The sequence below is a fragment of the Schistosoma haematobium genome, chromosome 5 (assembly GCF_000699445.3).
Source record: "Schistosoma haematobium chromosome 5, whole genome shotgun sequence".
In the NCBI taxonomy this organism is placed as follows: domain Eukaryota; kingdom Metazoa; phylum Platyhelminthes; class Trematoda; order Strigeidida; family Schistosomatidae; genus Schistosoma; species Schistosoma haematobium.
Genome location: NC_067200.1, coordinates 19,001,161 through 19,145,339, shown reverse-complemented (window position 1 = coordinate 19,145,339; position 144,179 = coordinate 19,001,161). Strand labels below are relative to the sequence as shown.

The 144,179-nt window shown below is 35.3% G+C and overlaps 3 protein-coding genes across 7 annotated transcripts; 1 reads left to right on the top strand and 2 right to left on the bottom strand.

Moving 5' to 3' along the window:
- Positions 1-6,033: 6,033 nt before the first annotated feature.
- On the bottom strand, positions 6,034-14,296 carry MS3_00000730 (uncharacterized protein). Its single transcript, XM_051208387.1, has 11 exons — positions 14,217-14,296; positions 13,976-14,117; positions 13,850-13,939; positions 13,726-13,795; positions 13,340-13,432; positions 12,317-12,367; positions 10,943-11,007; positions 10,210-10,276; positions 8,327-8,404; positions 6,961-7,109; positions 6,034-6,220 (listed from the first exon to the last, which is right to left on the bottom strand). The coding sequence occupies exons 1-11, from the start codon at positions 14,222-14,224 to the stop codon at positions 6,068-6,070; spliced, it is 966 nt and encodes a 321-aa protein (XP_051065106.1). The 5' UTR covers positions 14,225-14,296; the 3' UTR covers positions 6,034-6,067.
- Positions 14,297-38,979: 24,683 nt separating this feature from the next.
- LAMC1_11 (Laminin subunit gamma-1) lies at positions 38,980-42,493 on the bottom strand. The gene has a single exon (XM_051208386.1). The coding sequence runs from the start codon at positions 40,928-40,930 to the stop codon at positions 40,592-40,594; it is 339 nt and encodes a 112-aa protein (XP_051065105.1). The 5' UTR covers positions 40,931-42,493; the 3' UTR covers positions 38,980-40,591.
- Positions 42,494-69,102: 26,609 nt separating this feature from the next.
- MS3_00009324 (uncharacterized protein) lies at positions 69,103-129,346 on the top strand. 5 transcript variants are annotated; one of them, XM_051217675.1, is made up of 12 exons: positions 69,103-69,648; positions 93,931-94,041; positions 97,103-97,256; positions 101,810-102,314; positions 104,536-104,738; positions 106,322-106,399; positions 109,286-109,438; positions 111,736-111,983; positions 113,244-113,329; positions 116,611-116,637; positions 121,620-121,718; positions 128,650-128,714. In XM_051217675.1, exons 1-11 carry the CDS (start codon positions 69,578-69,580, stop codon positions 121,694-121,696), a joined length of 1,713 nt encoding a protein of 570 aa, XP_051065104.1. In that variant the 5' UTR covers positions 69,103-69,577; the 3' UTR covers positions 121,697-121,718; positions 128,650-128,714. The 5 variants fall into 5 exon arrangements, with proteins under 5 accessions (XP_051065104.1, XP_051065103.1, XP_051065102.1 ...); XM_051217678.1 differs by lacking the exon at positions 69,103-69,648 and adding an exon at positions 88,566-88,834 and having other exon boundaries at positions 128,650-129,346; XM_051217677.1 differs by lacking the exon at positions 116,611-116,637 and having other exon boundaries at positions 128,650-129,346.
- Positions 129,347-144,179: the final 14,833 nt, after the last annotated feature.

The window sequence follows — 144,179 nt, the reverse complement described above, 5'->3', positions numbered from 1 at the left end:
AATCTTGACATTAGTCTTGTCTAAGTTTAATTAATGATAACACTTTTTCAAAGCGTTCGACATAGACACATAGTTCTCATGGAAAAACGCGCATATTATGGGTTTCGATGCACACCGACACCAAATAGTTAAAATGAACTCTTCCTTGTCTAACGCTGTCCCTGTCAGAAGTGGTATAATCAGAAGTGGTGTCTCAGGCCCATTTCTATTTCTAGTTTTTATGAAAGACATTTGTGAAAGTGTTCTTGTAGATAGGCTCATTCTGTAACTTCTTTAACTGGACACATGCTAAATGAACTTTTTCTTACATTACTATTATGATTATATCGCTATCACACACTGATTTATGTTCGATATTACCCTCATTTTTCTTATATGCATCTGTCTTTGTTCATCTCTTCACATTCACATTGATATTGTGTGTATCTAGTGCTTCTTTATAACAATGATAATGTGATGAAATAAAATAAACGAACTGTCCTTTACATCCAGTTACGCAATCCAATATGCAGAAACTTCTAATTACAACATACGTGACTTCTTGTCATTAGTGAAAGTAACTCATTCTAATTCATCTTCCGCTATGAATTATTCTACCCGTTATTTCTGCAGACTGTTGAATTACCTGCACAATCCATATATAAACTGGAATCACTCCCATCCATTGTTCGCTGCAGCGGTGCTTATGGCTCCTCTGAGAATGCAATAAGTGTTTTAGCACACGCAAGTATATCTTATTCCATAAACTAGATTACAGAAACTCTAGCTGTTTACCCATTCTTATTACAGAATCCACCAAGTTAAATCATTTACATCCTGTTGCTTCATATTTACACCGCCCATGTCAACCCTTACTACTTCGAATAATATTTATCATGGACAGTATATCAGTGAGTCACATAACACGTGCACTATGGTAGAACTGACTGTCATATTTTAACAATTATTACCTTATTGGAGCACGCACTTTCCTTCTGCTTTATTTTCTCTAGTTATAGATGATTACAATAAACTTGTTTTGGCGCAGGGAATTTGAACTGGTAAACTCAAAACAATCTTATGTCCTTCGTTTGTTCTCCACATGTAATGCTACAATTTATATCAAAATGACCATGCCTGTTAACTGGCATGAATTCTGTAACTATTATTTTCGGAATGTATATGCATTATTCTGAGATGATATGACGTTTTCCAGTTGTTTGGCTGGAAATAACTCTTCAGAGTTACTTGTTGAGATATATATGAACGTGATGCGCTCTTTTCACATAAGGTTGCAACCGGTAAAGTTAACGGAATTATCTGGTCTACTACTGATGTGTAGCTATAAATTGACAAAGTTCACAATCTATCAATCTGTCAGTATGAATCAATCGATTCGGTTATTCTACGAAAGATACAGAAAAATTAGTAACTCGTGGACGAACGTAGTAATTCGCGTTGTCAACTAATTCATTAGAGAGAAATACGAGGGTCATACTTATGTGGTTATTTAAACCTGTAATTATAGCTCAAAAATCGAACTGTAGCATGACCCACATGCCAACATGTGTCACATTTTCAGATGTTAGGTAGTTGGAGTTAGTCACTCCAAAGCGAAATCTAATAAGAGGATATGAGTACATACATCCATAAGGACGAGGATGAATCGTCGAGTGATATTTGAGCGATCAACATTTTAGATAGAGTGTTCTGGTGTGTGTGTTCTGGTGATCATAACGGTACAGAGAAATATGTACAGTGTTGCTATTCAAATAACAATGTGTGTTTTTAGGTTAATAAAATGTTTTAACCCATAGTAACCTTAGTCGAGTTTGGTTGTAGGATGGTCGCTATAGCATGATGATTGATCAATTTGCAAACAAAATATCAGTACTAAGTACCTCAGAAAACACATTTTCGTTTGCATTGAGCAGTGAGATGACTGAGAACTGCAATTGTGACCGCTGAACTTCGAGCTAGCGAGAGAATAAATGAGTGGATTTTTCATATTCTTAACACTGTACCTAAAAGACCTGTACCATATGCTGCCCTCCCAATGGTGGGGAAAGAATTTGCCTCAGAATAGGCATTATCGATTGCAGTAATAAACAAGAGCGACCATGCGTCTATTTTTATGCCGGTTACTCAACCAAGGTAAATAAAGCCGTAGAAACGCTTCAGTATCCTTTTTAGTTATATTGAGGTAAATGTTAAATTATAGGAGCGTTCTATGTTATTAATGGGTTAATATTTCATTTGTGTAAATATTCAACCAATAGTTCAGTTACATTCATATCACTCTTATTACAAGATATATTTTGATCTACAGACCGTTATTATGCGATTCACTGTTTTCAAATCATGAGTGTTTCTTGATTACAGACTCACGTTGTGTCATGTCATATGATCTGTTTGGCTTGTACATAAACCATGTGTGTTTGAAATAGATGATTCGCATGGTGGAAGCTGATATTGGTGATCTGAACATACTACAGCCGCTGCAGCAGATAAACACGTTTACATTCAGCCACGATAACATTAACTTGTTTACTGATCCTCGAAATTGAATCCAGTTCATGTTTGTTTAATCCAAACATATCACGGCACTGATTCATTTCATTCCTTTCTGGCATCCAATCAACTGATAAACCTATACTTCAAAAACCATGATGAACAGGGTAACCATCAATTTACAAAACTCCTATCAATTCAAACAATCGTTGCAATACAACTGGAAAGTAATAAAGACATTTTATTCACTCAAAAATTCTCAGTTGATATGGATGAAGAATATGCTTTTCAATAAATTCTATCCAGTTTCTACAATCATCTCATGAAAATAGATCATCCAAAATGTGTTCAGATTGAAGGCAAAATGCATCGTTTATAAATGACAATATATGAATTGAGGATTGTTTGTAATAGAAAATAAAATAGAAACTTTAGTGTTGGAATGACTATTATGTAGTGTTGACTTTACAGTAATGTGTAATTTTCACTGGGACCTGCCTATATCTATTAGATTAAAAATCATTCATACGGCTGAAACAACAGCTATTCACATCAAAATCCCGAGTTCTGCATCCAGGAGAATTATATTCGACCTAATGCGTAATTTTATCAGCATTCACCCCATATATATCATTGTGGACCTAATTCATATTATTTTGCATACTATATAACTTACAACTCGTAATTACATTTGTTTCTCCTACTCTATCTAACCCATATTGATTTCTGATCATTAACCTGACAATAACATTTACTGAATGCAGAGGTCATCATGGCAATCAATGTATTTCACCCTAAATTTGGATGGTTTTCGGATGACTCAGCTGTATACATATTCTACAGAAATTGTACAGGATTTCATCAACACTATTTTTGATCATTAGCCAGACAATTACATTTAATGTATGAAACATTTGACTTTAAGATTGTGACTTAGGACGGACGAGTGATGTACTTGCACTCACTCAACCCACAAATGCAAGCGATCGCTTCTCAAAAATACCATTTTAATATGAAATACATGTGACATTTATATCGCTTTGTCCGTATTCATTGTATGTTCTACTCAACCGTTCCTCAGTTCTTGAATGTCATTGATTGGCTTGCAATTTTTGTCCTCAACCGCCCTCTCTGGATTATGATAATTCGCTAAGTGTTTCAGTGTTAAATCATATGGTTTTTGCATATCTCCCTCACTAAAGGCTTTTTCCACTGTCGTCGCTAGACCTTGCACGTTCTTCTGCTTGTCAGTTCTAATGCTTCTCTTCACTTGCTTGTTTGATTCAGTGCATCCTAATTGTGCTTTGACTTCCTCTGTTCTTGTTATGTTAATCTTAACTTCCTTCTTGTTTTTCGTCTCTTGAATCTTGTTCAGGGTTTTGATGGAGAGACATTTCTCATGATGATGCTTCTTGCGTTTCAGAACCCTTTGATTAGTTGAAGTTAGTGTTTTCCGGGTTGACTAAATAATGTACCTATGTGTAGCTACTGTAAAGTCATTCAGTTAAGAGTAACATTCCTGTAAGTGTCATAAGTAATTATGGCATTTTAGTGGTATAACTTATTTGTGAGGCGTGATACCATTATACATGTTTGCAGGAGTGCGAATAACGTCGTACGCAAACAACTGATTCGGTTAAATATAAGTGCATGACACCCACGAGACTACTGCTCTGAAACAATATGTCTCAATCTGAGCATCCTACCAAATCTGTATGTTTACAATCCTTATGCTTTAGGGGAACGCTAATAGATAGACTTAATTTATTCTCAGACTTGTTCAGTTAGTCTGCTTAGAGAACTGTTTACACGTTGCTATTTGCTAATTATTCACCGATAAATAACAGGAAGACATCTCTATGTTTATCCAATCAGTCTTAAAGATCAAAATATTTCGCATCAATATTCTTGTTTGAATCTTTAGCTAGGAAAAAGCACCATAGATTGCTGATCAGTACGAAAAATGGTTGTGACGAAATTCAATTTAGAAGCCGGTGTGCATTGACACAGAATGAGTTTGAATACGATGTAATTAAGTATAAAATAGCTAATAACGTCTCAATCGATGTAACGTGAAATAAAGTGACTAGAGAGTGTTTTGGGTTTGATATCAAATCGTTCTAAACACTGGTCTGAATGCGTTATGGCGTAAGAAGAAAACGTGGCTTTTGTGAATAGACGAACTCGCATATGAGGGATGTAAATGTTCAAATCGGTTTGATGCGTATCAAGGATAAATATCAGCTAGTTGTATTTATGCAGCAAGTGGTGTACAACCTAAGAGTTATTGTTGTACATAATTGACAAGTAGAGGACGAATACTATCACTACCTGCAGATTGTTTTCAAGATAATTATGGATTGAGATGTGGAATGGATAAAACTAATGCGATCAGCTTAGTCTCTTCGGCACATCTGTCCACACCAAGATTGTGGAGAACATATTTTTTGACAGTCAGATCGGTTCTATTTAGTTGATTTAGACAGTTTTCTTTCAACATATCGCTTATTCTCTCTAGTTGTACATGGCCTGACAAATCGGTGGTTCGACCAATATTGTTGGTCCCCTCGATATATACATATGTATATACATATTATATACATGAGCGTTTACTTATAGTTTCAGATTAATTCAGAAGGACTATTTTATTACTGTTAGGTTCTATTTATCTCCGGAGTTTGACTATAAGTGACATGCTCTCAACAGAAAGTCGTTTCATGTATTCGATGTTCTTTGCAATTATTTGACTGGACAAAATTGTATCGTTTTTTGTTGCAAAAGTAACATACGAGTATTCATGAAACCATCTTACTCGATTGAAAGACTGAAACAATCTCGAATAGCGAATTATTACGACGTTAAAGCACTTCAGTATCATGGAGGTGACTGAAAACCTATTCAGCGCCCAATGTGTAACATTTGTGCCCCGCAACACTGTAATTCAATGTGCAATGCTGTAATTTTATCCCACGAACACATTTAACGCATACGGCTCTCAAATCTTTAGTCAAAGCATAGGAATCTTGTGTTATGCTGACAAAGACTACTCTAGTGTAGGCCTTTCTAAAGACTAAGCTTTGAAACGAACCGTTGATCATATACTGCACATCTCAACAATAAAATCATGAAGGGTATAATGATCAGACTAGATTGCATCCAGTTAATCATAGTTTGTCACTCAACGTGATCATGCAATAATCACGTACCGAAGTGTGTAAGTGCCTAGTTAGTTAGTGATAAGATCATTCAACATATTACTTGATTAAAATGAACAATTACAATGAACTCATAATAAAAAATTCAAGTATAAAAAGGCACGACTATTTAAAATATAACACATGTAGGACCATTATGATGTAATACACTTTTGATTAGATGAAGGCGATTAGGCGAATTTTAAAAACAGAATGTGTAATATATTATCAATAAGAACACGTCAGGTATTACGTAAACAAGCATAAAAATGTACGTAGTTCAGTGAAGCAATGAGTCAAATCATTAGAATGATCAACTAGATCAAACGTTTTCTAACTAATTACGGAACAGAACGAACGTGAACAGAATAATATGACGTGACTCAAAATCTTACATTTTTTCTTTTATGCCGCCATCTCCAAATAGCACAACCGATGCATGCAAGTAGCAAAGAGATGATCAAGGGTATGCCAACAAATAAGTACTCAAATGGTTTGATCTGTTTATTCACTTCGATCATTCCAGTTGTCATATTCTGAACAAAAAAATAGAACAGTAGCATTTATTACTAAAACTCAAATAGTTAACATGTATTGAGCAGATACTTTCCTTGATTTTCAGTGTAACCTGAGATTCTGTTATCCATGATGCTGTCTCAGTGTGCTTGATGGATGTTTGTGTACTCAGATCGTTAACATCCGAATTCTTTTGTACAAACGAAATAGTGGTATTCATTACTAAAAATAAAATGTCTACTACCGAATTGATATTCTTTGTGATAGGTACGCACTAACCTACGACTAACGGACAACTTTTCTCAACTTGTCTTTTTACTATAATTAAGATTTGATTAAGTGAACAATTATTGATTGAATAGCTGAGTGGAAATATTTGTTCGGGTAATAATGTAAATTTATGTTTATAATGAAAACTAGAACCGTAATTAATTCAGTCACCTTCATTTGGATTCCACTACGTATTAGGGCGTATCCAAAATGCCTTAATGGTTATTCTTCAGTACAAACGTCCGTTTGAATTCTACACGTTTCCTCATTCGAACTGGTTTCATTTGTATTTTGTTACAATCAACATTGATATTCGGTTTCATTTCGCATTTCTGAAATTAACACACGTTGAATGAGCTGAAAAATCGATGTGTTCTCAAGCATCGATCCCTTTTTACTGTTTCCAGGGAAAGAAAGGATTTTACTCATATCTGATTAGGTAAAGTCAACATATACAGGGCTTTTTTAGGTAAGCCCAACAAGTACTAACCTTATTACAGCAATCGCTTAATTTCAAGTCATGAGTATCATGATCATTACTTTCAATGCATGTGTTTGCTTTCTCGCACCAAATACACGTCATATTCCATGTTGTTGCGTTTCGGCATGATTCAGTCGAATTGTATCGTTGACAAATTGCTGTGAAAAGAATAAGGTGATTTCATTTTTAGTTAATAAAGAATAGATAAGTGCGTTGAAAAAAGTAAGAATGACACAATGATATGATGGTGTTTTCAGTGTTAAGTGACTTTATCATCCAGTGAAAAATTGTCATCACGACGCACTATGTAATATTTTGTGCACTTTTCAACTTCACTGATATTTCACGGCATCACGTTTGAATTGGTTGAAACTACGTTGCGTGTCAACCGTGAATGATGAGCTGCGATAGGCAAATTTGATGTATTTCAATGACTGCTTACATTCAAATATGTACACACGGTGTCGTTATTAGCTTCGAAAATGCGCATTGCAATAAAATTTGCAGTTTCGGTTCACGGTATCAGTTTGATGATTGCAATCAATACAAGAAGGTGAGTTGTTCATAGACTCACAGTTCGCTTTCAATTATAATAAACCAATGGAACAATAGGGAACAGTAACATTGTTCTTCCAATCATCAAAGACATTCTCCTTGAAAGGACTTCAGTAGACCTTCGTTGATGTAAGATATTGAAGTATGTTTGCTGATTCCGGTCTGTTCATTCGATGATGGAAAATATCTCTCGTGGTCGAAATTTTATTTCATTAGTCTAACTCGTATTGAACGGAAATCTGGTTTTAGCTACTCAGTGTTCATATTCACGAGAAGAAACATATTTTCATACTGTGAAATTAATTCTCAAAATGACCATGATAAATTGTATTTTGAAGACGTGACATCTTTATACCTTTAATTTATCGGATGTGTACGACAGAAGAGAGCTTTCCGAATTCGACCGTATTTTTAAGGTAGCCGCAATTAAATCCAGTGTTGTCTCAATTTCAATGCCTGTTGAATGTTTGATATCACATGTAAAAAAAGAAAATCGGACTATTCCAAGTCAACTGACTGTCACTTCCCTCTCTTCAGACTAAAATGATCTCGCCTATCGTTGTGTGACTATGTGCTTAAGTGCATTTTATCACGTTCAAAGCTGTAATATCAGTTCAAAATGCCCCGTAATCATTTTTAACATTCAAAAGCGAATAGAGGTGTGGTAATTATAGGTAAGCGAGACGTCGTTTGAGTCAGATGACTGGATATCATTGAATAGCTGACTACAGTTGCTCTTAGAATTTTCAGTTTGAAGAGACAAAAGTGGTGTATTCAAGTGTGAAAATAGGTAATGCTGGTAAACTGAGGAATAACATACTTCCGATGGCTTCATACTCCACCAACGTGCCAGTCCTGATCCATTTTCCAGGAACAATTATTTCGTAATCTGTATTATCTTGTGTGACAAATTCAACAGAAAAAGATACTTAAAATTTTCATATCTATTTAAGATATAACAAGATTTTTGCAATATTCAAGACTCGGTCACAAAAAGAAACTAGAAAATTTCCCGTAACAGACGTAGTATTAATCATCAAACGTACCAAAAATTAAAGGTTTCATTCGACGTGAGTTTCAAAAGCGATCGATATTTGAACGATGAGTTGAAAAACGGTGATTGCTTCATTTATTTTACGTAAACATCAGTGCAACATCTGCTTGAAATAGGTGTAACTTTACGTATTGTTTCACATTTCAAATAACATGTAGGCAACATGAAAATTTACAATCCAGAGAAGAATGGTTGCTCTCAGTGAAGACTCAGAGGCGCGTTTCGTCAGTCAGATATACCTGCATCTCAGAATAATGTTTACTCTGGGACTAAAATACAGCAACAATCTTGTCAGACGCCGTTTGCACATACACCTAGATACTTGGTCCATATACACACTGGCCTGTACGTTCGGGTGAAGTTCTGATTCATTTACATATTGTTTAATAAATCCTTTAACAAACATTTGAGACTGCAGTCGATCCTACTGCCAGTCGGTGTCTACATCTTGCTCACAATTTTCGTGAATTTAGACAATATCGGGACAATCCCCACAGGGTGCATATGCATCAAAACACCAATAAGACCATTCACGCAAACATTACAAATATGAAAATTATCTTCACTATTTAAAGACTAAGTAATGCATTTCGAACGATCAACATATGCTACATGACCAACCATTCAGTGCATTTTTCTACGTTCATTCACGAAACATTGTATCTAACTCGACTAATCACACACAATACGCGTCTTGAAACTAAGCTTCGTCTTCCAACATCACATTGTCATTTCAGTGAAGCCTAGCGATTAAGCAGTGTGTAAACGTAATATTTGTTCGACGTTCAACCGCCTTAGTTCTATTTCATACAAAACAAACTTTCTTCTGCATTGAGGCGCGGTGTGACTGAGGATTGAATGTGTGACTGTCGTACTGTGTGTGATTATGTTAAAAAACAAATGTTAATATCGTCTGCTTAATAGCGTCATTCATATATCCTTGTCTGGACCAACAAATCGGTTACCATAAGTGTGGGACGTCTCCAAATAGCCAGTAAAACGATTACGACGAAGACATTCATATACCTTAGTTGTTTTATTTGAAGTATCTGGATAAGTGAGCGTCAGCATATGTGTTATGTAAAAGCCAATATCTATGAAATTTCGCACAGAATGTTGAGACGACATCATTACGATCTCAGTTCAAAAACTCAAAACACTTCTGATGATAGTCGTTGGATTGTAGACACATAGTTTGATTTCAATTCACGTAATTACACAAAGCCATCGTTCAAAGGATCTAGTCACAATTATCAAACACTTTCAGAATTCGGTTGCACTGACATTCATATTCAGGTGTGATACTGCATTTTCACTACAAGACGTGTAAACATTTCAGTGACGACATGTATTCAATATCCAGTAATATTTATACAGTCCGTTTACGAACTGTATTCCAAATTCATTTTGCACAATTATCCACAACACTTTCATGGCCTATTCATGAATTGATTTTACTCACGAAACAAATGATTGATGTGCACTGTAAGTAAATTATATGAGATCACACTGAGTGATTAAAGGAACAATCCGTTTTGTTATGGTTATCGCCGGGCACAGATAGAGAGGAAGATAACACGGACAGTTGAATGATGAGGCAAGTCATCGTACATCAAAATGTTAACACTATTTGTTAAAACGTTTCTTACTTGATCCACATACAAATTTACGGCTGATTTTCGATTGTCGTTTGCTCTCTTCAACTTCCATAGGAATCTAATATGAAATATCGGAAGTTATAGTCAACATTTATTAACACACAACCATCTGAAACAAAACCGAATAATCACAGGAGAAATGTTTAATCTCTCTAATTATCTGATTCACAAACAAATAATCATAATCATAGTAAGCATACTGATATTCTCTCTTTAGAATTCTTTTTTGTCTAACGTGCTTGAGTATTCAGAATAACTGCAGTTGTCAAACTCATGGTATGTGAAGACACACTGTCAGATGAATACCTAGGTCTGTATAAATACAGTGTGATTGCGAATAATTTCAAGGATGCTACTCTCAAAATATTCAACAGTGAACTTATGGAACAGCAATTATTCGGATGATGAACTAAAGCTCCACTGAATTTGACCCTTACCGTGAAGTACTCTAACATGCACTGTTTGTTACTATTCGGCACGAACACATCATTGATACTACTGATAAGAAATTATATTTGATGACTCAGTGCTTTAAACAATTGCAAAATCAGGGTTTTTCATAAAAAGATTTATTATGTTGTCAAAATGATTGTCTGCACATCACAGATTAATGATCTATTTCTACCATGCTCAAGATAACTTAATTTAATCGACAACGTTCACATACTTTAAAGACTTGATAAATCAAGACGAAACTAAATTTCCATTTCGTTGTTCAACTTACGTTTTCATAATAGAAAGATATTTTCCCATTCGGGTGTATCAAATAAATTGTCTTGGCTGTAACCTCTACAATTAAAAGACTAATAATAGTTAGAATTCAAGGAATAAATATGAAGCATGTTATCGTTAAATGTGAAACTATGTATGCTTACTCACAAAGTGGTCATGCTTCAGTGGGTATTTACTGCGTTATCTCTAATTCTTTCTTCAGTTCAGTTCGTAATTATTAAATTCAAGTGAACGTTATGTGAATGAAATAAACATGCATCCTTCTAGAAGACTGTCAAATGCTTATTTTCCGAAGTTGTATTATTGTTGCATTATTATTGAAACAATAAATCATAACGCTTTTCATTGAGATCTGACAGTCGGAGAGGTATTCACATGAACATTAGATTTTCTTCAATTAACCCCCAGACAATCGACTCTTAGCATATATGTTTTAAGTTATCAAGTGCTTCTTTATAAAGATGAACTTGGGAATTCAGTTTGATACGTAATGTATAAATATTTCAATCGATCAAGAAACTGTGAATATAGCCTTTGTTTGTTATAAATGAGAAATCAATGACTGTTTAAATATCGTCTCAAAGTTTCCTTAACTTGATTGGTTAATATTGGGGAATGGCTATACGATGAGTGGGTGTGTAAGTGAATGCGTTTTGTGCAGTAATGGCGTTGTGACGAACGCGCAACAGAACGTGTTTATTTCCAAACATAATCTCTAAAGATCCCACGAAAAATCAATTTCTGAATTCCATTTTTCATGGCGATTTTTTACGTTGTTAGCTCAAGTGTTTTCCTCAGATGAATTCATGATAAATATGTTCAAGTAAGTGACATGTGAATGAAATGAGCATGAATCGTTCAAAATAAATGTCAGGTGCTAAGTTCCTGAAGTCGTATTGAAACTGTATAACGTGAAGTAAGGATGGCTATGCGATGAGTGAATATGTGGATGAATGTTTTGTGTATAGAAATGGATTTTCAAAGAACATTCAACGCATCATTTTATCACGACTTCTCGTCTAGTTACACTGTAGCCTGTTAACGAAAGTGATACTCTTCATTGGTTTTCACAAGTAAAATAAAATTGTAACTGAATTCATCCACAATGATCAAATAAATGCTTATCAACTTAAGTATTTTTCATTTCATTTCGATTATTCTTTAAGTTTCAATCAATGTGTTGAATTGATGAGTAAAAAAGTTTACTCACAATTTTGACTTGATTTTCCAGAACGGTTACAAATTATCACTTTTTTCGATTTCTTAGGAGAGTTCAATGCCGTAAACTGTGAGTAATCATAATGAGTGAAGATAAAACGATACATTTCAACGTGTATGATCAAATGATCATCAAATGTTTACTTACCAGTATCATTAACTGTTTTCACAAAAGGCACTTTGACAGCGAATACGTCCTCTGAAACAATGATGATCAAAATAAAGCTTTGAATTTTTCTTACAATAATTGTAGGTCTGAACACGGACGGCCTTTACATACTTGTTATCTACTTCATTCTGTGATTCAAACCGAACATTGTAGTTAACTCAATGATTGACTCTTATGAGGAAGTATTTTTCAGGATTACTATCAATTCAACAATCTGATGAGCATTTCAATACAACCAACTGAGAAGAAGGATACAATTTTGTAAGACTAATTGAAGGAGCTTTATAATGAATAAGAGATCTCCAATATACATTTCATAATACTCGAAGAAAATCGTTTTCTCAGATTTTGTTATTTATCAATTCTGATAACTTGCCGATATGAATAGATGTGAACATGATCTTTTAAGTGTTCTGGATTGAGTAAATCATCTCGTTCCACGGGACAGTTATTAATCGTTCGGCGATCAGTTGTTTCAGGAAGTGTATGGATTCGTAGTTCATAACCATATAAATATGATTGCCAAGATGAAGTTTAATATTAAATGGTCAACAGACAGCAACATGGAGATATTTAACTTTTATGAATCAAGAAAGGTGTTGGACGGCATCAGGTCGAAGTTGATGGTTCATAGGCTTATATAATGCAATCTGACTTCGCGCAAATCATCGTTTATTGTTGCACATACGATCAGTTGGATTATTTTAGTCAATCAAGAAATATTGTGTCGGTGATATATCATCTCTTTTGTAATTATGATAGACTGTGTAGTAAGTTTATCATTTCCACTCAAACAATGAGTGTTTAATTTGGGTTGAGTCTCTGTTTTGTTTAACGAGTTGTGAACACACTAACTGTTACGAGAATCAAACAAGCAAAACAATCACTGTGTACCGATCAACTCTCATGTAATAATCAATTTAAGCGCGAAATCATTTATATGAAATCAGTGTAAAAAAAACGAATCAAAGAAATATAACACTGTGTTATCGAAGCACTCACTCCTATCCAAAAGTTCGAATTGATAATAGCTAGTGTCTACCATACGATTTGTGATTTGTCCCACGTATACAGATGTGTAAATTTTCGTTAAGCCTGTTTTTAATAAATTAAAACATTCAACTTGATTGACAACATCACAGTGAATGAATAAAAGATTTTGAAATAAACTAGATACATAACTGAGTTGCAAGAACTGTATTTCCTTTGCTATAGGGCGTTACACCATTGACAATTTGAACACAAAAATAGATCCAAAAACGTCTTGCAGCTCACAAGGCGCATTTAACGAACTCGCTGAGTATAATGCATAAACTTTAATTCATGAAATGAAATGTGATCAAGAAAACTCAATAACAGCTTTAGTTCAAAGAAATATGTTCACTTACCTGAAGGGAAAATATTAAAGATATTGATGCGAGTATCGTAGTATTTGAAGGGGAATTTCGGTTCAACAAACTGAAAAGATGCAAACATGGATAAGCACGTCAATTAGAAATGAAGTCAACTGACTTCATCATTAGTGAAAACTTGAAGTTCGCCATTCAAAAGCGGATTAGATTGATTGAGCTGAATTCTCTCTGTGTAAGCATGATAAAGAGACTGAGTATGTTTGTTACAATCAGATTGATTACTTACATATCTATATGAAGCATTTTCAAAAATTACTTTTTTATAGTTCTTCCAGTCAGGTTCACAGATGTCTTGACAACTGAAGAATTTTGGAAACAAGTTCACGATCAGAGAAAAACGTATCAACAGATCACGTTTAAGACCGTATCTAGAATTGTTCAGAAGAACAAAATAAGGTCATCTCAATAAATCAAACTTCAGTTTGTATTATTTACTCATTTACTTAGTCTATTCAGCTAACGCTCACCTCACCATCTCGTTCAAAGTAGTAAATCAGATTTGACTGCAACTCGTCAGGTTTTTATAGACTATCAAAGCGTTTTGTTGTTTCTCTCTTATTCTATATTTCAAAGTGACCATGTCCATTGTTCACCAATGATGAATCTAGCCGAACTCATCGTTATCCAATATTCTTCTGACTGTTGAGAAAATAAGCTGACATTTTTTTACCATTGGTTGAAATTCTTGACCCCTATTGTTGAGACCTAATTTGGATGTGATTAATAAAACTTTAAAAAGTGTGATTGGTTAACATGTAACTTATAATGTGTGCTCATGTGTTTGTGAACAAACAGTTTGTTGTCTGTCAATGTTACATAGTTTTGATTTGATTGACTGAAATCAATATAACACAAACTGTTCTGATTGGATGTCGAAAATGATACATCTGAACATGAATTTGATCTAGATGGAAACGTTCTGTCAAGTAATTTCATCATTGATTATTGGGAAATTTTAACGTCTGAAAAAGACCACCTTTATTCTATTTGACTACCGCGTTATACCGCTGGCCGTTATTTGGTATTCAGATGAAATGTCGCATCTGAAAACTAAATAATCAGCACTAGCAGAAAGGACTGATTTTCATTATAGTATTTTAATAAATTATTTCAACACATCATTTGTGCTTGTACTAATTGTTGTCTGAGTTAAAACCTACAAGTAAATCGCTGAGATAAGATGATGTCAAGAGTATATTTAACATACTCTGAAACTCGAAGATTGAAAAACGAATATAAGTCTCCACTTTCGTGACAATAATAAATTTGGCGAAACTGGTCAGGAATATTTGTGTTTGATTATTATGCGAAAATAATTTTAATCTTGGGAGAGTAGACTTCTGTTGCTTTACATTAAGAATATGTCGACGATCTCTCATCCTTTCTCTTTCTCCCGGTGATCTACTGGATCACGAAGACGTCAACGTCTGAAGGGAAACGCGAGATACAGTGGACATCTAGGATGCAACTGGACGATCCAAACTTTGCAGATGATCTGGCCCTTCTACCCCAAACGCAACAACAAATACAGGAGAAAACGACCAGTGTAGCAGCAGCCTCAGCAGCATCAGGTCACAATATACACAAAAGGAAAAGCAAATTTCTCCGATACGACACAGCATGCATCAATCCAATCATTATTAACGGAGAAGATTTGGAGGATGCAAAACCTTTAACATATTTGGGCAGCATCATTGATGAACATGGTGGATCTGATGCGGATGTCAAAGCGCGGATCGCTAAAGCAAGAGCAGTGTATTTACAACTGAAGAACATCTGTAACTCAAAACAACTGTCAACCAACACCAAGGTCAGGATTTTCAGTACAAATGTCAGGACAGTTCTACTGTATGGGGCAGAAACCTGGAGAACTACGAAAGCCATCATCCAGAGGATGCAGGTGTTTATTAACAGTTGTCAACGCAAAATAATTCGAATCCGTTGGCCGGACACTATTAGCAACAACCAACTGTGGGAAAGAACAAACCAGATCACAGCGGAGGAGGAAATTAGGAAGAATCGCTGGAAGTGGATAGGACACACATTTAGAAAAGCAACAAACTGCGTCACAAGACAAGCACTCACATAAAATCCTGCAGGCCAAAGGAAAAGAGGAAGACCAAGGAACACATTACGCCGGGAAATGGAGATAGAAATGAGAAAAATGAACAACAGTTGGATGGAATTGAGAAGGTTCAGGTTAGAGTGGGTTGGAGAGTGCTGATCGGCGGTCTATGCTCCATTAGGAGTACACGGCCGAAGTAAGTAAGTAATGTCTACGATAATGAAAAGTTTATTTTTTCGACTATCACAATCTGTTATCAAATAAGCAACTTCGATGTAATTTTGTGAATTCACCAACATCGCGATTGTTTTCAGTGGTACATTGTCCGTTCTCTGCTGTTGATCAGTGTCTATCTAAGAGGACAAAATTTGTCTCTGTTTGTGATAATGTAAATACGTTGTTGTGCTCATTAAGAGTATAATTCAGATTATAAAGTATTTAAGAGAGTGCTTCATCATACTACATATGTATTTTACGTATCGTTAATAGAAACTGTATCGTAAGCACTCATTATGGCTTATTAAATGAAGAGGTTATATGCTATTGGTGTTACGCCGCATCAACTCATACAATTTGTCAAGGCTTGTATTTAATCTGTTATTGTTTGCTGTTCTTTATTATCCTTCGACGGGTTTTCGAAATAAAGAATTCGCTGTGTTGTGAAGTGTGCTGAAAGCAGTTAGCATGCTTTGTGGTGATATTTTCGACTTCATTATAATTATTGTTTTGGATAAACATCTAATATCTTGCTAAAGCCTCTTAGGTGTTATTTTATCATATAATAACCATCCACTCTTTTCGTACATTTCTGTTCGTATACTTTCATGGTGCTCTGAGTAGCGAGAATAATTTGATCCGTTCTTTATTCTCAAGTAACAAAAAAATTTGCACTGAAAATATTACTGATGATTAGCTGAACATAATACAACAAACCGTTCTGAAGAATATCTTCGAACCCATGTCGGTTGACACTGCTTATTGGTGATAATCCGACATATAGTGATGCGTGATTTCAGATCCATAATAATTATCGCTGATTGTTCGTCGTTCTACTTGTTTGTATTTCGTCCTCTCTATCTTGGTCAAGTGGACAATCATCTTTTACACTCCCACTTTACTCTGAAGTGTGATGTATTTGGCCACAACCAGAAAGTGTGTTTAAGGTGATTTAGAAAACATTGTCCAACAGGAACAGTACTTGAGCACAATATGTACATCTTTTGTCATCTCAAAACTGTTTACACAGAGAACTGTAACTTGATGATTCAGTCAGTAATATGTGTTCTAGAGTGCGTTTTTGGATAAAGAAATTTTTTTAAGTAACAATAATGATAATAAGAGTGTGTACATTATCTGTCTGTTGACCTCAGTTGTTTAGTTTTAGCGATTTCAATGTCCATACTTTCCTGTTGTTTATCACCATATTCTATCTAATTATTCAAATCACATGGTAGTGATTTTATCAACAATCTAAAATATAATGAGCGATGTCGCTTTGTATTAATGCATTCATATGACTGAAAATCACTGACGCACATAGAACAATGACAAATGAAAAAGTTTCATTATACAAACAAAATGAAAAGTAAACAAATAGTTCATTCAAAAATTAATAGGAGGTCTAGCTTCACTTATGAATAGAAACTGTGACCATTGACTAACTTATTTCAAGTGCGCTCATCGCTCGTATTATCTTAGAATTACCAAGTTGTCATATACTGATTATATCAATCTAGGAAACTACCATTAATAAACCTATGCTTTTGGACTCGATCAGTTATTATATCCTATGTGTATTTTCTATGAGACTGTGGTCGATTGTCTTGAAGACACAATCTACATCACTTTCTGTGTATCGTTTTATACCAATCACAGTGACAGAAAAACTGATCGTTATCCGATATTCTGGATACACACATCTCAATGATGGCGGGATGTATGTTTGTGTTGAATATTGAATAAAGTTGGGTATCATAGTTTGATGGAAGCGATCGGATTTCACAGGAAATCGAAGACATTTTGACATATCGTTTAGAATTGAAATTCGTCCTTATTTTGTAACGTTATCTGAATGAAGCCGTTGTTACTCTTAAAATCGGTACTGCTGAACAATAACAAGCTATCCTAGATGACGGTTTATCAACATATGGTCGAGATAACGAATTTTAGATAGCTTACGTGATGTTCGTTTTGGGTTAAGAGGTTGAGCAGTGACATGTGAACTATTTGCTTTTACACTTCATGGAGAACTCGATTCAACGTTGATTCTGCAACATTTCATGTACAGAAGTCTCTAGTTTATTATTATTATTAATCAAATGACTGATGATGGTCATCTAAATGAACCCTATCAATAATTCCGTGTTGAGGCAGGTACGTTAGTGGCAAACATAATCTACGATGTTGTAATATGACTCCAATATTTATCACTTCGAACCAATCAAATAAGAATGTTGTCGCTAGAAAGTTAAACAGCCTTTCAATTGCTGTACGCTGCAAGCAACAGGTCAATAAAATAAGGAGTTTATTCAGCATACGCATATAGTAAAGGTTAATTCAAGACAACTGTACGCGGTTCTGACCACCAGCATAAGCAGCTAGAAATCCTTTCAACGGCTCAATGTTCGTTTATTGGATATATCAACTGATAATTATACCAGAGGTTGTATAATTTCATTTAACCATCATGTCAGTGTAGCGTTCATAACAATATTTACTAAACGCTATAGTTTCACGTATCCGTTTTCGTTTAGATTTCTTCGACGTGCTATACGTATGGATTTCAAATCAAGCAACTTACGGAAACAATGATTATATGAAACACGTTTACTTAATGTTCCACAGATTGATTTACTATCAGTAATACATTGATTCCTTGGAGAAAGACGATATTTTATAAATCAGCTACAATATTATATGAGTTTTGGATTTTCAAAAAGTGTCTGAGAAAATCTTGTTTTGCGAGTATATTCTACTTAAGATGTAAGTAAGGTTATTAAAGCTCCCCAAGCATTCTTCTGTATGAAGTTTGTGTTTCTTCGATTTACCTAGTTCAATGAAGTACACATAGGCTCAGCGTAATGTTAAAGTTATAATCTGAAGTGTTCAGGTTAACTTTTTTGTAAAAACCAGTGTGTCATCACTTTAACTCACCCTTTCACCCTCCGTTACTGGAAAACTTAGTTCCTGCTATTCTTTGATTATGTTATATACATCTACGGTGCTCTGATTTGTGCGATCTGATCATGTTTGAAAAATAGATGAAAATCGTGAACAGTAAGGGAAATAGTTTTTGAACTGATTTCAGCAAAGCGAATCTATGAAAGGAACAAGAAACAATATAATGGTTTAAGTTCATCTAATCAAGCTTGAATGTATTCAAAATCATCTAGATAATGGTAACAAAACTTATTGTGGAAGCATTTTACTGAAGGAAGTTGATCATTTGTCCATTGAATAAATATGGCCACATTCTTTTGTACATCATAACTAAGATTGTTAGTTAAATAATTCTATTCATTTCAGTCTTGTGAGTTCACTATGCCAAAGACACTATATATAGTAAGCAAATTGAGCTAACGCATCACAAAACAGACATCCTGTAAATTTTATTTGATACCCTTATTTCTAACTACTTATCTTCTCAAGTCTAATTGTGTTTATGTGTTCTTTTATACTCATGATTTGATTTCCTGAACTCAAACTACTTGACCGTTCGACAATCACCTATTGGATTGATAATCCTGATTGATATTGATGTGATTCATGATTGTGAATTGATCTGATTACTAGCGTTCTTGAAATTATTCGAAATTCAAACCACAGTTATGATGTTTCCGAGCGAAGATTTCTGTCCATAGTTGTCACGATTGATTGATATCATTGATGCTGTATTGTCCATGTTCACATCCAACCAACGTTTGTGTAGCTGTGTATCTAGATAGTGTCCATCCTGACCATTGTGGTACTTCTTGAAGTTTAAATAAATTGTTTTGCATTGTTTCGGTGTTGGGTCCATCGGATTGCAAAACTAGCATAATGTGACTGTTGCGCCTTCTGAGTGATGTTGATTCCAAAGTGTTTTACAATTCCGATGGTGAATTGTGGAACACGTTTCATATCATGAAATAAGATTGGTTTCTGCCCCTTGATTTTACCGCGGTTTGTTTATTCGCCTAAACTTTTCGACGAATTTGTGCCAGTCGTCAAACATACTGGGTTTATATACAAACCGAATAGACTGAATCGAACCATAAAAAAGAAAATAACAGTTGTACAAGCTTTAGCCAAAAGTGGTTGTGAATATGGGAGACTATAATTAATCGACTTGGCATAACAGAAGAAAGGTAAATCATATGATAATAATCCACTGGTTTGAAAAAAGCTTACAATAAGAGGGACATGAATATGCATATTTTAGCTACTTAACAATTAAAAAGTAAAAATAATATATGTCGTATTAATCCAAATCCCTAAATGCCCTTGTACAGCCGTAGAGTGGAGAGAGTCAACTCTCCCTCTTGAAATTTCATCACATGGCCACATGCATACGAACAATTTCAGGGAGGTCCTACTCACTGTTTTCTGATAGCTGGGATGAAAGGAAGAAGGGCGAATGTCCGGCGCTTTAACCGGGTTAGTAGATATGGAGGATACACATGGGGGAGTTGGAAAATTCTGATTTCAAAATAATGTTGCACATGGGCTCCATGATCCTGAAGAAGCGAATGGCGTACGAAGTAATTATTATTCAACGGCTATCATGGGACTGCATCTCCTGACATTGCTACAGTGACTTACGGATCAGACCTTTAGGTTAAAGGCTCCAGGTGTGACCGACTATGCAAACCACTTGCTTCGATCTGGGCACCCGGTTGGTATAATTATATCTACTTAAATTCTAATTTTTATCCATCCGTTATGATGAGCATTTCAGAGAGAGAACCTATGACTAGAGGAAATCAACCAGTTGTACTAAATGACAGTCATACATCGCCAGTAGACCGAAGGTAAAAATAGGAATCATTTAATGATAATTATATTATGCAAATGTGTGACGCAATCAAAGGTTTGAAAAGTTGTAATTCCGAATGTTGATGGAGTCAGAGTGTCATACGTAGTAAATACATTTATCCAGTGGCTTTTGTTTTCCTGTTTGTATGACATTTTACTGAGTCTGTAATACGAATCAACATTGTTATATAAAGCTGTATTGATCACCAATTGAATCGAATGATCTTAGTCTCAGACGCATATCAAAAAGCAGTAATCATTAAAAAATAGTTTGTCATAACACTTTTAATGTTCTAGTTCTTTGTTTTTGCCAATCTTTTTTTAATGTCTGCTACCAGTTCTCGACGTGGTGTGTTACTTAGTCTTACTTCTTTCTGTTTCCCTTCAGGATTTTAAGTTAGCACTTGCTTTATGATGTAGGTTGATGTTTTCCTCAGTGTATATCCCATCCACTATCTATTTTGTATATCTGGGGTAATTCCTGAATAAAATGTTGTACTGAACGAGAACACATGTTTGGATAATCGAATGAATTTGATCACAACATTACCGAATCTCATAGTAAATTCCGAGACTCATGTAGTGGATATTTCATTTGAAAAATTGTCAGTCAATTACCTTGGACTTCATTGTTCTTTCGATTCCACATCAATCATTCTCTGTTCTTATTATCTCAACTTCGATCATCTTACCTATCTTCTGACATCAGGTATTTCACTTTCGATTGATGATATATACTACATATATCTATCGACATAAGTAGCACACACAATAATATGATAACTTCCCATGTCATAAATGTGACTAATCGTCTTTTCATAACTCATTTCACTAAAGGAGATGAAAATCGTCAAGGTGGAATCGGTTCATAACTGTGTCATACTGAAACGATAACAACTAATTTCTTTATTTGAGCACGACCTCATCCACATTAATTCCCAATTAAGTAAGCCACTCCCAGAAACACTTTCAAAAATTAGTATCTGTAAGCTCTACAGAATAACCAAAATGTGTACCCTTAATGTATTCATTACATAAAGGTTAGCTTTCTTTCAACAGCAGAAAGAAGCCTGATGCTGGGAAACCCGCGCAAACTGAATGTAACTAATTATACGTCCGTGGGTATCTCAGTCTGATTGGCCATTTCGAAAGACGATCGAAACAAGTATAAATAGACGAGTGACATCGAAAGGGTGAACGAAATCTCATACGTAAGGGATTCCAAAATTTAAAAAATCTAGCTAAACGATTCTAAAACCACTGTGAGTGGTTAAGGCAATGTGTGCTATGGATGTAGTTTACTGTACATCGAAATATTACCAACATTTGTTTACTCAATTTTCGCTGGAATCTGATAAAGAAATAATTGAATTATTCCCCAAAGTCAGTGTTCGAAACACTCAAGAAGCAAACAGTTCTACAACCATGAAATCCTTCATCTCACAACCCATCATTAGTAATTCAATGGATGGCATACCACTCATTCATATTTAAATAATTAGACATTCTGAATTGATCAATATTGTCATCACTGAACTACCATGGAAAATTTAACAGTAGACTTTTTGAACAGTATGTCTTCAAAAGACAAATATTTAGTCACACAAATTTGAGTGCTTTTACCCAACCACACTTGGTTATTCAATTGAACAGAAAATATTGAAGTCAATAATAATCCTGAAAGAACATGTACTGAGTCCATTCGTCAAATAAATTAAGTGAAGATCATTCAGTGAAGAAAATGTTCTTCTTGACGATATCGATTTGTGAAGCTGTACAATCTTATTGATGGTTAATTTATTCAGCATGTAGTAATCCGTTGTAAAACAGATGAGTCGTACAAAATTTTCAAAGATAATCAAACATCTTGAATTGACGGTCAATGGAAATGAAATGGAACTGGATAAATAGGATTCTGTGTAGTTGGGTGCTCCGAGTAGGGTGAGCAGGAGATTATAAACTGATGACACAACCTATGATCAATTGAATATAGTCCGATGAACACTTCTGAAGAATGGCCTACAAACCATGTCAACTGACAGTGATCGGAAACGTTGAATAAATTGAAATTTCTATTTACGGACAATTACTTGATATATTTGAAGATTTTTGATCACTTCGACACAATATATATTTGTATATACGATACCACTTCTTTTTGGCCACTCACGAACGCTACTGATGTCAAAAAATATAAGTAGCATATATTGTGGTGTGTGTCAAACCTGTCAATATAGGTAGTATGTAACTGTAGTCAAGAACAGAATATCTGGCAGCATAAATTTGAGAAGATTGAAGAAAAAAGGACAGATACAGAAATCAATTATAACGGAAATGCAATGAAATCTGAGACAAATGTTTCAAGTTTTACAAATGAAGTATTTTCACTGATTGAAATCATGAGTTAATGGAAGCACTGAAATTTCTAAGATCTCCACAAAACCCATTCTGATAATATTCATCTGCTCACTAGTGACTGACTTCAAGGGATACTCCTGGAGTTCTGGTGAGAAGCTGTTACTAACGAAGTTCAATAAAGTCCGTTTTGAGATATCAGCTCACTGAAGTCAATCATATGTGGCCTTAATTATAAAAATTCATATCTGTTGACTTCAGTTGTTATTTGTAGGAATATCAGTTGTTTATTAACATATTCTGACAAAATGACCAAATTATGTGGTATTCTCTATGATACAGTGCGTGTGATATGAACCTGCTATGGTTGAAGCTATCACGAGTTCACTGAATCTGCGAACGAGGAACAACACTCGGTGACCAAAGACCAGTAAGCTAGCTATTCACACGTTCCAGCCCCGCTTAATTGAGGTAGAAGTGCAAGTTTGAAATGGGGAAGTATATTTTGCAAACAGCCAAAAACGAGTGATAACAACAAACACAATTCAAAACGGATATATACAGTACAAAATCGTCCTTCGGGAGAATTACAAAAAAGCATACTAAAAGACGCAACGGATCTATAGCATTTAAGATATTTTCTAGTGAGAAATACGATATGAAGGTGACAAGAGCGCCTTTGCCACGAAAACAAAGAAATTCAAATTTTCTAAATAAAATTACAAAAATTAGGTTCTTTTCCGTATGAGTTCTGAGGATCTAACGTCTCCAACAGAACCTCAATTGTAACATGAAAAATGTCGCTTTCTAATAATACATTGACATGACTGCCAATTATAGACACATATAGAATAAGCATGAATGAAATTTTTATTTTATAAATGAATACTACTTTTCTAAATAGAAAACAGAGTGAAAACAAATAGTTTGTGTGTCAATCCATAGAAGATCTTGCATCAGCTATGAATACACACTGTAACAATTAACCGACTATTTTCAAAGGTTTGTAGTGATCGTTTTCTTATAAAGTGATCTAGTTTTCATATACTTATTTTATCAACCTACAGGACTATCATGAATAATAATGATGCGTTTAGACTCGACTAAGTAGTATGTCTCATGTATATTTTCCTATGAGACTGTTTTCATTCACCTTGATGACACAGTCCAGAACGCATTCTGTGTATCGTTTTATACAAATTGCTGTGAAAGATATACTAATCGATATCTAACATTCTGGATAGGTGCATTTGACTGTTGACCAAACTGAAAAGAAAATATTGAAGTCAGTGATAATCCTGAAAGAACATGTACTGAGTCCATTCGTCAAATAAATTAAGTGAAGATCATTCAGTGAAGAAAATGTTCTTCTTGACGATATCGATTTGTGAAGCTGTACAATCTTATTGATGGTTAATTTATTCAGCATGTAGTAATCCGTTGTAAAACAGATGAGTCGTACAAAATTTTCAAAGATAATCAAACATCTTGAATTGACGGTCAATGGAAATGAAATGGAACTGGATAAATAGGATTCTGTGTAGTTGTGTGCTCCAACTGGGGAGAAGAATTTATTCCGTTCTCTATCCTCAAGAGCAGGAGAATATGCACTGATGACACAACCCGTGATGAATTGAACATAGTCGGACGAACACTTCTGAAGAATGGCCTACAAACCATGTCAACTTCTGTTGTGAAATATCAGCTCACTGAAGTCAATGTTGTACGTTGGCTCAACTTCGTTGATTGGTTAAAGTTAGAGATTAACACCGTTGGATACCGGCTAGCTCAGTGGTCTAGTTGGTTAGGCGCCTGGTGCGAGGCTGATGGGTCCTGGGTTCGAATCTCGGGAGGAACGGAGTCCTGGTTGTTCAATGCTGAGGAATCCTTTACTGGGAAGGAATGGCCGCCCAGTACTTCTAGATTTTCCATTATGGTCCAGCTTCAATCAAATCATGATTTCAATCAGTGAAATTTCTAAAATCTCCACAAAACCCCTTCTGAAAATGAAATATTTACTGTATCGTTCTCAGATTTCACATACATTCGATTGTGTCCACTCGTATTCACATTCACTAATTCAATAATATTGTAAAAATTCCTGTATTTCGCAATAAACTACTATATACTTAGTAAATCCACTATAAATACCATTGTACAGCTTCACAAATTGATATTGTCAAGAAAACCGTTTTCTTCACTGAAACATCCACATTCATTTTAATGCTCATTACTGATAATCACAATGACAGTGATGAGTAATTTCAGATCTATGATGATTATCATAGATTGTTTGTTGGTCAACTTTTTTGCATTTTGTCTTCTCTATTTTGATCAACTGGACAATTAGCATTACCATTTTTATTTTACTAGACACCATTATGTGTTTGACAACAACCTATAAGTATCGTTGAAGTGATTTGGAAAAAACATCATTGTCTAACAGGAACATATCCTTGATAAACTGTATTTGTTTTACTTGAACATATAGTGTTCTTCTTTCATCCCCTCGAAACTGTTTACTCTAAGGACTGCAATTTGATAATTCAGTCATGAATATGTGTTTGTATATGAATGGAAGAAAGTTAGAGGTGGTCAAACCAAAACCTGGCATCAGTGCTTGAAGTCACCAATTTCTAATCTGAGCCATGTTGGTAGATGCAGACTACTTGGTTGAGGTCCGCGTGACTATCGTAACCAATGGTTGAATACTCTTGGTGACATGGCTCAGAATCGATCACAATGTCGTTGGTGAATACATTCTTTGTCTTCCCTTAAACTAAGAGATTAAAATTGCTTCATATCTTTCTTTCTACGAACTAATTCTTTTTTCTTGTACTATATCCCTATATGCAATCTTTCTTTAATATAGTACCACCACAGAATTAACTACTATTATGAATCCAGTGCCCATCTTGTTGTGTTAATGAGGTATGGCAACTTGGATCGATGCGCATATGTGCCTGGGCCTACGTTGTAGCATTATTTTTTATGCATTACATCTATTATATGACTATATCTAATCTAATATGTAAATTCACATATGAAATATATCTCTCACGGTTACAATAATGATGATAATGGTGAATATGATCTGAGAGTGTCATTTTGAAAACAACGCCGATTCATTGACCTCAGCTGTTGTTTGTAGCGATGTCAATTATTGTACTTACTTGTTGTTGATCATTATATTTTATATTATGAATCAATTAATATGATATTCTCTATTGAATAATGAGCCTGATATATATTTTAAATACAGTAAGGAATTTGGCTGAATAATGATGTTTTCATATGATTGACAATCACATACTCACACGGAACAAAGTTGAATGGAATTTTCATTTTATTACTACTACTGTGGTGCGTGCTACTTATATTGATGTAAGTAGTATATGACACTAGTCAAAAACGGAATGTCTGGCAGCAGAAGATGAGGAAAGATCAAAAAAGAGAGAGTGAGCACACAATACAATTTGTAAGAAAACGCATAAACAATGAAATGTAAGACAATGGATTGATGATTACAACAGGAACAATCCGGTTTGGTATAATGTATTGATATTTTGCAAATTAACGATTTACTATAGTGCTTTCCTATTTTACCGAGTAACTCTGTAGTTTCGTGCTAATTACATTCGTTTGTCTTCACCCGTGTTCGGTTCACTGCAATGATACTATTGCTTTTTTAAAGAGAAAATGGAGTGTAAATATATAGTTTATTCGTCAATTCATAGAAGGTTTTGATTCAGCTATGAATAAACACTACAAATATTTACCATCTTATTTCAAATGAGTTTAGTGACCGTTTTCAAATGTTTTCATACGTTTTCTTCTATCTAAAGAACTACTATTACTAAACTTGATGTATATTGACTATAAAACTGTTGTCAATCATCCTTGATGACAAAGTCTATATTATGTTCTGTGTATCGTTTTATATCAATTACTGTCACAGATACACTAAACGATGGCCAATGACCTGGAGAGATAGATAGTTGGTGATGAGATTTGTTGATTGATTTAGACAATGTTTGTTGTTTGCAATCTGTCGGCAGAAATTCGTGAAGACAGGTTTCATGGTGGTTGGTATAAGTTATTGTAGTTTACCCTCACTTTTGAAGAAACAAAAAATACTCCTCGTGTGATCCAAACCCATATCACTCAACTTTGCTGAATAAGAAGCGGATATAATCCACACTTGCTGCTAGATGACTCAGCTTCTAATTTAATAACAGATTATATATTATGATCAAAAATTATCGATAGTATTAAGAGTGAGTGGGACAATATCTATGAGCAATTAAGCGACACGCGTTTCTGTGTGGAGTCGTTTGCTGGCTCTTTATCAAAGCACGATGATCTAAGGCAAGAACTAAAGAAACCCCCACCTCTCAAACTGCCATTGTTGAAGGATATGATTCCTGTAGAACTTGAAGACACTATTTAAGTTGAATCTGTTATCAAATATATTGCTAGCGAAATTGCTAAGTGAATGATCCCTTGAAATAACGTGATTATTTATAACATATTTGACAAAATCGCCCCTAAATCAATAAGGAACTCGATTTTGAGAACCTTCAAGAAAGTCCAGGTCAATTTATTTCCCTCAATAAAAAGAACAAGGAATACTTGTGCCCTATCTTGTTCACATTCCATTCTCATTCATTTACTGAACAGCTGAAGGAATCTGAAGGTTGATATATATACAGAACCGTCTGGTTCCAGACCTAAAAACAAAAATATTACAATCGTTTTACCACGCAAAAATATACTTCCCGATACAATGTTTTGCCCTACTAATCCTAGTTATATGGGCACACTTCGTCCAAACGTCGCATAAGATGGCCAACACTGCCGTAGTGTAAGCAGGCCTAATATTGGGCAGACCCTTCTAGAGAGAAGCTTCTTTGCTGATTCCAACATAAATTTATCCTTTATGCGCACGCTACTAAGAATAAACATGCAGTGTTCTAAGAGAAGTAGAACACAAAATTTGTACATCATAATACGTGATTCGTTGTTATAAAAGTTTCCACCTATCCGTAAGAGGTTAAGACTTGGAGGTCTTTTTCGATACCTGTTCCGTAAGCGACAAATCCTAGGAGTCCACCCCTGTATGTAACATAGATTTTGTTCTAGTATGGAACAGCTTGGTAGTGGGTATCCATCTTTTTGTAATCCTAAATCGAACCCCAAACTTCTATCTCGTTCACGAACACTGAACCTTTATACCATTGAGTTGGCACCCTACAATGTTTATGTCTAACTTCAATCAATCTATAAACTTCAGCAAACATTCATCGATTGCTTGAGGTAGATAACCATCTCATACTCAACACAGATTGACTTTTACTGATCACGGGTTTTCTCCAGAACTCTAAGAGTACAATCTTGATGTTAGTCACGAACTAATTATCTATAATATAAGTCTTCTTTTTACGACTGATATTTTGGTTCTTATATATTCTTGACGTATGATTAACAACTTTTGACGAATTCATTCATAGGTAAATACACAGTGGAATTTTCAATAGTTTATGTAATCATATTAACATCTTAAACTTAACAAATCATGAATTGATTTTACCTAGATCACTACTAAAACCAAAGTGTCACTAAAAGAGCGGTTTTATCACAGTCTGATACTTCACGGCAATGTAAATCCATGACGCCACAGGTTGGATCAAAACTCAAAACGTTTGATCTTGCGCACGATCTATCAGTCTTCAGATCATTTAATTGATATCCAACAGTGTTAATGTCTAAATTTAATCAATTCTCTATGTCTTTAACAAACTTCAAACTTTCTATTTGTTTAGTGAAAACAGAACATTTGTTGACATGGAATTCATATAACAACCTAACATAGAATTAGCTTTAGTTAAAACCAATGAAACATCATGTTTACATTAACGTGTAACATACTTCAAGTTGTCTGAGTAAACTACAATAAATAGGTATATAATAGAATGTAAATTCAATGAAGTAACTTAATAAAATGTTGATTAGTTTATTCATAATTGGGTTACTTTTTATTGATCACAATGATTCGAAACCATTTAACAACAATGAAACGACTACAGGTAAGGTGGAATTGTTATCTTTGATGTTTTATAGTATCAAACTTGTCTTCTGTTCATAAATATGACCAGTAAGAAGTTTATTTGTATCTTTGCATAAATCATACTGAATATGTTTACCGTACTTTGAATTTTCCAGTATTGAAACCAACAGGTTCATCCAATATGACCAGACTCAATAAGTAAGTTTACTCTGAATGAATCTGTTGAAATATAAGTTTATTCATTTAATAGGCTGGTTGATGAGTCGAATAAACTAGAACTCCATGAAAAAATTTGGATCACTGGACGGCCGTTTCATCCTCAGTGATACTTACTCACGATCTTGCTCCGCGGTATTTGAATCTAAGAACTTTGGGTCCTTACGTGAGTCATTAACCTCTAGACCACTGAGCTTGTCGCCATCCAACAGTGTTAATGTCTAACTTCAACCAATCCACGAAATTGATCCATCATCCATCATCGTCTTTAGTGATTTACAATCTCCTAACAGACCCAGTTGAACTCCATTGATCAGCGATTCTCACCGAAACTCTAGGAAATAACTCTTGAAGTCAGTCACCATTGAGCACATGATCATTATTATCAGAAAGCGTTTTGTGGACCTTTTAGTACTTTTATCGCTGAATTCATAATTTAATTGAACCTAGATTACCATGGTAAATCTAGAAGCACTGGACTCATGAATTCAATTATTAAGTCATCGAAATCTCCATAAAACCCCCTTCTGATAACAAATTTATTCACAGAGTAGATGAATTCCGTAGATTATGAGTTCATGTACAACACTTTCAGGTACCACAGATATTTTTATGTATTTTTAGCTCCAAGAAGATAACTGGTAATAATTCATCCTACTATTTGTTGTATCTATATTTCAGGGGTCAGTTATGGTTGTAAGTACTTGTATTTTTACGTTATGTATGTTGTGTATATTATAATTTATGACATTGTATTTTACTGATGTTGCTCAACCGTCGAACAATGTCATTAGTGAGTAATTGCCTCACAACAGACACGGATGGACTCCACTGGTTTCGACGTCTTACTAGAACTTCAGGTAATCCATTTTGAAACTAGTCCTTAATGAGTACATGTAAACTATCAGTTCATGGTTGTGGAGATTGTTAAGTTGTTGATTGAAATCATGATTTCATCAATGTTAGACTACCATCGCAAACCTAGAATGACTAGACTGCTGTTTCATCCTATTATGGGACTCTACAGCATGTCACATCCTAGATTTTAGTCTCGTGTAAAGGATCGTAAATGTACACTGATCAAGAATACCATACTCGGATTAAAAGCACAACAATCTCCACAAATCCTCATTCTGATAACTAAAAAGCATTAAAGTTGATATTAACACAGTTATGATTTCAAAGACAATCTTATCAATATTGTTAAATGATATATATTTAATCTTGAATGAATGTTTCAACATGGATCTCAAAAATGTGTCATTATTACATTTTAGGGATTATTTATTTTCAATAATGGATAAAGCAGAATTTTTAGGTAAGTAAATGCTTATTTTTTTAAAGTATCAGCCATGCAGTAGTAGTAGGTCGTTTAATGTTCTAATTGTACTGTGATGTGACCTACTTATATTCACATAAGTAGTATATAATGATAATGTCGGATAAAATGTATTTCAGTAAAACATCGAGAAGGAAAGCACGTATACGAAACGTAATTGATGTGCTTTTGTGTCCAAATACATTCGATTTTCCCCACTCGTGTTCTTGTACACTAGAGCACTATTATTGTTAATGTATGTCTACAGAACAAATCGGCAGTTAGGTTTGGATTTCTTTATGGTTATCCCTATGTTGGGCCACATAGGTTATTCTAGTCTCTGAACAGATCAACTTATTCATTCATGTCAAGCCATATTTTTGCCTTATCATTGATTAGCTTATTAACCTTATCTGTTTTTATATGATCGTATGTGTATTAATTGCTTATCCTGTTCACTACGTGTCTTTAACTGATTTATGTTTGAATATAAATGGAGAGAGCTTACTTGCCTGCTCCATTGTGAGTCATTTTGTTTTGCATCACCTTTCGATCAACAATTGCACGAAATAATCGTATTCAAAGTTCCATTCTCGTATTTAACCTATTTAATTGCGTTATTCACCAACCTGATTTAAGTCGATGATTATGTATCCAGGTAGCGAGGATATGTATATTTCGACAGTCATCAACATACAATCAAATAGGAGTCAGATAATCAAAAGCCACAAAAATTCAAAGTTTTCATGATAAATGGTTTTAGGCATAAACTAAAATTCGAAGTTAGTTGTGCTTTGTCAAAGTTAGTTCAATTTACCCATAAGATTAATAATCATTAAGAATAATAGGCACCATGTCCAATTTTAGCAGAGATTCTTCAGGTGAATGATCAAGATATTGTTATCTAATCAATTCAGTGTGTTTTTTGGTAACAACGGACATATCCCATTCTCATGGTAAACAATATACTCGATAAAGTGGAAGTAAAATCTTTGTATTATATCCGAATGAGACGGATGAATGTTAACTGCTGGAATCTATTTATGGACTAATACTATGCATATATTTTCACTATATAATAGTCAAGTAACTAAACTATTCATATTCATATTCCTTTTATCATGAGCTTTGTTTTGATCTATGAACTATTATATTATACGATTTACCATCCTTGAGTTATGCCCAGTCTATTCATTACAGTCTTCCACATTCACAGTCACTTTTCGCTAATTCTTGTACAAATGTTGTTTCCTATTTTATGATGTGACGCGGTCGGTTTGATTGGTATATAAACCCCGTATTTTTGAAATACATGATTCATATTGCAGAGGATGAGATTGGTGTTCTGGACTTAACAGTCAAAGCTAGATAGGAAGAAGGTCCGAGAAGGACAGTAGACTGCTCTTACGGGTATATACATCATTTGTCTGGCCGATAAGTCATTCTATTCTAATTGGCGCTGTCATTACGTTATATTTTAATAGGGTAGAAGATTAGAAATGATAACACTTTGTTTCCTGATCCCACAAACAATAACTCGGTTATCCACTGTTTATCATTTAAATACGACAAAATCAATAAAGGTAGATGATTTAAAAGATTCATTATTGTTTCTATGTTTCAAAATTCAATGAATATCTTCGATCAATTTGGTAACTATTCAAAAATCAATGTATTGAAATGCCCTTTGAATAATGTATACCAATCATTGAGCTTCATTGACAAATAGCTTTAACTAGTTTGTTTTTACTTTGATATTGTTTACCATAATAAAGTATATATACATAATGTATGAATTCCATTGAAATTGTCTTTCATTTCCATAAAACAAAGATCCCAAGAGTAAGTATAAACTAATGTGTTAATACTACTTATATCGAATTGTGATCTCACTATATGAATGAATATGATGATATTTAATTTACATTGTATGTTCCATATATCTAAAGATGATCCTGATCTATATATGAACGTTAAAAAGAACAATCTCTGAAGAAGTGACTTACACTAAGTCACGAAACGTCAGAAAATCTAATTTTATACTCATTGGGATATTACAAATATGCTTATTTATTTATAGGCAAAAAGAACATTTCAAAATACGTGTATAACGTTTAAATGAACTGTGACTAGTGAAGGAATCGAAGATATGTAGTTCATCCTATAAATGAAACTATCATCTGTATCCAGTATAGTTCAATGGATGAAGTTAAAGGTAATGAATTCAAATCTCATAATGAACTTTCAATTGGGTATGGATACATTCATATGAAAAATACTAGATAGACCGAAACGATCAATCTGGATTTCATTACTCTAATGCGAGTTAAATAGATAATTATATGTGAGTATCGGTTACATGTATGTTTCGATAACATGTAGTAAATGATCCACTTGGATAATGCAATGAGAAGACGTAGTTTATCAGAATTATGTGATATATTTGCGCAATACATTTCGAACAATCTGATCACACATATACTTGTTAAGAACATTTATATATGAAAAATTAAAAGGTCAACTAGACAGGTTAAGGGTAAGTCATAACAAAGGAAAAAATATTAAAGTACACAAAAACAAATGTGATTACCACTCTGGACAGTAAATCAGTACTACCAGGGTAGGTTAAGTGTAAGTACAAATTGTTTTTGAACACATAAAGGGTTTCATTTTCATAGCCAAGGCTTCAATAAACCTAGTATACGTTTGAAGGCTTTTGTACAACACAACAAATGATGATTTGATATCAACCTTATGACCCGTCTCAATCAAATGTTTCGCAATGGATGATGATGTCTGTCTATCCTGTGGTCTTATTTCACCATTGGAATTCATCTGATTTTGCAACCATTTGGTATATGTTCACCCACCCTTAATTACAAATCACGATTGCTCCTCACGTACGTGTTTCACACATACATGTAATTTATAGACACAATGGGATGTGACACAATCGTTCATGCTGTTTGCTTTTGGTGAAACATAGACCTTGTCTTTTCGATAATGACAAGTTGGGCTGCATAAAATGTCCGGTTGATAGCTAATTTAAGTCTCTGTTTCAACATGAGACTATTTGTGTCACCTCTGAATGGTAGCGTAATATAAACTCGCTTTTTGGGTGCCAGAAGCATCATAGGTCTAGTCATATTGCAACCCTTCCAGCGGTTTATGAACTTCAAAGGGTAACCATTATTGAATAACGCATCAGTCAGGAGCTTCATCTCTACTTCAATAGTATCACTAGTACAAATACGATTGATTCTATTGAATAAGCTCTTTATTAAACCACGTTTATAATGAATAGGTAGTATCTATGAAAGTTAAGATATTGTCCTGTCCATGTTGGTTTTCTATAGCATGTTTGATGGAACTATCATCTTCCTAGTAATCAGGATGTCAAGAAACAACCAACTTCCTTTTCTTGACATCCTGATTACTAGGAGAGATGATGGTTCCATCAAACGTGCTACATATAGAAAACCAACATGGACAGGACAATATCTTAACTTTCATAGTCACTGCCCTATTCATTATAAACGTGGTTTAATAAAGAGCTTATTCAATAGAATCAATCGTATTTGTACTAGTGATACTATTGAAGTAGAGATGAAGCTCCTGACTGATGCGTTATTCAATAATGGTTACCCTTTGAAGTTCATAAACCGCTGGAAGGGTTGCAATATGACTAGACCTATGATGCTTCTGGCACCCAAAAAGCGAGTTTATATTACGCTACCATTCAGAGGTGACACAAATAGTCTCATGTTGAAACAGAGACTTAAATTAGCTATCAACCGGACATTTTATGCAGCCCAACTTGTCATTATCGAAAAGACAAGGTCTATGTTTCACCAAAAGCCCAAACAGCATGAAAACGATTGTGTCACATCCCATTGTGTCTATAAATTTACATGTATGTGTGGAAACACGTACGTAGGGAGGAGCAATCGTGATTTGCAATTAAGGGTGGGTGAACATATACCAAAATGGTTGCAAAATCAGATGAATTCCAATGGTGAAATAAGACCACAGGATAGACAGACATCATCATCCATTGCGAAACATTTGATTGAGACGGGTCATAAGGTTGATATCAAATCATCATTTGTTGTGTTGTACAAAAGCCTTCAAGGACGTATACTAAGGTTTATTGAAGCCTTGGCTATACGAAAATTGAAACCCCTTTATGTGTTCAAAAACAATTTGTACTTACACTTAACCTACCCTGGTAGTACTGATTTACTGTCCAGAGTGGTAATCACATTTGTTTTTGTGTACTTTAATATTTTTTCCTTTGTTATGACTTACCCTTAACCTGTCTAGTTGACCTTTTAATTTTTCATATATAAATGTTCTTAACAAGTATATGTGTGATCAGATTGTTCGAAATGTATTGCGCAAATATATCACATAATTCTGATAAACTACGTCTTCTCATTGCATTATCGAAATTTATCAAAGGGACTAATTGTTTTAAAGATCCACTTGGAATCAGATATCTGATCATTAAAAACCATCAAATGAATAAAGTAAGTGTATTAATAGAAGGATAGTGTTTATTTTATTATAGAAATTACCTACTAGAGTATTGACTGTTATCCCATGAAATATATTGAATGAAGTTATTATTACTTGTTAGAATAACAGTAACTTAGTCAATGAAGTTGAATGAACTCCATATTACACAATATTACTGAATAACAACATTGATCAAACTGTTATGTGGGTTGCTTATATCCACATAAGTAGTATATAACGGTGTTCAGGCATGGAATGTAGTTCAGTGGAAGATCGAGAGGGGAAGAACGGGAGTGGAGAAGATTTGTAGCTCAGGTGGATGATTTTGGTGGAGTTTTGTTCTCTGAGCTGGATGGTTTGGTCGTGGAGCTTTCATCGTTCTTCTGAACGACATCATCAGCACAAACTTCAGATAGAAGTGAAGTGTTCGAATTTCTCCATATGTGTTTCACAGCTTGTTCTGTGCACCTCGATGTTGATTGGTTCTTGTTGACCTTAAATTTATCATTGTTTACTTCTTTGTTTTGGTTATGTCTCCCATTGGTTTGATTTTTGTTCCTATATTTATGCATGATTTTCCTGATTGGTTGATAAATTGGATTGATTTCAATATGTTTGTTGATTGCTGATTGACCTGAGTGCCAAGCTTCTAAAAATTCTCTGGTGTTTTTAGAGTTTCCTCTGTCTAAGATTTCTACATTTTCCCAATCGAATGAATGTCCGTAGTTATCCACGTGTATTGATATAAGTGAAGAGATGATGTCGTTCAGAAGAACGGTGAAAGCTCCACGACCAAACCATCCAGCTCAGAGAACAAAACTCCACCAAAAAGAACGGGAGTGCAGCGCAATTGGTATGAAATGCATGAACTATGAAATCTGAGACATAGACTGATATTTGCAAAAGGAACAGTCAAGTTTGAGGCGATGGATTGATATTTCGCAAATTAACTATTTACGGTATGGTTTCCAGATGTTATTGAGATGCTCTGTAAGTGTGGGCTCAAATACATTCGATTGAACCCACTCGTGTTCTTGACCAGTGGAGCTAGTCCATGTTGGGTAGTGATAGGTATCTATCTCAGTACAATGGAAGATGGTCGCACGATTTCGTGGATTGGTTGATGTTAGATACTAACACAATTGGATGCCGGCTCAGTGGTAAAGTAGGTCCTGTTTTAGAATCTCGAGAGGTGGGATCGTGGATGCGCTCTGCTGAGTAGTCCCACAGTAGGACGAAATGGCCGTCCAGTACTTCTGGATTTCCAACAGTGGTCTAACATCTTTATCACAAAACGAGTTATTCTCCACTCCTTTTTAAATATTAATAGTTTTCTTAAATATATTTGCCGAACTATAAATTCAGCCATTTTTATTATGTTGGTCAAATGTCTAGAATGTTCCGATCAACGTAATATCATTTGGTAAGTTATAACTTTCTTAAAATGGTGTTGTGAAGACAGTTGAGATTTTGATTGAGATCATGAGTGGATTTGTTACGCTACCGTTGGAAACCTAGAAGCATGGAACGGCGTTTTGTGCTAGTATGAGACTCCTGAACAGTGAGCATCCACGATCTCTCATGTGAGATTCGAACACAGGACCTCCAGTGTCAGTCTTAACTCTTACATTGTAAAATTATACTTATTTGTAATGATAAGGAATATTACCTAAAAATGGCAACAAATATTCAAGTCCATATTAGCTTCATTTATAAATTGCTTGTCCCATTAATCATGAAACGAGAAAATTCATCAATGACATATGATTGTCATAATCCGTCAATCACTTAATATATATAAATATATTTATGGTGTGGTGTGTGCCACTGATGTCAGCAGATATAAGTAACATATATCATCAATCGAAAGTGAAATGTCTGGCAGTAGAAAGTTTAGGAGAAGAGAACGAGAACAGAGAATGACTGGTATGGAAACGAATTAGGAATGAAGTCTGAGGCCCTATAATTAGAAAATAGATTCAAGGTTTATTGTGAGAAATAATAACTTATAACCTATGCATAACATTTACAGATATTATCCGGAAGGGGTTTTGTGGAGATTGTAGTAATGTAGTAGTTAAACTCATGAGTCGATTAAAGTTAGACATTAACACCGTTGAATTCCGATCAGCTCAGTGATCTAGAAGTTAAGCATCCGCGCTCGAGACCGATAGGTCCTGGGTCACTTTGGTTTAGGATCGTGGATACACACTACTAAGAAGTCCCATACTAAGACGAAACAGCCATCCACTGCTTCAAGCTTTTCATATCATTAAAACATTGATACAATGGTGAATGATGTAATAATTTGAAAACGCCTTTTTCTATTTTATAAAAATCAGCAAATTTTCAAATTGATGTAAGTTATTTACATAGTAACAAAGAAAAAACTTATATTTATTGTTATGACCACTTCCAAAAGGTAAACTGTTCTGAAATGTTTTGTTTTGTTTAGCAAAGGAAATATGTATTGTAATGTATGCTACTTATATCTGTCGATATAAGTAGTATGTAACATCAATCAGAAATGGAAAACCTGGCAACAAAAGACTAAAAAGGTTGAGTTGAAGAGAATTGAAAGGGGAAAATAGGAAAGAATTGCGGACTGAAAGAATCGCATAGAATATGAAGGATAAATGATAGAAATTTGCAAATGAATTATGTAATTTTTATTTCTTATTGAAATCTTGAACCGATTGATGTTAGACCACTATTAAGAACTTGGAAGTACTGGATGAACGTTTCGTCCTATTTTCGGAGTCTCCAGTAGTGCGTATCCACGACTCCACTCGCAGGATTCGAATCCAGAACCTTCATTCTCGCTCACGAACAATTAACCTCTAGAGATTCAACTTCCAGGTTTTTAATGGTTGTCTAACATCAATAGGTTAATAATCTCAGTCAAAAGCATATTCATTGTCTTACTCCAGATGTTTTGAAGAGATCATTCATCTTAGAAATGTACTTTACACTACACTTGTATCTAATAGTGTAAATTACCCAATGCTGCCTTTTTTAAAGGTAACATTGTATTATAACATTCTTCTCAATACAATGATCCAATATGGGAATGAAGAACCTTTCATGAACCATTATGTTATTGTAATGTTTCTTTCTTATAATTATTATGATCAGTAAGAATTATGTCATGTTTGATCTTTCAGTGATTGGTTTGTCAGTTAATTACATTTGGATAAAACTATTTCATCATTACTCTTAATGTATTGTAATCAAATGAAGTGAATTCCTTTAATAATGATAATAATAACAGTGTTCTCTTAAATTCACTTGATGTTGTTTAACTTGTATCTTCCGATTGTTGTTAAGGACTACAATTGATCAGTCTCATGTTGGCATATGTGCATACTGTGAGGATTTCCTAGATATTCCCTTAAGTGACAAGCTTTATTTTAAGCAAAGATGGATAGTGGTGAGTGGTGGAGTCTAGTTTGATGCGCGTTTCGTCTTATTTGGGACTTGTCAGCTGGATGCACCTGCATCCCAGACCTACCGACATCCAGCTGATGAGTCTCAAATTGAACGAAACGCGCGTCAAACTGGATTCCTCTGCTCGCCACTATCCATCTTTGCCTAATAATGTTTTTTTCTTCAGTGAACACCTCATTGACAAAATGTAAATCAATCGTCTCAAAGTTTATAGTTCTTTTGTTTCCATAGCAACTATTCTTTGTTTTCATTCTCTTTTCTTTGATCTTGTTAAACTATTAAAGCCAGACGTTTCACTTTAGATTGATGATATATACTACCTATATCTGTTGAAATCAGTAGCATACACCGGACTAACAGTTTTTAAACTAAGTTTAATCACGTATTCAGAACGTGAAGTAAAGTTTATTTACATGCAAGATTCATTCACATTGTACACTTGTGTCTTTAAAACAGACACATCAAGCATTGTAGTTGTATATATGCTGTAATCTACGATATCATACGTACATTTATCCACGTAACTGATGGTTTATGAATGATTGTATTTATTTGATACAGCTATATTTAAACTTGTTTAATAGTGATTAGTGCTAGGTAGCAACTATACTCTTCGAGAAATATCTGAAGTTATAGTTTGAGGTTGCGGAAACGCTTGTATTTCAATGAAATCATGAATTGATCAGTATTAGTCATCCATTTTAAGCTCCAAGTAGGGAAAATTGCTTGTCTTCGATTACGCTATTAACCGTTATCAATCTTTTTGTTAAATGTTTGACTTGTTTTTCAAGAAAGTTTACTAACTTAACAGTGAAGTCAATTCACTTCCCTCAGTTCTTCCCATTTGTCTAAATAATTCGTGAAAATCTCATTGAAATTTTGAACAGATTACTGTAAGACATCGATCGTAAGCCTGAAAGCACGAGAAGACCGTTTCTTTCCGGTATGGAACATCTCACAAGTGCACATGCACGAGCCCCTGCACGAAACTCCAACCTAGGACCTACAGTTAAATTCATTATATACGTTGAATTCCAGTGAGTTTCGAAATTTATTCTAAAAATAATATGCCCTCCAGCTGAAATGACCTATACATGTTCAGTACTTCAAATTAACTACCTGAAACTAGTGACCATTCCTATTTTTCGATCTTCAGTTAAGAAAGGAATAAACAAAATAAAATTTGGTGAAACTATCACTTTATGGATGAACAAATCACATTTAAGATCACAGATCTAGAATTTTGGCGCGAAATTCATTCATTATAGCTGATGTCAATTTGTGATGAAAGCATTCAAAGTTTTCACATTTGGTTGCTTATTACAACAAGCAAGTAGAAAACTCAAGTTTAAACTTACATCTATGGTATTTTGTAACCTAGAATACTAATAATGAGTGTATTGTAAGCTAAATGTTTGGAGTAGTACTTATTTACTTACGCCTGTTACTCCTCGTGAAGGAGTATAGGCCGCTCACCAGCATTCTCTAACCAACCCTGTCCTGGGAAATCCTTTCCAGCTCTTTCCAGTTTTCATTCATTCTTTTCATATCTGCTTTTATTTGTCGACGTAATGTGTTCATTGGCCTTCCACTTTTCCGCTTCCCATCAGGATTCCAAGTTAGCGCTTGCCTCGTGATACAGTTTGATTATTTCCATAATGTATGTCCTATCCATTTCCATCGTCTTTTCCTAATTTCCTCCTCAGCAGGAGGCGGGTTCGTTACCTCCCAGAGAAGGTTGTTACTGATGGTATCTGGCCAATGGATGTTGAGTATCTCGCGTAGACAACCATTTATAAATACTTGTACATTCTTGATGACGGTTGTAGTAGTTCTCCAAGTTTCAGCTCCATGCAGTAGAACTGCCTTGACGTTCGTATTGAAGATTCTCACTTTGATATTGGTTGACAGACAGTTGTTTTGAGTTCCACATATTCTTCAATTGTAGGAATGCGGCCCTTGCTTTGCCAATCCTCGCCTTTACGTCTGCATCTGAACCTCCATGTCTATCGACGATGCTTCCCAGATATGTGAAGGATTCTACATCTTCCAGAGTTTCGCCATCAAGAATGATTGGATTGCTGTTCTCCGTTTTGAATTTGAGGACCTTGGTTTTCTCCTTGTGTGTGCTGGGGCCTACTGATGCAGAGACTGCTGCTACAACGGCTGTCTTTATCTGCATCTGTTCGTGTGCATGGGCTAGGAGGGCTAGGTCATCTGCGAAGTCCAAATTGTCTCACTGATTCTGAGCTGTCCATTGTATTCCGTGTTTTCCCTCAGATGTCGAGATTTTTATGACCCAGCTACACTGGCTGTCTTTACCTGTATTTGTTCATGTGTATGCGAAGAGCTACAGGCGGAGTTGTTTGGAGTAGTATACGATATCAATTCTGTAGAAAACTATTGAAGTTGTGAATGTTTCAAACATTTTGCAACGATTACTATATATTTACTTTCCATTGTTATAATGGTTGATACTGTTATCAAGTCCATACAGGTTATTTTATTTTTTCCTTCTTGCTTCATTCTCCACAAGCCACATTTTGACTTTGTTAATTATTGGCTTATTAACCCTGACTGTTTTTTTTTGTGCACGTCTGTAAGTAACTACTTATCCTATTTATCACGTATCTGTAATTTATTTTTTCGATTATATGCATTGAGTCACTTGCCTTTTACACTCCATGTCATCTGATTTCGTTTCACAACGTTCGTCTGATTGTCTGTCTAGGTCAACGATTGTATGAAATACATGTTTTCGTAATCTATTCTCATATGTGACTTATTTTTAATTCTGTTATTCACAAACGCGATTTAAGTCGATGATTGTATACAAGGGTCGGTGGTTTGTATATTTTGACAGCAACAATTTATACGACCCAATAATGAGACAGACGACGAACCTAAAGCGGCAAACTACGCAAATGTGAATAACCTTCGGCACTCCATAATTTCGACGAACCAACTCATCGCAGCTTAATAAATCGATAGCCTCATTGATAATATTATCATACCAGTACTAAATTGTCATGCAATATTTCGCATAAAATTTACAACGAACACCATTTCGATGTTTGCCGAATGCGTTTTACAGCAATCATCATTCAAATTTGAATGAATGATTTTGTGGTGTGCTACTGATGTCGACAGATATAAATAATATGTATCACTAGAAGAAAGTGAGATACCTGACGGTAGAATGTTAAGCAGATCGAAGAAAAGACAATGAGAACAATGAATCATTGTTGTGGAAATAAAGGAACTATGAAGTTTGAGACGATTGATTAAGATTTTGCAAATGAAGTGCTCATTGTATGGTTCTCAGATTATACTAAGAGGTTCTGTAATTTCGTATTCAAATAAATTCGATTGTCTCCACTATGTGTTCTCGTTCACTACAGCTTCACAATAAATAAAAAATTGTCAAACATAAATGACTCACTGAATTCATCCCATACATTCGACTCCTAAGTACTATGAAATTATACTTTCACAATTGTATTAAGATTACTATGAAGTAGTTTTTTAATGATGGAGAAAAATCACCAACGTGTTTGTCTGAGAATCCTTAAAGACAAATGATCAGACAATTCGACACGTTCAATCAAAGTCACACTTACAATCATGAAACGTTTCTGTTGAAATGTATACATCAATCCATCTAGACGTACATGAACAGGATGTATTTATACTCGTTAGCCTGATATACTGATTTGATCATGATCATAGTCTTAGGATTATTGATTTTCATTAAGTAACTTGATGAACATCTACTTCAAATGAATCCTCATAACATTATTTATAACAGCATCTAGCATATTAATAATCGTTCAGTACATAAATATTTATGATCCTGTTTAATTTAACTTATCATTCTTGCCTTGAAAGAAACTTGTCACTGATGATTGGAACAATAATATGTTCAAATCATCCTTGAATCCAATCACTGAGCTTTGTACAGAACGAAATCCGCCTTTCTTTTCTCAATCTCTAATTAACCTGATCTAGGAATGAGATGGTAAACTGGACTATAATGAAATACATATTTATGCATAATGTACTTGATGTTCGAAATACAATTCAACAATATAAGAATGAGTATTTAAGGAGAGGAAAACTGAAGATAAAACACATGATGATATGTCCATGATAATTAAATGATGTTCATCAGTTTCTAACTGAAAAACCAGCCCCTAAAAAAGAAATTGTATAATCATTATTGAGACTTGGACTATGTATTGCACATTTATAAATCATCTAAGTGTATTGTAGTCAATAGTTACATTTACATTTCCGCTTATCTAGTCAGTCGATTACTTCACGTATGTCTTTTGATATATCGTAGATCTTTTTTCTTTCATCATGACTAAACTATAGTACACTTGACATATTCATAGCATGATGAAGTGATAATTTCGTTGTATGAAACTTGACATTTTTCATATAATTCAGTAAAAACAATAGAGAACTAAACAAACTCTCCATCATTGATCACACTAATTTAAATAATAATTCCCGCTTCATTTTGATTGGTTAACATATTCAAGGTCAAAATTGTGGTGAACAAATGAGGCTATCCTAACTCATTATTGATATTCATTACACAGTATTCATGTGTGTATAAGAAAGGTAGAAATAACATACTAATCCACAAAAAAATAAGAAACAGTGTAAAGCTTCCCAATTGTCAGGTTTTTACATAATATTGAGAATAAAGTTTTAATATACCAGGAAGCATCTTTCACACACATACAATCAGATTACATGTATCATCTAATATTGTACATTGTTTGAAGATACGAATAAAGAGTGGTACATCCTACCGTCTGTTATATATATATATTGTTCATTTGTATTGTACAGTATTATTGTTTCTGAAGTATAGAATATAAATTACTACAATCTCCACAAATCCCCATTCTAATAATAAACATCATGACTTCAAGATGTATTTCCTGGAGTTCTGGTGAGAAGCTGTGACCAATGGTGTAGATCCAATTCTGTTGTGAGGCAGTTAATCACTGAAGGTAATGGTGGATAGTCGTAATATATCATGGATTAGTTGAAGTTAGACATGAACACCTTCAGATGATGGTTCAATGGCCTACAGGTTAATCGTTCACGAACGAGATCACAAGTCGTATGTTCGGATCCCTATGGTGCGGGATCGTGCATACGTACTACATAGGAGTTTCATACTGGGATGAAACGACTGTTCAATATATCTAGGTTTCCAATAATGATGTATCTTTAATCGACTCATTAATTCAACTATGAAATGTGTATTTAACGTTTAGAATCACAGCACTACAATAAACAACATCGTATAGACAACTTATTACATATTGTTTACTCTATACAAATCTAAAGATTATAAGCATGTTTAAATATTCATCAATTCATGTTTACTCTACTCAAATATCAATAATAATTCATACAAATCATTAATTATACAAATAACTTACAAGAAAGTTGAGATTGAGCTGAGTATTATTAATCATACAATGTGATAAAGTTGGATTCCAAACATTATGAACATAATTTTGGTTACCTTTTATTTGAGATTCTCTTTAGAGTACTAGTATGGATCTTTATAAATCTATACAAGTGATTATCATGTGATCATTAGTGATTAGCTTCAAGAAGGAATTTTCAAAGTTCTAGTGAGAGGCCATAATCAATGCAGTTCAACAGTGTCTGTTATGAGTCAGTTACTCACTGAAGACAATGAAAGATGGTCGCATAATCTTGTGGATTGGTTGAAGTTGGACATTAGATGTTGGCCCATTAATGTAGAGGATAAGTGTTCGTCAGTAAGACTAAAAGACCTGGATTAGTTTGCCGAGTGCTAGATCGTGGATACGCATTTCTGAGGAGTTGCATACTGGGACGAAACGATCGTCCAGTGAATCCAAGTTTTTAATGGTAGTCTATCTATGATCGGTTTGCAATCTCAATATTGACTAATTTTTTTCTTAGTTTCTCAAAACTTAACGATAGTATATTATGAACAACAATGATTATAATGCATTGAATTTATTGAGCACTGACTTTAAGTTGATTTTCCAGAAAGTCAATGTTATCAGTTGATTATTTCAATCGATGTAGATAAACTAGGCGTCTAAGCAATAATACATTAGTCAGAATCTAGGTATCTTGAACAAGAAATTACATGTACACTTTGGAGAATTTCTTTTGAAAGAAAAAATGAAAGATCAAGCAGACGTTACAGTATCTCAAAATATCAAATTCATAAGTATGTATAATCACATCGTAGTGTGTGCTACTGATATTGACAGATATAAGTAGTATGAATCATTAATCGAAAGTGGAATGTCTGGCGATAGGAGTTTGAGAAGATCGAACAGAAGAGAATGACAACAGAGAATAATTGATGTGGAAACGAAAAAGCGATGAATTCTGAGACGATTGATGAATATTTTTTTACAGTGAGGTATTTACTGTATGGTTCTCAGATATTCTGTAATTTAATATTGAAATACATATGGTTATCCCTATCCGTATTCTTGTTCATAAGAATATCACACCGTTAAAATTACGTGTTGTTCAAGTGAACACATTACAGGGTTCTATTACACTTACCAGAAAAATCTGAAACTTTTACTGAAACAGCAAAAATTAACGATCAGATTATATTTGCTCAACATTGTGGAGATTGTAATAATTTCATAATTGAATTCACGGTGGCGCGATTTCGTGGATTGGTTGAAGTTAAGTAGTAACACCATTGGATGCCGGCCAGCTCAGTGACCTAAAGGTTAAGCGTTCGCACGCTAGACTAATAGTTCCTAGGTTTGAACCTCTAGAGGTGGGATCGTGGATGCGCACTTCTGAGAATTCCCACAATCGGTCGAAATGACCTTCCAATGCTTCCAGGTTTTCCATGCTGGTCTAACTTTAATTGACTCATAAACTAAATGATTAAATTAATAGTGTTAGGTTATACAAGTTCGAAGCTTTTTTACAGATGAATTATATGAAATCTAAACATGAAGCAATGAAAATATTATCATTCAAATGATAATGGTAGGATGATAATTGATATAGCAACATCTGATGTTTTATGTTCAACTATTAAAATGTTACTGTAAAGTTTCATGTTTTAAATTTGTCTTAAGTGACTAGTGATATTTGTTAATAGCTTGTAGACACCTATTCATGGTCCCGCCTTTGCAGATTAAAACCCACGACATATCAGTGTCGCGCGAACGTTTGACATTTAGACCAATGAGCCGGCATCCAACGGTGTAAATGTCTAACATCAACTAATCCGCGAAATCGAACGACACATCCACCATTGTCTTCAGTGAAATACTATCTCACAACAGATTTGGTTCAACTCCACTGGTCACTACTTCACAATAGAACTCCAGGAAATACCTTTTAATGTTGTATACATTGACAATAAGCAAAGATATTTTGTATGTACTAGATCGTTTGATAAACGTTCTTTAGCTAAGAACTAATCAATAATCTTCTAGGAGACACACACGTTACTGTCACAAAGATCAAAGACAAGCGGTTATTAATCAAATAGATCAAATGATATGATCATTAGTAATTGTAACTAATTGTAATCAAATAATCATGAATAAAGTCGAATTGTTTTTCATTATTGATTCACTGTTACTATGTAGATTCTTTCTTTTCTTTCTAAGTATACAAACATGCTTCGTCATTCATATCAATTTTCACTTCATCACACTAAAATTGTTGTCATTAAAGAAAGTTAAAATTCAGCTTTTACATTCAATTCTGTTCTAAAATGAAGTAAAACTTCATCCTGTTGTATAAGCTAGTGGATGTCTGGACCCAGTAGGTTAGTGGATAATGTGATGGTGTTTGAACCGAATAGTACTGGGTTCAAGTCTCGGAGTGAATATCAACTCTGAGATGTAGGTACATTCAGCTGACGAAACTTGAATCTTTGATTCCATTGCTAGTCACTATCAATCTTTGCTTATAATCATGTTCTATTTTGTTACAAGTTTGATTATTATTATCATTGTGAATTGACTTTCGTATTTACTATGAAGTGAAGTTTCTTATCTATCCTAATTTCCAGTTTTTCTTGTATGGTTGGTCGAACTAGGCATTAGTTATTCGTCTCAAGAAAGCTGAATGAATTCAGATCTCCTTCACAAAAACTCGCTTGTTCAACTTATTGTATTCTTGCAAGAAAGTTAGTGTACTTACACGAAATTTAGAATACACTAAACGACTAAATGGATTCGCTTCATTACGCATTTGTACCTTTGAATAATTTATTGATAATAGGGTTGTTATATAAGCAAAAATGGATAGTGGCTAGCAGTGGAAACCAGTTTGACACGCGTTTAATCCTATTTAGGAGTTGTCAGCTGGACGCACCTGCATCTCGAAGTTAATGTTTACTCCAGGACTCGGACCTTGGTACCGGTCACTTAAAAAAATGCTATCACGTTATCCACTTAGCTAGGACGAAATACGCGTTAAACTGGACTCTTTTACTACTCATCATCCATTTTTGCTTATAAAGCTTGTGAGTTAAGGCAATATCGATACGATCCGCACAGGATGCATATATACCAATAAGAGACTGATCAATTGCAGTCGTAAATAACAATGGGAAGATGCAAGTAAACAATACCAAGTGAATTTAGGGTTGTTATATTCATGTAAACTATAATTCATGGGGGTCAAGATGATAAAACAATCTGTTTAGAAAGCTTACAATAAATTGCCGAAAAGTCCCCTATTGTATATGAAAAGTAAAGTAAAAACATTCAACACAATAACAATAGAATTGAATGATTATTACACTTTGAAATGATTGTACTGAAGTTTGAAATGTATAGAACTTAGTACTTTCTAGTTTATAATGATACCTTAACTGAGATCAATACATGATAAACAATAGAAATACACAGTACATTAGGTCATTACTTCCAATAGTATAATTTAATGGTATGTTAACAAATCAATCATAAATGAAACATTGTAAGAAATATAGTTTAATGGTAGATGACAAAAGATCTCAATACACAACTTCATACTGAATAAGTGATGATGTTTCATATTGAATCAACTCATACTGAATATAAATTGTTTCTCTTTCAAAACTAGGAAAAGACATTAGAAATGGATAGGGCATACATTACAATAATCACCATACTACAACATCACGAGACAAGTCCTAACTTGAAATTCTGAAGGGAAGAAAAGGCCAAATAATACATTACGTCGAGAAATAGAAACAGACGTGAAAAGGATGAATAAAAACTGGAAAGAGCTAGAAATATTTGCTCATGATATGGTTGAATGGAGAGCACTGGTGGGCGGCCTATGCTGCTTCACGAAGAGTAACAGGCATAAGTAAGTAAGTAAGTCTTTCAGAATAATTTTATTTTAATTATGTGTGCATAGCTGGCTCACAACCTATGCAACTTATTTTGGCCGATTAACAATTATTAACAGTAGAGTTGTAAAATGTGCCTGTAGTGGTTTTGCTTCGTTAATCAATCACCTCGATAACGGTTATAATGTAAATCTCAACGGTATTTGAAACCAGAAGTCAATGAAAAGCGGTAACACCAGTTTATTAGCATATAAAACATCAAGCGAATTTCAAGCTGACAGACGAAAATGTATGTTTGAGCAAATACATAAGCAAATTTATAGTCAAATTATCATCATCAGTGTGTATAGGTAAAACTATCAATCAATCATACTTGTAAGTAAAAGCTAAACAACATCAGTGATATATACTATTCTAATAATTCATTCTAATCAAATAACCATTACGAAAACGTTTACTGTCGGTGACATACCATAGCCCACTACTTTTCCTGAATTTATAAAATGTATTGTGTTAATTTATAGATAAATAAAAAATTAATACTTATTGAAGTCTTGTTCATCATTTAAACAAGTCAAGTAACGTCATTATTTCTATTTTATAAGGCTCAGTCAGTCAGTCAGTCAGCTGCGACGTAGGAGACCGACCCAACTGTTGTTACTACCTTGATGTGGTGGTCGGGCTTCCCTATCGTGATGAAGCAACCGAGTTATAGTGGCTAGAACAATCATTCCTCAAGGTCCTACCATGCCAGACAGGTCGGTTAAAGAGAAGTTAATATGAAAATTACTCACAAAAAGGTCGTATGTGACCGACTTCAAGCAGTTGTTCATTGAGTGCTGCGGTCACACTCTCAGATCACTAAGACCACCTCTAATCCAAGTTCTTTTTCGGGTACCTTCAGAAAAACCCTTCCATGGGGTGGGCAACCGGAAATTATAACCTTCCTTATACCTCTAACAGCACTCAAGATCACTGTATTTATAATCAACCTCCCTATTGAATTACTATTTTATAAAACTATTCGGACGAGACTATAATATATGGACAAACCAACCAGAGATAAGATAACAGGTCTCGGATTTTGGTGCGAAATTCATTCATCCATTTGGTTAAATAACGTTTAGGCATTATAGCTGATGTTAGTTCATGATGAAAAGACTAAACCTAATTTCTAACCTTAACCATCAATTGTTAATCATAATTATAATTCCTCACACTGGTTTATAACCCTTATTTGGTCTTAGTTATTAGCTGAACACTCTCAAGGTCAATCTAGCGTTGCTCAAACGTCGTCCATAATCTATAATCTTACTACTATTTATTATATATATACATATATCACCTAAGTATATCTATTGTATTTTTGAATAGTATCTGTACATTTTAATAATCATCCATTTAACGTCCATTATCTGTCTACTATGTTTTATTTTAATAGTTGAATTCATGAGTTAATATAAACTAGGCTATCACTGAAAACCTGGGAGCACTGAACAGCCACTTGATTCTAATATGTGACTTCTCAGCAGTGCAAATCCACAATCTCGCATGCATGACTCGAACTCAGGTTTTTTAACTTTGCATGCGAACCCTAACTTCTAGATCGTTCTACGTATAAACAAATCTTATACTCATAATATACACTGAAAAACTGAAATCACGGAATTGAAATACTGATATGTAGAGCCAATTAGAAGTAGCCTAAAGGGATTGTCAATCGATGGCAATCAGAAATGATGTAAAGCTCAAGTACATTTCATGAGGGTCAATGGGATAATTTCCTAAGAATAAACTGATATATATGTACATGAACGACTATTTGTGCATTTCACTCAGTAGTCAAATACACTTTCTCGCCCCAGTAGTTAGCTGATGGCGGTGGAAAGTTAATGCGTAGCACACTGTAATTCATTATCAGATTAAGGACACTAAAAATAACAACAAATACCATGATAACAAACTTACGGTTGTTGTAATTGTTCACTAAACATACAAAAAAAAAAGATAATATATTTCAACAGTTGAGATCATGAGTTAATTGAAGCTAGACCACCATGGGAAACCTGGAAGCACTGGACGGCCGTTCCGTTCTATTGTAGGACTCCTCAGCACTGCACACTCACGACCCTGCACTGCGGGAGTCGAACCCGGGACCTATCAGTCTCGAGCCAGGCGCTTAACCAACTAGCCGGCCAGTATTTAACGGTGTTAATGTCTAGCTTCAACTAGATTCAATTGACTCATGATCTCAACTATTGAATTTACTACAATCTCCACAAAACCCCTTCTGATACTAAAGATTAATATATTTAACGATAACATTAATAGTTTACATATGTTTCACAGGTTTGTACATTTCTTAAGACATAAACAAATAAGATGAAACAGCTGTCCAATACTACCAGGTTTTCCATGGGGATCTAACTTCAATTGACTCATGACTTCAACTATTGAAATTACCATAATATCCACTTATAAAACCCCTTCTGATACAAATGATAATAATAAATTATCCATCAGCTTACTTTGGGTATTCGTCTTTAATGAAAATTACAAAATAATTGTGGATACTTTAAACACTATTCAAAGCAAAAAAACATATGATAATGGTTACTATACAAGTTAGATTGTGACTTATGTATTCAGAATGAGTATCCGTGAGTTAATAACAGTAGAGCTCTGCTTAAACAATTATGGAATATCATTATGAATAATACTTGAGATGACTCGAAACAGGATAAACTTATCATCAACCATAAGATGCAGTTATATCAAGTTGATGACTCACAAATAGAATGAAACATGAGTTAAATTAGATCCCACTACTAACCATCATTCATCTTTGCTGAGAATCCTTGTGAATTAAAGCAATATTGAGGTAATATGCATAGTATGGCACATATACCAATAAGAGATTGATCAGTTGCAATCTTAAACATCAATGGGAAGATTTAAGTCAAGAATACCAAGTGAATTCTAAGATAAAATTAGCTTAAAACAGTTTGAAGTGCATTTTATGAATGATTTTGAATGATTTTACATTTAGTAGTATTTGTGTCATCATTATTTTATTTAAACACATAAACATAAGTACAAGGAAGTACCAAATAGATATACGTCACATAAATCATTCGATCTGTGTGTAAGCTGGGATACTGTTCGGGTGTGCAAACCGAAGCAGGTGGTTTTGTTATGGGACCACTTGCTGAGCCTTTGACTTAAAGGTCCAATACACAAGACAGTGGAGTAATGTAGAGAGATGTAGTCTCATTGTAGTCGGTGGCCAGTGATTGGTTCATATGCCATTTGTTCCCTCAGATTACTAAAGCATATGTTCAATACTGGTTTGGAATCAGGGTTTTCAAATTAAATTGGGTGGATCCTCCATATCCATCAAAATGGTGAAAAGCGTCGAGCATTCACTTTTCGTCCACTCAATATCGTGAATAACATTCCATCGTGAGAAGGTAGTGAGTAGGAATTCCGTGACAGTGGCTGTATTCACGTGGTCATGTCAAAGCATTTGTGGCGTGAAGGCGAACTCTCCCCATTCTCGGCTGTACTAGGGCATTTGGGAGAATGAGAGGATAAAGCACGTTAGTTTTAATATTAACCGGAATATGGAGGAATGTCATTCAAATACAATAAAAAGTGTTATTTTTTCTAAATTCACTATCCTACTATTTATGAACGCGATGCACATATGTCAATAAGAGACTAATCAATTACAGTCTTAAACATCAATGGGAAGATTGAAACGTCTAATACAAAAACGAATCAAATTTCACCACATTTCACAAGTTAGTCTGTAAAAAGTAATTTTAATCTCACGGTTTAAGGTAAGATAAAGAATGTATACACCTACGTCATTGTGATCGATTCGAAGCCATGTCACCCAGAGTCCCCAACCAAGTAGTCTTCATCCACCAACATGGCTCACACTAGAAGTAAGTGACTCTAAACACTGATGCCATGTTTTGGTTTGGCCTCACCTAACTTTCTTCCAGCCGTCTCCATCACTAGTCAGCATCGCGCGTCGTGGTAATCGATGTTCAGGCAAACGTAACATGCGACTCAACCATCTCAGTTGATGATGATTCACAATCTCATCAACTTATCATTATTCCCTGATACCCTACGTCTAACACCACTATTATTTACCCGGTGATCCCAGTAGATACGAGCAATATTTCTAAAATATCTATTATCACATACTAGTAGCTTATGAGTATCTTCTACTCTTGATAAACACGTTTCACAGCCGTAAAGTAGAACAGAACGAACTGCCTTACAGTACACTCATTCTTTAACTGGTAAACAGATATATCTCCTTCGCTATATATCACATTAGTTGGCAAAAATTCAAACAGGATTTCTGAATCCATGCAGAGATTTCATTAAACATCAGCTCATTAGAGTTGTTCACATTTCCAAGTTAAATAAAGTTTCACTGGTTGAAATCATGAGTCAATTGAAGCTAGACCACCATGGAAACCTGGAAGCACTGGACGGCCGTTTCGTCCTAGTATGAGACTCCTCATCCACGATCCCACCCCCCGCAAGATTCGAACCCACGACCTACCAGTCTCGCGCCAGGCGCTTAACTAATTAAACCACTGAGCTGGTCGGCACCCAATGGTGTTAATGTCTAACTTCAACCAACCAGTGAAATTTCTAAACATCTCCACAAAACCCATTCTGATATTAAATAAAGTTTTGAACGTGTTCAACTACTTCATTACTCTCTAACCTTAGTTCAAGTGTTGACATAAGTCAGTCGTAAAGCAACAACTTAAGTTTAGAGGGAAAAAAATGTATAACTAAACTCATCATAGAAACCTACCTGGATATCCATGAATTGAAATAAAAATCCCAAAAAGAAATAAAATAGTAATAATATTCATAAATTTCATAATTATGTAACTATGTCACTTGAAAAGATCTTCCTAGTTTTTACCTATTCATGAATAATAATAATAATACTATTTATACTATAATGTAACAAGTGTTATACAATTACTTACATAAGTACGTAATCATACAAAATAGACATAAAGAGAATTCATTCCATAAAGGATAAGACAAGAGTTTTCTTTCAATAAAACATACTACTTAAGTTTGTATTACATTTTTATAATACAATAACACTTCATCTAAGTATATGAAGATTCTCCATAAAAGGAAGATGATTCTTATTATAGAACTATGAAAGTCATTATCATTAATTGATAGAAGTTTTTTTTTGTTTCGGTTGTTGCTGGAAACCTAATCATGAACTCATGATAAATTCAGTTAGTTACTACTAAATTGAGTTAAATTTTAATGAATGTAAATTGGGGGTAAGTGTGTGGGGGGGTAATTAGTTATGTGATTAATGTGTACTACTTGAAGAATGTTACAAATAGTAGAATTGAGTTGGGTTTTGTTTTTCATTACCTATACTATCATTTGAATATAAACAGAGATAGATGATAGATAGATAGTAGTGAAATCAAGAATTTGTGTTTCGTCTTATTTGGGACTTGTTAGATGAATATACCTGAATCTCAATGTTGATATTTATTCTATGACTTGAATTAAATACTGTTCACTTCAAACATCATCATCATCATGTTGTCGATTTAGCTACTGAATCTAGTTGTTCATTAGTTTGTATAATGTGGTAATGTTTAATTCATTATTGTATTGGTCATTTAAATCTTCTCATCGATGTTTAGTACTGTAAGTGGTTAATCTCTTATTGGTATACTTTACTTACTTTACTTACGCCATTTACCCCAGATGGAGTATAGGCCGCCAACCAGCATTCTCCAAACCACTCTGTACTGGGCCCTCTTTTCTAGTTCCATCCAATTTTTGTTTATTTTTCTCATGTCTGTCTTCATTTCTCGACGTAATGCGTTCTTTGGTCTTCCTCTCCTCCTTTGGCTCTGAGGATTCCAAGTAAGAGGTTGCCTTGTGACGCATTTGTGTGCTTTCCTCAATGTGTGTCCTATCCACTTCCAGCGCTTCTTCCTGATTTCTTCCTACGCTGGAATCTGGTTTGTTCTTTCCCACATTAGGTTGTTGGTAATAGTATCCAGCCAACGGATCCGAAGTATTTTGCGTAGACAACGGTTAATAAACACCTGTATCTTCCGGATGATGGCTTTCGTAGTTCTCCAGGTTTCTGCCCCATACAGTAGAACTGTCTTGATATTTGTATTGAAAATCCTGACCTTGATGTTGGTTGACAGTTGCTTTGAGTTCCAGATGTTCCTCAGTTGTAAATATGCTGCTCTTGCTTTGCCGTTCCGCCCTTTCACATCTGCATCAGATCCACTTTGTTCATCGATGATGCTGCCCAAATATGTAAAGGTTTTTACATCTTCCAAATCTTCTCCGTCAATTGTGATTGGATTGATGCATGCTGTGTTGTGTAGGAGAATCTTGCTTTTCCCTTTGTGTATATTGAGACCTACTGCTCCTGACGCTGTTGCTATACTGGTCGTCTTCTCCTGAATTTGTTGTTGCGTTTGCGATAGAAGAGCCAGATCGTCTGTGGAGTCTAGATCGTCCAGTTGCATCCTAGATGTCCACTGTATCCCGTGCTTCTCCTCAGATGTTGACGTCTTCATGATCCAGTCGATCACCAGGAGAAATAGAAAGGGTAAGAGTAAGCAACCTTGCCTCACACCGGTCTGTACTTCGAACGAGTTTGTCAATTGTCGTCCATGCATCTTATTGTCTTAAACCATATGCATTATTAGCGGAGGTCATATCCAGGCAATTCAATCAGGATGCACATATGTTAACAAGGGACTGATCAAATACAGTCCCAAATTGAATTCATCATTTGAATGTTCCAATATTCTTATGTACTTTACTAAGTATGATAAGTTGTTCCTTTTCTTCATTAAATATCAGAAGTGATAATGATCCTGGTGGGCGGTCTATTCTCGTTCACGAAAGGTGACAGCCACAAGTAAGTTGGTATACTAACTGATGAACACAGTGAACTATTCTTATTGTATCAACAATGAAATCAATGATTATTAAAAATACTTCAGATTATACATTTTAATTTTAATAATATTATGGTTCCTATCATCCATTACAATCTTTCAATTGTGCAAATAAATTATCGTCTTTCGGTGAATATATTTTTGTATTAGTACTGATTAATACTCTAAACCTGCATCGAATAAATGTTTTCAATAATCTTTCTGTTGGGATGGCTTCCGAGAACGGCGACGGAGTCTCCAGACACCCTAGAGGAGCCGAACAGTTTCATCCAGTCAGAACGAAATGAAGCTTCTTAGAATATCAATGTGTTATTTACGACTTCGAGGGTTCCAGCATTCGATTGTTTAAGTTATACGCGGTCTAGTAAGAATCTAAGCTGTAGATATAACAGTTTCTATACACAAAAAAACTGATGATAATATTCGAAAACAGTTAAGTGAAAACACTAGATCTAATCACTTTGATGTTATAGCTGATTAATATCTATAAGCAAATTAAATTAATAAATTGTTTCTTTATAATCGAATAGTATGAACATGCCTTCTCAACGTCCAAATATGATGTTGTGGTCAGTGCAATTAATCCACGTCAGGCAGAGACATCTATCTACCTCAAATAATAGAAAATGGTCAAGCAATTTCGTGAATTGGTTGAAGTTAGACATTAACACAGTTGGATGCAGTCCAACTCAATGGTCTAGAGGTTAAGAGTTCGAAAACGAAAGTCCTGAGTTCGAATCCTGTGAGCAGAATCATGGATGCACACTGCTGACGTGTCCCATACTAGGACGAAAGGATTGTCCAGTGCTTTCACGTTTCCAATAGTGATCTAACATTAATTGATACATGATTTCAATCAAAGAATTTACAAATTATGAAATTCATTCCATGATAGCACACAATAACTGCTCTACTATGCTACAAACTGACAAAAGTTAAAAAATACAGGATTGTTGATGTCAATTTAATGTAGCCTGAAGCTTATTTACTTATCATTAGACATGGAGTGGTTGGTTATAGCCCGCTTTTCAAAGTCGTGATGGAGAATGGTTAACAAGTCGCAAATAAGATATAAATAAACGTAATTTTCTCCAATCTTAATGATTACATCAGTTCATATGTAGAATAGTCTCTAAGTTTATTTGAATCTTTCATCAAGATGTTCAGTGCTAACATATCAAATTGAAATGAGTTTAAAATGGTCTTTCGACAGAATTCGTTAGAAATAATGGGTATTAAATAACTAGAATATAGTATAGACTTGGAGCCAGATCAAACATTAAAACGTTTACATTTCGAATCAAAATAGATCATTCTGGTTATGAAAAACAATTTCGGATGTTTGAAAGTAGTCGAAAAAAGCTCTCGGTCTATTATTGCACTATTTGACACTAGCCAGTTAGGTATATTTGTAATCATTGAAGAAAATATGCAAACAAATAGTAGTTTAACTACCAGTTGTTATTTGACTGTAGATCGGTCTTGATGGAGTTCTGTTCTCTGAGCTGGATGGTTTGGTCGTGGAGCTTTCAGAGTTCTTCTGAATACGACACCTTCATCACAAACTTCAGATCGAAGTGAAGTGTTCGAATTTCTCCACATGTGGTTCACAGCTTCAAATCTACACCTCGACGTTGACTGGTTCTTGTCGACCTTAAATTTATCATTGTTTACTTCTTTGTTTTGGTTGTGTCTCCCATTGGTTTGATTTTTGTTCCTATAATTGTGCATAATTTTCTTGAGTGATTGAGAAATTCGGTCGATTTGAATGTGCTTGTTGATTGCTGATTAACCTGAGTGCCAAGCTTCTAAAAATTTTATGGTGTCTTTGGAATTTTCTCTATCCAAGATTTCCACACTTTTCCAGTCATATGAATGTCCGCAGTTGTACACGTGTATTGATATAATTGAGGAAGTGTCATGGCGTTTGACTGCTAATTGATGTTCATTCAGGCGAAGGTGAAGAGGGCGTCCGCTTTGTCCGATGTAGTGTTTTCCGCAGTTGGCACAATTTATTTTTTAGATGATGTTTGGTTTGTCTTCTTTTGTCATTTCATCCTTTGGTTTGCATAGGATTGATTATAGTGATTTTGCCGGTTTGTGTGCAACACCTATTCCGAAGGTTTTCAGCAGTGTCGTTATGGTTTCTGATATACCTTTTATGTATGGTAGGGTGATCCTTTTGTTGGTTTCTGTGCTTGACTTAGTTTCTGATAATGCGTGCAGATGGTGTTTTTTGATAAAATTTTATTGGGTAATCGTTCCTTTGAAAGACGGTTATCGCGTATTTCTCTTCATTTTTTCGTGCTGCCAGTGTGCTGCAGTGTGTCCCCGCCCTCTTGTACAAAGTGTGTACGCAGTTGATTTTGTGAGCTCTTGGGTTGTTGCTACTGTAGTTGACAATTTGATCTATATGAGTTGGCTTCCTATACACTTGAGTTTCCAGTTTCACCGTAATCACATGTTATCTAGTTCCAATCCAAATCGAATCACACTGAACAAGTCTTAGAGTTGCCGCCAGTCTAATTGACTCAATATCTCATAATCTTTAAACAATTTGTTGTATACCTAGTGTTCCATCTTTCTAACATCAATCTGTTTTTAACGTAGCTCAACAGTTATTTAATGCTTTCATGCATTAGCTTTCTCATTCTTAATGATGCACATCATTAAACCTTATCAGTAATGATGTCGAACTTTGTTTCGTGAGACTATTCTTTTTTGAACGACGTTTCAGCGACGCTGAAGTGACCTTGAGAATGGACTAAATGAAGTTTATAAAGCAGTTAGAATTCGCATTTACAGTTAATCTTTAGGGTTAAAAATTAGATTCAGGTTTTTTATCACGAACTTGTTGGAGTGATCCAGAAAATTTCTTGCAAAAGACAAGCAAGGATCAGGAAACACTAAGAAGCATTTCATCGAATCAGCGTTCACTTGAAGTTTTAGCTAAAAATATCAAGAAAGTGAAACGTCACATGTAGAGGTCCTGATTGGCTGATTGATATACTGCTACTATGTTTAGTAGCATTCCAGAATCTTCGAACAACCCAAGGACATTTAAAAATATTATAAAAACCCTATATTTTCTGTATTATAATGAACCTTGGGGTAAAGTACTTCACACATACTTTGCATCTTCTCTCACGTTGTTCAGGTCACTGTATAGTTCTAGTTTGAGGGTTACAGAATAGCTTAGGAGACGAATATAGCATTCAAATTGCATGACTCACCAGAACTAACATCAGCTAACTTACAGCCAGTGTAGCAGCAGTCTCTGCATCAGTAGGCCCCAGCACACACAAGGGGAAAACCAAGGTCCTCAAATACAACGCGGAGAAAAGCAATCCAATCACTCTTGATGGCAAAACTCTGGAAGATGTAGAATCCTTCACATATCTGATCTTGGGATATTCAGAAAAATATCCCAAAAATTATTCTGTTAAGTATAACGCTATCCTTGAACTTGAAATGGTGTTATTTTCTTATTGGTCATTATTTATTTCACGTGTCATTTTCCTACTGGTCGATACTGACAATGTTATTTTCTATTTTATGGTACGATGTGGTCTGCTTGATTGGTATATAAACAGAGTATGTTTGAAATACAATGATTCATATCTAAGAGCCTGAGACTTGCGCTCTGGACTCAACTGGCTGGGCTAGACAGGGAAGCGGGACCAAACAGAACTCTAGGCCGTTCTTACGTGTTTTCGCGTCTTTGGTCCGATCGATAATTCGCGCTCGCTATCCTCCAATCAGTAGCAGCCCTTTTTCACGTTACAACACCTAGGAAGCATCATCGATGAACAAGGAGGTTCAGATGCAGAAGTAAAGGCGAGGATTGGCAAACCAAGGATAGCATTCCTACAATTGAAGAACATATGGAACTCAAAACCAATTTCAACCAATATCAAAGTGAGAATCTTCGATACAAACGTCAAGACAGTTCTACTGTACGAAGCTGAAACTTGGAGAACTACAACATCCACAATCACGAAGGTACAAGTATTTATAAATAGCTGTCTACGCAAGATACTCAACATCCATTGGCCGGATACCATCAGCAACAGCCTTTTCTGGGACAGAACAAATCAGCTTCCCTCTGAAGAAGAAATTAGGAAAAGACGATGGAAATGGATATGACATACATTGAGGAAATCACCAAACTGCATCACGAGGCAAACCCTAACTTGGAACCCTGAAGGTAAGCGAAAAGAGGTAGGCCAAAGAACGCATTACGTGGGGAAATAGAAGCAGAAATCAAAAGGATGAATAACAACTGGAAAGAGCTGGAACGGATTGCCCAGAACAGGGTTGGATGGAGAATGCTAGTGAGCGGCCTATGCTCCTTCATGAGGAGTAACAGGCGTAAGTAAGTAAATGTGATGAATAAGATAAAAAGTGTACACACATATATGCTCATATAAAAACAGTTAAGTTTGATAAGTGAATAATTAACGAGATCAAAATATGACTCAAAAAGAATGGATAAATTGAACTGTCCAGAAGCTAGAATATGCTGTGTGGATTTAACCCAACAACGGACACTACAAGATGTTGACAGTTCAGTAATTGACATCTAAATAATGTTCATCTTTTCAATACATATTGGCATCTATCACAATATCTCTGATTGTAAGTTGTACAGCAAAAGATCGTAACTTATTGTAACTTGATGTAACATGTTGAGATAACTCAATGTCACAAAACAATTAACTCATACTAAATGCCAATTAGAAAATAAGAAGTTTTCTTTACTAATTTATATTCTACTTTAATTGACAGATTCATTTTACCATAGTGCAAAAGATTTGTAACTCACTCAGATAAATGATTTTGATAGAGTTTTATTCTCTGAGTTGAATAATTTGATCTATAGTTTGTACTGATGATGTCCTTCAGAAGAATGACGAAATCTCCATGACCAAACGCTCTAGCTTACAGAACAAAACTTTATCAAAAACAGATTCATTTACTTAGGAAATTGAAATAATAAAGTCAGTTAACTAATGAGTTTGTATATAAACAAAGTGTTTATCTGGATCCTAGACTACAGTTACTGGATAAATGGAAATGAAAAACTTCACAAGTTGAAATCACGAGCCAATTGAAGCTAGACCACCATGGAAAACCTGGAAGCACTGGACGGCCGTTTCGCCCCCGTATGGGACCCCTCAGCAGTGCGTATCCACGAACCCGCCCCCGCAGGATTCGAACCCAGGACCTACCGGCTCCGCGCGCTAGCACTTAACCATTAGACCACTGGGCCGGCATCCAACGGTGTTAATGTCTAACTTCAACCAATCCACGAAGTTGCGCCAAGCCAGTAAGTCCTGGGTTCGAATCCCGTGGGGGCGGGTTTGTGGATGCGCACTGTTGAGGAGTCCCATACTAGGACGAAACGGCCGTCCAGTGCTTCCAGGTTTTCATGGTGGTCTAGCTTCAATTGGCTCATGATTTTAACTTGTGAAATTTCTAAAAATCTAAAAACCCATTCTGAAAAGAAAAACGTTAATTTGTCAAATAATATTGGTAACTCATCTCTACATTAATCACTTGGGAATAAATGATTATAACTTGACAAAATTTCTTTTGACGTTCATTGAGTAACATGTGTTTTTCAGAAGTTTCCAAGAATGGTGGTAAATTGACATTTCTGTTTTTTTACTCAAGTCATAAATCGATTAATGTCTGATCATCATTGAAAATCTAGAAGCACTTGATGGCCGTTTCGTCCTAGTATGGAACTCTTTAGCAGTGCGCATCCACCCACCAAAGACATTGGGATATAATATTCGAGTTTGAGTCCTGAGTTCAGGATTATGGATGTTTATTGTTGAAGAATCCTACACTAGGACAAAACTGCCGTCCAGTGATTTTAGATTTTCGATAGTGGTCAGACATTAATTAGTCCATGAATCCAATGAACTTCAACAATCTGCACGACCCTATACTAAAAACTTTTCTGTTTATGTACCTTTTCTATTTTCTTTCCTTTCACCTTTGCCACCATCTTACTTTACTGGTGCGTGAATAGAATCTACTTGTCTGCGTTCATCTGGATCTCTTCGAGGAATTATTCAGTGGATATAGAGACAGTCAGATGGAGATTCTTTACAAAATCTAAATTCTTGAATTAAATGAGTAAAATTTTACTATCCTTCAAAATTCCTAATTCTTTTCATGTATGCATAACTTAGAACCACTAGTCCATTCGAAAATTGTTCAGTACAATAGTAAAACTGTTCATATTTAGCCAAAGTGGTTGTGTTCAAATGTATTCTAATGGTTATCTAGCAGTGAACGAAGACATAAGTGGGGGACAAGCAAATGTATTTGACCAAAAAATTACAGAATAACTTGGTAAAATCTCAGAACCATACAGTAAATACTTCATCGGGAAACGGTAAATCAATTGTCTCAAACTCGACTGTTCCTTCTGCAAAATGTCAATCAATCGTCTAAGACTTCAATGTTCTTTTGTCTTCACACCAACTATTCTTTGTTCTCGTTCTCTTTAATTCCATCTCTTTAACCTTCTGACTCCAGGCATTTCACTTTCAACTAATGATACATACTACTTATAGATGTCAACATTCCATTAAATTTTATCAACGAAGAAATAAACGTATGACTGAGATGCAAAGACTACAATTTTAGTGTCATCCATATCTGCTACTTAATTATCTATATAAGTAATATGGTCGAGAAATGTGAAATAATGATTTCTTTGCAAACGACTGGTAGGATGTTGTACTGAAGTTGGCTTGAAATTATTTCATTTAGACTATTTTTTGACCAAATATCTAAAGCTTTCTGCTTGGGAGAACATGTGGTTTGAATTCTACTTAAAAATACCTTCAACATTTTCTACAAGCATTTCTTCACTTTCCCAAATATTATTTTATTAATATCAGATGATGGCTCAGTGGTCTAGTGATTAAGCGGTGATAGGCTGATAGGTCCTAGGTTCGTGTCCCACGAGGTGGGGTTGTGGAAGTGCACTGATGAGGAGTCCCACGATAGGATGAAATGGCCGTCCGGTGTTTCCAGATTTTCCATGGCGGTCTAGCTTCAATTGACTCATGATCTCAACAATTTATATTATTTAATTATAAATAACATCTTAAATTTACTTGGTTTTGTTTGTTTAAATCTTCTCATTGTTATTTAGGACTGTAATTGATCAGTCTCTTATTAAAATATGTACATCCTGTACGGACTGCCTCATTATTGTCTTCAGTCACAAGTATCATAAGAAAACATGGATAGTGACTAGCAGTGGAATCCAGGATGTGCGTTTCGTCCTATTTGGGACTCATCAGCTTGACGTACTTGCATCTCAGAGTTAACGTTCACTCCGGGACATGAACTCAGTACCATTCACTTCAAACGCCATCGCGTTATCCTCTTAGCTACTGAGTCCTGATAGCCACCTGCTTGTGCAATGGAGTAAAGTTTAAATTCACTCGATGTCGTTTTACTTGTATGTTCTCATTGTTATTTAGGACCATTGTTAGACTATCATTGTAAACAATCTCCATAACCGTATACAGATAATTGTCATGTTCTCAATAATGACTAGTTTTGAAAGATAATTCTCTAATTTCTAATAAGAAGCCGTAACCAACGAAGTTCAATATTGTCGGTTGTGAAACAATTACCCACTAAAGACAATGAAAGATGGTCTCGCAACATCGTGGATTGATTAAAGTTAGATATCAACACCGTTGCATTCTGGTTCAGTGGTATAGAGGTGAAGCGTTCATGGAACGAGGCCAAAGATCCTGAGTTCGGTTCCTATGTGCAGATTCGTTAATATGTGCTGCTGATGAGTACCATACTAGGATGAAATGACTGCCCAGTTTTTTTCATGTTTTCAATGTTAATCTGATCTCCACAACCCTGTGCTCATTGAATTGATCAGTAAAACATTGGGAAATTAATCTCATGTGATAATTTTGTTTGCATATCGACTAAGTAAGGAGTTGATGATGCTTGGTTCTATCAATTGCTAGAAAACATTAAGGAAGTCAAATATAAAATAAATACAGTTACCGTATATTCTCAACCCCTTTACAAAGAAAAACGCAAAACTTTAGATTAATATTGAAAGATTAAATTAATTATTTTCAAAAATCGGTACGTTATCTTTAAATCGATAACATGAATAGATAATCATTGAAAACCTGGTAGCACTGGATGGCCATTTCTGTTTAGTATAAGACTCCTCGGCAATGGGCATCCACGATCCCGCACACGGGATTTGAACCCAGGACATTTATTCTCGCACGCAAACGCTTAACCTGTCGATCACTGAGCTGGTCTCACTTAACCTTTAGGTTACTGAGTTATCATCAAACAGTGTTATGGTCTTACTTTAATCAGTTTACAATATTTAACAATCCTTTATCCATTCCCTACGAAGGATAAATATCTCAAACCCGACACACTTGTGACCAGAGGAATTCAGTCCTTATTCAATACCAGGATGAAACGGCAGCCTACTGTATTCAGGTTCTCAATAGGAGTCTAGCCAACATCTGTTCATGTTTCCAACTGTGAACATTCTAAAATCTTAGCAAGTCCCATATACCAATAAATATATTGCAGTTGAATTCATGAGTCGATTAAAGCTATACCACCATGGAAAACCTCTAAACATTAGATGACCGTTTCGTTCTAGTATGGGTTTCCTCAGCAGCGAGCATCCACGAACTCACACCGCGAGATTCGAACCCAAGAACTATCGGTCTAACTGTGGTACTTGCTACTTATATTGATATAAGTAGTATATAACGCGAGTTAAAGAACGTAATATCTGGCAGCAGAAGATGGGGGAAGATCAAGAAAAGAGAAGCGAGAACACAATGGAATTTGTAAGAAACCGTATGAACAATGAAATGTGAGACCATGGATTGATGTTTGCAACGGCAGCAGTTCGGTTTGATATGATGGAATGATATTTTGCAAATTAATGATTTACTATTTGGTTTTCCTATTTTAACAAGTAACTCTGGAATTTTGTGCTAGATACAATTCGATTGTTTCCACCCATGTTCTGTTCACTACATAACCATTAGATCACTAAGCTGGCAACCGACAGTGTTAATGTCTAACTTTAAAAAATCTAGCTTCAAATGACTCATGATTTCAATCCCTTCTAACAATAATAATAAAACTAAATTCATGTATAAGTGATCTGTTAATATACTTTAATTAAATCACTACAATACAACCATTTACCTTGATTACAGTCCAATAATATTCATTGATTTACAATAAAGTTGTAACCACAACAACCACAACAAAAAAAGAAAAGAGAAAAAAAGGCAAAAAAAAAACTTAGTTTGATTAGCGAATAAAACAGATGTCTTCTTATGTATGTTCAATTAATTTATTTTCTCGGGTTCGATTTCATAGATTAAATGAAGTGACACATGAACACCATTGGATACCGATATACTAAATGGTCAAGAGATTAAGCATTTACACTTGTGACTAATAGGTCCTAGATTCGAATCTCACAAATCGTTATCGTGTATGAGCACTGCTAACAAGTACCACACTACAATACAACCATTTACCTTGATTACAGTCCAATAATATTCATTGATTTACAATAAAGTTGTAACCACAACAACCACAACAAAAAAAGAAAAGAGAAAAAAAGGCAAAAAAAAACTTAGTTTGATTAGCGAATAAAACAGATGTCTTCTTATGTATGTTCAATTAATTTATTTTCTCGGGTTCGATTTCATAGATTAGTTGAAGTGACACATGAACACCATTGGATACCGATATACTAAATGGTCAAGAGATTAAACGCTCACACTTGTGACTAATAGGTCCTAGATTCGAATCTCACAAATCGTTATCGTGTATGCTCACTGCTGACGAGTACCATACTGCCATGAAACGGTTTTCGTCAAAATCATTACAACACAACAATCCACTCTGATTACAATCCAATCATATTCATTGATTTACAATAAAGTTGTAACCACAACAAAAAAAGAAAAGAGAAAAAAGGCAAAAAAAAACTTAGTTTGATTAGCGAATAAAACAGATGTCTTCTTATGTATGTTTAATTAATTTATTTTCTCGGGTTCGATTTCATAGATTAGTTGAAGTGACACATGAACACCATTGGATACCGATATACTAAATGGTCAAGAGATTAAGCATTTACACTTGTGACTAATAGGTCCTAGATTCGAATCTCACAAATCGTTATCGTGTATGAGCACTGCTAACAAGTACCACACTACAATACGACCATTTACCTTGATTACAATCCAATCATATTCATTGATTTACAATAAAGTTGTAACCACAACAACCACAACAAAAAAAGAAAAGAGAAAAAAGGCAAAAAAAACCTTAGTTTGATTAGCGAATAAAACAGATGTCTTCTTATGTATGTTTAATTATTTTAATTTTTTTTTCGCGCTTAAAAACACAAATTGATTTCTTGAATAAAAACAAACAAAATAAAACATAAAACATAAAAAATTATCTCTAAATGAAATATTTCAGTGAATTTCTCGTTTCTTTTGATTTATCCATTTCAAAACAGATACAATGATTCTAAAGTGTGTGTGTGTGTGTGCGTATGTGCGTGCGGAGGTTGCAAGCGTACGCGTACATGCGTGCGTCTATGTGTGTTTTTATGGTAGTTATAGGGAAGCGGTTAACTAACTATACCTTTCACTTATATTGAAAACATATGGATAGTAACAAAAATAATAATAAGCATTCTGTTTCTCTAGTCATATCATTATGAATCTTTAGTTTGTTATTGTTTGTTTTGTTTATTTTTCTTTCAAGAATATACAAATATTAGTTCTATAGAATCAAATGAGTTCAATGCATAGTAACTAATTCATGAATATATATGGATCAATTGTTGATGGAATGTCGTTTTCTTAATGAGTATAACATATTTTATCATCTCTCTATCTATATATAATAAGATATATGATTTCATTAAGAAGTAGACATCTGTTATCTAATTGTGTAAAAATCTTAGAAAAATTGAATTATTACATAGGTAATATCGTATGTTTCAAATCATAATCAACATTCTTCAATGTGTAGGTTGAATGAAAAATGATTTCTTCTTTTGTTTTTGTTTTTTTTTTGTTTTGTTTCTATGGTTTGAATGTAGTAGAATATGTTATTATTATTATTATTATTGAAGACTATCAAGATAGTATAAGAAACCTGTTCAGTGTTCTAGGTCCTCATCAATTTACTCTTTAAAGATGAAGATAGAGTTTTAGGAATGAATCAAAAACAATGATGAAATTTTTAAACAAAGATAGATAGTAGCTAGTAGTGGAAGCTAGTTTGATTCATGTTTCATCCTATATGGGATGAATCAGCTAGATGTACCTGAATCCTAGAGTTGATGTTAACTGTGAGACTTTAATCCATTACTATTCGCTTCAAATGTCTTCACGTCATTCATTTATTAAACATCAACTCTGAGATGCAGGTACATATAGCTGATGAGGCCTAAATAGAACGAAACATGCTTCAAACTGGAATCCATCGCTAGCCACTATCCATCTTTGTTTAAAATAAAGCTTGTGACTTAAGGTAATATCGAGACAATCGTATAGGATACACATATGCCAACATGAGACTGATCGATCGTAGTTGTAAATAGTAATGGGAAGATAAAAGTAAAACAACATCAAGTGAATTTAAATGATGAAATTTATTATAGACAGAGGTTCATCATGATCGAAATTCAATAATTGGTAAGTAGAATCAAACTGAAAGATAAATCAACACTGGATAAACGTGTATAGCATAGTCTAGATGTTTTAATATATCAAATTGAAAGATAATAAGTTTGAGTCTAAATGTGAAAACCGATACTTGAAACAAACCATTCCCAGCTAACTAGTACAAAACCGAATTAAACGAGCATCTAAGATCTCAATGTGAGAGACTGTTACTAATAAATTGGGAACATCTTAAGATTTGTAAACCGTATAATAATACCAGAAGGGGTTTTGTGGATATCATAGTAATTTTTCATAAGTGAATTGATGAGTCAATTGAAACTAGACCACGTTGGAGATCCTGGAAGCTTTAAACGGCCGTTCCGTCCTATTATAGGACTCCTCAGAAGTGCGCATCCACGATCCCTTCTGGCAAGATTCGAACCCAGGACCCATTGATCCGGTTAAGTTGTCTATAGGTTAAGCGTTCGCTCACGAGACCGATAGGTCATGAGTTCGTATAATGATAACCTACAGATCAAATGAAAACTTATAATAAAAGAAATATGGATATACATACAATATAGTTACTTAATAATGATACAATAAGTACATACATAATAATAGTCCACTAATAGTTCCTAGCTGTTACCATTCACCTATTCTTCGTCCGGGTACAACACATCAATCAAGCTGAATTGCGACCACAAGCTCAATGGCCTAGTGATTAAGCGCTCGCGCGCGAGACTGATAGGACCTGGGTTAGAATCTCGTGGGGCGGGATCGTAGATGCGCACTGTTGAGAAGCCTCATACTAGGGCGAAACGGCCGTCCAGGTTTCCAACGGTGGTCTAACATCAATCGGTTCATGATCTCAATCAAAAAGAATTCATAACGCACGATTTGTACTGTTTACCATTCATAAACTGGTTTTATCTACATTTCAGAGTGAAAGTTCAATCCAGAGTTCAAATTCAGTATTGTTTGTTTCAAAACTCATTGTATTATCTCATAGTCCTAGATCTCACTTCGAACTACACCCCATTTATTTAATATCAACTGATGTTATTATAACTATGTCGAAGTACACATGCCAATCACAACTGATCAAATCTCAGTCAAAAATATCAATGATGAAATCATCAATAATTCATTTTTTATATCATCAATTAACAATATCAATTATCATTGTCTTACTCTAATGCTTTTAATTTCTCCTTTCTGAACAGTTTCAACGAGGTCTGCCAAGAATAACTTTGTTAAATACTATGTGAATCATCTGTTTTAGAAATATATAAACGAAAAAATGATCGAAATGTGTCTTTTGCCAGATTGATTCTACCGCGATACTATAAGAACCAATCAGATTTAGGACAACCGATCTTTGATTTTGGCACGAAATTCATTCACTCATTTGATTAATTAGAGTTTTGGCATTTTACCTGATGTCAGTTCGTGATATAAACACTAAATCTAATTTCTAACCAAAAGTGGAATCCAGTTTGACGCATGTTTCGTCCTATTCCGGACTCGTCAGCTAGATGTGCCTGCATGTCAGAGTTAATGTTCACTCTGGGACTCGAACCCAGCAATGTTTGCTTCAAACTCCACCACGTCATCCATTTAACTACTGAGTCCTGAAGTACACATCAACGCTGTTGACTGACTAAATGATTGACTAAATGGATGCCGGCTCAGTGTTCCAGTAGGTTAAACGTTCACGCGCGAGACCGAAGGCTCTTTGTTCGAATCTCGCGAGCGGGATCATGGATGCGCACTACTGAGGAGCCCCACAATAGGACGAAACGGCCGTCCAGTGCTTCCAGGTTTCCAATGGTGGTCTAACATCAATCGACTCATGATCTCAACCAAAATGAAAGAATCTTTTTTCTTTCAGAGATATTTATATCTTAATTCATAAATTGATTTTCACACAGTTTCCCGTATATTCCGTATACAAACACATACACACACAGAGCGAGGGAGAGAGAGAGAGAGAAACATTCACTGAGTAGCACCATCATTAAAACTACATTATCGATTCATAAAAGAAAATATTTTTCTTTCTCTCTCTCTCTCTCTCTCGCTTGCACTATTTAATCTCTGTGCCATATTTTTTATCCAATTATAATAAATGAAAATATCTCATTAATTCAATTGACCAATCATAATTCAAATCATATGACCTTAATCATTCCATTAAGATTAATGTAATATAATTGTGAAAATGCCAAAATCATAATGACAATTAAATGTTCCGATAATTGAATCCAGCAACAATAATAACACACAGATGAGAATACACATGCACACTCTCATAGATACGTACGCACGCACACACACACACACACGCACAAATGTATTTGTACACCTACGCATTTTTTTTCAAAAATGCAATAATTATACTACTTAATTAAATGAATAATAAATGACAAAAAGAAAAAGTAAAAAAAAAAGAAAACAAAAACAAAATAAAAATGAATAAAATAGAAATTCTTTTACTGTAAATAAGAATTCATACATTTATAATTGGATAAACTCTTGATAATATTGAACTCAAATTATAGTTTGGCTTTAAGATTTGCATTTATCAAAGAAACGTGTAGCTTTATACATCTATATATAAAGAGAAAGAGAAGGATATACTGATACCGATTTATAATACGTCAAAGTGATACAAAAAGTCAAATTGTTTACAGTTCCTTATACATTTACAATAAATTATCATGTCTATTTCATATGTTGATGATATATCTGATGGTCAAGGGATATTTATCTTTGTCAAAATACTTAGAAGGTAAGATTATTCAAATGGATAGATAATTTCATATTATGATTTCGTTGTTTTCTTTTTGTTTTTTGTTGTTGTTGTTATGGTTGAAAGTAAGATTCTGAGTTCAAGTTTCACAAGGCGATATGGTGGGTGTGAACTATTGAGGAGTCTCATAATAGGATGAAATGACTATCTAGTGCTTTCAGGTTTTTCATGTTGGTCTAGCTTCAATTGACTCAGGAATTCAACTTTAGAATTACTTAAATCTCCACAAAACCCCTTTTGATAATAATCATCGTATACTCACTAGTGACTGGTTTCAAGAGGTATTTCTCGGAGTTCTACTGAGAAGCAGTGCTCAGTGGAGTTCAATCGGGTCTGTTGTGAGATAGTAACTCACTGATGACAATGGTGGATGTGTTTCTCAAATTCGTGGATTAGTTGAAGTTAGACATTAACAAGGTTGGATACCAGCTCAGTGGTGTAGAGGTTGAGCGTTCACGCGTGAGACTGATCGTTCCTGGGTTCTAATCCCGCAAGGCGGGATCGTGAATGCACACTGCCGAGGAGTCCGAAAATAGGACGAAACGGTCGTTCAGTCCTTCCAGGTTTTCCACGATGGTATAAATTCAATTTGCTCATGAATCCAATTGTTAAATGTATTTTAGTAGAAAAGTATAGAATCACTTAGTAAAATATAAGAACTATACATTGAAGAGTTCATTTATAAATCTCCATCATTTGTTCATCACATTCTGTATGATTCTTTCAAGTTATCATTCTTATCTATTTTCATTTCTATTTTACTTTTTAACCTTCTACTGTTAAGATTTTCATTTTCGATTAGTGTTACATACTACTTATATTTGTTGACATATGTAAAATATACACCACACTGTGATAATGGTCTCGACAGTTATATTTACTTTAGATTAATTCCAGCAATTCATGTTCTTTTAATGATCCCAGTTTTAGTTGTTGTTGTTTTTTTTCAATTTCTAGTTAGTTAAGTATGTAGAAGAAGAAATGTTTACTCTTTTGTTTTCTATTACAAAGTTACCTAGAAACATCATTCGTTATCGATAAACTTTGAAGAACCTTCTTCAATGGAATGATTATAAGAATCGGTAATTAGATCTTATACTTCATTTGAGATCATCTCTAGTTACTTAACTTCATCAATTCATAGACATATGATAATGTTGTATAGATTTCTAACTATCTCATAAGACCTACATAGTGATATAAATAGTTCTAATCAATAAGAAGTAAATAAATCCAGTAACTAAATGAATCACTACTTTATTATTGAACACCTTGTTACCATATCGAAACTAAAATCAATAATTGATAATGATTTGAATGAATGCAATGCTAATCATATGATTAAATATTTTACTTATATTGATTAATTTGGATTTCTGTATTAAGTATCAAGTTACAATCAGTGTGTGAGTGAGTGAGTGAGTGAGTGAGTGAGTGAGTGAGTGAACGAGTGAGTGAGTGAGTGAGTGAGTGAGTGAGTGAGTGAGAGATAGAGATTTGTAGAAAATGCAATATAATCAATATTATTGAATATGATACTGAGTGAATAATGTCAAGATTTCCAGATCATCATTAATTCAATTAACTGATGACCTATTCATATTGTGTTAGATATATCTATCTTGATAATGATTTTAATAGTTGAATTTATGAATTGACCATCATTGAAAATCTGGAAGCACTGAACGGCTGTTTTGTTTTACTAGGGAACTCTTCAGCAGTGAGCATCCACGATCTCTCATTAAAAGAACTTAAACACGTGCTTAACATCTAGACCATTGAGCTGACTGGTATCCAACAGTTTAAATATCTAACTAGAATCTAATTATAAACTCCCTTTCTAATAATTATGATCTTGTAGTTACTAGTGACTGGTTTCCTGCAGTTCTAGAGAGAAGCTCTGATCAATGGAATCCAACCCGTGTTGGGTAGAGATACTTATCTACCTTAGAAAATGGTGAGTGGTTGAAAAAGATCATGAATTGATTGATATTAGATATTAACAATATTGGATGCTGGTTAAGCGTTTATACGCTTTCACACGAAAGTCCCGGGTTTGAGTCCGTTTAGTGTGGGATCATGGATATGCACTGTTGAGGAATCCCATACTAAGACGAAACGACCATCCAGTACTTTCAACTTTTCCATAGCAGTGTAACTTAAATTGACTCATAAAATTCAACTATTTAAATCATAACGATCCCCACAAACCCCTATTCTAATATCTTGATAGTATCTTGAAATCTAATTTGTTTTACTTATCATTATTGAGTTATTTGAGTCTTAGTTGTTGAATTCAAATTGTTTCATTAGATTATCTTAACAGACACCATACCATTTTATTTCTGTAAAAAGACCAAAAAGAGAAGATATTTGTCATTAGTTAACAGAATTCATTCATTATCCTGGTTACACTAGATCAAATAACAATGTGATAAAGGATCAGTATGATTTATTTGTATTCATTAAGAAAAAATGAGACTTATTTTTGTCAAAAGAAGTTTTGTGGAGATCTTAGAAATCTCACTGGTTGAAATCATGAGTCAATTGGCGCAACTTCGTGGATTGGTTGAAGTTAGATATTAACACCGTTGAATGCCGGCCAGCTCAGTGGTCGACAGGTTAAGTGCACACGCGCGAAACCAGTAGGTCCTGGATTTGAATCTCGCAGGGGGCGAGGTCGTGGATGCACACTGCTGAGGAGTCCCATACTAGGACGAAACGGCCGTCCAGTGCTTCCAGGTTTCTCATGGTGGTCTAGCTTCAATGGACTCATGATTTCGACTTATTTTTTGTGTTTTCAAAGCAATTAGTTCCTTTGATAAATTTCGATAATGTAAAAAGAAGACGAAGATGATCAGAACTATGTAATGATACATTTCGAACAATCTGATCACATAAATACTATCAAGTGACCCAATAAGAAAGTCCATGGTATAATGAAACCTACTGTAGTCTTGGTAGAAAAAAAGCCTGTCTACATCACTTTACCATTCAGAGGTGATTCAAATAGCCTTTTATTGAAACAAAGACTTAAATCAATCAGTTATCAATAAAACGTATTGCGTAGCAAAGGTCATTATCAAAGAAAGAACAAGGTGAATGCTTCATCCAAAATCTAAAAGGTATGAAAACGATTATGTCACATCCCACTGTGTTTATCAATTTTAATGTGTGTGGTCACATATACATAGGGTGGAGCAATCGTGATCTCAAAATTAGAGTGTGTGAATATGTACCTAAATGGTTGCAGAAACAGATACAATCAAGTGACCCAATAAGAGCAGAGGATAAACATCCATCATGCTCTATTGCTAAACATATAATTGAAACATCTCATAAGATTGATCTTAACTAGGCTTTTGTGGTGTTGTATAAAAGTGTAAAAAGGCGTATACTAAGGTTTATTGAAGCCTTAGCCATACGAAAATTCAAACCCTTTTTTGTATTTATATTTACTCTATCAGTGTGTGTGTGTATTCAATCGATTGTTTATGAATACTCTTACTTATTAAAACACATAAATCTTGGTACAAGGAGACACCAATTAGATATGCGTCATATAAATCGTTCGATTTGTGTGAGAGGTGAGATACTGTTCGAGTGCTCAAACCGAAGCGGGTGGTTTTCTTAGGGGGCCACATCCGGAGCTTTTGACCTGAAGGTCTGATCCATAAGGCAATGGAGCGACGTAAGCAGATGCCGTTACATGATAACCGATGATCAATAATTAGTTCATACGTCATTTGTTACTTCAGGATCCTGGAGCTCATATACATCATTGATTTGGAATGAGGGTCTTCCAACTGCCCTAGATAGAACTTCCGTGTCTACCAACCCTGTTGAAGCACCGAACATTTACTTTTCGTCCTCCCGATTTCGTAACCCATACACCCGTTGCGAGAATGCGATGAGTAGGAAATCCCTGGCAATGATTGTATGCACGTGGCCATGTGAGATCCATTCAAGAGGGAGAAGTGACTCTCCCTACTCTCGGATATACCAGGGCATTTAGGGGTTATAGCTCAGTTGGTAGAGCGGAGGACTGTAGATTGGTGCAGTTTAAGAATACAATAAAAATCTAATGATTATATATCTCTCTACTCTAGGTATCTAGAACCAAAAATATAGTTAAAAAATTGTTTCGTCCCACTTTTTAAAAGCTTCAACAGTTGTGATTCACTACTAAAACTTTATTTAAATAAACAATTATTAAGTAGTGTAATGATCATTCAACTGCTATTAGACTTCAACTTTTGATTGAAATTATTATCAGTATAGGGTTTTGAAGATGATTAAGTTTTTGATTGAGATTATAAACCGATTCATGTTAAATCACCATTGAAAATGTGGACGACCGTTTCGTCTTATTGTGGAACTCCTCAACAATGCGCATCTATGATCCTACGATCATTGAATCCCGTGAGCAGGATCGTAAAATTAATTTTTGTAAAACTTACTTTTAATAAACCATCTAATAAATGACCGATTGGTTAACTATAACCATTAGAATTAATTCATATACAGATGAGACAGTATTTTTATTGATAATACTACATGTGAATTACATTAAAGTCTAAAGTTGACTAACGTTGTAAAATACAGACTATAATTTATTCCATCTGTTTGATTGAATCAATTTGTATACACTACGTTACATGACTTTTCATAGACCATTAGAAGACATTATAAGCAATGGAATGCTTATGAATTAAGGCAATATCGAAGCAATCCGCATTAGATACACATATGTCAATCAGAGACTGATCAATTGCAATCCTAAACAACAATGGAGATGTAGTGAACAGAACACCAGTGGGGACAATCGAATCATATTTAGCACAAAATTACAAAGTTACTTGGTAAAATAGAAGAATCATACTATAATACATAATTTGCAAAATGTTCAATAATTGTCTCGAACTTCGTTGTTCTTTCATTTCCATACTAATTGTTCTTTATTCCCATTCTTCCTTTCTTGATCTTCCCCATCTGCTGCTGATCGCGTCAATATAAGTAGTATGCACCACAGAGAGAGTAATTGCATAACCTATTCAGGCATGTTTATAAAAAGATTATAACCTTTAACTGTACAAGGTACGAAAAAGTACAAATGGAGACATCATAGTTACTGGCAATATTCATTGAAAAGAATGAACACTATTCACATATTGATTCGTAAACTGTGAACTAGTGATCATTCAATATTGATCATCCATGTATAAGTGATCTGTTAATATAGTTTAATTAAATCACTACAACACAACAATTCACCCTGATTACAATCCGATCATATTCATCGATTCACAACAAAGTTGTAACTACAACAACCATAACAAAAAGAAAAGAGAAAAAAGCAAAAAAATTAGTTTGATTAGCTAATAAAACAGATGTCTTCTTATGTATGGTTTAATTATTTTATTTTCTCGGGCTCAATTTCATAGATTAGTTGAACTTACATGTTAACACCGTTGGATGTCGATCAATTCAGTGGTCTAGAGAATAGGCGTTCACACGTGAGACTAATAGGTCCTAGATTCGAATCTCACGAATCGTTATCGTGTATGCTCACTGCTGACGAGTACCATACTGCCACGAAACGGTTGTCGTCAAAATCACTACAACACAACAATTCACCCTGATTACAATCCAATCATATTCATTGATTTACACTAAAGTTGCAACCACAACAACAGAAAGAAAAGAGAAAAATAGCAAAGAAAGTTAGTTTGATTAGCTAATAAAACAGATGACCTGTTATGTATGGTTTAATTATTTTATTTTCTCGGGCTCAATTTCATCGATTAGTTGAAGTTATATATTAACACTTTTGGATGCCGATCAACTCAATGCTCTAGAGATTAAGCGTTCATACGTGAAATTGATAAGTGCTGACTTCGAACTCCACGACGCCAGATGGTGAATGCGCACTGCTGAGAAGTCTTACACTGCTAATTTGATTATAGAGTTTTCATTGTTGTTGTTGTTGTTGTTTTTTATAAACAACATAACCATCATGAAATGATCTCTATCAAATGCATCAAACTTTATATACATTGAGAATTATCCAAATGTGAATATCAATAAAATTGATACTTACCCTTCTTTTGTTAAGGATGGCAACAAAATCAATGGAGAAAGAATAATACACTAAAATATTAAGAAATTCTTATTATCTACTTTATTCTGTTATTTAGATAAAAGAAAAAATAATAAAAAAAAACATTTTTTTGTAGTGTTGGTTACTATGGTAAACCTATCCGTATCATTATTGTCTAATCTAATTGACATCAAATAAGTAACTGAAGAAAAAAAGAAGAATATTAACACTATTGGATGTCAGTTCAATGGTCCAGTCGGTTAAGTGTTCGCGCACGAGACTGAACGCTTTAAGTCCGAACCCTGCGAGCAGGATCATGGATGCACACTACTGACGAATCCCATAATAGGACGAAACAGCCATCCAGTGTTTCCAAATTTTCAATAATAGTCTAACATCAATCGTTTTATGATCTCAATCAATAATAATGAATAAATTAGCTTGTCCAGAAGCTAGAATAACTTATATAAGAGTTGAACAATTGTAAAAACGATACTATAAATTAATTGAATTCATTCAATTTATTAAATAGAAAAAAATCAATATCCAATTAAATAAGGTTAATTATTTATTTGAAATTAATTAGAAAAGATAAAAGGTAGAATACTTTATGTTATTGATTACCGATCAATTATCCAATTCATTATCATTATCATGAATAAGGATCTAATATAAATGTGATCGTTCATTGAAGTTAGATCATTATGGAATATCTAGAAGTATTAGATGATCATCATTTTGTTCTAATATAGAACTTCTCAATAATGTATATTCACAATCCTGTCTTGTAAGATTCGAACATAAGACTTATCAGTTTTGTGTGTGCGTGTGTGTGTGTGTGTGTGTGTAAACGCTAAACCCTATAGACTACTAAGCTGGTTGGTATCCAATATGTTTTAATGTTTAACTTTAAGTAATCCATGAAATCGTTCATTAAGTTACTAACTCACAATAGACCCGATTGAATTCCATTTAGTTAATTAATTCTAATTGATTTCTAATTATTCATTAAAGAAAAAACTGATAACATGATTCAATCTATTTGAATGTTCATTTAATTAAAAGTTAAACGATATGCATTTTGATAGAATAATATAAAAGGTACGATAAAATGGATCATATCACTTCTTGTTAGGAAGTTATACTCGGAGCCTTCAACCGAAAGATCCATAAAGCAATAGAGCAACATCAGGTAATGCAGTTCCATGGTAGCCGATAACTAATAATCGGTTCATACACCATTCGTTCCTTTAAAATCCTGAAGCTCATATGCACGATTGGTTTAGAATGAGAGTTTTCCAACTCCTGCAGGTTGGCCTTATATGTTCACTGACCCGATTAAAATGCCAGACTTTCAGTTTCCATCCTCTTAACTTTGTAAACAACACTCCTGGCATGAGAAGGCATTGAGTAGGACTTCCCTAACAGTGACTATATACACATGGTCATGTGAGAGAATTTGGAGAGAGAGAGAGAGAGAGAGAAAGAGCGGACTCTTCCGACTCTCAGCCGTACCAAGGCATTTGGGGCATATCTTCCCTTAATTGTCGTTTATATACTTCATGATTCTTTCAATTCTCTTGTTATCAAAATGATTTTCTGACTTCTTTTCTGTTTACTTCAATTGATACTTTTCAGTCTTCTGCATGTATGCATTCCCTTTTCAATGAGTGTTATATACTACTGATATCTGTCAACATAAGTAACATACATCATGATAGTATTATATACGTTTTCATGAATGCTCAAGAACTTATTATCTTCAAGATAGTTTACTCAAAGTTATATAATGATTATGTAATCGGTTACATTCAGTAATCTAATTGAATTGAGTAAGAAAACGAATTATAAGACATACATTGAATATTCATTATGTATAAAGAGATTATTCTTATTGATAATGTAAATAAATAAGTAATAATGTTAAGGAAGGTGTGGTGTGTATTACTGATATCGACAAATATAAGTAGTATATATATCATCAATCGATAGTGAAATGCCTGATGGTAGAACGTTAAGAAAATCGAAGACAAAGAGAATGATTAGTATGGAAACGAAGCAACAACACTATCACCGTTGGATGCCGGCTCAGCAGTCCAGTAGGTCAAGCGTTCGCGCGCGGGACCGAAGGCTCTGGATTCAAATCCCACGAGCGGGATTGTGGATGCTCACTGTTGAGGAGTCCCACAATAGGACGAAACTGCCGTCCAGTGCTGCCAGGTTTACAAAGGTGGTCTAACATCAATCGGTTCATGATCTCAATCAAAAACAAAGTCTGAGACAATTGATCAACATTTTATAAATGAAGTATATACTGTATTGATCTCAGATTTCACTAAGAGATTCTGTTATTATGTATTCAAATACAATTAGTTGTCTCCGCTTGTGTTTTCATCCACTACAATTGTTTTTAAACTCAAATGCATGAATCATACTGATACACAATGTTCATAAAATTGCAATGAATAATATCAAAACGAAATCTCTTACTGTTACTGTGATGTGTGCTACTTATATCGACAGTAGTAGTAGTATCAAACATTAATTAGAAGTGAAAAATCTAATAGCAAAATGCTAAGATAGAGTTGAATAAAATAGAATGGAATAAGAAAGGATTTATGAACTTGAGAGATCGTAGGGAATGTGAAGAACAAATGATAGAAATCTGTTAATGAAGTATTCATAGTAAGGTTCTTATATTTTACCAAGATAGTTTGTAGATTGATATTAAAATACATTCATCTGTTTTCGATCGAGATCATGAGTCAGTTAAAGCTAGACCACCATGAAAAGCCTGGAAGCACTGGACGGCCGCTTCGTCCGAGTACGGGACTCCTCAGCAGTGCACATCCACGATCCCACACCCCGCGAGATTTGAACCTAGGACCTATCAGTCTCGCGTCAGGCGCTTAAAAAACTAGACCACTGAACTGGCCGGCATCCAACAGTGTTAATGTCTAACCTCAACATTTATTTGTCCCCATCTGAGTTCTTGAACACGAATGATGTTAACTTACTGATCAACTTCTAGACTTTTATTAGTTTACAAGAAAGTGAATAGTGAACACATGAAAAAAAGGGTAATTAAACTCAGTGTACGGCATTTCAGATTACTGTTGTGAACTTGAACACAGGCATACATAAGAAAACAGAATCTCCTAGTAAAATCTAAGAGCCATACAGTAAATACTTGATTTGTAAAATATCAATCATTCATCTCATATTTTGGTGTTCCTTCGTTTTCACACTAATCATTCACTGTTCTCGTTCTCTTCTCCCCGATCTTCTTAACCCTCTGACACTAGACATTCTACTTTCAACTGATGATATATACTACTTATATAAGTCGACATTAGTAGCACATACCACACTCTCACATTTATCATTTCAGAAATCAAATATTAACAATCTGAATATGAAAAATGTTCTATTTGCAGAAATCTCAGAAGCACAATATTCAAATGAAGGATATTTAATGAATTGTCATTTATATTTAGCCGTAAATTTTGTCAAAATCTCGAACCAGTCAAGTCTCATAAACCATTAAAATATCTGATAGCATTTAAACATCTGTTTCATCTTAGTGTCAGACCTCTTATCAGTCCACATGCACAATTCACCACATTGAATCTAATTTTCATACGTATGGTTAACTTTAAGACTTTTAAGCCTGCTATAACTGTGATGCTGCAGATTAGAGGACAGCGAATTATCGATCGGACCAAAGACGCGAAAACACGCAAGAACGACCTGAGGCTCTGATTGGTCCCGCTTCCCTGTCTAGCCCAGCCAGTCGAGTTCAGAACGCAAGTCTCAGCCTCTGAGATATGAATCATTATATTTCAAACATACTCTGTTTATATACCAATCAAGCAGACCACATCGTACCACAAAATAGAAAACAACATTTGTACAATATTGACCAGTAGGAAAACGACACGTGAAATAAATAATGACCAATAAGAAAATAACACCATTTCAAGTTCAAGGATAGCGTTAAACTTAGCAGAATAATTTTTGGGATATTTTCCTGAATATCCCAACAAAACCGTAATCCAATTGTGTGCATGTCTAATTTTAATCACTCCACGATTGTAAGCTATTGAATTCAACCTCAGTGTGATTAAATGTTCGTGCACAAGAATGTAAGGCTTGTGCTCAATTTACGGATGTGAGATAGTGGATTAACGCTCCTATGGAACCCTAAACTAAGACGAAACAGCTTTTTATTGCTTTCCCATGGTTTTCTTGCTGTAATCGGTTCATAATCTCAACAAAATTCAACAATCTTCATAACCATCGTACTAATACTTATCTATAAATGTTTATAATCAGTCATGTTAGTATGATATCTCAGAATGTATTATTGCATGAATTCTTTTACAATCGCCTCATGTTTGTTCAAGTCTTGAAGAAAGAGAAAAATATATAGACCAAAGTTGTGGAACATCTTAAATTATTCAGTAATTCGATTCCTGATAAGTTGTAATAGCTTATGCAAAAGGCATACATTCACTCAAACAAATAGTGATTGAAAACAAAATCTAAAGTGTACAAATTTAAGGCGGTAAAAATACACTTTTGAAATGATGACAACCTAGAAGCTCCGGCAGGCGACTGATAACAGTGTTTCATCTATGTATTTGATCATTTTCGAATATTTTTATGGCTAAATACATCAACTAATTAGAAATGGTCATCATATTAAGTCACATAAAAGAGCGATAGCTAAAGATCCTCTTTGAAGAAGAGTCTATTACAGTTATATAATATACCCTTGTGGGCCAGGGTAATTTTACATTGGTTTTCAGGAGAACCAGACACCATCCGGACTTTCACGTAAAAACCCAAACAGTACAGCTCAACCCCGTTTAGCAAGGGAACCAGACACCGTACAGGCTTTAACGCTACAATCTGAATAGTACAGCTCAATCCTGTGGCGCAACCACACAGGTACCAAGCACCCTGGTGGACCATTCGCACCATTCATATACACACTCACATCACATGTATAGTTATTCCAATCAATGATCGCGTGAATCAATTATGCACAGCACGAACAGGCCAAAGGTGACCTATTCCCCTTACACGACAGTCAAACTCGTTAATGTTAGCAATGGCGGCATGCCTTACAATGTCCCAATGACAATGGCCCTTGGGAACACTGAAAAGCAACCACCAGTATGAATGAAATCGGTTAACCAGCAAACCAATTTTTGGCATGAACAGTCAGCAAAACTTACCAAAGCAATGCCGAACCGTCCACAATAACAATGGTGAACCTCTAGCCTCATATGAGACCTTCAGCTCTATATAGCCATATTGCTTATACATCAACTAATTAGAAATAGTCATCATATTAAGTCACATAAGAGAGCGATAGCTAAAGATCCTCTATGAAGAAGAGTCTATTACTATAGTATAATAGCTGTCTAGTGCTACTTGGTTTATAGTGATACCTTAAATGTTATGGATACAACAACAACAACAATTCAAATCAATCTCAATGAAAACCCTTCAACTAAACTGTTATAGTTAGCTCATTAGTGACCTACTTGAAGAGATTTCTAATGCTTTAGTGATGAATAATTGTGACTAGTATAGTTCAAAATTTGTTCAGAGTGAAAAAACCCCTCAGTGATAATATTGGATGATCTTCAATCTAGAAAACAAACTGACTAAATATGGAATTGTACTAGTATACATCAACCTAATGGTTTTAATGTTTAGGCTTTTACTATGAGTCCTATAGATCCTGAGTTCAATTCCTAGTAGGGTCAAGGACATTGTAATTATGAGGGCTCCATACTAGGGTGAAACTGATCATTTATTTTCAAAGGTTCCTTATGATATGACAATAATATATAATGAATACAACCTACAAAAGCTGTAATAGCTTAGATAGAATTCTCTCTGACTAATTACTTTACACATTGTCTTCATTATCTAATTATCACCCTTTGAGATTATAATAATTTTTATAAGGATATCTAAGGAACATTCTATGCATTCTGTACAAGATTTGATTTATTTCACATGTGGTGTATGCTACTTATATTGAAAGATATAATTAGTGTATAACATCGGTTAGAAGTAGAATATCTGTCCAAAAATATAGTTGAAAGGGATTAAACTAAGAAAAGAGATAAAGGATATAAACGACAACTGATAGAAGAAAATTGAATCCTTTTTTAACTTGACTACTAATTAATATTCAATAGTATTGTTATTCTATTTTGGTAAACTGTTTTTATGCATTTTTACAATTTAAATAAACAATTTCGCCGCTTTTTAAATAAGTTACCATGGTAGCTGTTGACAAGAGTTTCTTTTTTAAATTTAAATAGTGGAATATATATTGCTGAAAAGTAGTATAGTTAATTTGAAACTTATTTTTTACAAAGATTTTATTTCTCTCAATTCATAGAATTAGAAATTTCACAGATTGAAATCACGAGTTAATTGAAGCTAGACCACCATGAGAAACCTGGAAGCACTGGACGGCTGTTTCGTCCTAGTATGGGACTCCTCAGCTGATCGTTGGATGACGGTCCACTGGTCTGAAGGTTATTAGTGCGCACCGATAGATTCTGGGTTCGGATCTCGCGGGGTGCGGAATCGTGGATGCACACTGTTGAGGAAGACCCACACTAGAACGAAACGGTCGTCCAGTGCTCCCAGGTTTTCCATGGTGGTCTAGCTCCAATTGACTCATGATTTCAATCTGTGAAACTTTTAGTATCCCAAAAAGACCTGATAATAGAATTAGATTTCATTAAATGATTGAGTCATTCAGTAACTACCTTGTATACTAAATATCTAATGATTATTTATATAATAATGAAAAATCATTTTACATTAATTTGCGTTATTCTTCCAGTCTCTCACATTGTACGCCGATTCCATGTACCTAAATTAATAGTTGTCCTGGTTGTCAGAAAAGGGGCATCAGCCTCGTGACTACCGAAAGAACTCGGTTTTCGCCATAAAGTGTCATAACTCTTCCAAATGAAGATTTTCTGATTCCTAAGGTTGAGTTTACATGTTTTGAACTAAATTTTCTGTCTAGCCTAACTCTCCTCCTTTATCCGGGCATGGGTATGGCTGGGGCCTCAGAGGGACTCCAGGCGGAGTTAATCAAAAATGTAGTTTTTTACAAATTTAAAAATGAATGATGTCTAGTACGAGAAAAAAATGGACATTAATCGATCCGTTCAACATGAAGAGATAAGCAGGCTGTTTGTCACTTTATAATACTGAGGTTAATAGAATTACTATGAAGAAATCTTAAGAACATAACTTGGTCATCATAACTGATCAAATGAAATTGATCCTTGACCATTAAAACGTAACTACTTAACTTTGTTTACCTGATCAACAAATATCTGTTACTATGATCACGGAGTGTATAGTCCAACGTTAACGAATCTCATAAAAGTTGATTACTGAGTTCGAATTATATATATATAATTTTTATTTTAGATGAAGAAGTAGGATGTTCCATATGACTATCAACAATCCACACTCACGTAGTTGACTTTATTTCAGATAAACTTTGTGCTACTTATAAGTAGCATAAATTAAACTACTAAACTTCTCTGGTGAATGAAACACACTAGTCTATCAATATTGATGCACAACATTCTCACTTGACATTTTATTGACTAAATAGATCTTACAACGAAACTTCAACAATTTTCAGATGCATCCAACAGTACCCGCTAAATCTTTCATGTAATTTTTTATATTGAAAGTACATCTTATTTATTTGAATAGTCACTAGTTCATCATAAATGTCCATTAAACACATAAAATAATGATAACCCAAATTAAGAAAAAAAATCAACATAAACTATTGATCGTGATCAGAAACCGAAGGATGTTAGACCACTATTAGAAACCTAGAAACACTGAACTACCGTTTCCTCTTATTTTGGGACTCCTAAGCAATGCTCATCCAAGATTCCGCTCGTGGGACTCGAATCCAGGGCATTCAGTCTCACTTGTGAATGCTCAACACATTAGACCACTGAACTGACCGACATCTAATGGTGTTAATGTCCAACCTCAACCAATCCACGAAATCGCGCGACCGTCTTCCATTATACTGAGGTAGATACCTATCTCTACCCAACACAGATTAGCTCCACTGGTCATGCCTTCTCACTAGAACTCTAATGATCATTTTCCAATTAGTTACTATGCATAACAAGATAACTTGATCAACCTTTATTTGACCAACAACTAATCAGTACAAATCAATCAAATTCAAATTTTTTTTAAAAAAACAGCATCTATTAAATATTGATTTTATTGATTATCGAATATATTATTAAGGTCATTATCATTAAGTTATATTGATCGATTACATAATAATGAACTAATATGATTCATTAATCAATTTTTAAAAATATAAAATTGAAGATGAATGATGAAGTACACCTACCTAGCAACAAAAAAAAACAATTAGATACTTCGTTGATGACATCACACTCACACACACACACACACACAACCCCAGCAACAACAAAAGATGTTCTATATTTGTCATTCGTTTTAAACAATCTGGAAATTTTAATATTAATTACGTTGTCTTTTATAATTTGAATTATTGAACAATAACCACAGCAACAAAAACAATTGAAACATTGATCAGAAATAGTTATTCATTATTTGAATTAAACAGTAATAATAATCTATTAGTAACTAAGCAAAAATATAAATGGCACATAGAAAGTATCTATGAGACATGGATTAGTAACAATAATAGTAATTATAATTACGTCATTATTATAATCAATAATCAATAATATGTTATCATCTTATCTGGTTGATATATCTAATGGACAAGGTACATTAGTATTTTTAATTATTTTAAAAAAGTAAGTCATTGATTTTGGGCCACTTTCTTTTTGTTTGTTTGTTTGAATGAATTCGATTGTTCAATTGTTCAATATAAAGTAAATGTATATCGGTTTAAGTGAGTAGATTGTAACAGCATAAGAAAATACAAGAATAGTATAAGTAGTATTGGTAATGATTCTTTTATGTAATCCTTATTTAACTATATGGTATAGACGAATAGTAAATGAATTTGAGGAATCAATGTTACTCTTTGTCTTACCTCACATTCATTCAACCAGGATTCTGGAACATTCTTCTGAAAGATGAGCTTCTTAAAGCTTCCTTGAGTTAACTCGTGGATAGTCCTCACAAAATGATTTGAGGAATCGATGTTACTTCTTTCAATCCACACCAAATATCATTATGGATTGAGGTAGAAGGTAGATGATGACACGTTAAGGATGTCTCAATGAACTCGGTTGACAAAAATTAACCACCTCATCAATTTATTTGTCATATTTAGTTATTACTTTTTGTCTCACCTCACATTTATTCACTCAATGGTCCCAATAGTAAATGACTTGAGGGAACCAGATATGATTGTGTATTGAGATAGGAGATAAATGATGGCAAGTTAAGTATGTTTTAATTAACTAGGTTGATAAAAATTCACTATCTCATCAATCTATTTGTCATATTTAGTTAATACTCTTTATCTGATATCACAAACAGTATATATGACGTCTACGATTAACTATTAATAAACCACTTATATTATCTATTTTTAGGGACAGACTTTTGTAGATACCATTTAAAGCAGATTGAATTTTAAGGGAATATACTCCTGCTTTGAGAGTTAGTTTAACACCTCAACTACACTAATAGTGGTGTAAGCCAAGATCTCGTTAGACACCAATTCATCAGGGTTGTCCTGACATCCAAGATAAGTGAAGTGGTCGATTCGCTTACTTTACTCTCTATCATTAATCCAGCCGTGAAGTAATATTTTACATTTAGGGGGAATAAGTCACATACTAAACATCCTTGTGTTTTTTTTCTCGGGGTTATGCGAGGACTACGTTTTTTTCGGAGTCTTCACAGAATAGAACTATATCATCTACATATTCTAAGATGACATAATCCAATCTGGACACCGAACTCTATCATCTGTTTTCGGTAAAATACTCGTCCTTCCATTAGTTCTCTTTGTAAATTTGACGTGTAAACCCTATTTCGAAATGTTTTATTCCATTGCTAGTGTATTTTATAACTCAAGTACAGAAGCATTGTATAATATTTCCGATAGAGACATTTCAGCCAGACACACAAGTTAATCTTTCATGGGACAAAGTTAAAAGTGTTAAATAAGGCACATTCAGACACTAAAAAAGAATTAAAGATTTGTAGATTTTTCATTCTTAAGCATCATAATGGATTTCACTCTCACTTGAACTTTACATAACCTACGTAGTTGACTGGTAATTTAGATTACATTACTTCAACTACTGAATTGCACAAAAGTAGCCATATTCGAACCCTTAAAAAATGAGGAGAAGTCACAAGCGAAAGCATATTTCGTCGATTGATAGACATGAAAACTATTAAAAATCACCTCATTGGTTTACAGGTTAAGCTCTTATGATGACACCTAAAGTTTCTGGGCTCAATCCCAGTCAGTGTGTTGTATGTAGAAGTCTTAAACTAGGAAGGAAAAGCTATCCAGTCCTTTATGGTTTTCAACAGTTATCTACCTTGGTAGTGTCATCCTATTCATAACCTTCCCATTCTAATAAAACAGGCCATTTTTATTAGAAAATGAAGCTGAAAAAAAGAATAATTTGTGGAGCATTTTCATGAATTCAAATTTTCACCGGTATTTCTAGCCAGACATAGGTTTCAGCCATGGATTTACTGTTGATCAATTTACAATTGATTGATCATTGGATGGTGATCAATGTCATGTATGTCAGGTCCTTCTGAGTGCAAATCGAATTCTGTCGACCAAGTTGCAATGTCGCCACCACTCTAGTTGACTCGACATTGCGTGCACTATGTTGAGATACAATGTTGGTTGGAGGTATTCAACAGGGTTTCCCATTGCCTTAGGAGACAAAAAGAACACGTGCAATAATATGTTGTTTTATTTCAAACGTAAGATACTTAAGCTGAATTCAATAAAACCTGTCTCTTTAACGAAGCGTTTTCGTCAATATCAAAAATTAGAAGCCCAGTTTTACGACCTTGATCTATCGCCCCACTAGTCTATTCAGGAAGAGAGAGAGTTGTCTCGGTCTAGTTTACGGTCATGAAGTGATAGGTTATTTGAAACTCCTCATATGTGAGTCCGATTTTTGACTAAACGACATTGAGGGCAGAGAGAAGAACCCATTTCCCGACTGACTTATGACCGAATAGCCTAGCAGGCGTAAAGAATACGATTTAGCTAGAGCTGTTTCTCTCGATTATTCGTGATGTACGTGAATAAATATCTGACCAACAAACCACACCATACAAGAAATGAGAAGAATACCTTTAAGTTCAAATAAAGTCGTTAGAGTTGCAAAAATAGGATACAAAAGTCATGTTTTAATTACATCAATTTCATAGCAGACGATAATATGACAGTAATTTATACATTAAACAAAAGGTTATAATTTATAGAATAAGGTGGGCATAAAACTAAATGGTACAATGAAGCACCGAATAGATATGCTCCACAAAAATGATTCAATTCATGTGAAGGCTGGGTTACCGCCCGAGTGCCCAGAACGAAGTAGATGGTTTTCTTACGAGGCAACACTCGGAGCCTTGGACCTAAAGTTCTGATTCGCAAGGCGGTGGAGCAACGTAAAAAGATGCAGTCCCATTGTAGCCGATCACCAAGAATTGGTTCATACTCTATTTTTTCCTTCAAGAGCCTGGAACCCATGTACACCATTGGTTTGGAATTTGGGTTTTCCAAATCCCCTAGGTGAATCCTTCATATCCACTAGGTCGGTTAAAGCGTTGGACATTCGCTTCTCATCATCTCAATTTCGTAAACAACACCCCCGCCACGAGAAGGCAGTGAGTAGGACTTCCCTGTCAGAGGCTATTGTAGTGTCGGTTATTATGTTAAGCCCATATACCTTATTCTAGGTTTCAGACAGCCCATTCTATTCATTCTACTTGAGTCACATTCTGACGTTGTTATTTATTCGCTTATCAATCTTGACTGTTTTTATATGAACGCGTAGGTGTGTGTACATTTCTTATCCCATTACTCATCACATGTGTGTAACTTACTTTTATGTAACTATAAATATTGATTAACGCTTGGTTAAATGGGAGTTAGCTTACCAGCGATCTTCACTCTGCGTCGTTCCTCTTCTCCCTATTCCATTCTCGTTATATGACTTATTTAATTCCGTTACTGACTAACGCGATTTAAGTCGATGATTATATGCGAGGATAGGTGACATCTATATTCCAATAACAATCAATCATTACAATCTTCTTAGAGTCAGATCCACGGGCCACTACACTATATACGTGTGACCATTTGAAAGCATTTGAAGAGGTTAGAGTTGATTTTCTCCACCCTCGGTCGTACTACAGTATTTGAGGGCAATATTAATACTTTATAAATTTTGAATTCAATGAAACGATATCCTTCAATCATTAAACTTCTCTATTCCTTTCTTCATTAAACACACATTTTGTATCCATCCTAATAACAATGAATCAATCAAATTTCGTTCAATTCATTAAATATACATAAATAATCATACACAAATAAGATACAATACTCTTGAATAAGTAGGAACCTAGAAACATACACTAACACACACACACATATATATTCATAAAGACAAAGGTTATAATTTTTTGAACAAACAAACAAAAACAATAACATTCAACATGTCCCTCTTAGTACTAAAAAAAACTGAATAGACAATTTCATAATGAATAATTCATAAACAGTTGAATATATAAATTGTAATTTTATAAGATCACTTAGTTACATGATTATCAATAATAATCATAATCGAATAGAAATGTTAGATAGGAATTTAATAGTTTATTAAGTCGTAACAACAATTTCATCAACCAACCAACTACCCAACCACCCACCCAACAACTCACCCACACACATACATACATTCATATAATGCCAACTGCTTATGCAGATGAATTATCTGATGGGAGAGGTGCTTCTGTTTTGTTAAAAATTCTTAAAAAGTAAGTATAATCCCTTTGGTATTGTTTGGTTTGTATCTTCTCATTGGAGTCTAACACTGAAATTGATCAGTTTGTTATTGGCATATGTGCATACTGTGCGTATGCCTCGATATTACCCTAATTCATAAGCTATTTGTAAGCAGTGATGGATAGTGGCTAGCAGTGGAATCCAGGACGCACGTTTCATCCTACTATCAGGACTCAGTAGCTAAGTGGATAACGCGATGACGTTTGAAGCGGATGGTACTGAGTTCGAGTCCCAGAGTGGACATCAACTCTGAGATGCAGGTGCATCCAGCTGACGAATCCCTAATGAGACGAAACGAGCGTCCTGGATTCCACTGCTAGCCACTGTCCATCACTGCTTACAAAGTAAGTATAATTTGGAAATTTTACTTAATAGTTCCCCTTACAAAAAGTGTTAAAGGAACTAACTATTGTTCAATGTATTCATGGTTCTATTTATTTATTTATTTAAGAAAGTCTCAAGTGAAAGATTATGAGTGCTCATTACTCATGAGTCCCATATTAGAATGATATTCTAAATGAGATCGACTCATGATTTCAACGATGAAAATATATAATGATAAAATTGGTCATCATAATGAATATGCATCATACGATAAGAAATTGGGACTTTGAAAGGATAGGGTAAGGAAGATAGGTATAATCAAAAACTATTCATATCAGGTGGAAATAGGACTCTACCGCACAATTTCATGGATTAGTTGATGTTAGACACTAACACTGGTGGATGCCAGCCAACTCAATGGTCTAGATGTTAGGCGTTCGCATGCGAGATCGAAGGTCCTGGGTTCGAAAACCGTGTATGGGATCCTGGATGCCCACTGCTGAGTCGTCTCACGCTAGAACGAAACGGTCGTTCAGTGCTTCCAAGTTTTTAATGGTGGTCTAACATCCATCGATTCATGATCTCAATCAAAAAAAAGAAAATAAGTGAATGAATGTATAGAAAAATAATGGAAGAATTTGTTTAGTTAAGAAAAATACAACTAGAATGGTTTTTTTCATTTAAATAAGTTCCTCTCACTTATATAAAGAAAGGAAAAGAAAATCTTTGAAGAGTCATTACTAGCTTCTATTCTGAGCGAATTTTAATAACGTCTCAAGACAGTGAGTTGCACTATCTCTAGGACGTCAACCAGCGAGTTGTGAAGGACTGGGAGATTTCAGTCATGCCTAACTTTATCTCATAATCCAGCATTGTATAGTAAACTGGCTACTGCACTTTTTTAACTAGTTCCCAGCCTCAGCAAATAATACACAAGGTGGAATTCGCTGTAATAACATTCGTAGTATATATGTAAGCCACCGAACACGGTGTTTCAAGATGATGGCATCAGCTGAACTATCATCACTGTACGTTACTGAATCCTCGTATTAGTAACAGTGTATTGCCACTAGTTATCAGCAATCCTTCTAGAAAAAGCTGTGATTGAAGTTCGTGATGATAGTGTGGATCTGTTGCCTGGATAAAAACGTTTCGCGGATGCGGATGACATTGTGAAATGATACTCAAGCCATCCAATCTATAATTAATTAGTGTCCATAGGTGCAGGATGAACCGTACACTTTTTAAGTCCAAATTACTTTAGTAAGACTTGCTGGAGACTGTGTTTTCACATACCGGTTAATAATTACATCAACAAAATGAATAAAGTAATACCTAATAGTTTGAGTTCATTTACTACATACATTTAATGGATGAATATTTTCCTGTACTCACATTTTCAATCATATCTTGTTTACCTTTTTGGTATATTCATAGTTCCTTAAGACTTTGAAGGTTTTCACTGGAACCAAATTGGTGAATAAGAGTTTATGTATTCAGCTATAATCCACACGCTTCATGTTTGCTCTTGAATTGGCCACTGGATAATTTGAAGGCTGAGCTGTTTGCTCACTATTATTTTATTTATTTATTTTAACACATAGATATTGGTACAAGAAGGCACCAAATACACATATGCCACACAAATCTCGTTTGACATGTGTGAGGGCTGTGACACTACCTGAGTGCCAAAACCGAAGCAAGTGGTTTTCTTAGGGGGCCATACCCGGAGTCTTCGACCTAAAGATCTGATTCACAAGACAGTGGAGCAACGTAAAAAGATTCAGTCCCATTGTAGACGATTATCAATAATTGGTTCATACTCCATTTTTTCCTTCAAGATCCTGGAACCCATGTATACGATTGGTTTGGAATCAGGGTTTTCCAACTCCCCTAGATAGGCTCTCTATGTCCACCAACCGGATATTAGCTCTTCGTCCTCTCAACTTCGTAAACAACACCCTCACTACGAGAAGGCAATGAGTAGGACTTCCCTGACAGGGGCTATATACGCGTGGCAATATGAGAGCATTTCGAGAGACAATCTATGAAGTTGTCATCTTGATAATCATCAGAATCTCTATGTTGTCAGTTCATCTTTGTAACATTAAAGTTAATCGATTCAAATTTTTTTCGTATTTAGTTCATCGATTCTACCATTAAATTCAAGTTCATACACACACAGACTGTTATTATGTATGAGTATACTTATTTATCAGTGTAGGCAGTTTATTTACATGACAGCATAAATGAATTACTTATACATATGTGGTTCATTTATCGCAATAATTGATAAACTTTCAAGTGTATTGATTTAAAGTACTTTTTAGTAGTGCCCTCAATTGTCCTGGTACGGCCGAGGGTGGAGAGAGTCAGCTCTCCTTCTCCAAATCCTCTCACATGGACACGTGCATACAAGTATTTCAAGAGAAGTCCGACTCACTGCCTTCTCGTGGCATTACTGTTGTTTACGAAATTGAGAGGACGTAAATAGAATGTTCGGTTCTTCAACCGGGTTGGTGAACACGGATAGTTCACCTTGGGGGAGTTGAGAAACACCGATTCCAAACGAATTGTGCACATGTGCTCCAGTATCGTGAAGGAACGAATGGTGTATGAACCAACTATTGGTGACCGACTACAATTGCTCCACTGTCTTGTGAATCAGAACTTTAGATCGAAGGCTCACGGTGTGGTCCCCTAAAAAACCACCAGCTTCAGTTTGGACAACCGGACAGTATCCCAGCCCTCACACAAATCGAATAATTTATGTGGAGCACATATAGGTGGTGCCTCGTTGTACCAATGTTTATGTGTTTAAATAAATAAATAATAAATTGACTAAACTAGTAAAATACTTCGAGCAAATGTCATAGTGAATTTTTAAGTGTAAACGAAACGCAATCTTCTCTAACATCTTTGACAGTTAAATATTGTTGAGATGGCTTCGAGAAGCATCACGGAGCCTTCAGAGATCCTAGAGGAACCTAAGAGTTTACACTCAATCAGAGCCGGATACAATTTTCTAGAATATCAACGTGACATGCTATGATTGGGAGGTAGCCTAACTTGTTTCCTTGTGGACTGACTATATTATAATGATGTTATAGCTAAAGCTATTACCCATGATTTTCTGTATATTTTGGATTCTCGCTCAATTATAACTTCTGACTTCTGTCTTCTGATTTTGTGACTGTAGAGTTCTATGCATTCGACTGCCGTTAGTTGTATATCATATTCTACGTTAATCAAGTAGCGAACGTAACATATATGATCTACAGGGATTGATAACACGTTTAATTTGCTAGCTAGTCACTCAAATACGATATAGAACTTAGCACATGTGTACATTGGTTTAAGTTACCATATCCTATTAGCGAATCCCAGAGTAGTATAATTAGTAACAGCACTAATGGTAACAGAAGATATTAGGCGTCGAAGATACGATTCCTGAAAGTATAAACTAGTGAAATAACAAAAGATTTATGAAGAATTTAGAAAATTAGGATCTAGATGAAGACAAATCGTGAATACACCTGCCCTATTGCAAACAATTATGAACAATAAAACTCCTACCACTGGTTATGATAATCACACAGACCCTGACTGTTTGGTGTGCATGTATCTACATGGCTCAGTTCAATAATCAGTGTCTTCATGGACTGATCCCACTTCTTGGTTTGCCTCACCCTAGCTTTTTTCCTACGTACTCTTATGTCAGTTAATTTTTGACCACAAGTGCTTTCGAAGTAGTTTAAGCATACTGAATAATCACTAGGTTATTATTTGTAAGGTTAGATTCAATATTTTCGATATAGATCGACTAAATAACTAAGAAGATTTACATCAAAGTTGAAATACTTTCAAAGATTGCAACCCACTAAATCAATACTACAACCATGAAACAATACCATCGAAATAATCAGATGAGTGTTATTTATTTATTTATTTTAACACATAAATATTGGTAAAAGGAGGTACCAAATACATGTGCGTCACACAAAACTCATTCGATATGTGTGAGGGCTGTGATACTGCTCGGGTGCCCAAACCGAAGCAGGTGGTTTTCCTAGGGGGCTACACCCATAGCCTTCGACTTGAAGGTCTGATCCACAAGACAGTGGAGCAACGTTAGGAGATGCAGTCCCATGGTAGCCGGTGACCAACGATTGGTTCATACGCCATTTGTTCCCACAGGATCCTGGAGCCCATTTGCACCATTGGTTTGCAATCAGGGTTTTCCAACTCCCCTAGGTGGACTCTCCATGTTCACCAACCCGGTTAAAGCACCGGATATTCACTTTTCGTCTTCTCAATTTCATAAACAACACCCCCGTTACGAGAAAGCAGTGAGTAGGATTCTGTGGCAGCGGCTATATACGTGTTACTATGTGAGTGCATTTGGAGAGGGAGAGAGGACTCTCACAACTCTCGGCCGTACCAGGACATTTGGGAGCAATCAGATGAGTGTCTTTCAGTCGGATAACATTAGGTTCAGAGTAACACATATTCAAGTTGATAGGACTGTTGATATAAGTAAAATCCTAGCCGATTAGCTTTATAGACTAGGTAATACGACGCTGTCGATTGTCATCCAGTTAGTCGGAATACAATTAATTTACTCATACTGTCTATAAATGAAGGGTTGAATCCTGTGGTCTCATTAACCCTTAAGTTAAAATAAACAATTTGTTCATATTTTATATACTAAAATAACACTTTTCACATTAATTAATCATTTCAGATGGAAAGGGAGTTTGTACAAATTGGTATGGGTCGACTTATTAATCTACATCTCAGCTTATTATGTTTTAAATTTATCTTATCGGTTTGCAATGAATGACAAGCAAAAAGTGTAAGTATTATTATTATTATTATTATTATTATCATTTTATCAATTCATAATTATAATGAAAATCATCAAAGGAACTAGTGGTTAAACATTCGAGTGATTGACTGTTAAGTCCTGAGTTCGAATCATGCGAGGCGGGTCGTGGATGCGCACTGCTGAGGAGTCCCACAATAGGGCGAAACGTCCGTCTAGTATTTTCAAGTTTTCCATGGTGATCTAGCTTCAATTAATTCATGATATTAACCATTGAAGTAGTATTGTTAAAACATGAAAAAAGAATTTAGTTTTTTAGGAAAGAGGTTAATCGATCGATTAGTGTACTTTAGATTTTGAAATCATGGAAAACATTTACAATTCAGGTGAATGTTTTAGGTAGTGATACGTCCTCTGAAGTAGATGATTTAATTGTACAGCCCGTGTTGTCATTATGGACAAACTTATTCCAGAGTCTTCTTCGTTTAGAACGGAGATTTTCAGTGATCATCGACGACCCCGCAAAAGGACTCGAACCATAGGGCATTTGATCTTATGTGCGAACGCTAAGCCAGGATTCAATGGTGTACAGGTTTAAGTCTTAACTTTTCCAAAATCTCATATTGATAATTATCATGTGCTAACTAGTGACTAGCTTAAAGAGGGAATTTCGTGAGTCCTAATGAGAAGCTGTGACCAGTAAAGCATAAACATATCTTATGGGAGAGAGTTATTAACCGGAAGCAATGGAAAATGGTCGCACATTACTGTGAATTAGTTGAATTCAGAATCGCACTTCATTTAAACCACACACCCTCAATTGTCTAGCGTTCAAGCGTTTTCTCGAGAAGCAGAAGGCCTTGGGTTTGATCTTTACATACAGGGTCGTGTTAGCGCTTCGTTTGTCCTTACATTTACGTTGTTTGTCTCTGTTGGTCGATCTCTGACCCTGCCATTTATTAACCTCTTACCTATGGGTCCATGGATTGAGCCTAAGTCTGTGTACCTGTTGGTAACTAAATGATTCAGGTGACATGTTCCTAAACATTATCTGACATTCTTATAGTATCTCTTATCCAGAATGTTGACATTCCTTCAGTCGAATTCATGTCCAAGATAAGCTGTATACACTGTTATCACTGATAATATATTATTTCACTGTACTGTTAATCAATCCATATGCGAAGTGCGGGACTCCATTTTATTAAAGGCAATATCATTAGAAGTTAGTACAGTTAATTCAGTAGATGAGCTAATATAACATCGGGTACTTTTAAAAAATACTGTAATACACCGATCTCACATACAGCAATTTAGAATGACTTTTCCAACATTTGTCGACCTGTTGTATACAATGACCATCATCCAATGTTGTTTATGACAAGTCACTCGAACTGTTGATGGAGTTATTAATTAACAAATCATTTTGGAACAAATTTATATTAGATTGAGTTAACATAGCCCAAAGAAAGTAACCAGCTGAATCATGCCAACCAAGTTGTAGAGTGACCATCAATCTAGGTGACTCGACATTATATGCACTATGTTAAAATGTGATGGTGGTTGGAGGTAGTCAACAGGAAACCCTGGATCTAGGTTTCAGTTTCGCACAAAATTATGTCTACAGATTAGGTTGTATCGATTGTGATGAATTATACATTGAACAGAAAATTGGACTAAAAGTGGTCTTAATGACCTGAAAGCGTGACTTCAGTACCAAAACGATAACTGTCTGGTGTCGGTCACACACAACCTTCTTGTGAGTAATTTTCATGTTAGCTCCGTACTTGTTGAGACCTTACTGCCGGAGACGGATTTCTGTGGGATAAGGCGTGGTGTGCATTTTTATGGTCGATCTTTTCTAAACTTACTCCTCCTTGTGAGAAGGCAGCATCGCTGTTATGTTGGTTGTCTGAAGGAAACACCTTACTGTCGTCACACCTCTATACAGTCAGTAATACGACTTCACCTTCGGACCTTGGGTTTGCTGCTTATATTTTATGTTCATTTGAAAAGAAGCATCTCTTGTTTGTCTTATTAATTGACCGTATTTTGAGCATATTACAATACAATTTAAAATTAAATTAGATCAAGGAATCTATTTCAGTTTTACAGTAATATTTTTTTTTATCTTTTTGATGAACAAATCTTTGAGATACTTGACGAGACTACAATTTATGAACGAACCAATCAGATTTAAGATAGAAAGTCTTGAATTTCGGTATGAAATCCGTTTACTCATTTAGTCGAATATCATTTTGACAATTTAACTGATGTCAGTTCGTGATGAGAACTATAACTCTAATTCTTAACCACAGCATCAAACTGTAGATCCTGATCCTAATTCCTCACACTAATATATAATGTTCAAATAATCTGTTATGTCCTTTGATTTGTCTACCCACTTTTGGTGCTGAAGATTAAGACCTTGGCGCGATAGGCTGACTGACCTAACCTTGAGGCCAGTACGCGTGAGTTCGAAGTAGGATAGAGAGAAGAAAACTATTCTATCATCTGATTGACTGACAAGCACGCGAATGAGTGAAGAAAAGACAACTGGAACACTACTCGATCTATTTCTGATATCTTGATTTTTTTCTAATTCCTCTTCTGATTTCAGATTACTGTAAAAAGGTACATGAACAAATAGGTGACTAACCCGACCACAATGTACAATAATTAGGAAAAATACAATTATGTCTAAAGCTGGAAATTACAGTAGAAAATAAGGTGCAAAATATGATGCTTAAATTACAATAGCTTCGGAACAGAAAAAGGGCTATGGCAATGAATCATACATCGAACGAAAGCTTATGTTCTGTAGAATAGATTAGGGACAAAAATAAATGTCAGTATTTTACAAGCTTTGAATTAACTGAAGTAACGTCCTAAAAAATAGCTGTTGTAGTTTATCAGATCTTGTCGTTTCCATGTTCACAATATAACCCTACCAAGTAGATGAACATCGTCAAGGTCACTTTTCAATCATTCGAAAGTTATCCATAAATGATAGTCTTATCCATAGTTAACATGTTATCACATACTTAACAATTAAATCATCTTTCTTATTTATTATTAATCTTTTTTATAGAATTTTTGAAGAAATTGTTGAATTCTGTGTTCGAACTAAAGGTGATATACCTATATCATTTTTATTGGGATTTTTTGTATCTGGTATAATATCACGTTGGTATCAAATGTATTTATATATACCATGGATGAATCAAATTGCACTTCAAATTGCTGTAAGTTCATTCTATATTAATACTTACTTTAATTACGCCTGTTACTCCTCGTGAAGGAGCATAGGCCACTCACCAGCATTCTCCATCCAACCCTATCCTGGGCAATCCTTTCTAGCTCCTTCCAGTTGTAATTCATCGATTTCATATCTGCTTCTATTATCCGATGCAATGTGTTCTTTGGCCTTCCTCTTTTTTGCTTCCCTTCAGGATTCCAAGTTAGGGCTTGCCTCGTGATGCAGTTTGATGATTTGCGTAATGTATGTCCTATCCATTTCCATCGTCTTTTCCTAATTTCTTCTTCAGCTGGAAGTTGGTTTGTTCTCTCCCACAGAAGGCTATTGCTGATGGTATCCGGCCAATGGATGTTGAGTATCTTGCGTAGACAGCTATTTATAAATACTTGTACTTTCTTGATGTGGTTGTTGTAGTTCTCCAAGTTTCAGCTCCGTACAGTAGAAGTGCCTTGACGTTCGTATTGAAGATTCTATATTAATAATTTAATGATAAATAAATAATTTCCATGGTGATATAAAGAATCAATAATGAGGAGGTTAATCGTTAATAAACAGAAGTCAACTAAACGATAAGAAAGGATTCAGTTTCTTAAGGATTAGAGTGATAGACATATAAATGAGTATTTGTGCGTTTTATTTGGTAGCTCAATACACTTTCTTGTTCACTCTTGCCCAAATGGTGTTTTAGGGGGGAGAGGGTTAGTATGTAGCACAGTGTGTATCAGTATCGGATTTCGGACACTGTATGTCACAACACATACAGAAAATAACGTCAAGATACTTTGTTTATAAAGACTTTAGATATGTTGACAGTTGACAACATGACAGTTTGTTACAAGTTTAATACAAAATAGGTGTTATCAGTATAAAGGTTGTGGAGATTACTAGGTTTTTTTGATTGAGATCATGAACCGATCGATGTGAGACCACCGTTGGAAACCTGGAAGCACTGGACGGCCGTTTCGTTCTATTGTGTGACTTCTCATCAGTGCGCGTCCACGATCCCGCTCGCTCGGTTCATGATCTCAATAAAAAAACTTGATAATCTCCACAACTCCTATACTGATAATTAACATGTGCTCACTGGCGACTAGCTTCATGAGGGAATTCTCGGAGCTCTAGTGACTAGCCATGACCAGTGGAGCTAGTCCGTGTCGGGTAGAGACAGGTATCTACCTCAGTATAGTGGAAGTTGGTCGCGTAATTTCGTGGACTGGTTGATGCTAGACACTAACACCATTGAATACCGGCCAGCTCAGTGGTCGACAGGTTAGAGAGACTGAATGCCCTGGGTTCTAATCCCGCGAGCGAGATCATGGATGCTCAATGCAACGGAGGAGTCTCACAATAAGACGAAACGGCCGTCCGGTACTTCCAGTTTTCCAGCGGTGGTCCAAAACCAATCGGTTTATGATCTCAATAAAAAAAAAATCTGATTGCCAAAAAATATTCATACCATTTTTTACCTGATGCACTTATTTTATGTTTGTAATCGTTCGATACTCTATTCAGGGTCATTTGAATTGTCCACACTTTTTAAATCAATTATAACCAACAGTGACTATAAGACTTAATGAATAAAAGAGACGAATTGGAGGTAGAAACCTCTAAGTGTTGAAATAATCTAGTTTTATTGAGATATTTTGATAGGACACTAGCCAACTTCTTTCATAAAAACTATTCATAACAATTGTAATCAACTATTCTATTGTATTCATGATGAACCTAACTGTTTCTGAGATACATTTGGATTGTAAACTGAACGGTAACATTAAAGTTAGAATAATTCAAGATAATCTCGCCGGGAGGAATCGTGGATGCGCACTGACGTAAAATCGCACAATAGAACGAAACGATCGTTTAGTGCTTCCAGGTTTTCCATGGTGGTCTAGCTTCAATTGACTCATGAATTCAACTTTAAAATTACTTAAATCTCCACAAAACCCCTTCTGATAATAATCATCGTATACCCACTAGTGACTGGTTTCAAGAGGTGTATCCTGGATTTCTAGTGAGAAGCAGTGACCAGTAGAGTTCTGTCGGGTCTGTTGTGAGATAGTAACTCACTAATGACAATGGTGAATGGGTTGCTCGATTTCGTATACTAGTTGAAGCTAGACATTAACACATTTGGTTGCTGGCTCAGTGGTGTAGAAGTTGAGTGTTCACGCGGGAGACTGGTAGTTCCTGGTTTGTAATCTCGCAAGGTGGGGTCGTGGATGTACACTGCTGAGGGATGCTACTCTAGGACGAAACGGTCGTCCAGTGCTTCCAGGTTTTCCATAGTGGTCTAGCTTCAATTGACTCATGAATTCAACTATAAAATTACACAGTTAGCAAGAGCTACTACAATTAACACAGTTGACAACTTTAACAAGACGTACGATTATCTATAAATGTACTGTGATCCACTTATTCTATATTTACAATGAACTATTTACCGTCTATTGATCAAGTTTATGCTTTTTCATCCCTTAAGTACTGACCTAATTCTATTGATCAAGCTACAACAATCAACCAACTATTTGCACTGAAATAACATCTCAGTATAATGTACATAATATCGAGTCACTTAGACTAGTGGTTAAAGTGAAACTTCATAGATAGAATTTGATCAACGTTAAAGGATAGGATTGGAATAACCTTGGTTATCATTAAAGATCAATCAATAAGGAATATTTCAATCCAACAGGAGGTTGATTAAAATCTGAACAAATCAGTGATAACATATTTGGACTTTTGTTGTAATGAAACAAGCTTCTTATCTTTTCTTAATAGACCTGACCTTATTCATTTGTTTTAATGATTAAATGATGACCTATTTTCAATAGACTGCATAAAAAATAACAATTAAAATGTTTCTTCTCAATTGAAATCAATAGTCAATCTAAGATAGACTGCCGACGAAAACCTTAAAGCACAGGACGACCATCTAACCCTAGTGTGACTACTCAGCAGTGAGAACACAGGACTCTGACCCAGAACTTCATGTCTCATGCGTGAACGCCTAACCTTTAAACTACTAGGCCGATATCCAACGGCGTTATTCTCTCATTTCAATCAATCCATGGTCTTGAGTAACCTTTGATCAATTGTCTGCAGTGGATATCTGTCTTATACTCGACATCGATTAGATTCCACTGGTCACGGTTTCTCACTAGGACTCTATGCATTACATCTTGAAGCTAATCATTAGTCAGCACATGATTGTTGTCAGTATGGGGAATTTGTGGAGAGTGTAGTATTTTCACAGTCACACATGTTGTTCATATTTCCTTTCAAGTGAATCCTACAAGAAGGCAAAATTTCTTTCAACAAATATTGTTTAATAGTTGACATCATGAGTCAATCGTAACTAGAGCACCATGGAAAACCTGAAAGCACTGGACGACCGTTTCGTCCTATTGTGGAACTTCTCAGTAGTGCGTATGCACGACCCAACCTCGTAAGATTCCAACATAGGATCAATCGATCTCGCGCGCAAACTCTTAACCTTTGGACCACTGAGCTAGTTGGTATGCAACTGTGTTAATGTCTAACTTCAACTAATCTACGAAATTGAGCAACACATCCACCATTGTCACCAGTGAGTTATTATCTCACAACAGACCCGGTTGAACTCTACCGATCACTGTTTCTCACTAGAACTTCAGGAACTGTTTAAGTTTTTCAATACTATTGGATTGTTCATTCGCTCTTTTACAATAAAGCTATTTTCATTATTTCAAATTTTAACACTTCGTCATCATTTCAACAAGTTAATTCATGTAGTAGATTCCAAGAATATTCGTATTATATTATCGCCAACATCATTTCTTAAATAACTACTGAGCGTAAACTTAACTTGAACTTTTATCCCATAAATTTTAAGAATAATAAACAATACTACTGATTAGAATAGTTAAATAGAATATACTGAATTTATATAAGTTAGTTATATGATATACCCTTGTGGGCCAAGGTAATTTTACATCGGTTTTCAGGAGAACCATCCAGACTTTCATGTGACAACCCAAACAGTACGGCTCAATCCCGTTTTTAGGAGAACCATACACTATTCAGGCTTGAACTTTATAACCCTAGGAGTATAGCTCAATCCCGCTCCACAGGAGAATCAGACACCATATAGGCTTTGATGCTACAATCTGAATGGTACAGATCAATCCTGTGGTGCAACCACACAGGTACCAAGCACCCTGGTGGTTGTGGTTGTGGTTGAAAATATAGTAATACAATACTGCTGTTTGTTTCAAATTGAATAAACTCAAACTGCATTCACTTTCCTAACAGTAAACCACTGTGTGAATAGAAATGGATGGTGTCTAATAGTGAAATCCAGAATGCGTGTTTCATCTTCCCTGAAACTTGTCAGCTAGACGTATCCATCCATCTCTCTTTATAATACTTTTAATCAAATGACAAGATACAGACATGTTAAAAAGAGGCTATTCAACTGTAGTCATTAACATCAATGAGAAGATTTAACTAACCAACTACTACTTCATAACACTTTTCATTTTACATTTTCTTTTATTCTAGTCATCTATCAATGCAAAAAGTGAAGAAGGTTCACGTAAAATTCGTTTAACTATTATGCGTTATATGAATTTAGCCTGGGTATTAATGATGAAACGTATCTCAGATCAAATTGCATGTCGTTTTATTAAAAATGATGATATTGGTAGTTTACCAAGTGCATTAGGTCCTGTATTACCTAAACGTAAATCAACAAATCATAAACATTTAATAAGTAGAAATACATGTCAACCATGGTCAATTGATGCAAGTGAAGTGGTACGTACATCACCATCAAAATCAATATTACAACAACAATTATCCCAATCACAATATCCAATACAAACTAAATTAGATAGTCCATTAAATAATATATTTGTTCAACCACAAACACCTAATTCTTCAGATGTTCATACACCATTAGCACCATTAGCTACAGATGAAGAATGTGGTGCATTACCTGATGCATTTGAAGCAGCTGATGTTGTAGAATTAAGAGAAATGTTAAGAGCATTTAATCAAGATCAAAGTAAGTAAATAACTATGATTAATTTGAATTTTGTATTCAATATATTTGAAAGGATATCACAAACTAATGGAATGAATCTGTGATCTTTTTTTAAAAGGATCTGTTTAGAAGTGTTGAAATAACTTTCAAGAAGTATGATGGAACGTCCAGAGACTCTAAAAGATTCGAAGAGTTTACACTCAACCTGAGCTTGATACAGTTTTCTAGAAGATCAACTTGACTTGCCTCCTTGTGGATTGACTGAATTATAATGATGTAGCTAAGGCTAATATCTATAAATATCCATGATTTTCTGTATATTCTTGATTCTTACTCAACAATAACTTCTGATTTCTTCTGATTTTATGACTGTAGGATTCTATGCATTCGACTGCCGTTAGTTGTATATCATATTCTACGTTAATCAAGTAGCCAATGTAACAAGAAGGAAGATGGTTGTTATTAGAAAAATTGACAATCGCCTGAGAATTATTGAGGTCTAGGGAGAAACGATCTAGAATAAATTAATGGTACCCCTCAATGAACTATACATGTATTTTAGATCACAAAAGTCAGTCGTTATGATGAGCATGCTACATTTAGACTATATACAGATAATCAAATATTCAATATTTCTAACCCTTCAGTGAATTCCATAGTAAAATACTGAACTGGTGTCATTGAAAAATTATTGTTCCATTCCTAACTTGATTGATTCTGTCCATCATAGTTCCTACTAGATCTTTGAGAACCTTATCAAATCAAATCAGTAGTGAATATATTATTATTATAGAACACATACTCTTATAGAGAGATTCAGTGATACATGAATGTTAACTATTCTAGATTGTTCATATCAGATGGTATTGTCAGATAAAAAGCCTCAAAAATTCCAAATATGCACTAAGAAGGACCTGATATACTTAATATTGATTACCACCAAGTGATCAATCAATTGTAAATACATCTCAGTCCTACAGGAGGTCAGAAGCGGCTCGGATAGATCAGTGGTAACATATCTGACTGTGAAGCTGAGTGACATGGGGTCAAATCCATTAGGGAGCATAACAGGTACACCTTACTGACGAGTGCCGTGTAGTATGAAACTTAGATCCAGGGTTTCGTGTTGACTACATCCAACCACCATCTCATCTCAACATAGTGCATGCAATGTTGAATCACCTAGATTGGTAGCCTTATTGCAACTTGGTTGATAGGATTCAATCTGCCATAAGAAGAACCTGACATACATGACATTGATCACCACCTAGTGATCAATCAATTGTAAGAAACAATAGACCTTGGTTTCTTCCTATTTGTCACTCTCCATTAAAGCCTACCTGTATTCCTGAGAAAACTGATGTTTTCCGGTGGGTGATAAAGTTCGAGTCAACTAGAATGGATTGGTTTTCTTATATATTATGAGGAGGCATTGCTAGAAAGTGCTCAGTAACACAAAACCTAGGTCCAAAGTTTTCTGTCGACCATGTTTAGCAACTTAACAACCCAGTAAACTACACAAGATGTCAGGTCATTTATATTAGTGACCAAATTTGATCAACACTAAAGGCACAAGATTTTAGTCGCTATTCAGTAAATAATCAACTGTAAATATGTATATGTTTTTAACAGATAGTTGATGACATCTTTTGTTATTATGCTACTATTATTTTCACTATAATCCATCAATAATATTTTCATAATAATCAAATGATCAATCATTTATGAAAAAATAGATAGTGTCTAGCAGGACGATACTTGCGTCCAGGATTCTACTACTAGCCACTATCCATCTTTACTTACCATGTTTGTGAATTAAGGCTAATATCGAGGCAATCCGCACAGGGTGCACACGTGCCAACAAGAGACTAATCAATTGCAGTCCTAAATAACAATGAAAAAAATACAAGTAAAACAACACCAAGCGAATTTAAACTTCACCCCACTGAACAAACAGTTGGCTATAAGGACTAAGTACCTAAGTGGATAACACGATGAAGTTTGAAGCGAACAATTCTGGGTTTCAGTCTCAGAGTGAACATCATCTCTGAGATGCAAATACATCCAGCTGATGAGTCCCAATTAGTACGGAACACACGTTCTAGATTCCACTACTAGCCATTATCCATCTTTGCTCAGAAAGCTTGTGATTTAAGGCTATATCAAGGCAATCTGTACAGGATGAATATTCTATACTGTTTTTCAATTGATCTCTCCTTTTTTTTTATTATTATTTTAATAGAAGTGAAAAGTTCATTTGGTGTATTAATTACTGAAAAAGAAATTTCATCATTTGAACGTATAGCAGCTGATTGGTTTCGACGTACAAAAACTAATTATACACCAGAATATTGGGTACCTATACAATGGGCCCAAAGATTAACATTAAAAGCATTACAAAGTGGTTATATTGATGATCCTAAAGTAGCATTTTATACTGTTGAAGTATGTTCATTATTCTATTCCATTTAAAATATTTATAAATAACTGTTAAATAGTTATAATGAGAGATGGCATTTTATGGATATTATAATAATTTAATAGTTGAATTCATGAGTTTATGTAAGGGTAAACCACCATGGTAAAACTTAGAAGTATTGGACGGCCGTTTTGTCCTATTATAGGATTCTTCAACAATACTTTACTAGAACGAAACAACAGTCCAGTGCTTCTAGGTTTTCCATAATGGTCTAGTTTCACTTGATTCATGAATCTCACTATTAAATTACTAAATATTTCTAAAATAAGTTGAAATACCAACCTGAAGATTGTTGTGACCTTAAACCAGGCTTAATATCATGTGACTTATTTGCCAATCTAAATACAACTTATTTAATCTTAGTACTGTGCCAAACCAATGATGTATCGACAAGTATGAACAGCCTAGCGTCTTTTTTGGTCCTTTTCCTCCTAGTCCTACCAGTTAAGTTCAGAACACCTATCTCAACCTATCAGGTATGAATCATATATTTCAAACATACTTGGTTTATATACCCGCCAAACAGACTACATCACACCACAAAGTAGCAAATAACATTTATACAAGATCAAGCCAAAAAGTGACTGTGAACATGGTAGACACCAGTTAATAAACTAAGTATAATTTAAGAACAGGGTTATTCAACGAGTATAATCCAGTGAAATAAATTTAGAAAGAGAAGAAAGAAAGGAACATGAAGAATTCAGAAGATTAGAATTTGCGAGAACACAAAGAGTGAATGCACCTGCGCCATTGCAAACGATTTTGAGCCATGTCATTCAAGGTCTCTTAACCATCGGTTGCTATCATCTCGCGGATCCCAACCAGGTAGTCTACACCTAACAACATGGCTCAGTCCACTTGTCAGTGACCTCATGAATTTGTACCATGTTTTGGTCTGGCCACCTCTAGTTTTCTTCCATCCTACTCCTACACCATAAAACATCGTACATCGGTGGTTGGGCATACGTAACACGTGTCCCAGCCATCTCAACTGATGAAGTTTCATTAACCCATTAATTGATTTGCCATCCTTACCTAGTACCCGTTTTCTAACAACTTGCTCGTTGGTGTCACGATATGCGAACAATGCTTCGAAGACACCTATGATAGAATACTAGTAATCTACGTATGTCTTCTACTATTACCGACCATGTTTTATAGCCATAAAGTAAGACGGAACGAACTGCTGCGCAGTAAACCCGTCATTTGGTCGGTAGACGGATATCTCGTCTACACCATAAATGACGCAAGTTAGCAAAAGCTAGTCAAGCCTTCTGTATCCCTGCTAAGATTTTATCACACACCAGACCACAAAGACTGATGAAACTCTCAAGATAAATGAAACCGTCGACACGCTCAACATTCGAACAGTAATTCATAATCCATAAAATAAATATTAATCTTAGATCATATTCTTAGTAATTAATGTCAAGTTTCATAGTTAGCATAATCACTTGCCTTTTATTAGTTATACAAGTAGTGAACAATGAATAGTATTCATTTGCGAAAATTCATCAATCTTTATCTTCTTTCTTATTTCTTATAGAATATTGGTAGAGTTAGACAAAGTATGCAGAATTTACAAGTATACAGTAGTATTATGATTCCATTAGTGTATACTCAAGTAAGTGAAACATTGACAAAAGTTTTAATTCAATTTCAAGTTATACAATAATTTGACAGAATTTACAAATGTAGAAGATCATTGAATTCAAATTCAACGACTCAACAGTATCATTTTAGAATGTGACTGACAGATAGAACGAGAAAACAAACTTGTTTTATATTATGCGAATTTAAAAGTGAATATTTCATAGGACTTGTTAAATTATTCTAAGTATATGTACTAATCCAGTGGTCTAAAACGTTCAAGCTCCAGTTGTGAGACTTGAAAGTCGTGGATTCGATTTCCAACAGGATCACAGATGTACATTATTGAGGAGTCCCATCCAGTGATCCCGGGGTTTTCAACAGTTGTCTAAAATAAATCCATGTTACAAACTATAAGATATAATTGTTAGGTAATTTTTATAATTTATGTATGAGCCAATCAGAAGCGTTTGAGGGATTTCAAGGTCACAGCGACAATTTCAGTACTAGAGGCTCATATACGATCGGTTCACAGCAAATGGTTCACAACATATGGGACTACTAAGAAATTCCTTGATTTTTGATTATGTAAATCAAATGATTTGTGGACCTTGTGCAGACTACTGTGCTGATGCTTTTTCGATGTAATATATGTTGGAGGGAGAAGTCTGCTAGAATAAGAATTTTTCGCTCGATCCAGATTGAGACTAAGGCAAATTATGGTCATTGTTGAGAACTGGCTGCAACATTTGCAGATGTTACTGAAGCTTCGACTGTTCAATGGTATGAGTATTGTAGAGATATATGCTCAGTAAGAATGACAAGCTTACACGAGTCGGTTGAAGGAGTCATGAGGACCGTTGAAACAGACGAAACAGTTGTCAGAAAAGGAAAATTCAACAAAGGATTTAGTGTTAGAGAAGACTGGGTAAGTAGCGCTTCCATAAATATACCTCACAGGTCCTTGGAACATACGACAGGTCAATTAGACGGTAATATATGCAGCCGCGTACTACAATATAAACGGATGGCTGGAGAGCGTACCGATGCCTACATAGACTTGGTTATGTGCATCATGTCGTTGTCCACAAGTAGCATTTTGTGGACCCAGAAACCGTAGTGCACAAAAGCAATATTGAAGCTACAAGGTCTAGGCTGAAAGAGGTTTTTCGACTTTATTATATCTGCAGAGGTCGACTACTATAGAACCATATGGATCAGTTCCTCTATCATATGCATTATGATTCCAGAACCGCTGAACCTCTTTCTAACCTTATAAAGTGTATTCACTCTAATTCTTTGGTTTTGTATAATACATTTTTACTCTAAACTACCAGTTTCCTGATTAGCCACTTAAGATTCGTTCGAAGGTCATTCATAAATTATAGTCTCGCCGTACTATAAAGAATATTGGCAATTATATATCATAGTTAGTCTATGAAAACACTTTTTGTACTATTCGTAACTGGTCAGCTGGATGTAACCGCGTCACATTCATTCCGGGACTTCAACCTAACACCGTTTGTTTCAAATGTTATTACATTATCCACAGAACTAATACTCTGTGCAATAGGATGATTCTTGATTGTTCGAAACTTCCCATTTGTTTGTGATCAATCACTGTTTATTTTTTCAATATATAGTTTTCAATAATGTTAATAGGAAAATCATAAATTAATTTTCTAATGAGTACTTTGACTAGATTTCTTGAATCATAAAACATCATGAATGAATTGATTTTCTATCTCGAAAATGTCTCAGTCATTCTACTCAATAATCAGGCTAATTTGAATCCATTTTACAGAAATACAGTATATAAAAGCTTAACGAATCAATAAACTATCATTCTACTCTCAATTGACAAACACTAATATATTTTCGAATTAGTCACCAAGTATATTTGTATGTTTTTCATGTAGATCATGAACCGATTGATGTTAGACCATCATTGAAAACCTGAAAGTACTGGATGGCTTTTTCATCCTAGTACGAGACTCCTTATCAATGCGTATCCACGATTCCGCCACATGGAATTCAAATCCAGATCCTTTGATCTCACACGCGAACGCTTAATCTCTAGACCACTGGGCTGGCCGGCATCCAATGGTGTTAATGTCTAACTTCAACCAATCCACGATATTACGCAATCATCTTCTCTACCCGCCCGACCGTTGTTGCTACCTTGATGTGGTGGTCGAGCTTTCCTATCGTGATGAACCAATCGAGCTATACTGGCTGGAACAACCATCCCTCAAGGTCTTACCATACCAGACAGGTCGGTTGAAGAGAGGTAAGACTAAAAGCAACAAACCCGAAATCCGAAGGCGAAGTTGTACTGCTGACTGTACAGAGGTGTGACAGCAGTAAGGTGTTTCCTTTAGACAACCAGCATGACAGTGGTGCTGCCTTCCCATAAGAAGGGATGGGGTTAGAAAAGGTCGATCATAAAAGTGCACACCCCGCTTTATCCCACAGAAACCCGTCTCCAGAGGTAAGGTCTCAACAAGTACGGAGCTAACACAAAAATCACCCATAAAAAGGTCGTGTGTGACCAACCTCAAGCAGTTGTCCCTTGGGCACTGTGGTCACGCTCTCCGGTCACTAAAACCACCTCTAATCAAATTTCCTTTTCAGGCACCTTCAAAAGAACCCTTCCACGGTGTGGACAACCGGGAAGTGATAACCACCCTCATACCTCCCACAATACTCAACACTACTGTATTCATAATCAATCTCAACTTCTCTACCCGACATGGTTCGTATGTTTCATTCATCAAACTTTATACGGTCAAATCATTGATCAGTTTATGTTGTACACCTTCAACTAGTTCCTATCATAATTCATAAATGATTGTTTAATTCATTATTTTATTCATTTATATATGATTATGTAATACATTGATGATTATTTACTTTATAGGTTGTAATTATAGCAGTTTATAGTTATTTTATGTGTCAAATATTCGCTTGTCAATTTGTTGAACATCGTAATCAAAATGGTCAACATAATGTGGATTTATATGTCCCAATTTTTAGTATATTCTCTTTCTTATTCCTTATGGGTTGGTTAAAGGTAAGAATGATTGATTTTTTTTTAGAAAAAAATTTATATGTAACCTTTAATTTGATAAATGGTTTATCCAACTATGATTAGAATACAATGAGGTTAGTGGAGATTGTAGTATATTCAAAGTTGAATTCATTGCTGAAGAGTCCAATACTAGGACGAAATTGCCGTTCAGTGCTTTCAGATTTTCAATGGTAGTCTAGTTTAAATCGACTCATGAATTCAACTGTTAAAATTATTACTATTTCCACAAACCTCTATTCTAATAATAATCATATACTCACTTGGGACTAGCTTCAAGATGGATTTCTTTGAGTTCTATTAAGAAATCATCACTAGTAGAGTAAATCTGTGTCTGTTGTGAGTCAGTTACTTACTGAAAACAACAAAAGATGGTCGCGAAACATCGTAGCTGGATTGAAATCAAATATTAACATCGTTGGTTTCTGATCCAGAGTTTTCATGCGAGACCGAATATCCTGGGTTCGAGTCCCTTTGATACGGAAACGTGAATGATCACTGCTAAGAAGTCCTATACTAGAACGAAACGGCCATCAACTTCTTCCAGATTCTCAATCGTAATCTAGCTTAGATTAACTCATGAATTCAACTATTAGTATAAAATGAACAGTTGAAAGGCAATCAGATACCACCTTCATATTCAATTGACTGAAAATAAAGTTAAAGACATGATGAAAACATGGTATTTTATTTCGGTTCAATTTTTTTAAGGTTAAATCCATTAGGAACCTTTGAAGTGAACCAGTGAAGTGGAGGCTAACTGGTAAACTTCTGTTCTATCAAATTACAATTTTTTTTAAGGATGATTTGTCGTTGAAGTATGTGCCTAATTTATAGCGTAGAATACGTTCAATGATTCAAAATAGTGTGAGTGAGCTTCTGAATTCTTGTTAACAAGCACAAAAACATCGGTTTCTTATTTCACTCCATTAAAAACCATGTCAATACTATGATATGGCGAGTAATACCTTAGTCAATTCAAATGCTGATGATATACGAAATTGATATATATTTTTCTAATGGTATGTGACATGGATTCATATCTTAACAAGGATTATAGATGCTCACTTGTATAACATGATCTCAAATGGAATGAAATGAGGATCTTTCATTTCACTACTAATCACCATCCATTTCTACTTAAGCATTCTTCTGACTTAGTATCAACTTTGATACAAACCTTAGAGGATGCATATGTGCCGAGAGAAACTGATCGATTTCAGTCGTAAACGTCACGATGGTGAGTGTGCATTGCCGAATAGTCTCACGACAGAACGAGACAGCTGTCCAGTACTTCCAGGTTTTCAATGGAGGTCTAACATCAATCAGTTCATGATCTCAATCAGAAATATAAGATTAACTATTTACAACTGCTACTAGTCTATTAATTATCGATTACGTATTAATAATTACTACTAATATTAGTGATAGCAAAATTGAGGCGGGTTAGAATCATATTAGGAAAAGGAATTGTGCAAGTCACTTTTGATTATGCAAACCAAGCCTGTTGTCCACAAGTTTCTGTCTCGTTATTCATCTGACCTAACTTTACACCATCTTTTGAAAATTATCTACGAGAATACCAGAAAATTTGTTTGGAAAAAGCATACTTTGTAGCGGTGATATAACATGCTCCACAAAAGCAAGTAAACTAATATATTTAAAGGATCTGAAACTTCGAGAACTACAACAACCATCATCAAAAAGGTACAAGTATTTATAAATAGCTGTCTACGCAAGATACTCAATATCCACTGACTGGATCCAATCAACAACATCCTACTGTGGGAGAAGACAAATCAGCTCCCAACTGAAGAGGAAATTAAGAAAAGACAATGAAAATGGATTGGATGTACATTGAGGAAATCACCAAACAACATCACGAGTCAAGCGATAACTTGAAATCCTGAAGGGATGCAAAAAAATAGAAAGGCCAAAGAACACATTACGTCGCGCAACAGAATCAGATATGAAAAGGATAAATAACAACTGGAAAGATCTGGAAAGGATTGGCCAGGACAGTGTTGGGTGGAGAGTGCTATTGTGCGGCCTACACTCCTCCACGAGGAGCAACAGGCGTAAATAAGTAAATAATATGTATATATATATATATATATATATATATATATATATATATATAGTTAGGTGAAGTACTTCCAAATCAACCATCGACTGAAGAATTCTACACGAAGCTCCACTGAATATATATATAGTCTTTCTTAAAGTTCTTGAATGTTGGTTTTTAAAAATTTCTGAGGATTTCTTTTTTCTACATTTTTCAGGTAGCTTTATGTGTTATGAATCCATTCGGTGATGATGATGAAGATTTTCAAACATCAAAAATTTTAGATTATAATTTAGATGTTAGTTATCGATCTGTATTTATGGATCCTGATGCATTTCCAGAAAATCTATCAGCTCCATCAGGAAATAAACGATCTGATGATAATGAATCAGATGATTTACAAAAATTTTTAGATCAAGTTGATCATGAAATTGAAGAAGTTAGAAATAAAGGATTATTAAATGAGTAAGTAAAATATTTATAGTTGATAATATGTTTATGATTGAAATGCCACCTCTTGAGTTATATTTCATGACCAGAGGTTATTTGATGAAATTAGGGGCGGCCAAACCAAAACATGGCACAAATCTATGAAGTCATTGACAAGTGGACTGAGCCATGTTGGTAGGTGTAGACTACCTGGTTGAGATCCGCGAGATGAAAGAAACCGATGGTTAGAGACCTTGAATGATATGGTTCAAAATCATTTGCAATGGTGTGAGTAGGTGCATTCCCTCTTTGCGTTCTCGCGAATGCTAATCTTCTAAATTCTTCATATCTCTATTTTCTCTTTCCAACATCTTCAAACCCTAATCTTTCCGATCACTGCTTATACTTTTACTACCTCTACCATTATGGGATTTGAATGAACAATTGTATCTGTGTGCTAATATGGTATGGCAACTCGAACTGATGTATGTACGTACAAAGTTCTACGTTGTTACTGGCTGACTGTTAAAAAAAGAAGTGATATTTTTGTATACTAACTGTGTTTATAAATATCAGTATGGGGTTGTGAAGATTATTGAGTTTCTGATTGAGATCATGAATGGATCAATGTTAGACCATTATTAAAAACCTGAAAGCATTGAATGACCATTTCGTCCTAGTATGGGACTCTTCAGCAGTGCGCACTCACGATCCTGCTTACGGAATTTGAACCCTGAACCTATCGGTCTCGCGCGCGAAGGCTTAACCTTTGGCCGGCATTTAATGGTGTTAATGTCTAACTTCAATCAATCCATGAAATTTTGCCACTGTCTACCATTGTCTTTAGTAAGTTACTATCTCACAACAGACCTAGTTGAACTCCACTGGTTACTGCTTTTCACTAGAACTCCAAGAAATAACTCTCGAAGTCAGTCAGTAGTAAGCATATGCTGTCTGTTGTAAGGTAGTAACTCACTGAAAACAATGGTGGTTGCGTCACTCAATTCCGTGAATTAGATGAACTTAGACATCAACACAATCGGATGCCAGACACCTCAGTGGTCTAGAGGTTAAGTGTTCTCGCGCGAGACCGAAAGTCTTAGGTTCAAATCTCGCGAGGGGGGATCATGGTTACACACTGTTGAAGAATTCCATGCTAGAACGAAACAAATGTCCAGTATTTCTAGATATTCCAGGATGGTCTAGCTTTGATTGATTCATACTTTGAAAAAAAAGCAACTCATCTATGCAGTTAGTGATGAATAAAGTTTAAAAAATAAACAAATTTCATTTCAGTGTATCTAACTTGGAAATGCATCCATCATTTTGTGAACGTGCAAGAAATTTATGTTGCTGTGAGAAAAAGAAACCACCACCACCTGGTAATTTATAAATTTTTTTGTTGTTTTTTTTTCTCTTTCTAAAAAATTCTTTTCATACTACTTATCATTCATTTTACAATTTAAGTAGTATATACTTAAAAATATAAATTCAATAAAAATTTAAATTAGCACTGATTCAAACTGTACAATTATAATTCCATCATCTTTCTATTACATAAGATGAAATATTAAATTCAGTAGTATCAACGGGATAATTCAAATAATGAATCTGGACTTAGTAACTAAGTGGATTTTGCGATGATGTCTAAAGCAGACGATAGTGGATTGGAGTCTCAGAATGAACATCAATTCTAAGATGTAAGTACATCCGTTTGACGAATTTCAAAACAGGATGGAACGAGCATACTGCATTCTACTGCTAGCCACCATCATATCTGCTTATTGTGCAATAATAAACATTCTTGTAAAATGAACCAGTGTGTTATTAATCGGAATTGGTGGGTTTTATGTTGATTATGCCTTAAGTACCAAAAAAATGTGTTATCAGTCAAGTTAAAATTGTCATACGAGTAGGGCAGCATTATTGATGGACATGGTGAATCTGATGCAGATATCAAGACAGTTCTACTATATGGAGCGGAAACTAAAGTCATCATTCAGAAGATACAAGTGTTTATTAGCAGTTGTCTACACAAAATACTTCGGATTCGTTGGCCAGACACTATCAGCAACAACCAACTATAGGAGGGAACAAACCAGATTCCAGTGGAGGAATAAATCAGGAAGGAGCGTTGGAAGTGGATAGGACACACATTGAGGAAAGCACCCAACTGCGTCACAAGACAATCCCTAACATGGAATCCTTAAAGCCTAAGGAAAAGAGGAAGACTAAAGAACACATTACGTCGAGAAATGAAGACAGACATGAGAAAAATGAACAAAAGGCGTAAGTAAGTAAGTATAAGTCGTTGAGTTCCGGTTAATCGGTTAGACAGTCTGTGTAGATGTTCAGTGCAAAACCCAAATTTGTTATTGATTTTAATTAGAAAACTACTTAAGAGTGGAAAGCATAGGACAACTATTTTTTATCATAAGACCCCTTAGTATGATACGTCTACATTATCACTAGGAGTCAAAGCCAAGACCTTCAGGCTTCATGGTGATAGTCTAACCTTTAAACTACTGAGTTGTTAACTATTAGTTTATATTCCTAACTCTGGTAAATTTGTGATAGTCCTTGATCATTATTAATTGCCATTTATCTAATATATAACAAGGCTAAGCCCTGCTGACGACAGTTCTTCACTAGAGCTCTTTGAATTACCTATACAAATTGGTCATTATTGAGCACCTTTGCGTTAATTACTGAATTTCTTATATATTTGTTACTATATATAAAAATGCGATAGTAACTCACTGAAGACAATGGTGGATGTGTCGTTAAATTTCGTGGATTGGTTGAAGTTAGACATTAACACCGTTGGATGCCAGTCTAAAGGTTAAGTGTTTGCGCGCGAAACCGATAGGTCCTGTGTTCGAATATCGCCGGGCAGGATCGTGGATGAGCACCGCTGAGTTGTGTACTGGGACGAAACGGCCGTCCAGTGTTTCCAGGCTTTCCATGGTGGTCTAGCTTCAATTAACTCATAATTTCAACTATTCAAACAGAAAAATGTCAAATAAATCTAACGAAGAAATATGATTTCATTTGAATTTTGTTACTAAGTATAAATATCCGTAAATCAATTATGAACATAACAGACATCTAGTTACCAGGTTATAATTTTAAATATCAATTTGGCAAGCCAAATTTAAAATATTTAATATAGGGAAATTTGCAGACGTAAAGGCGAGGATTGACAAAGCAAGATCCGCATTCCTACAATTGAAGAACATATGAAACTGAAGATAATTGTCAACCAATATTAAAATCACAATCTTCAATACGAACGTCAAGACAGTTAGTTCTACCGTACGGAGCTGAAACTTCGAGAACTACTACGACCGTCATCAAAATGGTACGAATATTCATAAATAACTGTCTACGCAAGATAATTAATATCCATTGATCGGATACCATCGACAACATCCTACTGTGGGAGAACACAAATCAGCTTCCAACTGAAGAGGAAATTAGGAAAAGACGTTAGAAGTGAATAGGACACACATTGAGGAAATCACCAAACTGTATCACGAGTCAAGCACTAACTTGGAATCATGAAGGGATGCAAAAAATAGAAAGGTCAAAGAGCACATTACGTGGGGAAATTGAAGTAGATATGAATAGGATGAATAACAACTGGAAGGAGCTGGGAAGGATTTCCCAGGACAGTGTTGGATGGAGAGTTCTGGTGTGTGTCCTGTGCTACTCTATGAGGAGTAACAGGAATACATGTGTAAGTTAGTAATAGAGAGATTCACAAACGTTGAAAGAATTTCAGACTTCAAATCATGCACTGACTTTATCTTGATCACCATTGAAAATTAAGAAGCACTGGACGATCGTTTCATCTTCGTGTGCATCCACAGCTTTGCATGTGAGAAATCAACTTATAACGTTTGATCTTGCATGTTATGATTTATCTAGGTGTATTAGATGTCATAGTCATGTTGGAATCTGTAAATATTCTTATTTGTCGTCATCCTCTGTTGATAAATGTCTTTTAATACATACGGATGTTGTTTATTAGTGTAGAGTGGTCGAGTTTCAAATATGGGTTACCTTCTTAATAATCAAGTGTAATACACTAAACAATTGATAAAGACAAGCGTCACTGGTTATTAGTATTTTCCAAACAAGAGAACTTACCTAGTAGATAACGCTCTGATATTTCAAGATAAGAATGTAGTGAATAAATGATAAATATCTTACCTGCAAGTTTAGGGACTTAAATACACTTACCTTCTAGGTTTTACTACAAGGTAACTCTAAACATATCATTTGCCTTTCAATAAAAAACTAATGACATCATAGACATAGACTCTAAAAGGCCTAAACAAACATATTTTCATGGACTGAACCTAGACATTCACAATATTTTTGTACCGCCTCTGTGGTCTAGAAGTTAATTATTGACAAGTGAGACCAAGGGGGCATAGGTTCCATTACCACTTATGAGGTTAATAAATAAATACCGCTGAGGTGTCTTATACTACAATGAAATGGTTCCTAAGTACTTACAGATTTTCAAAGTTTGTCAAACTTAGATCGATTCTTGATTTTATTGAAAACAATAATTGGGTTTTTTTTATTACTCTTTATATTGGTCACCATTTGTCTATTCTTTTCAAACTCTACAATCTCTCTCAAATCACTTTAGCAATTATGGTTACAAACGTAGATTACGGTGAGTATCAACCGATATATAAACATATATATTTATCATTTAAATTTATTTATTCAATGCATAAAATAAGTTGAACAGAAACTCATTTATTGAACATTTTCAAACTTGGTCGATAGGATTCGATCTGCACTAAGAAGAACTGGACACATATAACATTGATTATCACCCAGTGATTAATCAATTGTGAATACATCTCAGTCTGACAGAAGGTCAGTCGCTGCCCTGATATCCCAGTGGTAACGTCTCTGACTGTGAAGCTGGGTGATACGGGATCGAATCCATCAGGGAGCATCAGTTCCCTCAAGACTAAAGGTACACTTTGCCGATGAGTGCCGAATAGCACGAAACCTAGATCCAAGACTTCATGTTGACTACCTCCAACCAAAAAACATTAGGTCTATCAACTTGTAATTAGTTATTCATTAGAATAATGGAAACAAAATGAGAATATTATATGCCACATTAAATTTGACGATAAATCCAGTTTTTGATGGAATACATTCTAAATAATCTGATTATTTCTAAGAAAGACTAAAAGTGTGTTATAACGGACGATTTTCTTTGTTTACAAGAATAGAACGTTAATTTACCTGAGACGAATATCTGCACTGAATACACTTCCAGTGTCTATTCTATAGAACTACAATATAACTCATATTAAGAACATGTGACGAGCCTGACTAGAATGTCAGTATATTACCACTTCAAATACCGACACTATTAGTCTGACTAAGTGAACAAGCGCTGGCGCACGAGACTGGTAAGTCTTGGGTTTGAATCCAGCAAGACGGGGTCGTTGATAAACACTTCTGAGGAGCCCTACAATGGGACGAAACGGCCGTTCAGTGCTTCCAGGCTTTCTACGATGATCTAATTTCAATTGACTCATGATCTCAACTATTGAAATTACTACAATCTCCACAAAACCCCTTCTGATAATAATAATAATAAAAGGCATCAGTTACACTTGTTGTCATTAATAAAAGAAAGTTGTAAGTCAGATTTTCTGATTAAACTGCTCCCTTATTATTACAACAACAAAACTATGTATAGAATAGGATAACCCAGTGGTATGATGATTTCAACAGAGAAATCAATATATTCTCTACTTAACAGTCAAATCAAGCAACAACATAAAAAGATAACATTGACTGAATGTGATTATTAATTTATTCGATTTTCATTACTTTCTTTTCATTTACATACTACCTATCATTCTCAAACAGCATGAATGGAACATTGAAGTAGGTCTCCCGACTCTAATGGAAGTTCAAAAAACTATAGCTAGTCTGAAACGATGAAGAACATCTGATTCAGATGGATTGGCCCCAAAAGTCTTTAAGGATGATGGTCTAGTTTTAGTGATTAGGTTAACTTATATTTTAGCTAAAATTTGGGAGTTCGACGTAATGGCAGCAATACCTAATTGTCCCAATATATAAGAATGGGTCAAAATCATTTTGTGATAACCATAGAGGTATTAGTTTGACCAACATAGCATCTAAAATACTAGCCTCAATAATTATTAGGCGCCTAACAAAGACTCATGAACTGCAAACATGAGGAAATCAGGCTGGTTTCAGACCTGATCGTGGCTGCGTTGACCACATATTCACTATTCGTCAGATTCTACAACACAGACATGCTTATCGGCGTCCGACAATAGTGGTCCTTCTTGACTTAAAAGCAGCATTTGACTCTGTAGACCGAGAGGTTCTGTGACAGTGTCTGTCATTGAAAGGTGTACCTCAGAAGAACATAAACCTTGTTAGGGCTTTTTACTCGAACACTACTAATCGAGTGAGAGCTTATGGCGAATTATCATCTGATTTTGCAAGCGGTGTTCATCAAGGCTCTCCATTATATCCATTTTTGTTCAACTTCATCAAAGACCTACTTCTGAAAATAACGTTTTCGTCGTCTGGATTTTCAGGAATTGATCTCCTACCAGGAGGTCTACATATTGACCTTGAATATGCAGATCGAATATTCCTGTTTGGTGAAGATGCTGATAAAATCCGGAGTCTTTTGGTAGCACTGAGCAACAATGCCAAGATGTTTGAGATGCACTTCTCTCCCTCTAAATGCACATTGTTACTAAAGGACTGGCCTGAGTCAACACCTGAACTAAGGATAAGGAATAAAGTAGTGGAACCTGTCGATATATTCACTTATCTTGGAATTCTGATCACCCCAAATGGGTTGGTGTCTGACGAAATCTCTGTACGGACTCAAAAAGCTCGTCTGACTTTCACCAAGTTACATGACCTGTGGCAAAGGCCAGATATCCGTCTATCATTTAAAGGGCGAGTGTACTGCTTGACAGTTTTTTTGTTCTACTTCACGGCTGCGAAATGTGGCGATTAAGAGTAGAAGATACTTGTAACCCACTAGTATTTGACCACAGATGTCTTGGAAATATTGCTCGTATCTGCGGCGATCACCGAGTAAGTAATAGTGAGATTAGACGCAGGGTACTAGGAAATGATAGTAAATCAGTTGATGAGGTTGTGAATCTTCATCGACTAAGATGGTTGGGTCATGTTTTTGTGTTCCTGAACACCGATCACCACGACGTGCAATGCTGACCAGTGTTGAGGATGGTTGGAAGAAAGTTAGGGGCGGTCAAACCAAAATGTGACAGCAGTGCTTGAATTCACTAACTTCTAGTCTGAGCCATGTTGGGAGATGCAGACTACTTGGTTGGGGTCCGCGTGACAATCGTAACCAATGGTTGAATTAACTACTTCTATGATTTCGGTGTTCATCTTATTGTGCTAATGAGGTATGGCATCATAGACCTATGTGTATATATGCCTTGTCCTACATTGTAGCTTATTGACTAACTTCACTTACATATATATACAAGAGAACAAAGAATCTATTGTATTCTTCAAATATTATCTTTCTTAATTTGTTTTAATTTATAAAAAGGAATCAAAGTATACTTTCCAATAGGTTCGAACTGTTTTCCAATGTAAAAGTACCTTTGATATGGTATTCAACACTGTACACACAGAGAGTTATTCAGACATCTGACTAAGTATATATTCACATCTTTTACATCCAACATATTTATTTCCATACTGAGAAAATATTATTTATTAGGGAAGAATTCAAAATATTTTGTTATATCATCGTCAACTTGTTCATCTAAGTAGACTTAAGCTGTATTTTCTTTATAATTTAATTCATGAATCAATTTAAAGCAAGATCACTATGAAAAACCTGGAAGCACTGTGAGATAGTAACTTACTAAAGACAATAGTAGATGGTGATGCAATTTCATCAATTGATTGAAGGGCGAGACTCTAATTTATGGACGAACCTTGAACGAACCTCGACAATTATTAGCCAATCAGAAGACAGTCAGTATAAAGTAAAAATATATTATAAGGAACTAATGAATTACAGTGGATATTCTTCTTTGACGTGATTTAAAAACTTGTTAAGGTTTGATAAAGGTTCAGATGTTCTGAAATCATAATGAATACGATATAGGAACTCGTCCATATGGCTCCGTAATAGTCGTCCTCTAGAGCCGTGGTACGGTCTTAAAAATTCCTTCAGTCTGGACCACAAAGCTTTAATATTATTAGTATAAACGCCGGTTGTAGGGTCGACGAAATGGAGCTTGTGCACTACGACATGATGCACATACCGAAGTCTATGTAGGCATCTATAAGCTCTCTAATCATCCGTATATACTGTAATGCCCGGCTGCACGTATTCCTGTATAATTGGTATTACTGTGCTTGCTTGCCGGTTTCTGACCCTCTGAAAATGCCCCTTCTGTTTTGATCGATCATAAATTTCAAGTACCTGTCAAGTATATTTACGGAAGTGCTACTTAGCAAATCTTCCTTGATACTACGTCCCCTGTTGTATTTTCGCTTTCTCACTACTGTTTAATCTATTTCCACAATACTTCCTACTCCTCCGAATGATTGGTGTAGACGTGTCATTTTAATTGCACATATGTCCTCCAACATGAAGAACAATGGAATACAATCTCATCACAGTAGTCTGCACACTTTACTGCAGTCACTTGATAACCACAGTCACATGTACAAGAACTTCTTAGTAATCTCATCTCTTGTAGCCTCTCAATAATCACCTCTTCACTAAAATCCGCTGTAAACCGATCGTATGTGAGCATCAGGTGTTGAACTTGGCTCCGTGACCTTGAAATTACTCGAACACTTCTGATTGGATCGTCCATAAATTACAGTCTCGCCATCGAAGGTCCTTGATACAAATCGCATGTAAGGAATTGTAAATGTATATCTCTCAGCAGTCCTATACTAGGACAAAACGGCTATCTAGTACTTTCAAGTTTTTCATGGTGATCTAGATTTAATTAACCCATGAATTCAACTATTCAAATTACTAAAATCTCCACAAGACTCCCATTTGATATTAAACTGCATTGTTATAAGAAAGGCTTGAATTAAATTGATTCATACTGCTAGGGTTGAAGCTATCACGAGTTCACTTAATCTGAGAACGAGAAACATGACTCAATGACCAAAGACCAATAAGCTAGCTATTGATGAGTCACAGCCCCGCTAACTAGAAGGAAGTATATTCTGGAAACAGCCAGAAACGAGCGATAACAACAAACACATTTCAAAACGTATATATATATAGTAAAAAACCGCCCTTGGGAAAAGTTACCCAATAGCATACTAAAAGACACAACAGACCAATAGCATTTAAGATATTTCCCAGTGAGAAATACGACATGAAGGTGACAAAAGCGCCTTTGGCGCGAAAACAAAGAAATTCAAATTTTCTAAATAAAATTACAAAATTAGATCCTTTCCCAAGTGAGCTCTGAGGATCTAACGTCTCCAACACATACAATAGAATACTATTTACATCCTACATAATAGGTAGATATTACATAATAATACATATATATATATATATATATATATATATATATATATATACATTACTCTATTTAATATTATTTTCAGAAAGATATTATGACATACCAATGAAACCAAGTCATCTCCATCCAAGTGTTAAAAAATGGACATGGCTTAGAAGTTAATTAATACTATTTTCTTTCTAAAGTAAATCATTCATCTAAATAACTTTCTTTCTTTATTCTACTTATCATTGAGTTAATAACAACTACTCAATACTTCCAAGTTTTCTATTGGTTATGTTCAGTTTGAATGAATTCTTGAATTCAACTATCAACTAACTTTATTGATTAACTAACTAAATGAATAATTATTTTCAGATGGGTTTTTTTGGATATTATTAGTAATTTCAATGGTTAAGATCATGAGTCCGTTGAAGCTAGACCATCATGGAAAACCTGAGTGCACTGGATGGCCGTTTCGTTCTGTTGTGGGACTCTTCAGCATATGCTCACTAATGACTGGCTTCAAGAAGTATATCCTGGAGTTCTAGTGAGAAGTAGTGACCAATGGAGTTCAACCAGGTCTGTTGTGAGATAGTAACTCATTAATGACAATGGTGGGTGTGTCGCTCAATTTCGTGGATTAGTTGAAGTTGGATATTAATACCGTTGGATGCCAGTCAGCTCAGTGGTTTAGTGGTTAAGTGCTCGCGCGCGAGACTGTTAAGTCCTGGGTTCTAATCTTTGCAGGAGGCAAAGTCGTGGATCTGCACTGCTGAGGAGTCCCACAATAGGACGAAACGGCCGTTCAGTCCTTTCAGGTTTTCCATGGTGATCTAGCTTCAACGGACTCATGATCTTAATCAATTGGGATAATTATTTGTCATTTTATTTAATCAATTTAACTAATTGTTCTAACCAAATTGTTTACAATGTATTGTTTTAATCAATCAGTCTTTTAGTTACAATGTAAGATCAGGCAACTAGATACATTGATCCATATTGTCATACCTTATTAGTACAACAAGATGAATATCAAATTCATAGAAGTAGTCATTTCAATGGTACTAATGTTTAAAGAAAGAATTAGTGAGTAGAAAGTATGATATAAAATAACTTTTAATCTCATGATTTAAAGGAAGACAAAGAGTATATAAATTTACACCATTGTAATTGGTTCTGAACCGTGTCAGACAAAGTCCCTTACTGAATAAACAAAAACTCGATTTTAAATCATTGAACAATTCAATCATGAAAATTAATGACAACACTATCAATCTAACAATTATCCACATTCATTGTTTAAGAATTTTTTATTAATAATTGAGATCATGACAATTGTTTCGTCCTATTATGGGACTCTTCAGTAGTGAGCATCCATGTTCAATGTTTTCAGGTTTTCTATGGTGGTTTACATTTAACTGACTCATTATTTCAAGTAATATAATCACTATGATATTCACAAAATCACTTTTGATACTAATCATTTTGAATCAAATCTGATCAAGTATCAATTATGAGTTGAATAATCCAAATTGTAATGTATATGATAGTTGGTTTAAATGATATAGATAGCAATAGGATCCAGAACACTTGTTTCCTTCTATATCAGATACATCATCTGGATGTACTCGTGTCCCGGAATTGATATTCACCCCGGAATTGGAATTAATTACCTCTCACTCAAAATTTATCCAAATAACAAGTTCCAAATAAGACGAAACAACCATCCTAGATTTCATTACTAGTCATTATCCATCTCTACTTAAACATCTTTCTGACTTATTTGCAATATTGAAGCAATCCTTATAGGATGCACATGTGCCAAAAGAGACTGATCGATTACAGTTGTAAACGTCCATGAGAACATTCAAACAACTAATATATATATATATATATATATATATATATATATATATATATATATATATATATTAATTACTAGAAAATATTAATATACTTCTAACGTAAGATATGTCGGTGCCCTATGCTCCTCCACGAGGAGTAACAGGCGTAAGTTAGTAAGTAAGATATAAGCATAATTTGTAAGTGTATACTATTGTTCCATTGTCTAGATGAATGTTTATTGCAAAAACTTATAAATTATGACAACTCTAACAGGTTTTATCGAATGATATTAGATGATCGATTCGATTTCAACAAAAGTCTGATAAACACACAAAATGATTTTTATATTAAGAATGAAGATTTGTGGAGATTTTATCAATTTTCATATTTAAATTCATGAGTCGATGTAAGATAGATCACCGTAGAAAACCTGAAGGCACTGGACGGCCGTTTCGTCCTTGTATTGGACTCCTTAGCAGTCCTCATCCACGATCCTGTATACGGGACTGGAATCCAGGACCTCCGATCACTCTTGCGAATACTTAACCTCTAGACCACTGAGCCGTATTTAAACATTAACACCTTTGGATACCGGCTCAGTCGTCTAAAGGATAAGTGTTCGTGATTGTCACCGAAGTTTCTAACCTTGACTGTCAAGTACAGGATCATGGATGCACACTAGCGAGGAGTCTCATTCTATGATGTATTGACCGTCCAGTGCCTTCAAATGTTTATCCTCTTTCCAAATTGAAATTTCCAGCCTTGTCTATCAACACACCTCTAATACTTTTTATATTGAAGTCTTTTTATTGTGACATCATCATTCTTACTAACAGGGTACATTGTGTTTTGAATAATTTGAGCTAACAATTAGTTTAACTTAAACTAAAAATATTAATAATTAGTTGCTACTTGTTTATTTTAAGTTTTACTATATTGATCAGGTTATTTCATTGGTGTTAGTTTACTTAATATAAGATCTGTGGTGTTAAATGAGTTACGTAATTTTTGTTTTGTTTTTTTGTTTGTTTGTTTTTCTGCAAAACTAATAATTCACCTTAACAATGCACATTAACAACTTAGATCTAACCTTTACGTCCGCCACGTGGAGTTCGAACCTAGGGACTTCAGTCTCATGTGCGAACGCTTAACCTGTCGACTATTGAGCTTGCTGACATCCAACAGTGTCAAAGTTTAATCAATTCATAAAATTGTGCGACCATCTTTCATTGTACTGAGGTAGATACCTCTTCTCTATCCGACACGAATTAACTCCATTCATTTCATCATTTCGTATTTTCAGTTATTTAGTAACCAAGTGTGATCATTATTTAATGATATAGGAAATTGTTTATTTCATGCATTAGTTAACTGGTTTAATAGGTCATGGCTTCTTACTAGAGCTTCAGTTGTTCGTTCATCTTATTCAGCTGGACTCAGTTCATAATAAAACGCTAAATTCAATTATGATTCAGTTGATGATGCTTCATTACAGATGATAAGAAAGTAGTTGTTTTGACATTTGATGAAGATTCTATTTAATCATTCAATCTATTCAATTTCTGTGTGTTTGTATTGAGAGTAGAATGTTTATCTAAGAGCAAAATTTCAGATTCTACATTGTAGTTATAAAATTATGGTGTCGAACAAACTCAAACGTTCGCATGGTTGAAGTTAGATATCAACACCATAGGATGCCGGCCGGCTCAGTGGTCTAAAGGTTAGGGGTTCACGCGCGAGACTAACAGGTCCTGGGTTTGAGTCCCGAGGGCGGGATGGTGGATGCGCACTGCTGAGTAGTCCCATACTAGAATGAAACGGCTGCCCAGTGATCCCAGGTTTCCTATGGTGGTCTAGCTCCAATTGGCTCACGAATTCAATTATTAAGTTAGGGATAAATTATGAGGTATGATTAGTAACAGTTGAAGTTTCATATCACGGTCAACCAATGAAAACTAGGTACGACTGACTAACTCTTTGGTCCTGGCATGTATCCTTCAACACTGCTCATCCACAACCTCAGGAGAGACAGAACCGTTGAGTTTTAAGCCTTATGGGTAACATTCAATCTTTAGATTACTGAGTCAGATTCTCTCAGAGCTCTGAAAATCAGCTATCCATGTTAGCCGGTAAAATTTCAAACTCAATCACTTCCATAACACTGAAATATCAATGCTAAGTCTTTTACTTTGCTTAAATCTAGGAATGTGAATTATCTTGATATTTGTCAAATTACATATATCTTCATTATGTCCAGTTATTTGTTCACAATTATTAGTTACTAAGTTATTTACTCAAATGCTGGATTGATGGGATACTAAATTTCCGTGCGGAATGGATTGAATAATCAGTAAACCTGTCTCATATGAACCGATTAAGGAGTTTATTGGTTTGTGGATTATTTAGGGTTATACAATATCGTGGATTGATTGTAGCTGGACACCACTGTGTCATCCAGTGGTCCAAACGTTAGGCATTCTCCAGCGAGATCAAAGGTCTTGGGTTAGATTCCCAGCTCTGGGTTCTTGAACGCACTGCTAATGAGTCCCATACTATGATGAAACGACCTTCCAGCCCTTCCGTTTTTCCAATAATGGTCCAGCTACAATCACTTTGTGATTTAAACTGTGAAACTTCTACAGTTCCCACAAATCTCCTATAAGTATGTGTACTGTCGATTTATATGTGCAATAAAAATGACCAGCTTGATTCATTAACTTGTAGGAATCGGCAGAATCGTAGAAATTGACTAAATAATCATTAAAAAACACGAATTCACTAAAGAAAGTGTTAAAGACGACGGCACGAGTAGCACTTAATTAGGTGTACTTAACAGGTCTTTGGTATATATGATATATAATCTCAAAGGGAACACTTCTAGCGCGTGAGAAATCGACAGCCCACAACGATAATACCAATTATACGAAAGTATGTGTAACCGAGTACCACAATATAAACCGATGACTGGAGAGCATATTGATGCCTATCTAGACTTAGTTACGAGCACAGTATCGTCGTTCACGGGCGACATTTTGTAGATCCCAGCATGGGAATACACATCAATTATATAGAAGCAATATGGTAGAGGCTAAGAGAATTTTCACGACCTTATCATAACTTCAGAGGTCGGCGATGGAGTCATATAGATGAGTTCCTGTACCGTATGCATTACGATTTCAGAACTTCAGAGCCTCTTTCTAACCTTGAAAAGTTTTATGACCATGTTAAAGAAGGATGTCCACTCTAAATTTTTTTGTTTGTATAATATATTCTTACTTTATACTGACTACATTTCTAATTAGCTGAAAGTTCCCAAGGTCACTTAGGGTTGTCCATAAATTATAGTCTCACCCTTTTCTCTCGTTTAATTGATTGATCACTGACTATGTTCGTTTAAGTCGTTTAGCGCTGAGTGAATTTTATCGACCAACCTTCAGCGTGACTACTATGTTCAGCGACTTGACACCGTGTGCACTTTATTGAGATGTAAGATATTTATTTTCTATTTATTTAAACACATAAACATTGGTACAATGAGGCATCAAATAGATATGCGCCACATAAATCACTCAATTTACGTGACAGTTGGGATACTACCCGGGTGCTTAAACAGATGGTTTTCTTAGGGGGCCAAACCCGTAGCCCTCGACCTAAAGGTTTGACCGACAAGGCAGTGGAGCGACGACAGGAGATGCAGTTCCATGGTAGCTGGTGACCAACAATCGGTTCATACGCCATTTGTTTCCTTAGGATCCTGGGGCCTATGTGAGCCACTGGTTTGTAATCAGAGTTTCCCAACTCCGTACCCACCAAGGATACAGGTGTACAAGGAAATTCGAACCTAGGTTTCTTGATTCTCAGCACCTGTTGGCAAATTACAACTGTAATGCTAAAAGAACTGATATCCCCAGAACAATTGATTACGCGTTACACAAATTTATAGTCTGAGACGTCATCATTAAGGTAATTTCTCACCTATATTCAAAGATAGTATATTTAGTAATGTTAGACTAATGTTAGGAAGGGACAATAATGGGGCGGATTTCCATGCATATAGCATGTAATTCTCTTTAAACCTAGCACACAACAATAGCATCATGCACTGTTCCATCAACCTTAGCAGATATATCCATCTGACTAGCCTGAAGTAGGATGAAATACACTGGAAATGGTATTGTTACATAAACTGTTATCTTTCTAATTTTTCTGATTAATTAGGCTTAGGGATGATCATTGTAGAAGATCCAGTGGATAGACATAACTATCTTTGAAAAATGCATTTGACATAATACATTTCATACAAACTACATTATTGAAGATGACTGAATAATAATTAGTTTATGCTGGGTTGAACGAGGAAAGTTACCAATCAACTATTAGTGGTATTATATTTATCTTTCCCTGATTACACTGGATCACGTGCCTTGGCAGCATCATCAATGAACAAAGAGGATCTGATGAAGATGTGAAAGCAAAGATTAGCAAATTAACGGCATCATCCTTACAACTGAATAATATATGGAACTCAAACTAATTGTCAACCAATATCAAAGTCACAATCTTCAATACAAACGTCAAGACACACCTACTATACAGAGCTGAAACTAAGAGAACTACTACAACCATCATCAAAAAGATACGAATATTCATAAATAGATGTCTACACAAGATACTCAATATCCGTTAGCCGGATACCATCAACAACACCCTACTGTGGAAAAAGACAAATCAGCTTCCAGCTGAAGAGGAAATTAGGAAAAGACGTTGGAAGTGAATAGGATATACATTGAGGAAATCATCAAACTGTATCACGAGACAAGCACTAACTTGGAATCATGAAGGGAAGTGGAAAAGAGGAATGCCGAAGAACACATTACGTTGGGAATTCGAAGCAGATTCGAAAAAGATCAATAACAACTGGAAATAGCTGGAAAAGATCGCCCGGCACAGGTTGGGATTGAGAGTGCTGGTGGATGGTCTATGCTCCTCCATGGGGGGTTAAAGTTGTAAGTATTATTGAAGTTTAAGTAAACGAACAAGTATATTATTACTATAGAACTAAAACAAAATAAAACTTTTACATCGGTAAGTAGGAATGTGATCAATGGTAATGACAACGTTACAAAACAAGTGACATTATACATTCTCTAAGAGAATAAAAAGCATTTGATAATATTATAGTGAGTTTACTACACACCCTTTGAAATTTGATTATTTGTAATATTTACACACACGTTATAAACTACGTTCTCTGAATTCATACGGCTTATTCTTTAAATTTATTACAGCTAAACTCAATTCACATTTCAATTTACAAAAACCAAAATTCAAAAAATTTAATACAGAACAAATATAACATAAATATGTATAACCTAATGCTAAATATTTGCTTTATTTTTTTAGACTACTTATATTCTTATTCAGTAGTCTGCTATGATAAACAACATTTTATTTTGAAAAGCTTTCATATCTACTTTCTTAATTAATATTTATTTATACATATCAAATCGAACTGGATCTAACTAATTCAACTAGATTCCTTTCTAATATAACAATGTTTATCACTAATTGAATTCATCAAAGATAATGAAATGATCATTCACTAATGATGATTATGTAGTGATGAAATGAAAATACTAAGAACAAAACATTCTTTGAAACATTCCATGATTTATTGATAATCAATATTGATTGATCTCTAATCAATTGATTTTATTACAGAGATGATCATTATTTTTTTCCCATAACAATAATGAGATTCATCTAAATAATCATGTTCAGTATCAATACACATTAATAATAGTAATAATAATAGTAATAACCAGTTCCTAATGTATATTAAATGGTGATATTTTATGTATGTGATAAACATACTACTTATTTCATTGTATTCAATTGTTATTTGATCAATGTAATTTCAATACTTCATATGTATGATTCCGTTGTGAGTTTGTTTATTCTAATTCAATGAAATTAGTACCAGAAGGAGGTTTTTCTTTATGAAGATTGTATTCATTTTAATAGTTGAAATTATGAATTCATTGAAGCTAGATTATGATGGAAAACATAGAAGTATTGGAATTCAATTGGATCTGTTGTAAGATAATAATTCACTGTAGACTAGAACTCTAAAAAATCATCTCTTGAAATCAGTTACTAGTGAGTATATTCTATCTGGTGAAAGATAGTAACTCATTGATGACAATGGTAGATGTGTCGTTCAATTTCGTGGATTAGCTGAAGTTAGACAATATTACCGTTGGATGCCAGCCAGCTCATTGGCCTATAAGTTAAGTGTTCTCACGTGAGACCGAAAGTCTTGAGTTCTGTTATATCCTAGCAAAGATTAAATTACGAGTAACTTCTGAGACCTATTGATGGACTAATATTATCTGTATATTCTTATGGTATAACTATTCTGTAATTAGATTGTATATACCTATATTTCCCTTATTATAAGCTTCATTTTGACCTATAGATTATTATTGTACGACTTACTGTTCATAAGTTATACTCAGTTTATTAATTACTATCTCCCACGTTCACAGACACTTTTTGGCTTATTTGTGTATGAATGTTACTTCTTATTTTATGGTGCGTTGCGGTCTGTTTGCTTGATATATAAACCCAGTATGTCTAAAATAAATGATTCGCATAGTGGAGGCTGTTATTGACATTCTGGACTCAGCTAGATGGGTTAGACGATCAACGCACCAATAAGACGGTAGGCTGATCAGACTGGTTCGACGTCATTGGTTTGGTACAGTACAAGAGTGAATAAGTCGTATTTTGATTGGCGAATAGATTACGTGATAACTAGTGAGCCATAGCGTCACAACAGGTTCAAATCTCACGAGGCGGGATCGTGTATGAGCACTGCTGAGGAGTCTCACATTAGGACGAAACGACCATCCAGTACTTTCAGGTTTTCCATGGTGGTCTAGCTTCAATCGACTCATGATCTTAACTATTTGAATGAAATTACTTATAACACTAACTTGTACTCAATTACTGGTTTACTATGACATGTATAGAACTATTCAAGGAGAGAATTCCATAGTAATGCATTTATAATATTAAACAAGAATCATACAATATATTACAAAGCATTTCAAAGTAAAAAATAATCAATGACTGAAGTCTAAACCATGGACTGATTGATAATATCCCGATTGAAATATTTAATGGTTGTGAATGAAATTTAGCCACCCTTAAACTAGGCTTAAAGAGCTATTCATTGTTCCGTGGTCTTCACAAGAACCTTTTAAAATGATATCAGTTTATTGATGATTATGAATTTCAATAAATCTGGAAAATGTCATTATGAAACTGTTATAACTTGTGAGTTTGTGCCCCTATCAATGTATAATGTGATGATACCGCCAATTAGAGAACAGTGAATTATCGACTGGACTAATGACGTGTAAACCCGTACGAGCAGTCTAGAGTCTTTATTGGTCCTGCTTTCCGCCTATCCCAGCCAGTTAAGTACAGAACACCAATCTCAGCCTTTGTAATATGAATCATGTATTTCAAACATACTGGGTTTATATACCAACCAGACAGACCACATCGTACCATAAAATAGGAAGCAACAGTTGTGCAAGATTTAGCCAAATGTGGCTGTGAATGTGGGAGGTAGTAATTAATAGACTGGGCATAACTCAAGAACGGCCAATCGTATAATAATAGTTCATTGATCAAAATAAAACTTATAATATGAGGAACATGAATATGAATAGTTTAACTACTAAACCACTATACAATCAAAAATATACATATTGAATTAGTTTAGAAATAAATTCCAACAATTACCCTTCATTATTCTCATCAGGATATAACAGAAACATAATGAATTACATGAATCAATAAACAATCTCAATCATGCATTACTGATATCAGTATCATATAAGATTGCCTAAAAACAAAATGGAAATCGATAGTAGATCAATAACGAAATCATCTACAAAAAAACTTCTAGATATCAAATGACATTAAACAATTATTAAGTCTTTGATTGAGATCATGAACCGATTGATGTTAGACCACCAGTGAAAACCTGGAGGCACTGAACGGCCGTTTCGTCCTATTGTGGGACTCATCAGCAGTGCGCATCCACGATCCCGCCCACGGGATTCCAACCCAGGGCCTTCAGTCTCGCGCGCGAACGCTTAACCTACTGGACCACTGAGCCGGCCGGCATCCAATGGTGTTAATGTCTAACCTCAACCAATCCACGAAATTGCGCGACCATATTCCGTTGTACTGAGGTAGACACCTGTTTCTACCCGACACGGATCAACTCCACTGATCATGGCTTCTCACCAGAACTCCGAGAATTTTCTCACAAAGCTAATCACTAGTGTGCACATGGTAATTATCAGTTTAGGGGTTGTGGAGATTGTTAAGTTTTTGATTGAGATCATGAAGTCATAATTTAGAACTATTTTATCAGTATAACTGTTAATTCCATACAGAAATGAGTATATATAAGCTTAAATTGTAAGGGTTACAGTAGACATAGTAACAGACATTCTAGTTTATAAATCTATAACCTTGATAACAAAAATTGTCTTGAAATGATTTGTAGTGTTGGTTATTATTATTATTATTAAGCCCTTATAACTTATTCTACCTTTCGGACAGACCAATCTATTCATGAGCGTATGTATGGGTGTGTACACATCTTATCCTATTCATCACATATCTGTAACCTATTTTTTATCTGGCTATAAATATTGATTAACGCTTGATTAAATGAATTTGACTGACAAGCCATCTCCACTGTGCGTCATTTCGCTTCGCTCTCTTCTATTCGCTTCATCCATCTTATTTCCTGTCTAGATCAGTGAGTGTACAAAATATATGTATTCGTAATGCTTTCTCGTATTTGACTTATTTTAATTCCGTTATTCACTAATGCGAATTAAATCTATAATGCCCTGGCACGACCGAAGGTAGGGAAAGTCAGCTCTTCTCCAAACGCTCTCACATGGCCATGCGTATACAGTCACTGACAGAGAAGTCCTAGTCACTGCCTTCTCGCGGTATTACTGTTCTTTAAGAAACTGAGATGAAGAAAAGTGAATGTCAGGCGTTCTAACCTGGTATGTAGATACAGAGGATCTACCTAGGGGAGTTGGAAAACCCTCATTCCAGACCAATGGTGTACATGGACTCCAATATATTGAAGGAAAAAATGATGTTTGAACGAATTATTGGTCACTGACTATCAACTCCACTAGGTGGGTCATCCGTATCCACCAACCCAGTTAAAGTGTCGGATATTCGCTTTTCGTCCTCTCAATTTAGCAGACAACAGCAATACCACGAGAAGGTAGTGAGTAGGACTTTGCTGACAGTGCATGTTTACGCGTGTGAGAGCATTTGGAGAGGGAGAGCTGACTCCCCCCACCCTCGGCCGTAACAGGGCATTTGGAGGGATGAGAGCAAAAATCACATCAGTTTTGATGTGAGCCGAAATGCAGAGGAATGTCATTCAAATACAATAAAAATGAAAAAAGTGATTGTGAGACAGAAGTCGAATGTAGTGATCACTGATTTCGTATAGAAATAAAAGACAATCTATTATATCAATTATTTATTCACAGAGTTAATCTGTTCACTTCCCGGAATTTTCGATCAAATCTATATATTCACTATCTCGCTACGGGGGGTATTTTTATGAAATTGAGAGGACGAAAAGCGTATGTCCGGGTTGTTGGATATGGATAAACCACCCAGGGGAGTTGGAAAACCCTGATTCCAAAACAATGATGCACATGGGCTACAGGATCCTGAAGGAACAAACGGCGTATGAATCTATTGTTGATCGCCGACTAATATGGGACTCCATCTCATCCCGTCGCTGCACTACCTTGTGGATCAGACCTTTATATCGATGACTCCAGATGTGAACCCCCAAGAAAACCACCTTCTTCAGTCTGCGCACCCAGATAATATCACAGACCACACATAAATCAAGTGAATTGTGTGGTGCATATCTATTCGGTGCCACTTTGTACCAATATTTGTGTTCAAATAAAGATATATATTTCGACAGGAACCATTCATACGATCTCATTGAAGACAGATATCCGGATGTTAAACAAAGAAACCTTAACTTACTTAAATTATTTCGGTTTCTTTTTTAAAATGCAGTTAACATAAGAAAACAAACGTAAACAAGATCATAAAACATCACAGATTCTTCTAATATCATATATATTTATATTATATATATATATATATATATATATATATATATATATATATCATAGCATTTATAATGATATAATGCTTCAATTATTAAAGTATGGAATATTGAACAGATAATACTTGGACCCTTCCATTATATTCTTCATCTACACATAGGAAAAGTATAAAACAGTAAAAATATATATTATTGAAAGATTACAAGTATATGACTAACCAAGCTAAATATAATATGGATAATGTTTTCTTCTAAAAGTGCATTAGTGCTTGAAGTCACTAACTTCTAGTCTGAGCCATGTTGGTAGATGCAGACTACTTGGTTGGGGTCCGTGTGACTATCGTAACCAATGGTTGGAGACTCTTGGTGACATAGCTCAGAATCGATCACAATGGCGTCGGTGTATATACTCTCTGTCTTCCCTTAAACTAAGAGATTAAAATCGCTTCATATCTTTCTTTCTACGAACTAATTCTTTCTTCCTGTACTATATCCTTATTGCAATCTTTCTTTTATATATTACCACCATTGGATTAACTACTTTTATGAATTCGATGTCCATCTTGTTGTGTTAATGAGGTATGGCAACTTGGACCGATACATATATCTGCCCGGTCCTACGTTGTAGCTGACTGACTGACTAACTGATAAAAGTTATAGGATAGTGAACGAGAACACAAGTGACGACTAATCGAATGTGGCTATCAAGACTCAGTAGCTAAGTGGATAATGCCACAGCAACTAATCAAATGTATTTAAACACAAAATTACAAAACATTTTAGTAAAATCTGAGGACCATACAGTAAATACTTCATTTACAAAATGTCAATCAATTGTCTCCTACTTGACTGTTCCTTTTGTAAATATCATTTATTCGTCTCATACTTCATTGTTCCTGCAATTCCATACTAACTGCTTTCTGTTTCCGTTCTTTCCTTCTCGATATTCTTGACCTTCTGTTGTGAGACATTCTATTCCTGATTAGCGTTATATACTACTTATGTCGATATAAGTAACACGCACCGCAATAGTACAAAATTAACTCATATTAATCTATGCCATATAATGTAATACAATGGTATGAAATTTAATAGGATGTATAACAAGTCATGATACAATGTAAAATATGTCGTACAGGATCCTAACTACTAATTACTTATATCACTCAGTCGGTTACAATGTAGGACTATGCACATACATGCATCGGTCCAAGTTGCCACACCTCATTAGCACAACAAGACGAACACCGGATTCATAGAAGCAGTTAACTCAATTGTGTAATATATGAAGAAAAGGTTTTATGTAAGGATAAAGTACAGAAAGGAAGAACAATTTCGTAGAAAGAAAGATATGAAATCATTTTAATGTCATAGTTTAAGGGAAGACAAAGAGTGTATACACCGACGCCATTGTGATCGATTTTGGGCCATGTCAACCAGAGTCTTCAACCATTGGTTACGAAAGTCACGCGGACCCAAACCAAGTAGTCTAGATCTACCAACGTGGCTCAAACTAGAATTTATTGCCTTCATCAAGCACTGATGCCACATTTTAGTTTGACCGCCCCTAACTTTCTTCCAACCATTCCCAACACTAGTCATCATTGCGTGTCTTGGCAATCGGTGTTCAGGCATACGTAACACGTGATGGTTTGAATTATGAAGAGTAGACGAGTTTATACCGAATAAATTGACTTAAATCTAATAACACTTAAAGTAAAGATGTTAGTTGAATTTTGTAGTGCAACTAATCAGTAAGCTTACAGTCATCCACATCAACTTCCAAAACGATGACTAAGTACTGGACTTTTATTGAAAAACATTTTAGTCAGTCACTAGATTGTGAATAACGTAGAATATGGCAGCGAAAGAATAAATACATCTGACTTATTTCAATTAATATTAAGTCATTTCATTCAAGTTTTTTTCCTAAAACGAAGAGTTCTATCAATTTGAACGAACATGCTGTTATTCTGAAATTTCATTGATATTAACTCAAGAATCATAGTATTTAAAGTATCATTTTCTTCAAGACTTTTCGTCATACGTTGGCATTTTTCTCCTATTTTTTTTATTTTAGTTTCTTTATCATTCTTAATTGGTTATGATCTTATCTGTATGCCACCTATCCTAATCCTAATAACTAACTTTGAGATAGATTCCTTCGTAACGATTCCATAATTTAACTTTATCATTCAATTTACATTTAACATGAGTATATTGTTTATTTTCTAGTTTATTATTAAAGCATTGACAAATATCACAAACACAATTTGATAATGTTAGCTTGGATTTATTTTCAGTATTCATTGACAGATTCCAAACATTACATAACTATTGTTTACTTTTATTACAAATCTATAAAAATCGTAGAAAACACAAAAGTAAGTATTGTGACCTGCTAAGTAAACTGAATGCTAATAGTAGAAATATTGCGTAACACTTTGTCTAAATAATTTATCACAATAGTTTTAATGGTTGAGATCATGAGTCAATTGAAGCTGGACCACCATTTTCTTGAGTTCCAAAACAGTAGAAGTGAAGAAAGCCTGAAACCAACCATATCAGCTAACCTCCAACTTTTCAATAAATCATCAACTAACAGAACTAGTTGCAGAGACCATCGGCTACAGCTACTTTGTTGAATGCTAGTAGAAAATGGTTGAGTCAAATGGAAGACCTCCAACATGATGACGAACACACCCACCTAGCCTTCCCTCCTCAAACTGAAAGTACTTCAGTGAAAATAGGTAATGTCGAGCAAAACATCTATTAGACAAGAGCACGTGTCGAACGATAAAAATTCCTGACAGCATGTGAAAGTACGCTGGTATAATGGATTGTACCTCATCAGGTCCATATCACATACAATAATATCCAACTTTTAGTTGCGAGATGAACGAATAGAGACTATTTGGTCCAAAAAGATACAGTGATTGATTATTTCCTTGTGAAAGCTAACTGATATAAATGTTGTTAACTGGGTAGATGTAAAATTTTTATTTAGTACTTAACTACCAATAAATCCAAATGATACCATTGAGCCATCCAAAAGTTGTGTTTCCTGAGTCAATTAAAGACTAGGCCAACATTTTCGAATCCTATGGTAGATCAACAGACAAGTACCAAGATATAGTATTAAAACCCGATAAGCGAATTTTAGTTGATCTGTAGCGGTAAATAAATCCCCAAAATAAATAGCCCTGTAAGTTTTCGACATTGGATGCTGACCATATGTTTTAGTGGACTCATCTAGCTGAAGGCGCTCGGTCAGGCATCCGCACCAGATCACGTGTGGCAACGCCGTGCTCAACATCAACCGCAATCGCTAGCCAGATTAGATCAGAGAATTCCGATATATTGGTAATCGCAACATACACTCTTCCGATCTCCTCGACTCTGTCTTTTGATTTCTCTGGGTGGGAACGAAATATATTAGAAGGTGTTACTGGTAGAAGCGTTGTCAAACACTGAATACCTGTGACATCATCATTGGTGAGACCGTCGTGATCTGGTACACCTTATTGCAACTGTGAGTCTGTTCCTTTTTGAGATTTTTATATATCATTGCCTTATTTTTTATTTTTTTTAAACATTGTGATTTTTTTTTCGTATTCCGTCTTGGATATATATATATATTTTTTCCCCTCGTTCACTATCGTACTTCATATTTCATCATGACTGAACAGACACCTAAAGTACTCAAGCTTAAGACCTTGTCCCCACCTTCGTTCCAACTGATGCCTTTCTGGCCCGACAACATCGAAGCCTGGTTTTGCTACGCAGAAGCCGACTTCTCCGAGCACGGCGTGATCGACACACGTGCACAATTCCTCGCAGTAGTCAAGGCACTACCGCGCGAATTCAATAGGTACGTAACACCTAGTATGTTTACTAGTGATGTTTCCGAACCTTACGAAATCTTAAAACGCTCGACTCTCAAACGAGGAGACCTAACCGATCGACAAAGGTTAGATCAACTCTTCAATAACATCAACCTGCAACACGGTTCTGCGACAGACATGTTGCAACGGATGAGAGAGGTTATAGGCCCAAGAACTTTCGACGAAGGTCTATTCAAACAACTCTTTTTGTCAAAACCCCCACAACAGGTGCAAGCAGTTCTGGCCTCGTTCCAGAACAACTCCCTAGACGAGCTAGCTGAATCTGCCGACCGTATTCTAGAAATTACGAAACCTACTACCGAGGTATTTTCAGTCAAAGAAAAACCTCAAACGACTCAAAATGATATAACCGACTTATGTCACACACTCACGCGTTATCTTAGTCTTCGTACCGACCGTAGGAGATCGCGCACACCACGTAGAAGCATTTCTCGTAAGCGATCTGTCTCTAGACCACGAGAGACAGATAACCCCGACTGGTGCTGGTATCATAACCAGTATGGAAAGTTTTCCAGAAATTGCAGAAAACCCTGCAATTTTCCCAACACGAAGCCGACTGATTCGAAAAACAATTCGGGAAACTTCCAAGCCGGCACGCGTTAACGGCAACCGTAGCCGGCAAACACAGCCGTCTGTTATACGTCACAGATGTGACAACGAGAGTTCGCTACCTCGTCGACACTGGCGCAGAAGTTAGCGTTCTCCCAGCGAATCCTAAGGACCGGCTTAACGAATCGCCTCTAAACTTACAGGCGGCAAACGGAAAACCGATCGCTACATATGGCAAAAGGTACGTCTACCTTAACGTGGGTTTACGCAAACCCATCCACTGGATTTTCGTTGTTGCAGATGTATCTATGCCAATCATTGGTATGGATCTTCTACAACACCATAATCTGATCATCGACACGCGCAAACGGAGGCTAGTAGACGGAAACACTAATTTATCCGTTTGCGTAACTTCTTCTTCCGGCTGTAGATTATCCCCAGTCACAATTAAGCATAGGATAGACCCACTCTATCAGCCACTACTCGACAAGTATCCTGAGATACAACAAACGCAACCGAGATTACCATGTGTAACCAGCAACGTTACACATCACATCACGACTACAGGACCACCTGTATTTTCTAAAGCACGCCGACTAGCTCCTGAAAAGCTGAGGTTGGCGAAAAACGAGTTCGACCATATGATAGACTTAGGAATCATACGACCGTCAAGTAGCCCATATGCATCTCCGTTGCACATGGTCCCTAAAAAGGACAGCAACGATTGGCGTCCAACTGGTGACTATTGGCGATTGAACGCGAAAACTATTCCCGATCGTTACCCGTTGCCCCACATTCACGATTTGACAGCTACCTTGAAAGGTACAACTGTCTTTTCGAAAATCGACTTGGTTAAAGCGTATAACCAAATCCCTATGGCTACTGACGACATTCCGAAAACCTCCATCATTACTCCCTTCGGACTCTATGAATTTTTGCGAATGCCTTTCGGTCTAAGGAACGCTGCTCAAACATTCCAAAGATTCATAGACGACGTTTTTCGAGGTCTCAACTTCGTACACGCGTATGTTGACGACTGTCTAATTGCAAGTCCGAACAGAGAAACACATCTCAAGCATCTGGATCTTGTTTTCGAACGGTTACAAAAACATGGCATAACTGTAAACGTTCAGAAATGCCAATTCGGAACCGACTCATTAAACTTCCTAGGACACACTATAGATGCTCAAGGTATCCGACCCCTTAGAACCAAAGTGGCGGCCATTCTGGATTACCCAGAACCGACCACCGTCAAGCAATTACAAACGTTTAACGGCCTCGTAAGTTTCTATAGACGTTTCATACCGAAATGCGCATTACTTATGAAACCTCTGACCGACCAACTTCGTGGAAATGCGAAATCCATTAATTTGGACGACACCGCACGAAAAGCATTCTCCACAGGTAAGGAACTGATCGCTAAAGCAACAATGCTCGCACATCAGGACACCGAAGCACCCATTAGTATCGCAGTAGACGCATCCGACTCGGCAATCGGAGGAGTCTTACAACAATGGGTTAACAACTCATGGCAACCCTTAGCATTTTCTCTAGACGGTTGCTAGACACTGAATCGAGGTACAACACATTCGGTAGGGAACTCCTAGCTATGTATTGTGCTGTACGACATTTTCAACACTACATTGAAGGTCGTGAATTCACTCTTTTCACTGACCATAAACCACTCACCTTCTTTCTAAGCTCTACTTCAGACAAGTACTCTCCCCGTGAGTCTCGACAACTGGACTACATTTCGCAGTTTACTTCGGACATTCGACACGTTTCTGGAGCAAACAATTTAGTCGCAGACGCCTTGTCTCGAATAACTTCCTTGAACAGTTTCCAAGGAATCGACCTTCTTAAGCTCGCCCAGCTTCAAAAAGAAGACACTGATCTTCAGCACGAGTTATCGTCCACAACCCTTAAACTACGCATCAAACAGATGGGATCAGGTAAGGAAACCTTACTTTGTGACACATCTACAGGTAGGGATCGCCCAATCGTGCCGAAACATTATCGACGCAATGTCTTCAATACATTGCACAAACTTTCTCATCCAGGTGTTCGTGCAACCATCAAGCTCATAGCAGAACGGTTTTGCTGGCCTGGCATGAATAAAGACGTGAGGGAGTGGGCACGCTCCTGTGTAAGCTGCCAAAAATTCAAGGTTATCAGACACAATAAATGTCCCTTAGGCTCGTTTAAAACTCCCGATGCTCGTTTCGATCATGTTCATCTGGATTTGGTAGGACCTTTACCAGATTCAAATGGATACTCTTACCTCTTAACCTGCGTAGACCGTTTCACTCGATGGCCAGAAGCAGTACCTATCAAGGACATCACTGCTGAAACAGTGGCCCGCACATTCGTCGAACGATGGGTAGCAAACTTCGACTGCCCTTCAACCATCACTATAGACCGCGGACGTCAGTTTGAATTTGAACTTTTCCGTCGTCTGACCACACTACTAGGAACCACTCGCTTCCGGACGACTGCCTACCATCCACAAGCAAACGGGTTGGTAGAACGCTTTCACCGACAACTAAAAGCTTCACTATCAGCTGCAAACGTTTCACAGTGGACCGACGCTCTTCCACTCGTCTTACTAGGTATCCGCAATGCAGTGAAAGCTGACATTGGATACACTGCGACTCAACTCGTTTATGGAACGACACTTCGACTTCCAGGAGAATTTGTGGATCCTTCGTCCTCTTCAATGAACATAGATCTAGCCTCCTACACGAACAGGCTTACAATCGCAATGCGTTCAGTTAAACTTGCTTCCACTCGACCACAATCCACCGATGTTTTCGTTCAACCTGACATACGATATAGTACACACGTTTTCGTTCGTCGAGACTCGCATCGACGATCTTTCGAATCAGCATACGAAGGACCTTTCAAAGTTCTTCAACGCCAACCGAAGTACTATATAATCGATAAGAACGGAACCAACGGTAGCATCAGCATCGATCGCCTCAAAGCAGCGTATTTAGAAGGAAATCCTATCTACGTCGATTCTCCTACGGTACAATCGAACGACACGACTCCACTCATAATTCCTCAACCGACAACCAACACTGGCGATGATACTCCGAATGTATCTGAAAACAAACTTTAAACGACGCGTTCTGGAAGAAGAGTTAGATTTCCAGAGCATTTAAACGACTATTGCACGTAAGGCACTACTAGATATTTAATATTATCTCGATCTTTCTTTTTACGATATATATATTTTTTAAAAAAATACAATTTTAATATGCTTATATATTTTTATTTTTATTCCAAAAAATACAAAACAAAAAAACAAATTTTTTTCTATCGATATTACGTGTAAATTAGTTAAGATTCCAATTTTTCGCCGACATTTTGTTTTTACGCACATACGAGTGTATTTCGACATGCACTTACATTTTCTTTTCCAGGCCGGCTGGAAAAGAACGAAAACGTTTATGAGGAGTCGAAATTTTCATCATACTTTTTCTTTTTTTACTATGTTGTACCTCGGTCCCATATAGTAAGGAAAGACGACCAGACGCTGCTAATCCTTGCAAGCTATCAGAAGAGTGTTTACCAACGACAAACTCGCTGGGTTTAAACTTCTGGCTGGCCACGTCTTAGGGTCATCACTAACCCACTAGGGGGGGGAGTGATCTGTAGCGGTGAATAAATCCCCAAAATAAATAGCCCTGTAAGTTTTCGACATTGGATGCTGACCATATGTTTTAGTGGACTCATCTAGCTGAAGGCGCTCGGTCAGGCATCCGCACCAGATCACGTGTGGCAACGCCGTGCTCAACATCAACCGCAATCGCTAGCCAGATTAGATCAGAGAATTCCGATATATTTGTAATCACCAAATACACTCTTCCGATCTCCTCGACTCTGTCTTTTGATTTCTCTGGGTGGGAACGAAATATATTAGAAGATGTTACTGGTAGAAGCGTTGTCAAACACTGAATACCTGTGACATCATCAGACCTATCCCCAAGCTCCCAATTTTGGGGAAAATTTGACCCATTTTGGGGAAACTTTGGGGAAGCCGCTTTAGTAAATTTTGGGGAAACTTTGGGAAAACGGCACAAAAACCCTAAAATTTCCCCAAAGTTGGGACCTTGGGTCGCCTTGTATTTTGGTGTAGTCCAACCAGGATAGTGCCAAAATTTCTTGTCAGAGGTACTCAATTGCTCATATGATCCTAAAAAATTTCCAACAGATAGGTATTTATATCAATTCTCAGTCTACTGTACGCTGATTATAATCAATAGGCAAGCTGTAATATTGTCAACCAACTGCATGTTCAATGGTCAGTCTACCACACATTTGAACCGTAATCCAAGCACTCGTAATAAGATGGAAAAAGCTCTACAAGTGATTGTTAAACAACCTTATCAAAAAACGTGTGGCAGTTTGCTTATATTTAGAATGTAATTTGTGTTTTACAGGAGGATTCAGAGTATGGTGAGTTAGAGGTGATGGAAAAAGAACAAAAACAGGTAAATCAAGGAACCAGGATGTGCATACAGTTTACTTACACGTACTGAGGACGACAATGGACAATGAGCAATAAATCAATCCTCAAATCAGGAAAATCTTGAAATCGAAATTAGGAACAGATTGTTTGACTTGCTAGGAACATGCTTATTTGAAGTGGGCGCTGTCTCCGTAGATCATAACAACGATAGAAACTATGCGGTCAAACTATCCAATGGACAGTATATCCAAAGCTCAATATCTTTGTAGCAAGCTTATACATGCCAACAGATTTCTTTGCGCTCTTCTATTGTTGTTTCAATACGTTTTTAAGTGTTTGATAATGTTCAATGTGTAAAAGTCCAACGGTAAGGTCGAAACGAACTTTGATTTAAGATTACTGACTAATTGATTGATTGAATGATTGATCGATCGAATCAGTACCCTTTAATAGAGAGGGTGCTGTTAGTTAGAAACTAATCAAGCAGAAAATTTATACCTATTTCGCAGAGACATTTACTCCAACAGCATTTTCAGATAGATGTTCGAGTTAAACACTATGGTCTTATGTCTTCAGTTTTCAGTAATAAAGATATTAGGTTGGTGAACCAGTGCTAATCCTGACAGTTTGCCTTCCAGTGAAAGTCCAGCTTCTTGAAAGTATTCACCGATGGGGCTGATACCTCTTATTCGGGTAAGGCGTTCCAGTCATTGACTACTCGATGACAAAAACGGGACCCCACTTTAAGTTTACTAGATCGCGGGTTTTAACTCCGCCTGTAGCTCTTCTAGAGTTACTGCCGGTCCCAAGCCCGGGTAAAGGAGGAGGGTTGGGCATGGGGTTAGCGTCCCCATCCCGTAGAAAACTAAATCGCTAAAAAAACGCTTACCAGAAAAAATAATCCAAACCATTTTAACTCTGCCCTGAGAGTTAGAAGGTCTTCACTTAGAAGAATTATGACGCTTCATGGTGATAGCCGAGTTCCTTCGGAAGCCACGAGGCCGATGCCCCTTCTAACAACTAGAGCAAAAATTTTTATAGGTACATGGAACGTTCGAACAATGTGGGAAACCGGGAAGACCAGTCAACTTGCAACGGAAATGAGGAGATACAACTTAGCAGTACTGGGAATCAGCGAAACCCACTGGACCCAAGCTGGACAGAAAAGGCTAGCTACAGGAGAGATGCTGCTATACTCCGGTCACGAAGAGGAAAATGCTCCACACACTCAGGGAGTTGCTCTAATGCTGTCCAAAGTAGCACGAAATGCACTTGTATGATGGGAATCCCACGGATCCAGAATCATCAAAGCATCATTCAAAACAAAGAAGGAGGGGATCTTAATGAATATTATCCAATGTTATGCACCCACCAATGATAGAAACGACGACATTAAAGATCAATTCTACGAGCGGCTGCAGTCAATCATAGAGAGATGCCCAAGAAAGGACCTCACCATTCTGATGGGAGATCTAAATGCCAAGGTCGGAATAGACAACACTGGATATGAAGATATTATGGGACGACATGGACTGGGAGAGAGGAACGAAAATGGAGAAAGATTTGCAAATTTGTGTGCATTCAACAAATTAGTCATAGGAGGCACAATATTTCCACACAAACGTATACACAAGGCTACATGGATCTCACCGGACCACACTACAGAGAACCAGATAG

Excerpts from the sequence above, each read along its gene's own strand:
- MS3_00000730 (XM_051208387.1), bottom strand. Across the intron at positions 13,940-13,975 it reads AAAATGCTTCATATAGATAT|TCTCTTTATCATGCTTACAC; the intron begins GTAAGTAATCAA and ends AAACATACTCAG. Across the intron at positions 13,796-13,849 it reads AAGTTTTCACTAATGATGAA|TTTGTTGAACCGAAATTCCC; the intron begins GTCAGTTGACTT and ends GCATCTTTTCAG.
- LAMC1_11 (XM_051208386.1), bottom strand. The coding sequence starts at position 40,930 with ATGCAGATAAAGACAGCCGTTGTAGCAGCAGTCTCTGCATCAGTAGGC.
- MS3_00009324 (XM_051217678.1), top strand. The coding sequence starts at position 88,764 with ATGCCAACTGCTTATGCAGATGAATTATCTGATGGGAGAGGTGCTTCT. Across the intron at positions 104,739-106,321 it reads TAGCATTTTATACTGTTGAA|AATATTGGTAGAGTTAGACA; the intron begins GTATGTTCATTA and ends TATTTCTTATAG. Across the intron at positions 116,638-121,619 it reads GGTTACAAACGTAGATTACG|AAAGATATTATGACATACCA; the intron begins GTGAGTATCAAC and ends TATTATTTTCAG.